General features: G+C 36.8%; 7 protein-coding genes across 14 annotated transcripts; 3 read left to right on the top strand and 4 right to left on the bottom strand.

Moving 5' to 3' along the window:
* Window positions 1-2,021: 2,021 nt before the first annotated feature.
* Window positions 2,022-5,786, bottom strand: LOC115438638 (zinc finger and BTB domain-containing protein 24-like). Its single transcript, XM_030162386.1, has 3 exons — window positions 5,096-5,786; window positions 4,938-4,993; window positions 2,022-3,383 (listed from the first exon to the last, which is right to left on the bottom strand). The coding sequence occupies exons 1-3, from the start codon at window positions 5,342-5,344 to the stop codon at window positions 2,510-2,512; spliced, it is 1,179 nt and encodes a 392-aa protein (XP_030018246.1). The 5' UTR covers window positions 5,345-5,786; the 3' UTR covers window positions 2,022-2,509.
* An 8,197-nt stretch (window positions 5,787-13,983) lies between these two features.
* LOC115438607 (uncharacterized) lies at window positions 13,984-55,459 on the bottom strand. Of its 6 annotated transcripts, none has more exons than XM_030162324.1 (20): window positions 55,142-55,459; window positions 52,896-52,985; window positions 52,453-52,560; window positions 49,910-50,035; window positions 49,198-49,312; window positions 47,593-47,714; window positions 47,281-47,510; window positions 44,401-44,468; window positions 44,063-44,172; window positions 41,729-41,967; window positions 26,464-26,571; window positions 22,507-22,647; window positions 22,336-22,415; window positions 22,172-22,226; window positions 18,766-18,870; window positions 18,093-18,155; window positions 15,997-17,956; window positions 15,835-15,903; window positions 15,045-15,137; window positions 13,984-14,637 (listed from the first exon to the last, which is right to left on the bottom strand). In XM_030162324.1, exons 1-20 carry the CDS (start codon window positions 55,395-55,397, stop codon window positions 14,414-14,416), a joined length of 4,362 nt encoding a protein of 1,453 aa, XP_030018184.1. In that variant the 5' UTR covers window positions 55,398-55,459; the 3' UTR covers window positions 13,984-14,413. The 6 variants fall into 6 exon arrangements, with proteins under 6 accessions (XP_030018184.1, XP_030018188.1, XP_030018189.1 ...); XM_030162326.1 differs by having other exon boundaries at window positions 14,454-14,637; window positions 15,076-15,137; XM_030162328.1 differs by lacking the exons at window positions 22,172-22,226; window positions 22,336-22,415; window positions 22,507-22,647.
* Window positions 55,460-57,051: 1,592 nt separating this feature from the next.
* LOC115438651 (transcription factor 7-like) lies at window positions 57,052-63,117 on the top strand. The gene is made up of 8 exons (XM_030162412.1): window positions 57,052-57,201; window positions 57,816-57,867; window positions 57,959-58,035; window positions 59,479-59,639; window positions 61,624-61,753; window positions 62,691-62,798; window positions 62,873-62,922; window positions 63,040-63,117. Exons 1-8 carry the CDS (start codon window positions 57,178-57,180, stop codon window positions 63,059-63,061), a joined length of 624 nt encoding a protein of 207 aa, XP_030018272.1. The 5' UTR covers window positions 57,052-57,177; the 3' UTR covers window positions 63,062-63,117.
* A 3,032-nt stretch (window positions 63,118-66,149) lies between these two features.
* LOC115438639 (phosphatidylcholine:ceramide cholinephosphotransferase 2-like) lies at window positions 66,150-81,451 on the bottom strand. 2 transcript variants are annotated; one of them, XM_030162388.1, is made up of 7 exons: window positions 81,317-81,451; window positions 72,386-73,218; window positions 71,700-71,817; window positions 71,545-71,602; window positions 71,102-71,197; window positions 68,280-68,446; window positions 66,150-67,428 (listed from the first exon to the last, which is right to left on the bottom strand). In XM_030162388.1, exons 2-7 carry the CDS (start codon window positions 72,928-72,930, stop codon window positions 67,255-67,257), a joined length of 1,158 nt encoding a protein of 385 aa, XP_030018248.1. In that variant the 5' UTR covers window positions 72,931-73,218; window positions 81,317-81,451; the 3' UTR covers window positions 66,150-67,254. The 2 variants fall into 2 exon arrangements, with proteins under 2 accessions (XP_030018248.1, XP_030018249.1); XM_030162389.1 differs by having other exon boundaries at window positions 71,715-71,817.
* A 2,247-nt stretch (window positions 81,452-83,698) lies between these two features.
* aimp1b (aminoacyl tRNA synthetase complex interacting multifunctional protein 1b) lies at window positions 83,699-93,037 on the top strand. 2 transcript variants are annotated; one of them, XM_030162391.1, is made up of 7 exons: window positions 83,699-83,816; window positions 88,812-88,906; window positions 89,058-89,171; window positions 90,715-90,882; window positions 91,421-91,620; window positions 92,406-92,577; window positions 92,736-93,037. In XM_030162391.1, exons 1-7 carry the CDS (start codon window positions 83,785-83,787, stop codon window positions 92,900-92,902), a joined length of 948 nt encoding a protein of 315 aa, XP_030018251.1. In that variant the 5' UTR covers window positions 83,699-83,784; the 3' UTR covers window positions 92,903-93,037. The 2 variants fall into 2 exon arrangements, with proteins under 2 accessions (XP_030018251.1, XP_030018252.1); XM_030162392.1 differs by having other exon boundaries at window positions 83,708-83,816; window positions 88,793-88,906.
* A 713-nt stretch (window positions 93,038-93,750) lies between these two features.
* Window positions 93,751-96,730, bottom strand: LOC115438363 (GTPase IMAP family member GIMD1-like). Its single transcript, XM_030161938.1, has 4 exons — window positions 96,713-96,730; window positions 96,369-96,528; window positions 94,256-94,518; window positions 93,751-94,038 (listed from the first exon to the last, which is right to left on the bottom strand). Exons 1-4 carry the CDS (start codon window positions 96,728-96,730, stop codon window positions 93,751-93,753), a joined length of 729 nt encoding a protein of 242 aa, XP_030017798.1.
* Window positions 96,731-110,667: 13,937 nt separating this feature from the next.
* LOC115438645 (dickkopf-related protein 2-like) lies at window positions 110,668-116,656 on the top strand. The gene is made up of 5 exons (XM_030162401.1): window positions 110,668-110,771; window positions 111,733-111,896; window positions 113,995-114,151; window positions 114,377-114,511; window positions 116,070-116,656. The coding sequence occupies exons 2-5, from the start codon at window positions 111,735-111,737 to the stop codon at window positions 116,477-116,479; spliced, it is 864 nt and encodes a 287-aa protein (XP_030018261.1). The 5' UTR covers window positions 110,668-110,771; window positions 111,733-111,734; the 3' UTR covers window positions 116,480-116,656.
* Window positions 116,657-117,318: the final 662 nt, after the last annotated feature.

Here is a 117,318-nt window from a genome sequence, read left to right as displayed (position 1 = left end):
AACTCCAAAGTTCAGGGGGGGCTTTGCCAAAATTACAAACAAAACCATCTTTCAAAGTCAAACTAAATTACCTTTTCCAAAACAAATTCATGAAAATAAAATACAGTAAACTAACCTCACTCCCTAAACCAAAACAATAGAAAAATGTATAAAAGAAAAGAGCTACCCTCCCTTAGCAGAAATTTGGACTGTTTTTTATAAATTACTATTTTCATCGATGTACAACACAAAACTACAAAACAGACACAAATGGCTAACACAATTGCTGGACACGAGGGACACACATGATCTCTGTTGGGAGCTGGTGTGAATAAGCGACAGATCTGCTGCAGCCTGTGCCGTTTTGAAGGCGGCTCCACCAATCAGCTGCTTCACCTGCAGAGGAAGCAAAGGGCAAACGAAAAACACACAACTGGGAAAAACACACCAGCACATCATTTACATATACAAATACAAACCTATTATTCTGAGTATTATGACCCTGAGTCATAATGTTAGCTAATGAGCTAACAGGTAGTAACTAACAGAGTAATAATAAAATAATGTCTGTGCTGTAGTTAGGCCCGATCCTGTTGTAGAAAAGAGAATCTAAGTGTAAGGCTGATCACATAAAAACACTAATGGGAAATTAATTCTAAGCAATTTTCTCCTTTAGACAATAACTCAGTCCAAATTCCACAGTGTCTTATCTATATTATAAAAGGCAAGTGGCCTCTGTGTGTGTGTGTCTGGGGATTCACACAAAATCCGCAAAATGCTGACTGCTGCAGTTTGTCATACTTATATATGTTCGATCAAAGAACAGACTAGAGAAAATGGCAAGTTGATAGGACTTGCTGTCTGGGAGAATTTAGTAATTTTGGAATACAATAGCCCCTTACAGTCATGTTGCTATGACCGGAATGCTTTGGCGGTGACTGCTGGACAAATGCGGTACAGCATGCACAAATACACAACAGCATAAAAACGACCAAATCTACAACCCCTGGATCCCCACGGGTCAACGCGCTAGTAACCTGTATAACAGTGTTTGTCAACAGGGGTGGTACTGCCCCCCAGGGGGCGTCGGAACACTGTCGAGGGCATTTGGAACAAAAAAGCTGAGACCAAACTGGGGGCATTAATCTGTATAAGTATCAATATCAAGCTGCATGTTATGTTAATGATGTATCACCATCGAAATCAAAGTTGTGTCTTCTGTTTGACTCTGCACGTTGTTTCTGTGACTTTTCTCATTTTTCCCTTTGACTCTAAACACCGTCTCTTATTGCAGTGGGTGCTGGTTGAAATAACAGGTGCTTTGCAAAATGCTTCAACTATAGTTGTGTTTATTGTCTTCTGTCCTCTTTACAGTTTAAATACTGTCCCTTCATATGAATAAAAATAGGTTAAAGATGTGACAGTGAAAACAGGGTAATGTGACCTGATTCTGATTCGAGCCTTGAATTCATAACTGAATGAAGTCACACAATGTGGAATTATATGACAACAGATCGACACCATTGGTATAACATCAAAACTTTCCTGAACAGTCATGACAATTTAAGAAGTTTTCAAATATTCAAGTTGAAGTATTTCAAGTACTTCCTTTAACCATCTACTTTAACCCATAAAGACCCAGTGCTACTTTTGTGGCAGTTCCAAAATACTTTTTTCTCTAGACTTAATTTTTCTTAAGTGCTTGATCATCATTTATCGTGTATTTTATGTTTTTTCAGTCAAAATCAGGTATTTTTCCGTATTTAATTCACTGATCATGCAGATGTTCATAAAAGCTCAGATTAAAGTTGAGGGTTATTATATCAGAAATAGAGAAAACTGATGAAGAAAAAGTGAAGACATCAATAACTGAACATAAAACAAATGTCTCCATCCACAGTCATTTATAAAACTCTATGGGTCTTATTGGTAAATCAATGTTGTAGAAGATGACAGTGGTTCCACAGTAACTATTGAGCTTCTGAATGTCCAATGGGTCATATCTGATGACCATGAAAAGATGAATAACAGTGTTTTACACCAATTATTTACATGGACTGACAGAATTAGTGGATAAACAGATATTAAACATTAATATCAGTAGATGCTTTTGGTTGACAGTGGTTGTTTGGGCCTTTGTGGGTTAATAATAATAACTAAAGTAGCTAAGTTAGCCTAGCACTGATAGCCTTCACAAATAATGTGCACGACCCATTATCTACCTAAATACAGAAGAGTTCATTTTGGGCCTACATACAGTATTCACCATTCTGCTGTTGTGAATGGGGAAGTTACCCAAAGAGCAAAGCTGTTTTAGTACAAGGCTTTAACAAACTGCATTTTACGCCAATTGTTTACATGGATAGGATAGGATACATGATAGGATTAGTGGACCAACAGGTATTAAACATGAACATCAGTAGATGCTTTTGGTTGTTGGTGGCTGTTTGGGTCTTTATTTGGGTCTTTAAGGGTTAATGTCCTGGGTCCTGTTAAGGCACTGAGGTACACTGGCTTTCTCTTCCACTTCCTACATCTTGTGGGTTTTCATATGAGTGTTCAAATGTTCCAGGGAATAAAACTTCATGCTACACACTTTGCAGGTCTTGTCAACCATCCCATGTCGTGTGTGGATTCTGATGTGCGCGGCTAACGAGTTCACACTCTTCAGCGCCCTCCCGCACACGATGCACATGTACGGCCGTTCGCTGGTATGCACCATACTGTGACTCTTGAGCTGCGATTGGGTGGTGAACGCCTTGTGGCAGAACTTGCACCTGGCGGGTTTGTGCTTGTCGTGGAAGCGCAGGTGAGTCTTCATCACCGACTCCAGGGCGAAGGTTTTGTGGCAGATGTAGCAGGTGTGCGGCCGCTGCGCTGTGTGTGAAATGCTGTGTTTCTGCAGACCGTTGATTGTGACGAACGACTTCCCACAGGTGTCGCAGATGTGGATGGTCTGATGGCCCAGCAGGTGTGTCCTCAGCGTCTCGGCGGAGGGGAAGTACAACCCGCAGACGCCGCACATGGTCCGTGGGTCGTCAATGTGGCTCAAGGCGTGTTTGGTCAGCAGACTCTTCTTCCTATGCAGAATACCACACACTTTGCAGGACAGACCCACCAGGCTCTGAGTGTCCATGTCTGAGGTTTGGCCCATCTCCATCTCCATCACCGTCACCGTCTCTATAGTGTCACTGGTCACATTATGGTCATTTCTCGGTACCATCTGTTCATCCCAGTCCTCTTCATGCTTCTCCATGTTTGTGCCGTCATCACCGTTGTCCCCATTGCTGTCAGGATTGTTCTCGGGAGGAATCATTGACTCAACAGCACCTTCATCATTAGCATCGTCCAGGCTTATTTCATCCTTTGGCTTTTTCAGTTTTGCGGCAGACCTCCTTAGTTGCCTGTACAAAGAGGACAAAGACTTGATAAGATTTTATCCCACAGTTAACAGCTGCTCTAGAAAATGTCAAACTGGGGAAGTTGTCCCATGGTGAGCAACTGAAGAAACATGGTGACAAAAAAAAATCAGCTATTTGAGGATTTTTTTTGCTCTCAGCTATAATCTCTTAAAGGTATGAGAGACTGTTGTCACCAATTTTTCATCAAATCTGTCAAACCTCATCTGTCATATCCTCAGTATCATGAATCTGTGATTACTTTCTGTGATTACTCACCTGAATCTCTTCCCTCATGGTGAACAAGTTCTTAGTGCCATCCACCATAAACAAACCATTTGTTTACAAACAGAGCCAGTAGGTAATTCGGGCATCTTCGGAATTTTGTTGCGACATGCTTTGCGGGAAGCGGAAATTCGCGTAGCTGCCCGGCAGCAGCAGCGCATCCATATGATATTATATGGATGAAACAAACACGACGCAGAAATGGCTGAAACGTGGAAACAGCTGGAGGAAAGCGGAGCTCCAGCTGTTTCCGTGTTGTGTTTGTTGCAGTTGCTGCTGCTGCTGCTGCCAGGCGGTGCTCCGCTTCCGTGTTTCAGTCATTTCCGCGGCGTTTGTTTCATCAAGAGATTGTTTCAAGAGATTCAGGTGAGTAATCACAGAAAGACTTATGGGTTTGTGATACTTAGGCTCTGACTGGGGTTTTACAGATTTGATGAAAAATTGGTAACGAAAGTCCCCCGCACCTTTAACATTGTTGTCTGTTTTTGAAGTGATTTTAGGGTTTTGAATTTGTAAACATCTTCTCTTTAGTTGCAAAAGGATGTTGTCATTCACACTGTAATTACTATAGCGTCGTGTCAGATGACTGACAGTATCACACAAGCGACTGTTCACACCTGAATGAATGTCCATAAATGTCCATGCATTTACGACACATCACCAGTACAGAAACAGTCAGTGTTGGGAATTCAATGCATTTTTGATATTTTTAAAACACTGAAAGAACCATGAGTATATATTACTCTGCTTATGCTTATTATGCCTACATGCTTATATTACTTGAATATCGTTATGACTACTATTACTGTTATCACTTTATTATAATTTTTATACTGTGATTATTAAACTATATAAATATACATATTGTGCATAGTATAATATTAAGTTACTTATTAGCATTATTATTATTACTTTGCCACTTGTTTTTACTAGTACTTTCCAATGTGCGGTTTTTCACTACTGTTTTTTTTTTTTTTATATGATTATTGTATTGGGTTTTTTTGTTGCATTTCTTGGGTGCATATCTGGTGTTTGTGCTGCTTTTGGAACCTCAGCCTCCTGAGGGTTCTGCCCAAAGGATCAATAATGTAATGTAATGTAATGTAATGTAATGTAATGTAACGTAATCTCATCTAATCCAATGTAATGTTATGTCATGTCATCTCATCCAATCTCATCTCATCTAATCTAATCTAGTGTCTCGTCTCGTCCCATCCCATCTAATCTAATCCAATCCAATCCAATCTAATCTAAATGTGTTGGGAGGCGTCTCACCCTGCTATCAAAGCAGCACTTCTCCGTTTTCTTTTCCGTGTGAACACAGGAGGTACCTATGGTGACAAAAACATCTTTATAAACCCTTCAAAGATCCTCCAAACTTTGCTTTGTGAGCTGTGAATAAACTGTGGTCTTGTTTAATGATGCGCCTGTACCTTGAATCTGATGTAGAGGGTTGTAGATCTGAGGGCTCTGTACATGTTCTGTGAGGTCTCTTGGTCCACCCTCAGTGGGACCAGGTCACTCTGGCTGTTGCAGATGAGAAACTCATACGGTCTCTCTCTGAGCCTCGGAAACCTGGTCTTCAAAAACCTTTCGAAACCGAGGACGTCCAGATCTGCACAACACTTAAACTTCTTCAGAATCGACACTAGAGGAAACACAGTCAGAGCAGTCACAGACATAAGAGATGGATTGTATGGAAAATATGGAAGAATCTGCCAGCTCTTCCTATGGAGCTTCTACAAATTCAGTTTGAAAAAGCTGTGAAAACTCAGCTCCTGAGTGATTGCAATTTTCCATATAGGATACATTTCTAAGCTTGGTATATCATGGAATTTTATTTGTAGAAAATGTACTTTTGTGCAGCTTGCATATATTTTTCTATATTTTTACCTGTAGTTGTAAATAATCTTTAAAATCTGGAAGTTGCAACTTGTTTAAGCCCCTTGAGGGTTTTTGGTGACCATCCATCACAATTTTTAACCAACATGTATTAATGTGCATATTTTTTACTATATGAAAATAAAATAAATTAAAAATAAAAATAAAAAAATGGGTTATGGTGCAGTTTGGATTTGCATTTCCCATTTCTGATAATGATAAAGTTTATTTTGAACATGTGTACTGTCGAACAACTTGGTCATTAGCAAAAATCACTACACTCAAACCACTAGAATCCTTATATAAATGGAAAATAAAAATACTTGACAGGAAACTAACTCATTATCTCCACTGGTCCATATTGTATTACATATATATAACCTCCTAAGCGGGGAAAACATGATCAAATATACAAATCCGTGTTTACTTTTGCATACATTAGTTGAGGTTAGGTAATACATCTGTAATTTCGACTGTAATCTCTATTGCACACACACACACACACACACACACACACACACATATATATATATATATATATATATATATATATATATATATATATATATATATATATAAAATTTTTCTTCTTCTTTCTTTTAATATATGTCTGTATTTTGAAGTGTTGTATATTAGTTGTATAATGCACTGTCATTGGCAGAGACCACCTGGAATTTCATTGTGCAACCTGTGTAGTGACAGTAGCCCATTGTATTGTATTGTACATTATTGTTTTGTATTCTATTCTATTCTATTCTATTAACCGTCTGAACTCTTAACATTTCTAAACCTATTTTATGTGATTTTTCCTGTTCTTTTATTGAAAGTCTTTAAACCTTTTCTTTTACTTGCTTTTATAATGGGCTGTCTGTGAAAAACATAAACGGCCTCAGCAGCATCATTAGGGTCTGCTCCAAAATTACAGGAGTTCAACAAAAACACCTGAATTCTTTATGGAAGAAGCAGGAGGTTCAGGAAGCCAGACCAGACCACGTCCTCAAAGACAGATTGGAATGTGGAATCCATCCATCCATCCATCCATCCATCCATCCATCCATCCATCCATATAGTTACCCATGTGAGATTGCATTTGGAGTAAACAGGTGATGTTTGGGTCTTCAATGAGCCGGACTCTGAAGGGTAAATATTTTTTTTTCCGCTGTGCTCCTTGTTTTGGTTGTTCTTCAGTTGACTCAGATTCTTCTGTCTGAAACACAGGAGTCAGCAGGAACAGGTCAGACCCAGTCACCACTCACACATCCGAGGAGCGTCGGTTCTGAACGTACCTTCAGTTGAATGTAAAGGTTGGTGTCCTTGTTTCCTGAAGAAATGATAAACCTACGGATCTCCTCTGGCGTCCACCTCGTCACATCCAGAGGCATCGGTATCCTGTTGTTATCTATCAAGAAGAGCTCAAAAGGTACGTCACCGTCTAACTGAGGGAAGGTGGATCTCAGCTGGGACAGGAAGTCCTCCTCCTGGAGGCCCAAAGGACACCAGACCACCTGTGCCTGGAACCTCTTTAAAGCTGAGACCAAACAAAGGCATTTACAGGTTCACTATGTGGACAAAAATATGTGGACACATTGATTTCAGGTGTTTCTTTTCTAACAAGGGTCTGAGATACAAAACAATAATGACAAATGTCATAATATAGTTTTATACTGGGATAAATATTGCATTGGTTAGTTTGGTTTAAATTGTTATCTTTGCTTCCAAAATGCCTCAGAGATGGTTTTAACTTAATTTCTCACAACACTGATTGTTTTTTTTTTTCTTCACATCTCACTTATGATGAAAAATCTCCCATTAAACTTTAAGGAAATATCAAATTAAATATTCCATCTCAAATCTTTAAATATTAGATCTCAAATCCTCACGAACAGGACATTTTACAGCTGTAGCCATGATGTGTCCCAATATTTTTGTCCATATAGTTTATAAACATCAATATTTCCTTAAAGTTTAATGGGAGATTTTTCTTCCTCAGCAAGATGTGAAGAAAGTAGATGGTTAGTTGTGGTAGAAAATTATTATTAATAGTCAGAGCATGAAAAATATTTTAGAAATTTAGATAAAAAAAAAAACAGTGTAGAGAGAAATTAAGTAAAACCCATATCTGAGGCATTTTGGAAACAGAGAGAACAATTTAAACCAAACTAACCAATGCAATGATATTTATCCCAATGTAAAACTATATTATGACATTTGTCATTTTTGTTCACACACATCATCACATCAGCTGTTTTCTGTTATTTACATTATTGGAACTCTAAACAGATGTTACTATATCATTAAGGAAGCAAAAGCAATGTGTTATGTTGTGTAAATGTGAGATGGGGGTGGGATTTAATACGTTTTCTTCTTCTAACTCCTTTTTGAGCAGTACATGTTGAAGTTCTTTTATTACTCGTGTACATGGGAATTGCCATTTTGTCTTGATCATCTCTATTACCTCCACCAAGGAGGTTATGTTTTTGCCAGTGTTTGTTTGTCTGTCTGTCTGTGTGCAAGATGACTCAAAAAGTTATGGACGGATTTGGATGGAAATTTCAGGAAATGTTGATACTGGCACAAGGAACAAATGATTAAATTTTGGTGGTGCTTGGGGGGGCGGAGGTCTGCGCTCTCTGGGTACTTTTCTAGTTTGTTAACGTATTTGCTCAGATATTAGTTCCTTGTACACAAAAAATGTAGAATTTTTTCTTCTGCTCAAAACAAATAAATGAATGAATTTGCAAAACTCACTTCACCTTCAGCATTTTATACCCTGGGTGAATTCAAATCTGTTTTGTCAAACTGTCTAACAGAAGTGTGTAACTTCTATCCTTAAACTGGTGTTTAGCTTTTTTATGTTTTTAACCATTTTATGTTCTTAATTGTATGTAAGTTTTATACTCCGTTAGTTCATTTGTATTGTACCGATGTGCCTCTTGGTCAGGTCTCCCTCAAAAAAGAGATTTTCTCTCAAGGGACTTCCTGGTTAATAAATAATAGATTATAATTACCCTTCTTTGAGTAATCAGTTATGTTAGGGCTCATTATGACAATCGTCTTGAGCCTTATGCCGTCGTCTTCATCAGCAGCATCCTCTTCTTGAGACATTTTTCCCTGAAACACATCATTATTGTATTATAGATTTTATTTGGTTCACATTCAATTTAACCCATAAAGACCCAGTCCTACTTTTTTGTGTCAGTTCCCAAATGAATTTTTCTGTCTATTTAAGTGATTTATCACCATGTATTACATTAACCTTTGTATTTTGTTTTGGGTTTTTTTTCAATGTAAACCCTGTATCTTCCTACATTTAATTCACAGATCATTTAGATGTTCATGAAAACTCACAGCAAATTCAAAAGTTATTATATCAAAACAGAGGAAACTGAAGAAAAAGTGTCTTTTCCTGTAAAATATATCATTAATAGAACATAAAACAAGCATCTCCATCTACTGTCATTGATCCAACTCCATGGGTTTTACTGGTGAATCAATGTTGTAGAAGATGGTGTTTCCATGTTCACTACAGAACATCTGAACGTCCAAATGGGTCATATCTGATGACCATGAAAAGATGACAAACTGTATTTTACACCAGTTATTTACATGTATTGATAGGATTAATGGATCAACAGGTATTAAACAGCTTAGATCAGAAGATGCTTGTGTTTGCTGGTGGCTGTTTGGGTCTTCATGGGTTAAAACACTTAGAAAATGTTTACACCACAGTTGTATGACATAATTTTACTCAAACAACAACAAGCAGTTTATGGTTCTAATTGTTCTGAATGTTCCACTACTAATAATTCACATAAAATACTGTGTGGACAAAGTTATATTGACTATAAAGATTAATGTACAACCGTCTAGTTTCTTCAAATAAGGACTTGACATTTATTGTAATACTCATTGAGCCTGTTTACATTCACACCGCTGTTCCCTCTAAGGCAGGGGTGTCAAACTCATTTTAGTTCAGGAGCCACTTTCAGCCCAATTCGATCTCAAGCGGGCTGAACCATTAAAATTATAGCATAAAAACTTATAAATAATGACAACTCAAAGTTTTTTTCTTCATTTTAGTGCAATAAAAAACATTAAATTATGAAAATATTTACGTTTACAAACTATCTTTTCACAAAAAAGATGTGAATAACCAGAGATAACCAAACCAGAATAACCAAAAAATGTCATTTCTCAAGAAAAATAAGCTAAATTTTAACAATATTATGCCTCAACTTATCACTTGTACATGTACGTTACACACAATGTTACACAAACATAATGTTGAAATTTTGAAGTTTGGAATGTGTAACTAAAATAAGAATGTCTATAATATTATGTGTCAACTTATTAACACAACTTACAAATCAGATCTACAAATCCACAAAACTTTTAGTAACAGACAGAACATTGTTAAAATTGTACTTAATTTTCAGGTTCTTCACATTTTATTGTAAGCGTTAATAGACTATTATTTTACTTTAGATCACACTGGGCTAAAACCAGTTCAACACCTTTGACTGTTCATATCTTCAGTGTAATTGTTGCACTCCATAAAATCATGCCGCAGGCCGGATTTGGTCCCCGGGCCACATGTTTGACACCTGTGCTCTAAGGTGTTTTACTGCACAGTTGTACACCGCTCCCAGTCCCTTAGTGCAGAAGACAAAAAAGTTGCACACTCATATCTCCACCCAGTTTCAGTTTTTTTTCTCCCTAAAATGTGCTTTGAATTGTGACATTTATGACCTTAACAGTGAGTGTGTATCCCTCTGTGGGCGTTTATCACTGCAATGAGGCTGCTGTCAGCCAGTGATCATTAAATAAACCCGCCCACCAGTGTTCCCCAGCCAATACTTGCAGAGGTTGTTTAGCTTGACAGCCAATCAATGTCATTATGGCTCCGTTCAGACTGCAGGCAAATGTGGCCCTAATCTGATTTTTTTGCCCATATGTGACCTGTATCCTGTTTGTATTGTCAACTGTGAAATTTCCCCATGCTGGGATCAATAAAGTCTTAAGTCCGATATTATCTGATATTTTGCAATGTGACTTCAGTCTGAACGGCCAGGTTGCATTTATCTGACCTTTACGTCATTGAAGTGCGACAAACATCACAATTCTGTCCCAGGAGTGTTACTTCTGTAAACACAGTGTATGCCTGCGTGGTCACGTATTACATCAGGACCTCTTTTGTGCATGCGGGTCACTTCAGGGTCGCATTTAGTTCACACTCAAAACTGATAGACGGTGCATTTAACCCTTTCATGCATAGTGGTCACTACAGTGGACAGTTATTCTACTGCTCTTCTCCTGTATATTCATGGGTTTTGCTGTTTTAGTTCCATATCAGCCAACACAGTGGACACTTATGCATCATGTAACTTTGCTGTTCTTGATAAACCTGATCTGCAGTAACACGTTTGAATGTAAATCAATTGTTATTAGACTGTAATTATCATTTTTTCTTTAACAAAATGGGTATTTTTGCATATTATCCCCATGAAGTGAGTAATAACTAGTATTAGAGTATGTTTAAATATGAGAAAACATCACATTAGCAGCATTGAAAGTGTTTTTTATTTCATAGTTTTCACAGTATACCAGTAAATACACGTTTCTTCAAAAATTAAACGCATCATATCCATTTGAGTGGACATTTTTGCAACTCCATGAAAAATAGGTTCATAAAAAGCTGTCAATCGCATTGTTTTTTTGTTTTTTCATGCCTAAAGAGGAATTTAAAATGGGGGAAAAAATCATGATTAAGGTTCTCATAATTCATGCATGAAAGGGTTAATGTGTAACATCAATGAGCACACAAAAAAACTGGATTTCACCCAAAAAATCTGAATTGTACATTAAGAACTGCTGTCTAAACGTAGCCTTAGATGAGCAGCCACTGTTGTTGCATTTTTGTGTGTTAGCAAGAGCATAGCAGCGATGGCTAAATGGGAGGTTTGTGGGACCGCTGGAAAGGCAAAGAAAAAAACGTGCACCATTTAAAGTGGAATAGCTGTCACTGAACACAATGTTATGATCCTGGGTCATAATTTGGCTATTTATGTGTATATGTATTTATGTTTTCTGTTTAGTTTGTGTGTTCTCCCCCCGTCCTGTAGGTGTGCTGTGCCCTTTTTGTCTGTCTTGTTTCATGTAGGTGAAGCTGTGGACTGGTGGAGCAGATTACCCCGCCCCTTTAAAGACGGCCCTGGATTCAACAGCGCTCTCTCTCCTCGTCTATCTGCCAGCTCCCAACTGTGTTTCCTGTGTGGTCGTCAGTCTTCATGCGATAATTCGTATTTGTAGATAGTTGTAAATAGAGTTTTTGTAATTGGATCCTTCTTTTTCTGGTAGGGGAGGACGGCTCTTTTATTTTCACGTTTTGTCGTAGGGAGTTTAGGTTAGTTTTCTGTATTTTACTTCTTGCATTTATTTTGGATTAGGTAATTTAGCTTTGAACTTTGAAGACTTTTGTTTGTTGTTTTAGCCGCGCCCTCCCCTAAACCTTCTTTAGTTGTTAAAAAAATAAATATTGTGAACTTTAGTTTTTGACAGACAGGTGCGCTTGGGAGCTGAAGGGGACAAAGTGTGAGCACATTATGCTCGCCCTGGTAAACCCCTCGGCCGGAGTGTAACAACAAACACTAACAAGGGAACGCTGGTGACAGTTTTTCTTTTTCAACCTGAGACTGGGGTCGTTTGTAAGACGTGCAGTGAAGCAGAAGTACAGGATGAGTTTTCAGAGGGGAAAGTATGGACCAGCTGATGTGAATCAAGTCAAGGCAAGTAGAAGATGGTGCTGCCATTAATGTGGATGAAGTCTACAACCACTGGAGAAGTGAGGACAGACGGGAAAATAAAACAACATTTTATTCCCCATCATCAGATTAGATATGTTCGTATTGTCTCATTTAAGAATTATCATCTAGGAATATAAACATTAGTATTACAACTGCTAATACCATCAGCTGTCTGTTCATAACTTTTCCTGCTCAAACTAGTTTTACATTTCTAAACTGTCTCATTTGTGTTTTTACCCTGGCCAATCTGTTTTTATTCTTTGTTTTTCAGAATAAGACCAGAGGCGCAAAGGTCTTTCACTGTATACAACTCTATGGGCATTGGACAATGTTTCCATCCTTCTCTTTCATTCTTTGGAGCCCACTGGCAAAACATTAGTTACAGTTCATTACAATTTTGCAAGCGCACACACACACACTGGTTAACATTTGAAATGGGGACCAAATTTCTGATCATCACTTGTGGGGACTAGGGCATTAGTGACTCCAGATTTTTTCAGGTCGACTTTTTTGTCAGTAAAGTCGAGTCGACTTGTCGTATGATGACGTCATCACATTGACAGCGGAGGAACAACACAGACACACAGCTGATCAACAATCAGCAACTTACGAACGTTCACTGAAACATGAACAATGTACAGTAAAGAGCAGAAAAAAACAACAACCCATCAGCAGTCCTTCTCAGACATTTAACCAAACTAAACAGAGGTTAACACCTGGAATTTTCTTTTAAATTTAAGTGAACATAAAGTGGGAAAAAGTTAAGACAGCGGCCAAAAAGACGCACAGCATGTTTGTTTTTTTTAAAAATCCACTTTGTGGAATTTTTTGACCCGCCCCACAAATAAAGTGACATGTTTTGGACCCGCACCAACCCGACCCAGGTCCGCTGACCCGCGCATCACTACCACTCACTGCACTCCATGTTTTCACGTAGAAAGATGAGAGTATCGACATGCGCTGATTGACGGCTCACGCGCTGTCAGGTGATGGAAGGGAGAGAGAGAATAACACATGACTAGTCGACTCCTCCAAAGTAACGTTGATTTGTGCCGCAGACGTCGACAGGTCGACAAACTGACTTTTCAGTTAATGCCCTAGTGGGGACTAACCTTTCTAAAGATTCTGGAGGAACAGAAAAATTAGGTATGCTGTCTGCTGCAAAGTTAGCTCATACACACCTTTAAAACTCTGAAATGATGAAGTCATGTTAGGACCATGTTACCCGGGGACTCTGGGAATATCCAGCTAACATGGTGCATGGAGACAAAATTTAAATATGATTTGCATAATTTACACACATTTCTATGTCCCATGCTAAAACAACAGAGATAATCTTTATTTGATATTATCCACAGGTTATTGTAGTGCAATTATGAGAAGCTGCCACTTCTGTGACGTTCACCGCAAACTGAATTCTTCAACCCCCTTCATCAACATATATATATATATATATATATATATATATATATATATATATATATACACACAGATAAAAATCCTCATCCTGGAAGAAAATACAGAATTTTTACCTCAGTGAAAAAGTTCTAATATTGATGTCACAATTACAAAATTAATAAATAATCTTTCTTCAGTAAACATGTAGATATTCTGAAATCAGGAACTGAACTAATCTCGAATGTGTATGTGAATACTTTAATAAATTCAGTGAAATAGCTTCAAGATGTTCAGAGCACAGAGCTGCACATCTATCATTTATTCACATCAAACTTCAGAATCAAACTGAAGGTAAACAATGCAAGCACTGGGGAAACGGACTTGCCCATGTAATTGTCAACAGCAGAGTCATCTATATACATTTAATACTTTAGCTTCCAGTGTATGGTGAAAAATCTGTACACAAAGGAAAAAAAAAATCTTGATACTGTACCAGCCCATTCAAAGTCTGTTCTTCAGTTCTAAACAACTTTTTCAGGTCTGCCAGGTCAAGTCTTTTTGAAGGTTGACGTTAAATACTTAAACATTTAACAGTCGCTAGTAAAACAAAGGACCCAAAAGTAAACCATTTCTTGACTGCATAATCTTCGTCCGCTGATAATCTCCTTGCTATTTGCACTGGGTTTTTCTTTTGCAGGCTTTAATCCGGTTAGCAACATAAAATTTTAAAGCCTTCCAGTCCCGGTTCTCGAGAGCCTTGGGTTCAGCCTTTAAACATTTCACGCAGTCCCTCTTTCCCGGCACAGTTCGAGACTCAATGAATGAAGCCATGTGTTTTTTGACAGCTTTCACCTCCATCTGCTGCCACGGTTTCCTATTACGACGAACTTTACCTGCAAATTAACAGAACAATCTGTCAATAAAAACATAATCCAGCATGTGAGCTATGACTTTGACTTTTTTTTTTTCCAATCACACATAAGCACAGCACGGGAAAACTTGACATGATGTGAGTGCACCCTTAAAAATAAGAAGGGCATCAGCCTGATGGCACTGAGTGTATATGCTACCACCTACATAACAAGTGAAATTACAGCTGCAGTGAGTAAAGGCTAACATTTCAGGAAGGACATTGATAAAGAAGAGGTAGGTACATGACTGTTAAATCAGTGGAAAAAATATGATCATAATTACTCAGTCAACACCTCTTTTAATTATTAGCCAAGTGACAAACCAAAGATGGCTTTATGCTAACACCTCAGATTGTATAAAAAAAAAAGAACTCGTGTTTGCAGTTCACCTTCAGTAGAAGGCCTCACAGCATGGACTACCTTTTGTGGTCGCTGTTTGGGTCTCTTGGGTGGTGGTGGAAGGGTCTCCTCAGCTGATGGTTCTACGGACAAAAAACATGTTAGGATACAAAGCACACATACACTGTGCAGTATATACTGTGCACAATACTGTTTTCTCTTGCCTTTGTGGCTTAGTGCTGCATTTGCGGTGGATTAATGTAGGATATTGATAATATATCAATAATATAATAATTATAAATCAAATTATTCATCTACTGCAAGTGGGTTTAAATCTGTTCTTCTGTGAAGCTTCTTGAAAAAACATCTGTTATGAATTTGTGCTTTACAAAATGAGATTGCTAATTGTACTGTATTACTGTTAATGTTACCTAACTGTACTGGTGCTGTCTGAGTGATGTGTGTCTTATTGGGAACCAGAGCATATATACAGAAAATGACTTATCAAATGAAATGAATACTAACAGGATATTAAGACAGGATCCAGCAATAAGGACTGTCCAATGTGTTTTTATGTGTTTTACCTCTGTGTTTTATCTTTTGTAAATTCTGCTGAAATTCAGTTTTTATAACTGTAAGCATGAATCAGTAAACTCAAACTCAAATGTAAATACTGCAGGGAGATACTACAAAATGACTGATTATATAAAATGAATATATTTTTACCTTTAAGACCAAAGCAACAACTTAACAGGAAACACTTCCAATTACCAATGTCAGTGAATGTCTAAAAAAATTCAATAAACTTTTTTTTAACACTGCATGGTTTACAGTAAATACCATTATCAGGGAGTGAATGGTTTTCTTCCTCTCTGTTCACATCTTCCTCATCAGTTTCCAGAACACATTCTGTGGGACAAAAACCATCTTTAGTTTACAAATAATTTTCAAACAAAAAAGAGGGTTTAACAGGTTTGATAGACATTGTAAAAGAAAACATGCCTTTTGGTCCAATCGTGATTTCATCCAAGTTCTTGCCGTGGAATTCAGCTAATCTTCCTTGCTCAAGTGCCATTAGAACTTTGCTGATCTTTGCAAGGTGCAGCGTCTTCATAGGGAGTCGACAGAACTCAGGGGGGATACTAATATCATGACCGAGAAAGTTTGCCAGCTGGTCCATCTCTGTGTCTGTCATGTTTAGCACAGTTGAAAGGATGGCAGCATGTTTCCGCCATTTGGTGGACGCCAGTGACTTGGGACATTTTGCACCACACACTTTAGCAAAGTCTCGCATGCAGTCTGAACCACAAAAATGTGACACTGCTGCAGGTTGTGCAAACATGTAAAGGTTGTCCTTGAGAACCCCGCAAGTCTCTCTGTGTTTCGCAAGAAGTTCTAATGCAGACAGCATCTTATGAGTCAAGAGAATAGGAACTGGTCCGCCTGGCTTTCCCCTGATGATTATCCTCGAAAAATGTCTGCACAGTTTTTTTTCCACTTCAGAGAGTGCCCAGTCCACATCCTCGTGTGGCTCAGTTGAGTCCCTGGACAGAAATGCAGATAAAGGCATGCTTTCCACTTCTCCTTCTCTGCGTCGATTAAAGAGGATGGTCTGTGTTAAACATACTTTGGTCAAGTCTGCCCAGGCCTTTGTAGAGGGACATTCAGACAGTGCGCTGGTACACTCATCCTGCATTTGACTGAGAAACTGATGCATTTTCTGAACATCCTCTGTAAAGGGCATGAGAGCTGGCACATTCCACTTTGCTTCAGCAATGTTCTTGAGGGCTGTTGCAGTTATCAGCTTATTCCACTTCTCACTGTGGATCTTTTGAAACTGAGTGGCATTCCTTACAAGTTCATCATTGTTTGACATCAAACCCTGAGCTTTTAGGAGTCTGCTGATTTTAACTAAGGTATGCCCCATTTTATATGCCAGTGATGGAATCAAGAACTTGTTAGTTTCACTGTCAAAGCCACAAGTATTCTTGACCGCTTTGACCATTTCCAAGTAATTTTTAGGATGTACGAAGTCCACCATTTTTTTTAAAGCAGTTACGTTCCTTGCGTGGTGGATCAGCCTTCCCAATTCCCGCATCTTCACTCGGACATACTGTTGATTGCTGTCTGACATCCCACCGGTATTCAACAGGTGCTGCCCAAGATCAGTGATGACACGATCATTTTTAATGATCTGTGTGATTGGATCAGGAATCATGACACTCATTACTTCCCACAGTTGTTTAGACATGTGTGAAGGCATAGGTCCCCTGTTTACGCACATGGACTGAACACGGTTCTTTCCTGGTTTCAGGGTGGCTGATGCAGGTCTGAGGTCACAGCATCGGATGTGTTTCCACAAGAAAGGTCTTGTGAAAAGTCCTTGGCAGTATACACAGTGCACGAAATCATTTCCTTTGGCTTCTTTGGTTGGTCGTTTGCATGGCACGAGTACCCCCTTTCCTGACTCCATAACAGCAGCGTTGTGAGCATAGTTGCCTTTTTTGCGAATGTAGTTAAGCTCCTTCTTCCTCTCCAAAGAACTCGTTGGAAAACTCAGTGCTTTGGCCACTTCTGATTTATCTTTGTGTTGACTCGCTAGATGCCTTGCCATCTTTGCATAAGGTTTGCTGCAATACAAACAGTATTGTCTCTTGTTGTAAACTCTGCAGCCATTTTTCTTTTCGACCGTGCCAACAACTACAGCGTCCATCACCTCCTGACTTGAGCAGGGTGGCTCTGCTCCAGTGACTTCAGATGTTATGCTGTCACAGACTGGAGGACTCATTGAACCAGGGTTATTCAAAAGTGGAAGGGTCTGTTTTGGCCTTGGTGAGCGCCCATCATCACTGTCTTCACTTTCAGAGGCAGTATCTGGGACATACTCATCAGCACTCATTGACACATCAGAGCATGAGGTATCAGAAAGCTCATCGGATAATTTGAGACATTCTTCTTTCATCTGAAAATACAAAAAGTAAAAGATAAATGACACGAGTGCAAAATGGGTGTACTAAACTGTGACAGTCCAATCAGATAATTTAAAAACCCACAATGATATAGAAACTGATAAAAAACAAAACAAAACAACAACTTACCATTATACTTTTTATGCATCTCTTCTTCAAAGTCTCTTCTTCATTTTGACAATCTGTTTTAATCTGCAAATAGTAAGATCAAAGTCATTACACTATTTAATTGGAAAATAACTAAGAAAATCCCAATCTGACACCACATAGTTTTTAATAAAGTAGATTTAAATGACCAGGAAATTACTAGGAGTGTACTGTTAGCATTATTCTTGCAAACTCTTTAAACATACAATGTTCATATAAATTTCAGATATCTAAGGAATGGATCTATGCTAAAAAAAATAGGAATAATGGAGACATTTAACACAACATTTTACCATTCCTTGTGGGGACTTCAATGTCCCTGGTTTGTCAGATAATTCACACAGATTCTAATCAAACACATTAGGTGTGTTGTGGGGACGCATTAACTAGTCCATGAAATGGACATTTTCATCGAAAAATAAAGTCCCTTTAAAGGTAATTATTTTTTTATTCTAACATTCACACAACAAGCAGACTTCCACATACGGTAGAATGTGGAATGAATGTAGAATGTGGAACCAACATGTCCTTTGGCAGGGCTTTGATATTCTTTACACACAGCTTCTAACAACACACACACACATTACGTGTGTTGTGGGGACATTCATACCGTATTCCAAAAAGACATCTATATTTTTCAAAAATGTGAACCTACCTGCTCGACAGGGTTCTCTGGGCATGACGTTAGGTCCATGTGTGCCTCAACCTGGTGAGCAGGGCTGGAAACTTCATCAATGACACCAGCTGCTGTTCTTGTGGTCTGTAAACATGTTATATATAAATTAATCACAATGTAAAAAAAAAAAAAAAAGTATGGAATTTCTTATTTGGCTAAGTAAGATATCTCACTAATATAAGTTAATTTCAAAGCAAACAAAGACAAACAATAATTCAGAGAGAAAAATCTCAGCAATTAAGTTTTTCAGGAGATCATAGAACTGGGTCTGTTGTGTCACGTGCTAAAAAACACAAATAATGGGGACACTTAACACAACATGCTAATGGTCCTTGTGGGGACTCAAATGTCTCTGGTTTGTCCAAAAATGTACACCCAGTTTCTTATCAAACACACGTTAACTGTGTTGTGGAGACGTCATAATGAGATCATAAAATGGACAAATTCATTGAAAAATAAAGGCCCTGTAAAGGTAATTATTTATTCTAACTATCAGACAAGACTCAGACTTTAACATACAATACAATGGACTCTGCGTATAGCATTTCAAAAGAACTTCTGGTTTTGTCAGAGGTCAGCATTTTAGTTTCCAGTGTGACATGATTTGTTGCTCTACAACAAGATGAGTGCAGTACGGAAAAAGATGAAATATAACGCAAAAGATTCCTTTAAATTTATGAAAACTGTAAGTGGGTTAAATGACCACTGCTGTGTGCCACAGTGTTTGGCATGTAGTCACTACAACAGCGAACTCAGTTTTCACGGATTTCCGAAAAACCCTACACTTAGGGTGCAGTAGCTCCATAAAATCAGAATTTACTGTAACAGCACACAACTGTATGCAGCCGTCACTTTGAAGATCGTCAAATCCACACAAAGGATAAGAACAGATGGGTTTTAGTAGCAGGTTCTGTCCCATCACTGTTTGAGTGGAATGGCTACACTATTAAGACACGGGCCGGTGTTTGGGAGCGCTGTACTCAACAATCAACAAGTCCGCCACTGCCAGAACCTGTCCTGACAGAAGCTGATGAGGTCATGCAACCTGTCACGGTCCCGATGGTCGTGGAGCATGATTACAGGGCCAGCTGCACAGTGTGTGTGGACCAGGAGGTGTATGAAGATATGATGAGAGAACTTAAGGCACAGAGAGCAGCTGCAGTCATGTCATCTTACACACTCATTTGGACTACAGCGGTTTTCTTCATCGCCAGAGGACATCAGATATTATACAAGGTACGAACACTACATTTGCATATTTTAATTCTAACAGTTTCATTTAACTGGTCACTCCTAGAGCCTGTAATGCCCGTCCTCTGGGCCTTTGTTGACTAACACTTTGAGATTTCACTGCATGAAAAGTGCTTTATAAATGCAACTTATTATTATTGTTATTATTATTATTACTATTATTATTATTATTAATCTCTGGGAGACAAAGGGCCCTGTTGCCAGAAGACCCAGTTCATTGCCAGATTGAGGATGTACATGGAGAGGATGATCAGAAGAGGGAAAGAAAATAAACTCTTTGACACCACTATCCCCCTCTCCATACCAGGGAGCATAAATCAATTATTCACAATTGCTTGTTTTCTTTCAAATGATCAAAATGGACCTCTAGTCAAGGCATGGATATGACATGTAAACTGAAGTGATCCCTGATAAGCCCATATGCATGTATAAATGTCCAGTTTCTTTTTACCCCTTCACAGCTCTTCAACTATTACCTCAGTAAAGCACAAGTCAGGTGTAATTTTTCAGAATTGTCAAAATATACAGCTATAGCTGAGTTTTTGTTTTTCTAATACTATCTTTTTTTTTTTTTTTTTTACTACTATACTATTTTCAGTCTAGTATTAGGCTCACTTGTTTTTATCCCCAAGACAAAACCTCTACATGGTAAATGTATTGATACATATAGGCTGTTATTCATAATCATATGGTTTTCTCTTTCTTAAACAGAGTTTAGGACCGTGTCCTATTGGAATTTTCCATAGGGTTTTGAGTAAAACAAAACATCTGTTTTAAATCTGGTGTTAAAGCTCTTTATTTGTTACATTAACTATCTCATGCTTTAATCATCCTTCCTTAGACACACACAAGCAGTAAAGTAAGCAGTTCAAAATATAAATCGATACATGTAATGGATTTTCTAACAACAACAATAATAATAATGGTGGTAATAATAATCAGAACAGTTATTCTCTTAATCCTTGACTTGCATAACCCCTCCCCCTTTTCACACACAATTACTTACACATAGCATATGATTTATATTTGACTCTTCACAGATTTAAACAACTTGCAGACATACTTGCATGTAAACATGGAAGAAGAACCTGTCTACTTTCTGTCTAAGTACATCCAAAACATCATTGTCTCTGTAGATCCTTTCAATGAAAACATCGTCCTCAGCTGAGATGACAAAATCACACCAGTTCAGGCCCGTTATGAGCATCTGCCCCTGCACTTGCCAGTAATACGCATGTGATTTTTTCAATTCCAACTGTCCTGACGTCATTTCAAGGTATGGACAATCAGCGTAACTTTTAACATTAGGGCACTTCATTTCTACCAGACCAAACTCACATGATTCTGAAGGGTCAAAAATTAAACCATCTGGAGATGCCCCCAGCCAAGGGGCGTCCGGGTGGATGACAAACCCACAGGGATAGTGGTTTACCCGCTGCATTTGGCAATATTCCCAAATAGCATCCGTCTCTAATTCTATTCCCCTCCTCTTAGCCTTTGTCTGACGGGTTTCTTGGAGTATCCAGTGAGCTAGACGGTCCTCAGCATTTTCTTTAACTTGGCAGATCTCCCTGAATCGTGAGGCTGTCAGTCTAGGCCTCCTGAGCTTATGCCATTCTGCACAGTCCCTTTGAGCTCTTGTAGCACATTCCAATTTATGCACCATGTCCCAGCTTACATCTAGACTTTTAAGATACAGCTGCTGAGACTCAGTACATACAAACGTGCAACTGGATGGTGGCAGGCGGTAATTATCAAGAGGCAGACATGGACGTGGTGGTGCAGTGTGGAAGGACAGATCTCTCCTGGCTATTGCTGGTTGTTGGTAAGACAAAGGACTTCCAGCCTGAACCTTGCCGATGGCAGACTCCACCAAAGGTTTGTCACAGCTGATGCCCATGCTGCAGATCATCGGTGCCTCAGCTGCAGGGAAATCCTTATAAACCTCCGCCACCTAACAACGTAACAATACATTGCTGGCAATGTGTCTCAATAGCAAACAACCACAATTAAATTATTCCCGCAGTATGTTGCACAATATATGACTCACAAATTACAAATGAGTGTATAAGGGAGGACTGATTTTGGTTGATATGGTAATGTAAAATTTGATGTGATGTTCATCCCTACTCACACGAAGAACAGAAAGGGCTGGTAAATCCCCACTGAAGCCTTTGTAGAGAATGCTCCTGTGTGAAGTATAAAACACAATTTAAAAAAAATGCAGTGTCATTTACATATTTTAATCCAAATATTTCTATGACATATTGTAATGAAACTGCAATACTCTGCTTTTACCTTACACCCTGGGTAGTTGATTTCTGCTTTGGTTTAGCAGACATTACAGTCACCCTGGTCACAAGGCCTGGCTTAATACCCTATTGTGATATACAAATTATTATAGTTCAAACATATGGCCAATTAGTGTATAATCATAGTGCAATGTTCTGTGCCTTTTTCTTGACTTACCAAAGTTCTAGGGTTGTGCCGTTGTTCTCCCTCAGTGCAGCTTGACACAGGAGGAACCACAGACAAATTCAGCTGACTGTCATGTGCCGACTGATGCATGTGATGCATCAGCTCCACAGGGTTGGAATCCTTCAGGACCACCTGCAAAAAAAATGTCTTAGTAAATATTTATAAATACTTGATTACCTTAGCTTGATCTCATTGTCCACTCATTCTTTTAGGGATACAATCTTTTTTTTCAGTAATTTTAATTTCATATCTAATAGCCTATCTATTACCACAAAATAAATATCATGCGTCTCTACTAGGGATACAAATTATCAATTAATTCATTAATCATTGGTTGGCTGACCTTATCGATCAATTACCGATTAATTGATAAGCGGCGATTTTCCTGAGAACCTGAGGTTCTCTTTCAATAGGGTCTATAAGAATTAAAGCTAATTATTATTTAGATACGTCCCAAAAAAAAACATGTCATATTCCTTAATGATTGATTTAATTTACCATTGGATACAGTACAGGCAATGACATTTATGGACTAGAACTAAATAAACTCTGCAGAGAAATTCAATAAAATAAATGGATCTGAAGAGGGGCAGTTTAGAAGAAATGGGCATTTCTGACTTTGAATCCCTAGCTGACATGGCAATTAACCGACAATTAATAATTTAATCGAGCAAATTCTCATCGACAATTAATTGATAGTCGATTAATTGTTTACATCTCTAGTCTCTACATTACAATATGCAAGATTACCGTGCACTGTCTTCTATGACAACTGCGGTCAACAGAGTGAATTGTTTTTATTTCACCTCAAATGTCATGACCTAATATGTTTACTACTGGCTTGCACCTTAAATGAATGAGTCAAACATGAAAAAAAAGCCTTAAAGGAGTGATATTTTACTTTTTGAAATGGAATTATGCATATTAAATCATTTCCCTGTGGTCTCCATAAACTGTAAATGCTCTGCCTGGGTCTGAATTCTTCATTAATTCAACTCCACAGGTCCATCTTCAACCCTATTTCTGAGCAATGACACCAGAAAGGTAGTTTTGAGCGCTGGGCCTTTAAATGCAAATGAGCCGCTTCACACCCCACCCCCTCCAGATGGTTGACTGTGCTTTCTGTCCCGTTTGTGTTTGTTAATACAACCAACAACTGAACATTTTAGGTAATTGGCTTGAAGTTTGGACATATATTCAGTTTTTACTACAACCGCTGCTGCTGATAAACAATTATGTCGTACTCAGAGAAATGTTTGTCAAAAGTCTGAACCTTATATGTGCAAATGTCGTGATGTAACTAGTTATAAACCGTAACAAATGAAGCAGGAATTACAACAGGTTGTAGAAATCCACTCAATTTTTGCTGGAATGAATATAAAGATAGTTTTGCAGCACTTGGAGGGTTCAAATTCAAACTTTATGAACTATGAGGGTCAAAATACACAAATAAATGAACCAAAGACTAACTGTTAAGGGTTAGTATTTTTTTGTTGATTCTGTCATGGGCTGTGCCATTTGTTCTGTTGTATTTTTGTAGTTTTTTCTGTTCTCTTCCTTGTGTGTGTGGGTGTGTTCTGTTTCTGTTTTCCCTCCAACAGATAGCAGTTAAAGGAAGATGAGCTGCAGGTGTGCTGTTGTTCTGCTGGCAGCAGCTGATTGAGGATGAGCTGCAGGAGTGGTATTGATGTGCTGGCTGCTTCTGATTGGTGCTTTGGAGTTGAGCCAGGAGATTTAAAGGACAGATCTTCATTCCTCCAGGGACTCCTCTCATTCAATCCTCCCCTGTGTGCAGACCAGCCTTTTGTACATTTTTGTTAGAACTTTGTAAACCTTGTGATACAAGGAGGGAATCCTTTCCTTTAAGTTTTTGTCTGGTAAGATTGATGTATTTTGGTTTCCTTTGTTTGTTTTTGTAGAACATTTTGATTCCCTTACCTGATTTAATTTTTCTTTTTTTGTAAATAAATATCTCATCCTGCAGTGCTATGGTTGCTGGTCTTTTTTTTTTTTTTTGATATTTTGCCCTGTTTGTTAAGGGACATGGAGGGAGGGGAGTCTCATATCATGTTGCGTCTCGGCAACCCCTAGACCGAGCGTAACATGAATTGGGGGCTCGTCCGGGATTTGAACCCGGGACCTCTCGCACCCCAAGCGAGAATCATACCCCTAGACCAAGCGAAAGAAAGAAAGAATTAAGCCAGTGGGGAACCAGCTAAATAAGCTTTCCTGCCTATTTTGGGCACTGTTTACATTAAATTTGAACTTATATTGAACTTGTGTGACAAAAAACTGCAGTATTGTAATATTCCTTGTCCAACATTTGCACTTCTGCAGTTGGAAAGTGGCAGGTACTATAGCCATGTCCAAACTACATCATTTTCTGCATATGAACTGCAGTTAATAATAATAATAATAATAATAATAATAGCACATCACACTTATATAGCGCTTTTTTGGACACTCAAAGATGCTCAAACTGGAGTTATTTCAGTTGTTTTTAATTGTCGTTTTTTAAATTGTTATTAATTGCCATGGGCCTTTGCTGAACCCCCAGGAACAAAATTAACAATGGGTTAAAATAGCCTTGTAGTGGCGTAAGAAGAGTGTTAATGTGAACGTTTCATGAACAATCAACAAAAACGCAGTCAGAAACCATGTTTAAAAAAAAAACAAAAAAAAAAACAGTGGGGACCAGCAAGGTAAACTCAGTAGCTATTTAGCTATTCCTACTTTATGTACAGAGTTAAACGGAACTTTTACCTTTGCTAAAGTCCCTTGAACACGAGGGTATGAAAGTAATGTAACAGAAACTGTTGTCTTATCTATTCCTAGCTTCACCATACACTCAAACTGTGGGGTTTCTCCGACTTCTTCATCAACCTGTGGCACAGCGCCCTGATGATAACCTCGCCTGTACCCTGATCTTTATTAGAGACTGAGAGGAATAGAATTGATTCTGTTGGATTAGTCAGTACATGTGCAAAGAAGCTCATTCTCCTGTTGTGGAAGTCAAAAGAGACACCAACTTTTAAAGCCTGGATAACAACAATGATGGATACCCTTCACCTAGGGAGGATTAGATACACACTTAACAACAAATTGAGAGAATCTGAAAAATTTTGGAAACCAGTGATGTCATATATGGAAGGGTTAAGAGTCACTACATAAGCAGCAGTCTGCAGCGTAGTGCTACCCCGATTTATCTCAGCAGCTCTGGGGTTGGGGGGGGGGCAAATTATGTTTTTGTTTTTCTGCCCAATTCTTTTTTTTTTCTTTCTTTTCCCTCACTTTATCAATGTTTTTTCTTTTCATTTCTCATTGTCCGTTTGTTATGTTGATATCAAAAATGAAGCATAATGTACCAATCAGAGGACCTTAAGTCTATACTAAGATAAGGCTTCACAATAAAAAATAGGTGAAACAAGAATAGTCAATACAACAAAAATAACACATAAGGATAAATATAAAAAGCAAACTCCGGCTAACATGCTAACATCAGAAACAGCATAGCATGGCTATCTTTAGCATACTTACCATCATATTTGTGAATGTAAGAGCAAATGTAGAGTTTAAAACCCTTGTTTCTCTTGGACACTGGAGCAGTTGAACAGGCGTCAATGATGCGGTGGATGTCATTTACAGACAGGCGCGGAAGATTCTGTAAACATCTAGTAAATACGGGAGCTGCCATCTTTCCAGTGGTGACGGGGTAAACGGGCTCTGGTAGTAACATTAACTCCAAACCGGAAACTGAAATGCCAAATCTTGTGACAAAATTGGAAGTTCTCTTGAATTGCTTTGTGCGGAGTCCATTAACTCTTTGGCAGGGCTTTTATATTTTTTACACACAGCTTCCAATGAAACACAAACATCAGGTGTGTTGTGGGGGTACATTGTTACCATCCCCAAAAAAAGAGATCTATATTTCCAAAAATGTGAACCTACCTGCTTGACAAGGGTCTCTGAGCATGACATTTGGTCCATGTGTGTCTCACTGCGGTGAGCAGGGCTGGAAACTTCTTCAGCAACGACACCAGCTGCTGTTCTTGTGGCCTGTAAATGTGTTATATATGAATTAATGACAATGTAAAAAAGTATGGAATTTAAAATTTGGCCAAGTACAATATGTCACTAATATTTGTTGACTTGTAGGCAAACAAAGATAAACAATAATATCAGACAGAAAACCCTCCACGATACAGTTTTTCAGCAGATCATAGAACTGGGTCTGTTGTTAAACACTTGTGAAGTTTCATGATTTGTTTTGATGACTTGGACCTTTGCTGATGTGTTGTGTCCACCTTACATGATTTAAATAGCCCATGCACTTAGTGAGGCTATGGAAAACAAGTGGAAAGAGGCCGTTTTGGGGCTGAATACTGGTTCTGAATGCACACACAATGGCACCCTTTTTTGAACATGCTCGTGTGCAATGGAAAAGCAGCCACTGAGAGGGAGGGGCATCATAAATCATGTTCACTGCTCTTCATTGTATGTTTTAAGTCAAAACTTCATTACATTTGACATCTTAATTATTTGTCTACAAATAACCAACATCAACTCTTTACGATGTGTTCAACTCTTGTCAAGTTAGCTAAGCTGATAAGTACATTTGACTTCATGTGCCATAGGAGGCATAGGCTACATATTGAAAATATTCATAACTGACAACCTTATGAATACCCACTGGTAGATTCATAGCTACGATTTTAGAAAATGTGTTAATTCATTAAAGTTGCAAACAATAACATAACATGCATGCACTTGAAAAGCCGGGCCTGACTAATCAGTTGCACTACTGCCACCCAGTGGCCTGACTTATCAGTGCACTGCAAAGTTTTTGCACATACGGACAGACAGACAGACAGACGACAAACTGATGGCAATACCCTTTGGCTAGTGTGGCCAAGGGTAAAGATTATTACTTAAAAGTAAACAGAGCAAATTCATAAAAAAAAAAAAAATTAGACAGCTTTAAGTAAAATCACTTTAACAACTTCAAAATGCTAGAACAAATCTAAATAATACTTCCAAAGTTTAATCATTTGTCATTCATCACATGCTCTTCCATGTCTTTAGAAATCCTTGAAAATATAACTCTAATCTTTATCAAACTCCAGCTTTTGTAAAACAATAATTAAAGAACATTATTAATTTATGTATACTAGCATCACAGCTAATCGAGCTAACTAGCTTACATGCAAACTTAAGAGCTCTAACTTTGCTAATGTTCAAGCTCATAATTTACAAATGTTCATCAAACATTACATACTTAAATTAAATGACTATAATGCTCACCTTGTGATTAACTTATCTCCTCTTCTGTTTTCTTTTTCTGGAAACCTCTGAAAATGAACCACCTGGCTGATTGCTATTTAAACACTTTAAATATTGTTGCTGTGAAAACCATTCTCTATGGGGACACGAAAGTGGGAGGGATTAACCATATTTGGAGGAAGTGTGTGAGAAGCAGTGAGTGCAATACTAGCACCTTTAGGCACCTTCAGAATGATTCCTGGACTCATTTAAAGGGTTTTCTTTCAGGGGACCCAGTTTTTTGTCCTCATACTGTCAGAGGTTCCCATGTTGTGACTGTGTAAACAGCTTTATCTCCAAAAAGCACTGATTATAAGAACACACACACTCGCATTTCCTACTTCAGGGGGCCCACCAGTTTTTTGCTCATTTATGGGGTCCACCCTTTCCAATGGTTCTACACTGCTGTAAAAAAAAAAATAAAAAAAAATCAGGTAACATAAACAAAATTCAAAATCACAAAAATCACTTCAATTTAACAAAATTTTTAACTTTTGTCTCCATGCCAGTTTTTTGTTTACTTGTGGGGCCTGTTTCTAACATACAGTACTTGTGAGGTCCAGTGTCATAGACACATACACATTTTTTGTTTTTATATCTTTACAGGGTGTTAAGTTACTATCTGGGGCCCATTAATGGTTTCTATTGAACAGACACTGACAGCATTAGGGATCTATATTTCAAATTAAATTCTCTACTTTCTTCATTCCATCTCTTTATCCTTTACAGCTATAAATTCACATGCCCTGTTAGCTCATGAACTACTGTATGTGCTAACATCTAAACAAAACATCATCAAAACGAAGACAGGGTAGTAGCCCGGTAATCAAATAATGATCTGCAGAACTAGCACTTGACCATTCAAATTAATGAGGCCCAAGATCTAATTTTGAGTCAACAGTTATTTTTCTTTTAATTCCACACTAGAGTTAACTATGAGCACAGTTCTTCACGTTAGCCTTATTGCATTATTGTCCAAGTTATTTTGGCCAAATTCTGTGAAATCTGCCAAGTTCTACTCTCCTACCACTGCTGATCCACCGTGCATTATAGTGCAGAAAAAAAACTTGAAATATGACTTGAGGCACCAATGTTATGAGGGCAACAATAAAAAAAATACTTTCAACAAGTTAAACTGAAGGAGCATGTATTTATTTACGCAAACAAGTCAGTTGATCCAACTACATTTTACACTTTGAAAATACGGTAATCAAAATGAAAAGAAAAAAAAAAGCTTTTTTGCTCATATATAAAAAACATGCTCTAGACCAGTGTTGTTCAGCCTAGTGTGTCTTGGTCACTAGTGTGTGTGCCGTGACAGATTGTCAGGTGTGCCGTGAGAAATTCACCGATTTAATCTAATTGGTCCAATAAAATTGTTTGGTTATGCCATAACTGAATGGCACTGTTTCGGTTACACCGTAACTGTATAATTTTATTGGACCAATTAGATTAAATCAGCAAATTTCTCATGGCACACCTGATGATCTGTCATGGCACACATGTGCCACAGCGTAGAGTGCCATAGGTTGAAAAACACTGCACTAGACAAAACCGAGACTGAACTAGGGCTGCAAGTGCAAGTAATGATTACAGTAAAACAAAACACTCATGACAACTCATGATTCAAGTGAATGGGAGAACAGTATTAACCATAGGTTTAGTTTCCATACGCAAGTCAAGTCATTTATGTGAAATCAGGTGATCAGGTGAAATCAGGAGGTTTTGAATTGCGGTTGTATCAGTTCTTGTGCCTAGAATCTTTAAGAAATAAATAAGGTGGATAAAAGACAGAGGGAAACAGAGAGCCAACTGAAAATGTGTGTCCATACCTCTGATCAGTGAACTGCTTTCATTATAATTTTCTTCTCATGGCAGTTATTCTATTATGGATGAAATATTTGATAGCTTTCCAGTCTCTTTTTTGCAGCGCTTGAGGTTCTGCAGAAATACAGCGCTCACAGTCCGCTTTACCTGGAACATCCTGCCTCTCCACAAACTTTTTCAGATGTTTTTCAACTGCAGCAATTTCCTCTGGTGTCCAACGTTTCACCCAACGTTGCTTACCTAAGTCGGTAGAAAAAGATTACATTTTGATTAAACTGACAATTTGCAGAGCTGTGATCCGCTCACTCTGAAAAGAAAAGGCAGCTCATAATGCCACTAACTGTGCAAAATGAGCTTCCACTCTGTTGAAAGTAAATTACATATATTTTAGTTGTATTTGAAATAATATTTTGTTATTAAAGAATGTGATTAATTGTTTCACATATCAAAATGCCAACAATATTTCTTTCTGAACAATGTTTAACCAAACTGGTTAAACTGTGCTTGATTTTAATCAAAGTAGTGATGCACTTAGTTATCGTCTACCTAGCTCTGAGGCCTGCCATTTAAAAAAAATCTTCACAACACAAAGTCAGAGGTAACCACTATGACCCACCCAAAAAGCACACTTTAACCTACTTTTTCTGTGAAAGTAAAAAAATAAATTAAAAATAAAAATATATATACACACACACACACACATATATACATATACATACATACATACATATATACACACACGTACATACACACATTTTATTTGTATCTATCTATCTATCTATCTATCTATATCTATATCTATATCTATATCTATATATATCTATATATCTATATATATATATATATATAGTTTCTAACCATTGTCATTCCTAGGTAGGAAGCTCTTTTAAGTTTATTAAGATTTCAGAGACATGCTTTCATTCAATACAAACATCAACACTAATTTTCAAGGCAACCGATAGACCATTTTCATTAAAAGTAAGGTAAAAGGCTTTAAAAAAAATTACTGAGTGGCACTGGCCCAAAAGAGAATGCAAGCCCCAAAGCTTACCTCTCTTTTTTGCAGACACTTCCTTTTTTTGGACTTGTGATGTGGAGGTACATTCTTGCAGGGATGTACTACTGACCACATCTTCTGACCCCTGTTTTCTTGACATACTGACATCTAGACACAGAAAGAACTTTATTAAAAAATGCAAGACACAAAATATGAAGAAACTGTCAGTAAAGTGATTATTTTCTTTTCTTTTATAAAATAATTTAGTATACTGTATGGCATTTGTGTCTCTTAAAGAGAAGTGGTGAAGATCAACCTGCTTTAATCGTTCAAGCTCACCTGTTGCAGACACTCTCTGGTTTTGGGCTTGTGATGTGGAGGTACGCTCGTGCAGGGATGAAATGCCGACCCCATCTTCTGACCCCCGTTCTCTTGGCATACTTACATCTGCACACAGAAAAAGTTCATTCAACCATGCAAGACAACACATGTGGACCTTAATATTAAGTATTAAGTAAATATTAATGTAATAGTAAATATTAAACATTAAGTGAACCTTAATATTCAGTAAAGCTAGCTTGATAAGGACATTAATGAAATAACTGCTGTGATTGTGACAGCAGTGATAAAGGGTACACAGATTTTATAAAATGATCTGTAGTAAAAATGCATGCCATAACCAAAGGTTCACAACGCAAGACAGTATTTCAAATATTGGGTTTCTGTAACCAACAATGTCACTTTTTATGTAAATGAAAAAGAACACTGTACAATCCAGGGACAAATGTAATTGAGCAATGGCCATAATATTGCTTATTTCATTGAAGTATGACAGAGCTACGCTGAACAAAAATATAAACGCACCACTTTTGTTTTTTCTCCCATTTTTCATGAGCTGAACTCCAAGATCTAAAACTTTTTCTGTGTACACACAAGGTTTATTTCTCTCAAATATTGTTCACAAATCCATCTAAATTTGTGTTAGTGAACACTTCTTCTTTGCTGAGATAATCCATCCACCTCACAGGTGTGGCATTTCAAGATGCTGATTAGACAGCATGATTTTTGCATAGGTGTGCCATAGGCTGGCCACAATAAAAGGCCACTCCAAAATGTGCAGTTTTATCACACAGCACAATACCACAGATGTCACAAGTTTTGAGGGAATATGCAATTGGCATGCTGACTTCAGGAATCTCCACCAGAGCTTTTGCCTGTGAATTGAATGTTCATTTCTCTACCATAAGCCATCTCCAAAGCTGTTTCAGAGAATTCATGAAGAAGACTGTGCGAGGAAAATGGTGGTCACACCAAATACTGACTGGTTTTCTGACCCCCCTGGACCACCCAATACAGTAAGACTGCACATTTTAGAGTGGCCTTTTATTGTGGCCAGCCTAAGTCACACCTGTGCAATAATCCTGCTGTCTAATCAGCATCTTGATATGCCACACCTGTGAGGTGGATGGATTATCTCAGCAAAGGACAAAGGAGAAGTGCTCACTAACACAGATTTAGACAAATTTATGAACAATATTTGAGAGAAATAGGCCTTTTGTGTACATAGAAAAAGTTTTAGATCTTTGAGTTCAGCTCATGAAAAATGGGAGCAAAAACAAAAGTGGTGCGTTTATATTTTTGTTCAGTGTACAAAGAAGCCTGTGGAACCAGTTCAGACAGACAACTCCAAGCTGTACCAAATCTTGATCAGCTGATCAGTCACATGCTCCCTTCAGTTGTTAGGGCAGACTATTCAAACCTCCCTGTTTACCTGATCTTCCCCTTCCTGCTGCTGATGTGCCATATGCTCAGGCCATGCTTATACTTCTGTCCATTAGATCAGCAACCCCAGCATCCACCTGTGGGCTCTGTTTCTATGATAACCCAGGGGGGGATCTTACCATTCATTCCCTGTAATATCTGTCAGGCAGATCATTTCACAGGAATGAATATATCAAGACAAAGCCTCACGCCAACTTGCTTGCTGCTACTTATAATAATTATTCATAACCAATAAAAGACATTAAATTAATCCAGAGTTGTGTGACTGAACTGAGTGGCAGAAGTGACATTTTACTTATCTTAGAGTTTTAAATTATTGCCTTTAATGTTTCTATTTATTCTTTTAATATTTTTAATGCATGAACTATGTGTCAGTATTGTCTTACTGTATTTATTGTCTTTAACTTTTATTCTATTTCATGATAATGTGCAGCACTCTGGGGCAGAAGAGTCTGTTTTTAAGTGTGCTATGTAAATAAACCTTGACCTGTCATGTTCTGTGCTGTATCTCTTAATTGGCAAAAGAAACATGCTGACATTCATAATTTCTGAAGCTGCATTTGGAGATTTGCCAAGACTGATCTTTATCAAGTATTTGCAACGGTTTCAGATGCTCTGCAAATGACCTATTCACACTGCTGCAACTTTTTTCCTGCAACATTCTAAAAATGATTTTGTCTTGTCCTGAATCTTTGGTGTTGGTTTTACAGATGAATGACAGTTCAGAGGAATGTAAAATAGTTACTGTACTTCAACAATACAGTGTATCATAGAGTAGATTTCAATCCCAGACCTGTCTTGCTGAATCAGACTTGCACATCTAATAGTAGTGCATCATCTGGAGACAATGTAATATATTTTGTGTCCTTGTTTTCACATAATGTCAGGACATAGTGAATGAGAGAAACCTGCAGGCACCTTTCAATGGTGCAAAGCTCGTAAATATTCATGACCAATGACAGATAGTTCATGACCAATTTAAAAACAATCCTCACATACCTTCAGCCTCCTCTTCTGAAAGCTCCTCCATGCCAATGGTCTCTAAAATGTTAATTGATATATTATTGAGTTGGAAAGCTGAAACTGTGTGCAATCTGCCAATCAAAGAGCATGCAAAAATACTGCAAAAAACTGCTGGACTGACCATGTTGTTTTACCTATAACTGAGTAGATACAAGCAAAATACAATACAAAACTATAAAACTTGCTTTCTTAATATGTATGTTTGTGTGCGCAGTATATGTAAGTGTGACTAATTTTTGCATATGTATGGTCTTACTGGATTAAAAAAAGGTTAAAATTTTAAACTTGCAAATTACCTGCATATAATTCTATTAATTAAAAAATTCCAATTCTAATAATTTTTGCGAGAATGCTTGAAGGACACAGACAAGCATTTTCCTATTAGCCAGTCTGTGCATTGGCTACTGTTAGTTCCTATTAGCTGATGTTTCCTGTTAGCTGCTGAAGCTAGCATAAAACCGTGTCTGTGCGAAAATAAACTATGGACATGGGGTAACAGTATTGTCATTCTCATCCAGTCCCCATTACTCCCCTATGTTTTACAGGGTAAATACTGGCTAACTGAAAGCTCAAGACTAAATGTCATACAGTATATTGCATCTTTAAAATAGACTTTTACCATTCACGCCAACTTGAATTTCATCCAGACTCTTTCCTTTGTATTCTCCTAGGTGTCCCTGTTCCATTGCCAGGAGCACTTTGCTGATTTTGGCCAAGTGGCGGGTGCCCTCCCGAAGGTGGTAGTGCTTTCGGTTGACAGCGATATTATGCCCGAGGAAGTCTGCAAACTGATCGAGTTCTGTGGTCTTAAGGTTCAAAACAGTGGAGACGGTGGCGATATGTTTCCTCAGTTTTGTTGATGTTACTGCTTCAGGATTTTTGATGTCATCACATTCTTTCACAAACTGCCGTACGCAGTTAGAAGCCCTTATGTAATGGACAGAGTCTGGTAATGCAAACAGATATTTATTTTCACACAGCACCCCACATTCATCTCTCTTCTTGGTTAGAACATCAAGTGATTCACTCATGAGTGGGGTTAAAAGAACTGGAACATTTCTTCCTCCATTTTCTGCGATTGTAACCCTTACAAAATGTTTGCACAGCTTTTGTTCAAGCGGTGTAAGGGCCAAGCTTACATCTCCATGTGTGTCTGATGTGTCTTTTGATAGGAACGCAGACAAGAGCATCCTGGACACTTCTTCCTCTCTCCGTCGGTTAAACAGTAGAACTTGTGTCAGGGTCACTTTTGCAAGCTCTTTCCAGTTTGATGGTGACGGGTGTTCTCGCAGATCATTCAAATGTTGCTGCTGTTTCTCAGCTAGATGACAATGAAGCTTTTGGATATCTTCTGTAAAAGGTAAGAGTTGAGGAGTATTCCATTTGCTCTGGTCAAGATGGGTTAGTGCTTGGTTTGCAATGTCAAATCTCCAACTTTCTCGATAAAGCCGCAAAAACTCCTCAGCATCTTGAGTAGCTTGTTTATCCTTCTTTTTCAGGCCTCCGGACTTGATAAACAGGGCCACAGAACGCAAGCTGTGTCCAACCTTGCGAGCAAGAGACGGATGTTGATATTTGCCAGTTTGCTCATTGAATCCAGATAGGCTCTTTGCAGCAGTGACAACATGACAGAAGTGCTCAGGTTTCAGGAGTTCTTGCATGGTCTCCATATGTGTAACTTTCCTTGCTTCCAAGAACAGCCTGCCAAGGTCTCTAAGTTTTTGCCGAATATGCTGGTGGTTACTTACTATATTCTCATTCTTCTTGAACAGTCTGTAACCATACTCGAGAATGCAGCGGTCTTGTACAATAGCAAGTGCAATCATGTCTTGATTCATAACACTTAAGAACTTCCGATAAGCATCACTAAATCCAGGTGGAGTAGGTTCAGCGAATATAGCTTGAATGCTAGTTTTACTTTGGTTTGTCCTCTCAGGTTTAAACCTGCACGCCTGCAAATGCCGCCACATTGATCTTTTTGTGAACAAGCCATAGCAGTGAACACAATGTGCAAATTCCTCTCTTTCAGATTTTCTCTGTGGTTGCTTCCATGGGATGAGTTTGCCTTTTTGTGTCTCCAAAACGTCATTGTTGTGCTTAAAGTTACCCTTATTACATATATATTCTAACTGCTGTTTCCTTTCCTTTGAGTTCTTTGGCAAACTGAGTGCTTTTACAACATCTGTTTCATCTTGGTGTTTAAGCCACAAGTGTCTTGACATTTTCTGGACAAACTTTCTGCAATAAAAGCAGAAATGTTTCTTGTTATAGCTTCTAGAGCCATCCTTTAAAACTGGACTGACATAGACAGACGGCTCTTCTTCCAGGGACTCTGAAACACTCTCATCCTTTTTAGAATATTTTGCCACTATTTTCTTTTCATTCCCATCAACTCTGCTATTCGGAAATTTTTGTGTGGGGTCATGACTGGAAGACTTGCTTCTTCTCTGCCTGGAGGACTCACTTCCACTCTCCATGGGCTTTAACTTGCTCTGAGTGGAGGACTTGCTTCTGCTCTCAATAGATGCACCTTTGTTCTTTTTTTTAGCTTCCAGGGTTAATTCCAAACTGCTATCACTTTCTGTGCTTTCGTCCAAGGGACATGGAATGTACTCATCTTCACTCTCTATGCTTGAGTCATCTGATTCCACAAGATTCATCTGAATAAAAAAACCAAAAAAAAAAACATGTCAATGACTCATTTTGTAACATAAAATATCAGAAATCTGAGTATACTTTAACTGTCCAGGCATACTGAGTGAAGAAAATTCTGTATGGAGCCTTCTATATGGAGTATTTTAAGTCCAAGTAAATTTACATATTAGAAAGACATACTGTTAATTAATGTTAGACTAAATATGTGATTAAAAACTAGGGATGGGCGTTTTCAGTTACTTTAATATTCAATTACACATATTAAATAATGAACAAGTACTTGCATTTTCTTTTTACCCTATAATTAAATCCGGGAGATCTGTGCCTGACCGTTAATATTGGTTCCGCTAGTCTTTCCAGTCAGACAAGAACATATTGCATGTACTGTTATATGAGTTGTAGTCACAACAAACACACGGCGCAGGTTAGAGTTCTCAATGGACATGAAAATTAAGGCCCGATCCGACCTGGCCAGAGTACATAAAGTCCAAGGCAAGCACTATGGAGCTCCCACAAGGTGCATGCAGTTGTTAGCAGGCAGACAGAACTCAGGGTAACACCGGTGGCTCAAATTATAACAAAGTGGGAGAACACACATATAGCCTACAGCTTGTAAAACGGCAACTTCATGTTCAATTATTCATACAAAAAATGAGAAGTTGCCCGCAAAATAAAGTTCAGTCCAAGTCCTCACACCACCAACTCACGACAGTGATTTTTCTCTCTCTCTCTGATGGTCTTGCTGCTGGCTGTTGCTCCATGTTCACACTATCTGTCCCAGCATGAATAGTGAACTGTTACTCGAATAATAATGTCATGAACAGGTATTTGAGAACTCGAGTAATTGTGCCCATCCCTACTAAAAACTTTCAAAACAATCTGAATATGTCATATATACAATAAAGCCTAAAAAAGCAACACACTTGGTATTAATTTACAAAACAAAATAGGGAAATAAAATCAAGTCAGTACCAGTCTCACTAGCAAGAACAACAGACATGTTCACAGTCATGAAAACACATACAAGAATAAAAAAAAAGGCTTACAGGACGGTGAGAGCTTCTTGTCAGCCTCTGAGAATGCCTTTCAGGCTTAGAAATGGAAGTGCCCGGTGTGCAGTTATCACCCGAATCATGGAGACAGCCAGCAAATTCTTGTTCTCTATCCACCTGCAAAAAGGGAGACAGGAGATATGATCTTCACTTTTTGTTGACACAGTAGAAAAACAAATGGCAGGGGAAAGCTTTTGGGGGAAAGGGCCCATCAACTAAGTACTCATATGGTTTAAATAAGTTTTGGAGCTTACCAGAATGCTTTTTGTGCAGCTCAGTGATGGAACAACTTCATCATCTGATTGCTTATTGGAATGGTTGTTTGGAGAAACCTCATTACAGGTTTCTTTCATAATAGTTTCATCTGAATTGTGCAAATGATCAGAAACATCCGGTCGACTATCCATCTGCAAAAACAAAGGTATGTCAAGACGTGCATATATTCATACATAAATTCACAATCTATCAAAAACAGTAACAGGCAGGTTTATACAATTACTTGACTAAAAACATTTTAAAGGGGTCATATTTTGCTAAACCCACTTTTATTAGTCTTTGGTTCATTTATTTGTGTATTTGGACCCTAATAGTTCAAAACGTTTGAATTTGAACCCTCCAGTTCTGTGCTGTAAAACTATCTTTATATTCATTTTGTCAAAATCAAGTGGATTTCTACAACCTGTTTTAATTCCTGCTTAATTTTTTATATCTATAAGTAGTTACATCATAACATTTGCATATATAACGTCAAGACTTCCAACGAACATTTCTCCAAGTATGCCATAATTGTTTAACAGCAGCAGCGGTTGTAGTAAAAACTGAAAATATGTTCAAACTTGAAGCCGATTGCCTAAAATGTTCAGCTGTTGGTTGTATTAACGAACACAAGTGGCTGAACAGGACAGAGCAGCACAGCCGACCTGGAGGGGGTGGGGTGTGAAGTGGCTCATTTGCATTTAAAGGCGAAGACACACCAACCCGACTGCCGATTGTCGCCAGAAAAGGTAGCCTGACTTATCAGTCAGCTCTCGTCTCCCCGACACGGTCAAAAAAGTGTGAAGAACACACCAAATCGACTACCGACGTGAGCATACGTTCTACGCTTGCGCGAGACATAAAACCGGAAATGGTGGAACATCTCTCTAGACCAAAACAGAGCTCGCTGTAGTCAGTCATTGTTGTGAGCAGATAGTTTTGAGTAGTCAAGAAGGGTTCTTGTACTCGTCGAACGGATGGATAGTAATAACAAGATACTGGCATTGTCAGCTCTTGGACTTCTTGTGAAAGAAGAAAGATGTTGCAGGCAAAAACTGAGGAGAAACTGCGCTATGCTAACAATGCTAACAGTGCTCACTTCATGGAATGAATGAAGTCCATAGGCAACACTCACTGGCACTCATTCAGATACAATACAAGCAGTTAATGGCCTATTATAGGAGACTATAATAGTGTGAAGAACCTTGGCGTAGCTGTATTCACATGGAAACTGCTCGTTCATTGATTCACTAGTCAAGGGCTATCCCTCCACCAATCAGATCGGGCCAACTGAAAGACGGGTAGTGGCAAATTACACATGTTGAATCAGCTGAAAAGACTGGCGACGGCTCTAACAACAGCCAATTGCACGGAACACACCAAGCAGACTCATGTTACCAACCTTGCCAGACTGCCCGACTATGTCCAACCCCCAAAAATAGGGTTGGTGTGTCTTTGCCTCAAAGGGCCAGAGCTCAAAACCACCTTTCTGGTGTCATTACTCAGAAATGGGGTTGAAGATGGGCCTGTGGAATTTAATTAATGAAGAATTCAGACCTAAGCAGAGCATTTACAGTTTATGTAGACCACAGGGAAATGTTTTATAATTCAAAATTCCATTTTTAAAAAAAAATCAAAATATCACTTCTTTAACGGAATTCAAAGCATTGGAGGCATACCAAAATGTTTTTTGTATTCTTCCTTAGAACATCATGGTGTGGAGTGGGAGTTTTGTTCTCCATAAAATCCTCATCAGTTTCATTACTATCTGAATAATCACTGAGCAAAAACCCTTGAACAGTAAACACTGAAACATAAATAAACAGCAAAAATCTGTTAACTTGAAAAGTTCATGTATGGCAGTATCTACTAACTAGAAAATTTAACCAAAGCAAAAACTGTTACTGAGATAGCAGAAACATATGAACATGTCTTGATCTGACTAAGCTGGTAAGGCGTATAGCACTGACACACACTTCCAGAAGTGTGTATGCCCACTTTCCAGAAGTGGGTACCTTTGACCAATCAAACTGCTCAGCTGTATGACCTGCCGCAAATTTGAGAGAAGGAAACAGCCAGAAGAACATAGGCCCAATCCCAATTCACCCCTTACCCCTACCTCTTGGCCCTTGCACTTGGACCAGTAGAATATTTTAACAAAGCACTCTAGCTAGCCTGGACTGTAAAATATCACAGTTAATTCTATCGCTCTGTCTGACTGAAATTCTCTGACAAAAGCAGAAGAGCCACATATCACCTGAAACACAAATAAACTATGCCCTGTTGTTATATCCACTTCACTGTTTTGCTTTTGAAATGCATAAGTTGTTTCAAGGAACCTTCTGCCACTTACCTTTTTAAATGTCGATAAGTCTTGCCATAAATCCAGACTTGTCAGTCAGTGCAAGACAGAATACGTGTCTTTGCATCATCTACAGGCTTTTATTTCATCTCCTTTTGGACATAATGGCTCTGTGAAAATAATTTTAATCATTACTACATATTCAGCATAAAAGAATTGTTCAGTGAGTCATGTTTATATTTTAGCCATGAATTGCCTAGATTGCTAGCTGCTAATGTTAGCAGCTAACAGTTATTGTAATATAAGATAGAAACGATAGAAATCAAACAAAATCATGCCTACCTGTTTGCATGCAGCTATATCCCTTTGTTGCAGTAAATGTGGTAAAATATTCAATGAATTTCAAACAAACACTGCACCTTAGGCTATGTTCTTCTGTCCGTTTCTTTCTTCTTCTCTCGAATTTGCGGCAGATCGTACAGCTGAGCAATTTGAGTGGTCAAAGGTACCCACTTCCAGAAAGTGTGTATACACAGTTCCCACCATTTTGGGCCCCCCACTGGTTTTGGGCCCCCCACTGTTCGTGTGTTCACTGCAGTGGGATTCCCTGAAGTAAGAAATGCGAGTACCCCATACATACACACACATACACACACACTCAAAGACTGTGGTCTGTAGTACTGGAACTACAATTTAAGTTTTGCTTGAGAATTATTATTATTGTCTGTGCTAAGGGTTCATGTTAATTATTTTTTGTTCATACGGTAATAAATGCAAAATTTATTTTGCCAAAACAGTGTATTTTGTTATTGTCAACTGCAACTGACCTGGATATGCAGTAGGTCATGTTGTCAAAATAATATGATTAGTCATTATAGTAATAGTCGGTTGTCATGATATTTGGGGTTGGAGAGGTGAGGCCATACCACCAGTATGTGGACAGTGTGTATGCTTGAAATGTTGCCCACAGTCAAGCCGCTCATCAGGGGACTTGAATACCTGCTCAGGAGTTTTGAAAATTAGAGAGAACATTGATTCACACTAACACTCCAGTCATTATCTGATTTCTGGAGTTATTAGATTATTAGTAACAGATAACAGCAGTAATCTGATTATGAGATATCAGATTAACACACATGGATTTCTCCCCAATACTCCGATGTCTTCCTGCATGTATACAGGTTAATCTGATTTATTTTGTTCTTTTGCACCTGCACATGTGGAAAACCAATTACAATCGTACAAAAAGGGAAGGCCCAAGTGGAAGACAATAACAAGAACTCTAGCATCACTATATACATACGAACTCCGAAAGAAATCCAAAAATGAATTGAAATCAGGGTTTGTACATATTTTTAAGCTTAAATTCAAGCACTTTTAAGGGTCATTTTCAAATTTTTCCAGCACAGCATCTTATCGCTGGGGTTAAACACATATTTATAGGAATACACATACCCAGGATTTTTTTTTTTTTTTTTTTTCATCAGAATAATGTACATTGTATTATGCTATAGACATCTAAAATGGTTTCATAATAGCAAAAAATGTAGAAATTAAATGAGAACACAAAGTTTTATCCCAACACACTCGCACCGAGATTAAGAGTAAGATAAAAATGTACCAGGAGTCGACCTGAGAACACCCACTAATTTTATTTATTGACATAAAGTTTTTTTTTTTCAAAATGTATCACCTCTCTGTGAGTAGTTTTGGCTTGAGTTAATATTAAAAATAAATAAATAAATGACGTCACAGAGTTAGAATTGCGAGGACTTTTAAGATCTTGAAAGCACAACACTGAAATTCAAGCATTTTCAAGGATTTCAAGCACCCGTACGAATCTTGTTAAACATCTCAACCCGCGTTGATTACTTCTGAAGTGCATGTAAACGCATCAGATCTGATTATAATGGTTATCAGATTTTATGGTCATGTAAACAGGCTCATTTCTATCAACCTTCATGAACAATATTATCATGATAACTGTTTGAGTGTGTTTACCTTCTTTTGGACACATAACGTGGACCCTGGTCCGTCTGCACTGATGGACTTCCAGATCTCCTCTGGCGTCAGCGTGGTTGTGTTCAGTGGTACCAGATCGCTTCCGTGATTTGTCTGGAAGAGTTCAATAATTTCATTGCCCGCCAACTGAGGGAACAGGGACTTCAGCTGGGACAGGAAGTCTTCCTCCTTAAGGCCCAGAGGACAGCGAACCACCTTGACCTGTTTAGATGACTTCACTAACACCCAAAAAAAAAAAAAAAAAAGGCAACCCAAAACACATTCACAGTCAGTAGAGGAATTTAACAAGATACCAAAATAAAAAAAAATAAATAAATTTTTAAAAAAAAACAGAAATCAGACTTTAACGGTGACATTATCAAAGTCTTGACAAAATAAAAGACAAATATCCATTTCTGTGTTGGATGTCATAATGAACATCACGCAGAAATTCACTATATGGACAAAAGTATTGGGACATGTTGAATTCAGGTGTTTCTTTTCTAACAGGGGTCTGGGATACAAAACAATAATGTCATAATATAATTTTATATTGAGGTAAATAGCATTGCATTGCTTAGTTTGGTTTAAATTATCTTTGCTTCCAAAATGCCTCAGTGATGGTTTTTACTTAATTTCTCTCAACATTAATTTTGTTTTGTTTATCCATGACAATGATTTTAAATGTTCTACCTCTAAATTTCTATAATATTTTTCATGCTTTGACTGTAAACAATTTTCTACCACAGCTAACCATCTACTTGCTTCACATCTCCCTGAGGAAGAAAAATCTCCCATTAAACCTTAAGGAAATATTGATGTTTTACATGTTGAACAGGACATCTTACAGCTGTAGACATGATGTGTCCCAATATTTATGTCTATATTTTTCATAAACATTAATATTTCCTTAAAGTTTAATGGGAGATTTTTCTTCCTCAGTGAGATGTGAAGAAAGTAGATGGTTAGTTGTGGTAGAAATTTTTTTACAGTCAGAGCGGGAAAAAATATTTTCTAAATTTAGAGGAAGAACATTTAAAATCATAGTCATAGATTAAAAAAAATATGTTGAGAAAAATCAAGTCAAAACTAGCTCTGAGGCATTTTGGATGCAAAGATAATTTAAATCAAACTAACCAATCCAATGATATTTATCCCAATATAAAACTATATTATATCATTTGTCATTACTGTTTTGTATCCCAGACCCCTGTTAGAAAAGAAACACCTGAATAAAAGGAGTCCCAATACTTTTGTCCATATAGTGGATGTGTTGCTGTGGCTATAATATCAAATGACATTAATGAAAACCACAAGAGTTGGGAAGTCAAAGCAAGCTTGATAACAACCATTATGGCTCAAATAGAGATAGTGTGTTATATTAGGACAGGACAGTGATCAGGCAGAGGAGTGTGTTCAGCTCCAGGTTGCTGTCTCTGACCTGCTCCACTAGCAGGCTCAGGGACTCTTTCATCCCCCTGGCCATGAGACTGTACAACTCATCACTGAGTGGTCGGGGGGGGGGGGGGGTCTCGGTCTTAGTCATGACCACATTAGGACTGATTCAATGACACTTCAAAATATCCAAGCACCTTATGTAGTTGGACTACACCCACTTTTCAAACCACCGTAGAACACTTAAATAACTTTTACACTTAAATCACTGTTTCACTTTATATCAATGCCCTGAAATGTGTAAATACAATCAGAAGTCTTTATTTACAGTACTGTACAGACGCCCTTTTAGAGTAGTTCTTTAGCAAGTGTCTTTTAGAGTATATATACTAACCTTAATGTCAACCTGGATACTAACTCACTGTTGTGTTGTGGTCTGTCTGTTTTTTGTCTTCTTGTGCTGTATATAAAGCTGCTGAATACTTGGATTTCCCTCAGGATTAATAAAGTATCTATCTATCTATTCATCTATCTATCTATCAAAAGTACTTAATTTACCCCTTCCCTTACACTCAGACAACAATGTTAGTGAGGACATGGTTGAATGCTGATGCTTTTTTCAAATATATTGTTGTCTAATTGAAACTGTATGTTGTCTTTTCATTTGCTAATCATTAGAGATCCAGTAAAATGAAAACAATTTACCAGTTATTTACCATTTATACGATTCGTAGACATCAGTGTGACATTATCCATTTTGCTGACAGAATTTGTGCGTTCCACCCTGAATTGGCCGCCATTTGAATTTGGTTTATGACCATAAGTTATGGCACAAAATCTGTTTCGTGTTGTCCCAGTGAACTTGAGCTTTGGCAAACTAAATCTATTTATCTTAAGTCACTTGTGTCAAATATGAAGACAATTGCACTTTAAAGTCACCTGGCGATGATTGTCCACCAACGTCAGAATCATCTGGTATTAAGATCTCGAGGTCAATGAAATCCTGTCCATTGTCAGTCCCCTTCCTCGCCCGACTCCGAGCAACAAATCTGACAGAGGACAGAAATGCTTACCATTACTTTGTACACAGGCACATTTTATTTCCTGCATCCACGGCTGAATGAAACACATTAACTGTCATTATTGATTATGGAGCCCATTCAGTAGGTCGATCAAATTTCCCAGCGATTTCCAACAATTCGCCAATTTTAGTAATTGTTATAAATATCAACATTATAGATTTGTTAATAGAACAGGTAATAAGTGGCTGGTTTTACCTAATCTTAGTTGTATGAGTAGTTACAGGGCGTGAAGAAACAGCAGGAACATTGGACTCCACTTCACCCTAAAAGTATAAAAAACATGTTTTAAACAAGACTCAAACCACTTCATGAGGCTGCAACTAAACATTATTGCCATTATGAAATAATCTAGAATAAAAATACCAGACCAAATCACATAGATTAAGGTGAACTAAACTGTCAGACAAGCAGAGTAAAAGGACACAACTACTAAAATAGAATCAATTAATCCACTTAAAAACAAGATTACAGCAAAATAGGTTAGTTTAATGTTGGACAGATCGGTGGATTTAGCTTTGTGAAAATCAACTGTTAATATATTTGTCTTTGCAGGCGAGAAGGAGCAGGAGAGAAGAAATGAAAATTAAATGTGCATTTGTTTTGTGTAACGTCTGTGAACTGTAATGGTGATGAGCGGTCAGAAATCGAACCTCTTTCCTCCTGCATTAATAGAGTCGATAAAGGCAAAGATGTAGTATTTTTACTTCAACAAAATCCCACTGCTGAGCATCCAACATTCAGAAAAGTAAAGTTGTAAAGTTATTGATGATATGCTCTTTAATTCAACAAAAAAAACCTATTGCTTACTGTAGTTAATCAAATATAACAGGTAGCTAATGTTAGCTTAGTTAACATTAACGCTGACTCCTTGCAAGGTACTTTTTATTTATTTCTATTCACTCTGTTGGTCAAATAATTTATTATTCATGTGTACTTGTGTCCTCACATGGAGTTTGAGTGTGTTTTTGTGTTTGAAACTGGTTTATCTCTAACGTCAAATAGCTAACATCCGGCTTGGTAATCCAAATCTATGACACCATGATTAGCTACAATTTATTGATGTTTGTGTAGATCATTCTGGTATAATTTTCCATTAAAAATGACTTTGCTCCTCTACAGCAGCCCTACTATTCCTCAACTCCAGTGGTTTCTATGACAACAGTGATGTATACAGTGGCAATAATGATGTACACTGATGTAAACAGTGAAGAAAATCTAGGCTTCAGTTGGAGAAAAAGAGAAAAGAAATTTCCACTTGTATTTGTCTATAAAAATCATAACGCATACCGCATGGCTACAAGAGTGGTGAACCTATGTATATGTTGTTGTTTTTTTCTTTTCTCTCTGTGGGTTGGTGTCCTGTATGTTCTTCAAGGGGTGGGAGTGGGGGGACTGTTGGCCACAAAATCTTATCAGTTCATATATATATATATACACATATATAAATACTGTGCAGCAGTGATTAATCAGTTAGTAGATCAGTTTAAGTCCTAATAACAGGATTAGATCTTGTTTTACTTTTCAACCATATAACCAAAGATTTTCCAAGCTTTCGCTAAGATTATGATCGGAAGTGCGGTGCTTGAATCTGACAGACTTTATGGTCTATTTTCACCTGCTTTGTTCATTTAAAAATCCATATCAAGTGATATCTCAAAGTAAACTTCATCGATGGTTTTAGATCACAGACTAAATGAAAAGGCTGTTTAAACATGTAGTTGAGTGTTTCTATGAAACTGGTCCCTAAAAACCAGACATGGGGGCTAAAAACTCAAACCAGATATAGACTAATGTTATGAAGCCAGTTTGGAAGCACTTTGGGTCTATTTTAAAAATAAATATTTACTGAGATAAAAGAGAAACAATTTTTCAGGTAAGACCAATTTTTAAAAATTATTTTTTTATACAAATATCCACGTGTAAAGGTTGGTGGCATGAGTCTGCTTAATGTGCTCTGTTCGATCAGCCGCCGTTAATGCCATCACCAGTCTTTTCGGCCGATTCAACATGTGTAATCGGCCACTACCCATCGTTCAGTTACACCAATCTGATTGGTGGAGGGATAGCCCGTGACTAGTGAATCAGTAAACGAGCAGTTTACATGTGAATACAGCTATGCCAAGGTACTTCACACTATTATAGTCTTCTATAATAGGCTATTGACTGCTTGTATTGTATCTGAATGAGTGCCAGTCAGTGTTGACTATGGACTTATTTCATTCCATGAAGTGAACAGTTAGCATTGTTAGTACAGTGCAATTTCTCCTCAGTTTTAACCTGCGACATCTTTCTTCTTACACAAGAAGAAGTCCGAGAGCTGACAACACCAGTATCTTCTTATCACTAGGCATCCGTTCAATGAGTACAACAACAACAACCCTTCTTGATGACTCAAAACTCTCTGCTGACAACAATGACTGATGACAGCAAGCTCTGGGTTTTGGTCTAGAGAGATGTTCCATCATTTCCAGGTTGACGTCTTGCCCAAGCGCAGAACGTACATTAAGTACGTGTAAAATCACTCACGATTTATTTGTGTTTAAATGGGCAGGTTCTGCTTAAAACACAAGTAGACACGACGGGTTACACGTGAAACTTGGAATGAGACTGAAATTCATGAAACCCCACGCCTGGATTAGAAAAACCACTAGGATTAACACATTTAACATAGGATCTTTATTTATAGCACTATATAAGACCATTTACAGCCATGTTTTCAGATCTAATGCACTGACACTTAGGTAGCTTTTCATGTCCCAATTTTGGTCCTATTTTTGGTCCCAATATTTTATTAAAAATTCATTAATTTTGGGATGGCTCAGAGCAAGAGTACAATTTTTGTGCTTTTATCTGAGGTCATCATTAGGTCCATCCTAGGGGGACATACGTCTACATTTACCTTTTATTATTGGGTCTAAAAAGCTAGCAAAGTGCCAGGCACCAAAATGAGCCCAGTTTCATAGAAGCACCCAGTTACGAGCTGGAAGACACTAAACGTAATTTTTTATAGATTATGCAATTGGTTTTGAATAATGGTGAGTTTCAGCCCTTCATGTTAAATGACTGTGTCAGTACCTGGAGTCGGATGTAGACAGGCTGGTTGGTGTTATTCAGATTTCTCTGGATCTCTTCTGCTGTCAGCGTTTCTACGTGGAGAGGCAGTAACTTCCTGCCGTTGTCTGTCCAGAACAGGTCGAAAGGATTGTTGTTGATCTGAGGGAAGGTGACCCGGAGCAGGTTTAGGAATTCCTCCTGCTGCAGACCGACAGGACAGCTCACCTCCATGGTTGGGTACGCCAAGAGCTCTGATATCACAAAAACAGACAGCGGTCAGACGAGGTAACGCGTGACAGCGATGACACCATTCTAAGTCTGTGTGGAACCTACTACTGTGGGAGACCCCTGTGATGTGAGGGTCCGGCAGGACACACAGCCTGAGCTGGATGAACTCCTTTGGGTCATTCATCCTCAGTCTGAGAGACGTCCTGGTACCAGAGCGAGGCAGCGGCCTGAAAGACCAGGATCAGAAACTGAAGAGAAACACCAGACCTGACACAGTATTTACCTGTGGAGGGTTATCTACAATGTTTGTTCAAGGGCTAGAATGTGGATGGAGTAAAAACAAAAATAGATCAATCAATTACAAATATTTCACAGTGCTTAGCAACTGTCGATGTAGAAATGAATGGGATTATTATTATTATATGCGTAAAGACTGAATGAATCTATCTATCTATCTACACTGAACAAAAATATAAACGCACCACTTTTGTTTTTGCTCCCATTTTTCATGAGCTGAACTCAAAGATCTAAAACTTTTTCTATGTTCACAAAAGGCCTATTTCTCTCAAATATTGTTCATAAATTTGTCTAAATCTGTGTTAGTGAGCACTTCTCCTTTGTCCTTTGCTGAGATAATCCATCCACCTCACAGGTGTGGCAGATCAAGATGCTGATTAGACAGCAGGATTATTGCACAGGTGTGACTTAGGCTGGCCACAATAAAAGGCCACTCTAAAATGTGCACTTTTACTGTATTGGGTGGTCCAGGGGGGTCAGAAAACCAGTCAGTATTTGGTGTGACCACCATTTTCCTCGCACAGTCTTCTTCATGAATTCTCTGAAACAGCTTTGGAGATGGCTCATGGTAGAGAAATGAACATTCGATTCACAGGCAAAAGCTCTGGTGGAGATTCCTGAAGTCAGCATGCCGACTGCATATTCCCTCAAAACTTGTGACATCTGTGGTATTGTGCTGTGTGATAAAACTGCACATTTTGGAGTGGCCTTTTATTGTGGCCAGCCTAAAGCACACCTGTGCAAAAATCATGCTGTCTAATCAGCATCTTAATATGCCACACCTGTGAGGTGGATGGATTATCTCAGGAAAGAAGAAGTGTTCACTAACACAAATTTAGACAGATTTGTGAACAATATTTGAGAGAAATAAACCTTGTGTGTACACAGAAAAAGTTTTAGATCTTTGAGTTCAGCTCATGAAAAATGGGAGCAAAAACAAAAGTGGTGCGTTTATATTTTTGTTCAGTGTATCTATCTATCTATCTATCTATCTATCTATCTATATTTTAACAAGGGCAAAATAGGGAAAATAAGAACAAAATGTTTTTTTTCTGGGCCATTTCGCCACATATTTCTACATAAACGAGTTGCATTTGAATGCATTGTGCTTTGATTTACAAAGCAGACGTTGATTGAAAATGGCTTTTTTAAGACCAATATAATACCAATAACATACGCCAACATCATTTTATTTCCATTTAAGTGTGAATATAGTTGAAAATAGTCCATGATACCCCTAATGTGTGGTATCCTGATATCACTGTATAAACATATGACTGATAACAACTTCAAGGCTTTAAGAAATCAAGTAAAGGGCAATAGTGTTTCTTTTTCAAACTTTGAAATCTGTGTTTATATGAACTGATCATTAGCCACATATCTGTGTCTGAATCATTTAGGTTCTAATGTCACCTTGGCCTCTTGTTCTTCTGCTTTGGTGAGCATCTCAATGGTGGTAACTCCTCCCCTTCATCATCATCATCATCCTCAATGTAGGACACCAGACCAAGATTCTCAAATTCTCCATCTAACAGACAGAAACAAGACATGATTCATCTGCAAGTTTTTATCTGTGAGGAGCTGCAACAATCTTGTATTAAAAAAATAAACTAATTTATTTTCCACACTTCACTGTAGATTTGTTTTCTAGTTCACACATTCACCGAATAGATCTTTTGTTTATTCTGCCACGCAGCAGCAGTAACAAGAGGCAATGATGCCGTTTCTATGTTTGTTGCTGCTGCAGCCAAAATGCGGCTGCGAGGAGCTCCGCTTCCCACAATGCAAGTCGTGACAAATTTCGAAAAATGCCCCAGTGACTTATTGGCTCTGTTTGTAAACAAATGGATTGTTTATGGTGAAGTACACTTCAAAACCGTTAACTGTGAGGGAAGAGATTCAGGTGCATAGTCATGGAAAGACTTAAGGATTCGTGATACTTAGGCTATGACTCGGGTTTTACAGATTTGATGAAAAAATTGGTGACGGATGTCATATGCAGCTTTAAAGAGACAATTTGACAATTCTTTACTGAAGCATTTTAAAATAATGGAGGGTCCAGCATGACACTCCAGCATCTAAGGGTTAAAAATGTTTGAAAGGGAGGAGGGGGTTAACTGCATACATGACATATGTTCGTCATCCTCAGGGCTTTCTCCTCCTCTTCCACCCCCTTCTTCTGCTATTTTCCCAGGTGTCTTCACCAGCACATCTTGACTCTCAGGATGCAGTTGGTTGACCAGTTGTTCACCTGTGCAGATGGAAACTTGGTTTAAAAAAAAAAAAAATTAATGAAAAGTATCAACTTGAACTTAATTTAAAAATGATTGTTTTTTTTTCTTTACAAACATGCCAGTCTTTTCATTCTATCTCTGTTCTAAAGTTATTTTTCACCTTGTTACAAGATTCAAAAGGGAAATATAATAATAATAATAATAATAATAATAATAATAATAATAATAATAAACTTTATTTGTATAGCACCTTTCATACAGAGATTGTAGCCCAAAGTGCTTCACATTGATTGAAAAAAATACAATATTAAAATACATTTAGATTTGATTAGAAATACAACAAAATAACAATAAATATAAAAACAGCGCACATTAAAATATTTGATTATGCATAGAATTTTTGAAGTGCAAAAAATAAGATGAAATGTGAGAGAAATACAATAAAATAAAAATAAAAGCAGTGCACATTAAAATATTTGATTATACATAGAATTTTTGAAGTGCAAGAAATAAGATGAAATTTGAAATACAGTAAAATAAAAAATAAAAACAGAAATACAATAAAATAAAATGAAAAACCGCACATTCCTGGTTCCTGAATTGTGACCCCATTTTTATCTCCTTTCAAAGGCTAATGAGAATAAAAATGTTTTTAATTTGGTTTTAAATATATTCAGTGAACTGGCTTCTCTAATGTCTTTTGGAATTGTATTCCATAACTTTGGTGCATAGTTAGTAAAGGCTGCGTCCCCCATTTTCTTTGTAATATTTCTGGGAGTCGCTAGTAAACCTGCGTTTGATGACCTCAGTGTTCTAGTTTGTACATAATTGATCAGTGAGTTTGCAATGTAACTTGGTCCAGTTCCATTTAGAGCTTTACACGTGAGGAGTAGTATCTTAAAATCAATTCTGTAGGTTACCGGTAGCCAGTGCAGGGAAACCAACACTGGAGTAATGTGCTCTCTCTTCTTGGTTTTGGTTAATAACCTAGCTGCAGAGTTCTGAATTAGCTGAAGTCTGTCTGTGGTGCTTTTTGGGGGACCTGTAAGGAGTGCATTACAGTAGTCCAGTCTGCTGGAGATAAAAGCATGGACCAGTTTTTCAGCATCCTTTCGATTTATAACCGGCATTACTTTGGCTATGTTTCTGAGGTGGAAGAATGACGTTTTAGTGACTTTCTTTATGTGGGACTTAAAGTTTAAGTCTGAGTCTATAATGACTCCCAGACTTGTCACTTCTGGTTTGATCCAGGAAGTGAGTTTGCCCATCCTACTCATCAGCATTTCCCTTTTTGCTTTTGGGCCAACAAGCAGGATTTCAGTTTTTTCCTCATTCAGTTTCAGAAAGTTCCTGCACATCCATTGATTCATTGCTGTGAGGCAGTTTGTAATGGAATGGATGGCTGTCACGTCATTGGGTTCTGCGGAGATGTATATTTGTGTGTCGTCCGCGTAGCTATGGAAGCTAACATTATGTTTTCTGATGATATCTCCAAGTGGTGGCATATATAAGGAGAATAGTAGTGGACCCAGGCAGCTCCCTTGTGGAACCCCATAGCATGTATCATGTGTGTTTGACACGTGATCTCCAAGCCTGACGTAGTACCGTCTTCCCTTAATATACGTTTTGAACCACTGTAGTACACTGTCAGAGAGACCTACAAGCTTTTCTAGCCGATTAATCAGGATGTCATGATCAATTGTATCAAATGCAGCACTTAGGTCAAGGAGGACCAGGATTGAGACCTTGTTGGCATCAGAGTTGAGCCTGAGGTCACTGACTATTTTGGTGAGGGCGGTCTCAGTGCTATGACCAGCCCTGAAGCCTGATTGGAATTCCTCTAAGACGTTATTCTCTTTGAGATAGTGATTTATTTGAGCAGAGACTATCTTTTCCAGTACTTTGCCTATGAACGGGAGATTAGATATAGGACGAAAACTGGTCATAGCGTTACTGTCAAGGTTAGGTTTCTTTAGTAAGGGTTTGATGACGGCTGTTTTGAAGGCATCTGGAAAGATACCAGTATGAAGAGATTTGTTTATGATTTGGAGTAAATGATCTGAGACGCTGTCAAATATTCTCTTAAAGAATGCAGTGGGAATTGGATCGACACATGAGGTTGAGGAGTTACATTCCCTGACAGTTCGGTAGAGTTCTGCTGATGTTATGCAGGTGAATTTTCCCATGGTCACAGTACAGGGACTGCAGACAGCATCTGTTAATGTGGTGGAATTAATGCTGGGTCTGATTGAACTCATTTTGTCCTTGAAGAACACTGCAAGCTCCTCGCACTTGGATGTGGAGGGCTGTAGTGGGGTGGAGGGGGTGTTGAGCAGCTTGTCGATAGTGGAGAATAATATTTTGGAATTTCCAGCATTCTCTGTGTGTGAAATATGAAACTGTACTTACATAAAAGAGGGATCTAAGTACATACCCCACACATGTTGGTCCTGTTCAGGGTTTTCTTTTCCTCTTGCCTCCTCTGCATTTACAAGTCTCTCCACTGGTACACGTTCACTTACAGGACACAGCTGCTGGTCATCTGTATATACAGACACTTGTTTTTAATCAGAAACATTAACCAAATTATCCTTCATCTTATTTAGCAAAGAACATCAGTAAATAAGTAAAAATAAGCACAAGAAAAAATAGCCATTAGATTTCTGTAACTTTGTTATATTAACTGAAAATTACTTTGTGGAGTCATTTTCCCTCTGCCAATAGTTGTTTTTTCATACTTTCTCTGACAGAAAACAATAGCGGCATAAATGTAAAGCTCTGAAAGCCTCACATCAATACACCAAGATTTTTTGTTTTGCCTTTACAGTGCTTAGAATTAATTTATTCACAATACATAAGAGGGGCGTAGGTACATACTCCACAGATGTCCATCCTGTTCAGGGTTTTCTGCTCCTCCTGCCTCCTCTTCTTCTTTTACACCGCGTACAGGACACAGCTGCTGCTCACCTGTACAGACAGAAACTTTTTAATCAGCAAACATAAAGCAAATTATTCTTCAACTTACTTGGCTAAAACAACAGTAAACATGCATGCACAGTTTATACAAGAGAAACCATTTCTACCAATAAATTGTTATATGGAGTCATATTTCACTGACAATAGATTGTTCGTCATTTCAGAGAAGATAACAGTGAAATGACAGCCTCAAATGATCACATCAGGGTTGTTGTCTTTTAATTTTTAGCATTAAATACATTTATTCTTCTTATTACCTTCTGTTTTCCAAACATAATGAGGTAAATGTGTACACATGACTATTCCTATGGTGTAAAACACATTTGGTTGTCTCTAGGTTTTGGACCTTACAGTTTTATTTTGGCAAATTACAGCTATTATCCAGGTTCTTTTAGATAAGCTATGCCTTTATTTGTCCCACAAAGGGAAATTCCAGGTTACAGCAGCGAAGCACAAAAGCACATAAGAAAAGCACACAAGAGCAGCAGAAGTGCAAAATCAAAAAATAAAGACAAATTGAAAAAGCTATGTATACCATTTACAGTTTTGCATATGTTGATCATGCTACAGGTTGAACGGGGATACGACTTATTGCAAGGTTTATTGCACAGAGTTATTTGGAGTAGTTTTTGTTGTGGAGCCTGACTGCTGCATACTTCTAATTTATTAGGTACAGTCTTGGCACTTGTGTTCTACTTTTATTAACTCTTGTATTCTATTTATACCTCTGTTTGTTTGTTTGTCTGTTAGCTAGATAACTCAAAAAGTTATTAACAGATTTTGATGAAATTTTCAAGAAATGTTGATACTGGCACAAGGAACAAATGATTACATTTTGTTAGCAAGATAACTCAAAAAGTTAAAGAAGGATTTGGAGGAAATTTTCAAGAAATGTTGATACTGACACAAGGAACAACGGAATAAATTTTGGTGGGGGGGGGGGGGGGGGGGGGGGGGATTTTTTGTTTGTTTGTCTGTTTGTTAGCAAGAAACTCAAAAGGTTATGGAAGGATTTGGATGAAATTTTCAAGAAATGTTGATACTGGCACAAGGAACAAATGATTACATTTTAGTGGTGATTGGGGAGGTGTTTGTTTATTTGTTTGTTAGCAAGATAACTCAAAAAGTTAAGGAAGAATTTGGATGAAATTTTCAAGAAATGTTGATACTGGCACAAGGAACAAAGGAATACATTTTGCTGGTGATGGGGGGAAGGTTTGTTTGTCTGGTTGTTAGCAAGACACTCAAAAGGTTATGGAAGGATTCGGATGAAATTTTCAGGAAATATTGATACTGGTACAAAGAATAAATGATAACATTTTGGTTGAAATGGGGGGGCTGATCTGCTTTGGCGGAGGTCTGCGCTCTCAGAGTGCTTTTCTAGTTATTGTGTGTTCTGCTGCTGCTACACTGCAAGCCATCCATCCATGGCATCTATGGAGTAGTAGTTAACTTTGAAGTAACTTTTTCAACATCTGACTATATCTTTAAAAAATGGTTACATATTGTACACATATATGCAGAGAGCAAATGCTGGAAGTGGAAGTCAAATAAAACATTTACTGGAAAAAATACAGGTAATTTTGTGGTTTAAAGTGAGAGTCAAGCCCAATGGCGGCCATCTTTGTTTTAGGAATTGAAGTGTTGTTTGGAATGGAACGTGATTAATGAGTGTGATGATTGTTATGTATCGTGACTGTTAAGTTACTTTTTAAACACCTGGCTGTATTTTTAAAAATGGTTACATATTGCATACATATATGCAGAGAGCAAATGCTGGAAGTGGAAGTCAAATAAAACGTCTAATGGAAAAAATACAGGTAATTTTGTGGTTTAAGGTGAGAATTAAGCCCAATGGCGGCCATCTTTGTTTTAGGAATTGAACTGTTGTTTGGAATGGAACGTGATTAATGAATGGGATGAATGTTGGGCATCGTGACTGTTAGAAACTCAAAGAAATGATGTTTTTTTAACTAACTTGTCACTCTAACGGTTATATAATACAGTCAGTGACTCCTGTGTGCTCATAATGTTGACACTGAAGGTAAAACTCGGTTGTTTAATTTACTCAATCTACGCGGTTCGTATTAAAATGTCGTTTTGTCCAGACTGTGACTAACATAAAAAAAAACAGTAGTCGGACTAACCTGGACACACGTTTGCTGGCTCTATTTTAACTTGACTCTCTAGGAGGATCCTCAACGCCTGCCTTTGCCGGTCAATTTCCTGCCTGAAGCCCGCCGCCTCCTCCTCGTATTCGGCCACGGTTGTCTCCACCACCGCTAGGATCTCGCGGACGGCGGTGCTCAGCCTGTCGGTGACTACTCCCCTCAGGACGTCCGCTTTGGACCGGCTCTCCGTTGCAACGGGGCCCGGGCCGCCCTCACTTTCCAACCAAAACATATTTAAAAGTCTACCGAGCTACCTACCTTCAGCTGTTGTTTATAGCTGCAGAGAAAAAAAGAAACAAGGGGCCGTTAGAGTATTTCCGGTTTGTCCTCTTTGTCTTGATGCGGCTGCACTGCCACCCTGTGTCCGGAGTGAGTACTGCAACGACTGCCCCAGCAAAACCCATGGAGTTGGATAAATGACAGTGGTTGTAGACAGTTGTTTTATATTAGATAAGGAATAAAATCAACAAATATGAATTTTAAAAAATACAAAATAATAAACAATATGAAAAAAGAAAAAAAATCGATCAAAATGAAGTAAAAAAAAAAAAAAAAAAAGAATAAAATAAGCAACATAATGAACATAAATGGCCAAAGGGATCAAGTAACGTGAACAAAATAAGCCACAAACTGAACAAAATGGAAGTAAAAATAACAAAATAGACAGCAGAAGGAACAAAAACAAATAAAATAACAAGTAAAGTGAATTAACAGAATAAGGTTGGAGACATTTTATGTTGTTATTGATATATCTGCTGCAAAAGTAGATAGATAGATAGATAGATAGATAGATAGATAGATAGATAGATAGATAGATAGATAGATAGATAGATAGATAGATAGATAGATAGATAGATAGATAGATAGATAGATAGATAGATAGATAGACATTACTGATCACAATCTGAGTAGTTACAGTTTGTTTTTTGTTTTGTTTTTGTTTTTAGATAACCTAAAAATCTAATGTAATGTAATCTAATCTAGTCTAATGTAATCTAATGTAATCTAATCTAGTCTAATGTAATCTAATCTAGTCTAGTTGTTTCTGATATAATAACCCTCAACTTTAATCTGAGCTTTTATGAACATCTATGATCAGTAAATTAAATACAGGAAAATACCTAGTTTTCACTGAAAAATGCAAAATTACATCAGATAAATGGTGATAAATCGCTTATGATAGGTTAAATTAAAAAAAGGAATTCATTTAGGAGCAGCCACAGAAACTACCACTGGGTCTTTATGGGTTTATACGTCTGAAACCACCAATCCTATCAATGCATGTAAATAACTGGTGTAAAATATAGTTTGTCATCTTTTCATGTTCATCACAGATGACCCATCTGGATATTCAGAGGCTCTGTAGTTACCATGGAAACACTGTCATCTTCTACAACATTGATTCACCAGTAAAACCCATGGTGTTTCATAAATGACAGTGGATGGAGACACTTGATTTTATCTTCAGTTACTTATATCTTTTCTGAAAATGTCACTTTTTCTTCAGTTTTCCTTTGAATTGAACCCTTTTTAACCTTTGATTTTACTCTGAGCTGAACTGATTTTCACAGATATCCCAACTTATACAGAAAGTACAATATTTTGCTGTGAAGATTCTCAACTCAGTGATTGTGATTATTAAATGTGAGGGTTTTTTGACTGTAACTGGACATAAAATTGAGTGTGTGTTGGCGTCAGAGTGAGCGCATCGGCTGTAAACCCTTCTGACAGCTGTGTTTCAGATCCACAGGGATAAAGTAACCTCTGACACCACAAAAACAAACCTGGGGGCAAAAGAAGAAGAGAGGGGGGCTACGGGGGTCAAAGGTCACACTACAAAAAGGACAAGAAGAGGGAGCAAAGATGTAATGTAGTTCAGTCTGATGCTCTGACAGCCGGCTCTTCTTTATCTCCTCACTTTAATAAATTATTGATAATTGATTAAGACACTATTCATCCAGTTTTATTTTTTCTGTCCAGCAAAAGTTTTTCTTTTTATTTTATTTGTCAAGATGAAGCAGCTGCCCAGTAGTGCGGTATGTACATTCATATGTCATATATCTTATATGTTCTATTCTTGGTGAAAAACTTCAGTTTTTACACAAACCCATTTATGCAAAATTATCTTTTATCTTTTTCAAACATTGTCTTTCTTATAATTTTGTATGTTAATGAATTGAGTTATTGTTTGTCTGACTATGTATCAGTTAAAATGAAATATCAGTTTATCATTTTATATGTTCTATTTATTAGTAAACAGCCAGTGGATAGATTAAAACATCAATGAACAATTTTCAATAAAAGACAAATTAAAAATGAATGATACACTGAGGTTTTTTTTTAAATATTTAAAAACTTTTTTTTTTTTAATGTTTTCAACTGATCTCCATTTGACATGACCTTTATTGTATGCATGGGAATTTACTATTATTATTATTATTATTATTATTATTATTATTATTATTATTATTATGTTCCTATTTTTAAAGGCATTTCCTTTTATTTATTTGTTTGTTTGTTTGTTTGTTTCGGGATAAAAAAAGATCTTACAATTACAGGACATTTTCTTTGTCTTCTATTATTAGTTTTATGAATTGGCTTTAATTGATCATCCTCAGTATAAATTGGTTAATTGTTGGTTGTGTTTCAGGATATTGGACTGATGGGTGAACAGATCCAGAACCCTGTAGAGCTGAGTTACGGTGAGTCACACAAACACAAATATACAAAGATATAACTGTAAATGTCTCCATCCTTATACGCTGTATTTACATGGATACTCTGGTGTTTCAGGGAAAGCTCAGATGTTTGAGTGGTGCTCTCCTCAGCAGCAGTATCTCGATCTGGCCAACGGGGGACGAAACAATATGGTGTGTGTGTGTGTGTGCAGTAAAAAACCCTTTAAGACAAGATGTTTCCTTTCCAACACTATCAGTGTTAAATGTAACCCGCCTGTCGGAGCCTCTCGGTGTGTATGTGGTTGGAAATAGCTCAGAGGCTTAAACCACTGTCTCCTTCTATTACTGTTCACTACTATAACACCCACTGTTACTACATTTACTGTTATTTTACTGCCATTTACACAGAGACAGTGGGCATGCAATTGTAATATTATTATTAGTTTTATTTTTTTTACATCTTCCTTCATATCGTTGTCCTCATACCATAAATGCCTAACTCATACACAAATGGACAAAAGTACGTGGACACGTTGAATTCAGGTGTTTCTTTTATTATTTTATAAATACTTTTTAAAAAATGTTTAAATTATTTTTGCTAGTACTTTCCAATGTGCAATTGCCTGTTTTTTTCCACTACTGTTTTTATATTCATTATTACTATTTTCTCGTAAAATAGTGCCGCTACTGGAACCTTAATTTCCTAATCTAATCTAATCTAATCTAATCTAATCTAATCTAGTCTAATTTAATCTGATCTGATCTAATCTAGTCTAATCTAGTCTAGTCTAGCCTAGTCTAACCTATTCTATTCTATTCTATTCTATTCTAAACTAATCCAATCCAATCCAATCCAATCCAGTGTAGACGAGACTAGACTAGACTAGTCTATTTTGTTCTAATATAATCCAGTCTAGACTAGATTAGACTAGTCTATTTTATTCTAATCTAATCTAATCTAATCTAATCTAATCTAATCTAATCTAATCTAATCTAATCTAATCTAATCTAGTTTAATCTAATCCAATCCAGTCCAGTCTAATCTAATCTAATCTAATCTAATCTAATCTAATCTAATCTAATCTAATCTAATCTAATCTAATCTAATCTAGTCTGATGTAATGTAATGTAATGTAATCCAGTCCAGTCCAGTCTAATCTAATCTAATCTAATCTAATCTAATCTAATCTAATCTAATCTAATCTAATCCTGGTGCAGTCTTTGTGGGTCCCTGTTATTCTTCCAGACCATCTCCCACCTCTGTATTCACTGTGGTATCTTGCACCTCCATGACAGCAGCAGGTCCTACAGTCCTGTAAGATGCATTCAGATCCTCCAAGGGTTGGATTTGTTTGTTTGATTGAGACCAGGTCGTCCTGCAGACCAGGAAGACCCAATAAGAAGTTTTGGAGATGCTCTGACCCAGTTGTCATCATTATAATCTGTCTTTGTTAAAGACTCTTACACTGCCCAGTTTCATCTTCAAGGACTAAATGTTCACTCGCTGCCTAATAAATCCAACCCACTCATAAGTACCAGGTGGAGGTGTAGAAACAGAATCAGTATTATTCGTACTTTACCTGACAGCGTCTGAATGTCAGCGTTCATAAAACTCTTTCTTCCATCTGTCTGCAGTCGTCCGTCCATCCTCTCGTCCCCCTCCTCCTCTACAGTGACAGACACTTCCCTCCATCCTCCTCTTCCTCATCTGTCAGTCAGCCAATGGAGGAGTCTGTTGTCCTGCAGGCCGACGCCCACTCTGGGACACACCCCTGTTACCATAGCAACGGAGGGAGGTAAGAGATGAAAGTAATGAATCAGTAAAACACCACATTCACTGATTATGAACAGCAACGTCCTTACTGTGTATGTACAACTTTTAGGGTTTATTATAACTGATACTATTACATAAATGTATGTAAGGTCATATTAGTTTGTTTATGCTACAAATGTGTAGGTCAATAGAAACTAAAGTTATTAAATTAATAGCTCTTAAAGAATAGGTGTAAAATTGAAAAAGCAAGTGCATTAACACTAGTCCTGCACTTTTATACCAGGTTTAATATTTTGCACTCAGCTGCCATTACTTATAGTACTATAAACCCATCAGTCGTAACACTCTGACCACTGCCAGGTAAAGTGGTATTAATTTTAATTATCTCATTAAAATGGGATGTGTCGAGGTTTTCAATGCCCTAAAGGAGGTTTTTAAAATGAACATCCCACAAAATCTCACAGTGCCAAAACTGGGTGTAACACCTGTAGGTCTGAATAGAAGGGCAGATAAAAACCTCTGGAATATATTATTTCTATTATCTACAAAACGAACAAAAATGAATAAAAAATAATGACCAAACTAACGATCAAAATAGTTAAAAATGAATGCAAAAGAATACAGTAGTTTCCAAAATGAACTCAATAGTCAACATAATGAACAAATTGGACAAAAATTAACAAAAAATGAACAAAAACTGATGAAAATATACAACAAATTAATAAAAAAGAACATTTCAGTCAACAAAATACACTAAATCATCAACGTGCTGAATAAAATGAAAAAAAAAAAAAAGAACACAATCGTAAATAAAATGAACAAAAGTTAGCTAAAATCTAGCAAAAATAATCTGTGTCCATGGATTGGATTATTGGATTCATTTGTCCAACACCTCCCACAGATGCTCAGTGGTCCTGAGGCTGGGACGTCCTTGCTTAGTCCATGTTTAGTTGGTGCTAACCTCTGCAGACCAGGAACACCAATAAAACCTGCAGCTGTGGACATGTTCTGACCCAGTCTTCACCGTTCCAATATGGACCTGGTCAAAGTCACTGAGTTCTTTCTGCTGTTTATTTTGTTGCTTCCAAAACATCAGCTTTGACGACTAAATGTTCACTTTCTGCCTAATGGATCCAACCCAGTAATGGAATTATCAGTATTATTACCACTTCTCCTGTCCGTGGTCTGAATGTTATGACTGTTCAGTTTATAGTTCCTTTCACTGGTACAGTTACTACTGCATCTATTCCTATAACCCACAGGTGTCAAACATGCGGCCCGGGGACCAAAACCAGCCCCCCAAAGGGTCCAATCCAGCCCCTTGTGCAAAAGTTACACTGAAATTACACTAAAGATATTAAAAATCAAGGATATTAAAATAATTTAAGGTAAATTCAATCTAAAATGGGTCAGACTAGTAAAATACTATCATAATAACCTATAAATAAAGAAAACTGCAATTTTTTCTGTTTCAGTTTTTAAAAAAATTAAAATTACACAGAAATATTTATATTTACAGACTAGCCTTTTACAAAAAAATGGGAACAACCTGAAATGTCTTAACAGTACTCTAATTTTACCAATATTCTGCCTGTTACTGCATCCTTTGTGATCTGCAAATTATAATGCACATGTATAAATTATAAACTAAGGCATAATATTGTTGAAATTGCACTTATTTTTTTTTAAAGAATTTGCAGGTTGTTCATATTTGATCATGTTATGTTCAAGTACTGTTTGTAGATGTAAACATTTTCATTACGGAATTTGACTTTTTTCACTCAAAAACATAGAAAAAACTTTGGAGTTGACATTATTCATAAGTTGTTATCCTATTATTTATATTATATTCCTGGTCCGCCCCACCATATAAAATTTTAGGCTGTATGTGGCCCCTGACCTGAAATGAGTTTGACACCCCTGCTATAACCGGTATTACAATATTGTAACTCCAGCTCTGCTCCTCCCTGTACTTGAACACTAATTCAGAGTTTCATCCTGAGCAGTCGGTCGACGGTGCAGGTGAAGAAGCCCCTGAATGCATTCATGCTCTACATGAAGGAGATGAGACACAAAGTGCTGCAGGAAGGCCGAGAGCGAGAGAGTGCAGCCATCAACCGAATCCTGGGACGCAGGGTCAGAGCAAAGATCTGCACATAAAAAAAACCCAACAAAAAAACATACGCTATATGGACAAAAGTATGTGGACACGTTGAATTCAGGTGTTTCTTTTCTAACAGGGATCTGGGATACAAACAATAATGACTAATGTCATAATATAGTTTTATATTGGGATAAATACCATTGCATTGGTTAGTTTGGTTTAATTTGTTCTGTTTGCTTCCAAAATGCCTCAGAAATGGTTTCTACTTAATTTCTCTCTACAATGATTTTTTGTTTTGTTTTTTTAATCTTAGACTATGATTTTAAATGTTCTACCTCTAAATTTCTAAAATATTTTTTATGCTCTGACTGTAAATAATAATCGTCTACCACAATTAACCATCTACTTTCTTCAGATCTCACTGAGAAAAAAAAAAATCTAACATTAAACTTCAAGAAAATATTGATGTTTTTATGTCAAATCATCATGAACAGGACATCTTACAGCTGTAGACATGATGTGTCCCAATATTTTTGTCCATATAGTTTCTAAACATCAATATTTCTTTAAAGTTAATGGGGAATTTTTCCTCCTCAGTGAGATAAGAAGAAAATAGATGGTTAGTTGTGGTAGAAAATTTTTATTTACAGTCCGAGCACAAAAAATATTCTCGAAATTTAGAGGTAGAGCATTTAAAATTATAGTCATGGATAAAAAACAAACAAACAGAAAATGGCATTTTGGAAGCAAAGATAATTTAAACCAAACTAACCAATGCAATGATATTTATCCCAATATAAAACTATATAATGTCATTATTGTTTTTTATCCCAGACCCCTGTTAGAAAAGAAACACCTGAATTCAACATGTCCCAGTACTTTTATCCATATAATGTCAGTAGATCAAGAATGCTTCATCTATTTGTAAATGGTTTAAGTCTTGATTTTTACTGTCTTTTTTCCTTGCAGTGGCATGCTCTGTCTCGCTCTGAACAGTCCAAATATTATGATCTGGCCCAGAAGGAGAGGCTGCTCCACATGCAGCTGTACCCCGGATGGTCGGCCAAAGACAACTATGTACGTATTTATCTGGTTTATCTTCTGTATATCTGGTCTGACACAGAAAACATTAAAGTTTCTTCTGTTTTCAGGGTAAAAGGAAGAGGAAGCGGAGCCACCAGGTATCAGTAGACTGTCCCAGGTCAGTGTGAAAGGAGGAAAAACCTTCCCCTGTATTTTTAATATGAACGATTCAATGTTGTTTTATTTATCTTTAACTGAAGTAACCTGTTTTTAATTTTTTTTTTTTTTCCTGTAGCTGGACTCTGACCGTTGGATAAGTCTGAAGAAATAAGACATGATTAATTTGTAGTCTGGAGATCAAAATCTGACTTAACCCTTTCATGCATGAAGAATGAAAAAGGTATCTAGATTTTGTTTTTTTTGATGGATTTTATTACTCAAAATTAAGGTTGAAATGCATTTTGAATTTTTTTTAAATATAGTTTTAATAAGAAGAGGTTTAACCTCCCTAGACCCAGGAAAGTACAAGTTTTGGCTTTTTTAAGTGAAATTATTGCCTATATTGGAAGCATGATGCAACAGTTTTTTCAGATGCTTTAAAAAAAATGGAATGTCCTTTACTGTGGACAATTTTTTAGTTGTTTTTTTTGCTTTGTTTTTTGTATAAAGCTGTGAAACTCCCATAAAACCCATAGCTGGGTCTGAGGAGGTTAACTTTGGAGCAGTCCAAATTCTAAAACTAAGATGATCCTTTTTTTTTCATTGTATTGCTTAGGGTCTATAGAGACTGCCCCCATGTGGTTTGGAGAATATTGCCTTTAGAACCCTTTGGAAAGTGAACTTAAACTATGTGGACGTCATGCATGAAAGAGTCAAATTGAAAATAATTGATGTTCCTTTGATTAAATATGGCAGATGTTATGTCACAGTCTGACGTTTTGTCAATGAACATGTGTGGAACCCAGAAATAAAATCAATAAAACATTTGAAAGCTTGACTGTCCTCAAGTGACTTTTAGGAAAAATATTACATTTGGTCTTTTCAGAGCCTAGTGCAGATTGACTCCGATGAAGATAAATCAAATGGTTTTCTATTCAGTTCTTACAATCAGCAGCAGTGAAGCCATTCAATACACAGCAGGACTTCAGATCTATCACAAATTTGTTGCTGGTTTTAGATTTTTTGGCAGTAGCAAAAATCAGCAGACTTCTCCTTTGCATCATAATCTCATGATGTGTTGTTTTTGGGTTTTTTTCTAACAATTACTTATAAATGCAGAAAACACCTTATTATTCTGTCTTCCATTAGTTATTGAGAGTAGAGGTAATATTTCAGCACACGCAGCAAGGTTCTGATCGCTATCGAAAACTAACAAAATGATGAAAACTAGAATTGAAAAAACATTTTCCTTAACTGAAATAAATAAAAACTATAATTAAAAGAAAAAAAATGATAACTAACTGAAACTGTATTGTGTGTTTACAAAACTAGCTAAAATGTATAAAAAATATGGATAAAATTCCTTTAGTTTTCATCTTTGTTAATGCCAGATTGATACAAAATTGATTTATTTCCCTCAAGCAATTTTAACTGCTGGCACCATATGATATTTAACGATTCGTCACTTCTCGTCACGTGTGGTTTACAGTCGTCTTCTGGTCCCCATTCTACCTGGAAATATGGAGACTAAAGTTGGGAGAAAGCAGCAGAGTCCTGTCTGGGATTTATTTGAATTCGACGGTGAAGAAGAGAAAAGATACGAAAAAACTAAAACCAAGCATTTAAAAAATAACAAAAACTAATAAAAACCTGCTCTAAAAACAAATTAAAAATAACTGAATTAGAGAAAAAAAGTCCAAACTAAATAAAACTAAACTATAATGAAAAATCCTAAACTATTATAACCTTGACACGCACAGAACAACAGTTTGTAATGTGAATGATGTCATGAAGCTGAGGTTAGGACTACTGCTGAATTACTGAAACATAACTGCAGAAATATCCTATCATTTGCACACTGTGTCTTTTATCTGTGCATTGGTCATAGACCCAGAGGAACAGGAGACACCCACCAGACAGACTGAAGGGCACACAGGCTGAAGATGAGGCTCCATGTGATGTTGAATCCATTACAGGCTGATATGAATATATTCAAATAGGACCAGTGTCCCTGTATGTCAGCGTCATGTTCTATCGATTATCAATACCAGTTGAATTTGTGAGGTTGTAGGCTGGAGGAGAACTCAACTATTTCAATCAAAGTCCATATCTGTCTTCTATCAGTGATCAATTGGAACTAGATCAGGGGTGGGCATCTCTGGTCCTCATGGGCCGGTATCCTGCATGTTTCAGATATTTCTGTCTTCCAGCCACACCTGGTTCAATTAATGATCAGCTCATCGTCCAGCTCTGCAGAAGCCTGATAACGAAGCCTGGAGGAGGGAACTATCTAAAACATGCAGGACACCAGCCCTCGAAGACCAGATTTGAATACCCCTGTTATAAACCATCAAAATTTGGACCAGTATAAGTAAAGGAACTTTTTTTTTTTTTTTTAGCATTTTAAAGATTTGCCAAAAATTCAAAAATAAAAAATTCTCAAAACTGAACAAACTTTGTTGGCATCGTCCCAAGGAAGCTACATTTAAAATTATGAATCTGACAAGGAGTTTCACAGAAGATTCTTGAAATGTAGACATTGGTGACCTTGAGTTTAGCCCTTCAAGGTCACTCAAGGTCAAAGGTCATGGACTCAAATGAAAGTCCATATATGACTTCCTATCTGTGCTCAATAGTAACTATATTGACATCTTTATCCATTTCCATGTTATGAGTCATCAATATATATGGACCATTCTAAGTAAAGGCACATTTTACATATTTGGAAAAATTCATCAAAAATTGAAAAATCCAAGTATCTTAATACTGTGGACAAACTTTGTGGACATCGTCCCAAGGAACAGGCATATAAAGTTGGAAATGAATCCAACCAGTAGTTTAGTCGGAGAAGATGTTTGAAGAAATTCCTAATGAAAAAAAACACCTTCACAATATCTCATGGCCTATCAGCTGGTGAGATAAGAAGTACAACGTATAGCAACAGCAAATAATAATTAATATTAAGAGTAATAAAATTAAAGAAATAAAAGGCATACAAATGGGACATTTTATTACCAAATGCTTGCATTTAGAAATGTTTTTTGTCATCCTTTCTGTCAGCTTTAACCCAGTTAAACCTAATTAGCTCTGCAGACATAATGAGTTAATTGGATTGGCTAACAATTTTTATACCAAAAACTTCCTGCAGGTTCGAGGGACTTAACTGACAGGGGTTTCAGTGATCAGATTTACAACAAACTCACATAAAAACACAAATACTTTAAAAAACAAAACAACACATGGAACTCTGTGTTTTATATACTTTTATATTATTACTGAAAATATAACTTAAACAACAATAATCAAGTACAATCATCACAAAAAACAAACACTTTATTTACAAACGGTGACCAAACTAAAGTTAGCACTGGTGAACCAGTAAAAATGTCATAACATCACGAATGGCACGGTCACAATTCTGTTTTTAACCATAATGCACTTGGAGAACATGCTAACTGCGAACTTCGTTCTTCTATTGACACGTTAGAATAATTAGCTAATGTGTTTTTAGTTCCTGTGATGTACATCCTGACGTCTGAAAGCTGATGCTATGTTTAAGTTTAGGTGAAAAGAGAAACAAAGAAGTGGCTGCTCCTCCTCTGACATTTTCCGCTAGCATCGTCTGTCCTGTAAATATGCGTCTAAAAATACACTTACCTATTTTACAGTACATATTGAAGCCAAAATATTACATTTGTTGTAACTTCAGTGGCTGCCAAAAATAAAACAAATGAGCAAGTTTTTAGTGACATATAAATCTGTTAATTCTGTAGTTATTGCAGCGGGTGTCAAACTTTAACACCAAAGCGTCACCTAGCACCATCACAAGTTGTCAAGTACTGAAATTTGACTAATCTAACAAAATAAAATCACTCTCACTAAATGTACTGGCATGTGTTCGCTCTGATTTAAACACTTTCTTCCATCAATATCTGCAGTATGTAGCTGTGCCTAACACCCCACAGTGAACTTACTGGACCGACTGGCAGTTTTATGGCATCCAAAACTTACAGAAATCTGTTTCCTATAATCAGTAACATAAAAAATAAAGCTTTTCCAAAGATACAAAAGGTGTAGTGTGAGTAAACCACAAATGAATGCCATCATAAATCTGCTTTAGTTGGAAATATCCTTCATTTTATCAGCTTTGGGAGGACTCTGGCAGTTTGTACTAACTATTATGTTCTTGTTATCCGACTGCTCCAACACAAAGATCAGGATTAAACTGATGGATTAAGAACAGGTGAATAATAATGTAAACGTCTTAAATCTTCATGTTCCTCCTGAATATAGAGGCTTTGCTGGTTCCAATAAATAGTCAGTCCTAAATATAAAAAAAGTCCTGCTGCGGTCACTCGTCCCTTCCTCCTTCCACTATTCGGTAGCGCTGCCTGCAGGATGACGGCAGGTTCACGGGCCAGCAGAACACGATCGGAACCGTCGTTTTGACGTTTCTCTCCAGGAAGTTGAAAACGCAGTTCCACCACGTCCTCGACAGATAGTTGTTTGGAGCCTGACGCAGTGCCTGAGCAGAAAACACACAACATTAAAAACATGTTTTAAGCCAGGGGTGTCAAAGGTACAGCCCGCGGGCCCAAAACGGCCCCCCTAATGGTTCAACCTGGCTCACAGGATGCATTTCAGAAAATTACACTAACGATATTAACAGTTAAGGGTGTTCAGGGACCACATAGAGCTCAATGTGTTATTAAGTCAAATAATAGTATAATAACCTATTAATAACGACAACTCCAAATGTTCTCCGTGTTCTAATGGGAATAGAATAGAATAGAATAGAATAGACTTTATTGTCATTACACAGGTTGTGCAATGAAATTACAGGTGGTCTCTACCAGCAATTGCACTATGCGACAACATGCAACACAATAAAATACAGACATATTAAAAGAAGATACATGTGCAAAGATATATATGTGGAAATTTGAGATATACTGTATGACAAGGTAAGAAAATGTAAAATATAAAAGTAGCATAAAAAAATTAGCAAATATATCTAAACATAATGTGAAAAAAGTTAAATTACATTAAGAAAATATTTACATTTACCAATCCTGTTGCAATAAAATGTGAATAACCTGAACAAATATGAGACGTGAAATTTCTAACGAAAATTAAGTGCAATATTAACAATATGCCTGTTACTAAATGTTTTCTGCATTTGTAGATCGATTGTGATCTATAAATTGTGTTAATAATAACATGAGACATAATATTGCTGAAATAAAGTTTGAATAAGTATAAATAAAAGTACATAAAGTTTAAAGGTAAAGACATTTGAAAAGTTAAGTAAGGGTTAGTTAAATGACCACCAGAGGGCAGTGACATCCATGACTGGATGAGTGAGTATGTTCATACATGCGTGTTAGCCATGGTGTGGTACGCCCAGAAGACCCTGGTGGTGACGAAATATGCAATGACAACGTCAATGCTGTAGTGCTCGTGAGCAACGAGGATGCAGATGACTCCAGAAGCGCTGAGCAGCCAGCAGAACCAGTGATACCACCACATCCAGCGAGGAGAATCTACACACAGACACACACCAGGAATGGAGTAATTTATTAGAAACAACAAATGAAAAAGCTTATTGGAACTCAAAGAACTGAAACTGCGTATGTTACAGATTTATGCCCATAAAAAAGTAAAACATATCTTATACAAGAGCTACATATACTGCCCTAATCCATTATTATGTCTGCAGAATGAGCTGGTGTGAATCCAGTTATCTTTCATTTCACAAGTGCCATAACCCACGAAGACCCAAACATCCACCGACAACCAAAAGCATCTACTACGTAAACTGTTTAATACCTGTTGATCCACTAATCCTATCAATACATGTAAATAGTTGGTGTAAATGCAGTTTGTCGTGTTTTCATAGTCATCAAATATGACCCATTTGGACGTTCAGAGGCTCCGTAGTTACTGTGGAAACACCTTCATCTTCTACAACATTGATTCACCAGTAAAACCCATAGAGTTGGATCAGTGACAGTGGATGGAGACACTGGGTTTTCGTTCAGTTAATGATAGATTTGACTAAAAAAGTCACTTTTTCTTCAGTTTTCTCTGTTTTTGATGTAATAACCCTCAACTTTATTCTGAGTTTTTATGAACATCTGCATGATCACTGAATTAAATTTAGAAAAATACCAGATTTTCATTGAAAAAAACTCAGACTCAGCTTTACAATGCAAAGTAAAGAGGATAATATAATAATAAATGGTGATAAATCACTTAAGAAAGGTAACATACAGAGAAAAATCATTTGAGAACTGCCACAAAAGTAGCACTGGGCCTTTACGGGTTAATGCAGACAGCTTAAAATAAGGAAATAATGGATGCCTTTCAAAAGGCCACCATGTCTTGTAAAACTCATGTTTCCAGTCATTAAATGAAAATATGTTCGATCTCTAAATGTAAGTGTTTCATAATTTCTCTCCTGTTTACATTAGCAGAGGCCTTTGGCAGTTTCCAGTTGAACAGAAATAATCTACAAGCCAGAAGACAGACAAATGTTATCACATCAACCTAGTTTTCCCCACTTAAGGGTCTATGAGTCCTAAAACCGCAGTTACATTCTTTACGTTCAGTTATTTATATCTTTGTTGAAAAAGTCCCTTTTTCTTCAGTTTTCTCTGTTTTGATATAATAACCTTTGCATTTACTCCAAGCTTTTATGAACATCTACATGATCAGTGAATTAAATATAGGACAATACCAGATTTCACTGAAAAAAATCCAAAACAAAGAAGATAATATTACAATAAATGGTGATAAATCACTTAAGAAATGTTAAATATGGAGGAAAATTCATTTGGCAACTGCCACAAAAACAGCACTGGGTCTTTATGGGTTAAAATTATAAAATTCTATAATTCAATAAATACTGAACAAGTTAAAATGTCAGCGTTGTAATCAATGTGAAGATAAAGGGTGTGACATTTGGAAACTTTAGTAAGCTATAGAACTCAAATGTCACAGAGATCATTCTTTACCAAGTAACAAATAACTTTCTTAATACGTAGTTTTTAATCCTAACAGTAACAGGGTCAGAAGGTTAAAATTTCAACCTTGCATCTAATGGTAATGTGGACACATGGACTGTGAATCTGGCAACCCTTATGTCCCATAGAAGACAACCAAATGTCACAGGGAATATTATTTAACCAGTAACAAGTGATGAAATCTTGTAACTCCTCCCATCCACTCCATCCTGACATGGATTACTTCTTTGGTTAAATGGGTCACAGGGTTAAAATTTCAGCAATGTAGCTGAAACCAAATTTTGAGATACGGACTGTGACACCCACAAACACTTTAATACAATAGAACATGAAACCAAAATGTCACAGAGATCAGTGTTTACAAAGTAACAAGCAATTAAAATGTAAAGCTCCACCCATCTGTTCCATCTGATCACTGTTAAATCCAGTTCCACCAGTTGAGCCTGATCATGAAGATGATCAGATGATGATGATAATGAAGTTATGATCCATTTATAAACTTTCAACTATGTTTCTATTTTCAAGCATAATGAAATAATGTGGCTGTAAAGGTATGAGTTTAATCACATTCACAATGTCTATCTGAAGACAAAGAATTGGAACTGTATTATTATTATTATTATTATTATTATTATTATTATTATTATTATTATTATTATTATTATTATTATCTTTATTACTATGTTGCAGTTTCTGTTGCCAAGGTTACCTGTATCACACATATCCCATGCTGAAATTTATATATAAGGATGAGAATAAGAAAAAAACAAAACAAAACAGGCATGATATCTATACACATTTGTTCATGCTTGAAAGTAATGTAAAGAATTAAAGATGAGGACAAATTAAGCAATAGAACCTGCAAAAGTACTGAAATTTGACAGAGATAAACCAAAAAATCCAGAATTTTATCAGAATGAAGAAATAAAATGTAAATGTTACACAATACAGATTAATGCAAATGATTGTAGTGTTGGAGACAAATTCTCAAAATATCTGACTATTTTAGCATTTCAATTCCTTGCTTTTGTTACAAACTTTGAAATATTGTATATTAAATTCCTATTTCTTATTTGGTAGTATGCTTAAAATGTGTATGAGATCTTATATAAATAAACTAAAACTAAATCAAAGTCAAAGACAGTGATTGAGAGTGAAGGCATTAGTACTCACACTCTTTGATGAAGAGGTAGGACAGCGTGCACATGACAGTGTGTCCGCTGTACAGGAAGTCACCACACATCATGTGAGAGCCAGTCAGAGACAAACCTGCAAACAACAACGTCACATTACACTGTGTATGACACCACCAACAAACCCACACTTTGATTAAAGGAACACGATGAGTCCAAATGTCCATACACTTAAGTTCTATCAGAGAACCTGGTTTTCTGTAACCAGCCAGTAAATGTTAAATGACATGCAATATATTCATTAAATCCTTCAGGTTCATTCATTCAATGTAGCACACGAAAGAACAAACTGTGTACTCAGGTCCCAGAGGAATAAGGTAAAAAATAAGATAAAAACAGTAAAAGTATCTAAAAACAGACACATAAAAACACATGAAAAACATTCACCACTTAAAAGACAAGACAAGTAAAGTTAGTCATTACCTCCACCAGAAATCAGCCTCAGAATCCTCCAAATTTTGCCAGTTGAGTCATTGTAAAGCTGCAGAGAAAAACAAGAATTTAAAAAAAAAAAAAAAAAAAATGTATAAAAGATGAATATAGATTTGTGTCACATTAGGTTGTGAATCCATGCAGACCTTGGGAGCGCAGACCATGTGTTTTCCTGGGACTGGCAGTGTGGTGATGTACATGGTGATGCAGCGGTACATGTACAGAGTCCCGATCAGGAAAAAGCAGCGACGACCAATGATGGCTCTGTTGAGACACATTTATAGGAATATGATTATGTATTTATAGAATAATAGAAAAATGTTCTCAAAAAGAAAAAAACATAAACATTTAGTATAAACTACACTGGTACACCTGCCAAAAAAAGAACATTCAGACTTAATAGGAAGAGAAAACTGAAAGTCAAAATGAAATAAAGAAAAACTAAACTCTACTTGACAATAGGAGATATATATCAACAAAAATCTGATATAATTATCAAACTGTTACAAAGAAAAAGACTGATGAAATAGATTTTTTTTAATTTTAGGGAAACTGAAAAACCTATACTTTTGTGGTACTTCCTGTCTCTGTTTACAGTGGTATATACTGTTTTATTACAGACGTATAGATTATTGTGCCGCTATTTCGAGTCTGACTTGTATAATAATGTGTCTGTATCACTATGTCATCTTTACATCCATCTTTAGGGTTTATTTTGTTGAATTGTGAGTAACAACATTACTAAAAAATGTTCTACTGTTTCACTTAAAGGTTCAGTGTATGATATTAAGTGACCTCTAGCGGTGAAATTCGTTACTACTTCCATTTGTACCTGTGTTTGAGGCAGAGCCACTGGACGAGCCAGAGTCCAGTGAGGATCAGCCCGTTGACTTCAGTGACAGTGAACGCCCACGGAACACGGTCCACGTAGTCGAAGAACTTATCGGGCAGCGGAGGGTTCACCGACTTGTCCGGCACTCGTTCATGAACAATGGTGATGACGACGGTGGTGAAGACGAGGTTGAACACAGCATAGAGGAAGGCCACGCCCGTCTTCCACCACTCGGTGGGCAGGCGGTTGGCGTGCTCCTCGGGTATGCTGATTTTGACATAGTCGCAGTGACGACGGAGGCCGCTGCTGAGGGTCTGGATCAGCTGGTTCTGCTTCCACAGGCTGCTCAGTTTGCCGTTTCCATCCCGTTTTCTGCCGTCGTGTGTGTCGGCTGGGGGTGATGGCGAGGAACCGTGGCGGCTTGGGTTACCGTTGGCAACCCTCTGAGGATGGCCGGGCGAGTTGTGAGGGGTGACTACCGTGGTGATGGCTTCCACATGTGTGCGCACACCGCCGTCATCCTCGATCAGCTCAGACGCTGCCATTTTAAAACCAGTTCTTTTATAACCACTAAATGTTTTGTAGCTTCGTCAGCCAATCAGATCCGTTGAGTTGTGTCAGATGACCAATGCAAACAGGTTTGATTCCGCTGATTTGGTGTCTCCTGAGGTTTATGTTTCACAAATACCCCTTTAGGCTGGATCAGAAGGACTTGATAATCCCCGATCCAGGATCACTGGCTGCTGTTGTTGTGGTCAGATCAATAATGAGCTCAGTATCTGGAGTTCAACAGATGATGTCACAGAGGAAATACACAGGATAACTCAACAAACCTGAAAAAAAACAAAAACAGATAAGATTTTAGGTCAAACAGATTCAGTATGGCCCTCTGAAGGTCACATGACCAGGCTAAAGGCAATGCATTTTGGGCAGTTTGTCCAAGTAGAGTAACCGCTGGGCATGTGCAAATGGGCAATTGATCTGGTAGTGACAGACAGCAGAGCCAACCCACAAAGATGGAAGACGCTACCACTACAACCACTGTTCTGTGTTGGAAAACCTTAACATTTTAAATTCAAGACTTTAATATGCATAGCCTAATATGTAGGCCTATTATTGACTTTGTGTATCAAATGTATGGTGTGGCGGCAAGGATGGTGCTGCACCACCATGGCAAAACCTTACCAGCGGAAACACTGGAGAAAGACAATAATAAGAGCCAAAGTAATTGCAGTATTGTGAAGACATCATAGTGTAATTATGCTGAATGTAGATTTTCTTTAGAAATCAGTATGAATGAGACATCTTACAGCTGGAGCCACAACGTGTCCCAATATTTTTGTCCATATAGTTTAGAAACATCAATATTTCCTTAAAGTTTAATGGGAGACTTTTTTTCACTCAGTGAGATCTGAAGAAACTAGATGGTTAGTTGTGGTAGAAAATTATTTTTTACAGTCAGAGCATGAAAAATATTGGAGAAATTTAGAGCATTTAAAATCACGGTCATGGATAAAAGAAAAATTATTGTTGAGAGAAATTAAGTAAAAACCATCTCTGAGCCATTTTGGAAGCAAAGATAATTTAAACCAAACTAACCAATGCAATGATATTTATCCCAATATAAAACTATTTTGTGACATTAGTCATTATTGTTTTGTATCCCAGACCTCTGTTAGAAAAGAAACACCTGGATTCAACTTGTCCACATACTTTTGTCCATATAGTGTATATGTGAGTGAACTAACGGGTGATGTTTTTGTAACTGCTCATTTCCAGTAAGTTGCTGAACTGAAGCTGACCGACCCAGATCTGATCCACTGAGTTTTATGAGCAAGAATGTTATTATGGCTGCATGTAATCAAGAACACACAGACAAAAGGCTTTTTGTCAGCTCAATCTTACGTTTGACCTTTAGTAACTTGAGTACGGCACACCTTCAGACACAGACACACCCCAACACACACATACACACAGACACGTGACTTCTCAACAGAAAAGCAGTCAGACAGCACTGACCGACTTCTTCCACCATCAGCTGATAAACATTAAAATAGCATCTTAACCTACAGTGTTTTCTGTCAGTCATATGATTGTCTCTTTAATGGCACACATAATTCTTCTTGTTTTTACACAAATCACCTTTTATATAAGCCACTCTTTTTCTCATCTTGCCAGACATTTCTAACTTTACACTTCTTCAGTCTTCAGTTTAACACAAGGCTTAACCTTCAGTGAAGTCCAACCAAAATCAATAATCTCTGACGTATTTTTTTTTAAGTGTCTTTGTCTAGAAGCAACAATAATCGCTTACAAACTAAAGTAAACTAAATCATGAGAAGACTTCATTTTACATCTTTAGGAAAAAAACTGACCCATAAATCAGTGACAGAGCTCCAAACAGAACCACCCCCAGTCCGAGTCTGATCAGTTACTTTGATTGACCATTAACCCCATTGTTAGAGCTCAGCTTCATTAAACACAGTTTACCAGTCTACAGCAGGGGCCACATTCAGCCCAATTTGGCCAGACCAGTAAAATAATACCCATAATAACCTAGTAATAATGACAACTCCTAATTTTTCTCTTTATTTTAGTGCAAAAAATTAACATTAAATTATGAAAATATTTACAATTACGAAATATCCAAACAAAAAATTTGTAAACAACCTGAAAAACTGAAATTTCTTAAAAATCATGAGTGTAATTTTAGCAATACTAAGCCAAAGACAAAGGCACAAAACATTTAGTGACAGGTAGAATATTGTTAAAATTGCACTGAATTTTCGTAAGACATTTCAGGTTGTTCATAGTTGTTCAGGTTATTCACATTTGCATTGTTAATGTAAATATTTTCATAATTTAATGGGGTTTTTTTTGCACTAAAACAGAGAGAAACTTTGGAGTTGTCATTATTTATAGGCTTAATGTAATATAATTTTTTTCACATTAAACCAAGAGGAAAATTCGGAGTCATTATTATAGGTTATTATGCTATTATTTTACTTCACATTGGTCTGTATGTAGAGCCTGAACTAAATGAGCTCAACACCCTTAACTGTTAATATCTTCAGTATAATTCCGTCCCACGGGCTGGATTGGACCTTCTGGTGGGTCGCATGTTTGACATCCCTGGTCTACAGGTTCACTCACTGTAATGCTCACAGTCAAACAAATACACTCAGATGTATTCCTATCACACATTAAAGTAAATCATGAATAAAGGCTTGATATTCCAAATGAACTGAATGTGTTGAGACTAAAAGCCAGATGGATAATGATAGTTTTATGATGTTTCTGGTGCTTGTTTGTCTCTTCTCTGTAACATTAGATCAGGTTTTAGTATGTTTATAGCTTCTTTCTGTAAAATCTGTGGATGTTAATCTTGTTATAGCATTTCTCTGTAACATCTGCATAATGTTTAAATGCCTCTGAGATGTAGTGGAGTAGAAGGATAAAGCTGTTAAAAAAAATAGACACGCTCAGTAAACATACTTTGTTACCTTCCACCAGTCACCACAAGCAAAACCAAAGGAAAAAGACGCACTCCTCACACATTTTTTAACATCAACCACAGTAAATCATCACCTGCAGATCTAGATCCATGAGGTCAGAAGTTAGTGATATTGTGAAATGTGCCTGATGTTAGTTTTCACCTCGAGGTGTTACTGGGGCTAAATGTTCAGTCAGTAGCAGTCTGTCTGTGGGAAATGTGATATTCGAAATACACACACACAGATCCCATACACAGACACACACAGAGGAAGCACTGAAATGCATAAACTGCTGCAGATTGAGTCAAATTCAGAGTTATGTCTCTCTTTCCTGCTAAATACCTCTTCTGCCTGCTGCTGCAGCCACAACATTTCACACAAAAGTGTATGTATGTCTATATATACACACACACATTTTTTCCACAGACCCGCACAATTTTTAAAAACAAAAGCACTTTATGTTCATCATAGAAATGAGCTTGAACATGAAACTTGCCAAGACGGAAAAATAAAAATAAACATCTGAGTTTCCTCCTTCACTCTGTGGACATTCGACTCTGTGTGCTCTGTAATAACAGTTGACCTTTGACCTTAAAAAACACTGCTGAAGGCTTTTTGTTTGTTTTTTGTTTTACACTGATATGAAACCTGATACATGTGCATTTCAGCAGAAGCCATCCTGAAATAAATATCTATTTCTATGGAGAATAAATTATGGATACATTAATTAATACACTTTCGATATATTTTTGTTTTACTTGTGTTATTTCTAACTTATGTAAGTGTCTTCAGGTATCACAAATGCACTTATAAATAAAATATATTATATTTACTTTTGAACAAATACGAAATAGTCATTTTAATACTTTCCAATTCACATAAAAGACCAAAAACTCAAAAATGACCATTTTCAAGTAACAATTAATACATCAGATGGTTCAACTTTGTGTGTCTGAATGATTAATCAAAATTATTAATTCACTGTTTTAATCTACACCAATAGCTGATTTAGCTTCAGGTAAACATGTCCTTAAGGGGCGTCCTTAAGTGATGTGGTCACGGTCAGTCGATGGTAACGGGGTGGTCATGTGGTTGTGGGATTTCCCCCATGAAAATTAGATTTATTTGACTGAAATCTGTGCTTAAACACACAGGACGTTTGAAAGTTCTCCATATCCTTTCACTGTGTTTTGGACCATTATTATCACCATGTCTGTGTACATCTATTACATTTTCCCCACTGATGATTTGGGTCTTTATGATCACTGTGTTACTACATTAGAAAATCAGCTGAATGACAACCACAACAGCCAATCATGGTCCAGAATCCATCAGACGTACGGTCAGAAATCCAGTCATGGTTGGCTACTGTAGGTACTGTCTCTACAGGACAGACTCTGGTACAAACTGAGTCACAAAAGTAACCCAGCAGCTCCAGGGACCACCAGGTTTTGGCTTTATTTATACAGTGGGAGCAAATGGCATTGCAGTGTCCACTGATGGTGTAGACCAGGTGATATAGGTGCTAACAGGTACACCAGAAAATAAACACAATATCTGTTGTATGGTTATATTTTGGATTTAACAGATGATACTGACCTTAATACAATTTGCTTATAACAATCACATTCACGTCCACTAGAGAGCTTCAGCTGCTTGTTGGCTATTAAATTAATTAACAGGCATGCTGATAATTGCATTGTATAATTTTTGTTTTTTACATAAATCAAAAAGTCTGAACTGTCTGATAGCAATATCTGAAATGAGAATATTTTTGAAGGTTTCTTTCCTCCTGTGACAGTGACTGGATGTCGTTGGGTTCTACGTAAACAAGTTATCAGAGGATGCCATCTTGAGCTTTGGGGGAACACTTTTTCCAATTTTTTCAGTTATTTTTTAAACTAAGTAATAAATCCAGTGAGTGAAAATGATGATATGAAGATGATATGAGGAACTTATGAGGTAGAATGTTGTTGTATCCAATTAGATTCTATGAATTTTGTGTCCCTTGTAATCAACATTTTCACCATATTAGACAATATTTAGATGAACTGAACACTAATCACATTTTTCTGTGCATACAGCTGCACTGTTTACATTAATTACATAACTGGGGCTTAATTTGGTTATTAGTGTTTTATAATGACTCAACATTTTAACACTAGTATAACTAATATATCCTACTGATGGAGTCTAATCTTAGTAATTTTAGTATTTTAATATAGTGGATTATTTTTTGTTTGTTCATTTGTTTTTACTTATGTAGCTCCAAAATGACATTACACAAACCTTGCAAATTAATGCAGAACAAAACCCAACACTTCAGTGGTGAGAAATCATAAAGTATAGCTGTAAAAAGACTGAAATAAACTCTGCAGCCTAGTGACCTGTTTTAGTAACAGTAATGCTATAAAACCCATAGGTCCGTGCAACACTGTGTAAAATACATTAAATACACTGATAAACAGACTATTGGAAAGTAATGTTAGCTGAGGGGAGGTTTTAACAGCCCTGTTGATCACAATGTAAGATTTTGAGATCATTCAGACCTAACTGAGAACAGGCAGATTAATCCACGCTGAAAATTATTAATTATGGTCCTGCTCCGGAAAAAAAACTATAACAAAATGTGACTTTTTCACCTAATCTGGAGGCTTCAGAAAATGCAAATTAGAACTAAAACTGTATCTTTGGTCCTAGGCAATGCAAGGCAAGGCAAATTTATTTGTATAGCACAATTCATACACTGGAAATTCACAGTGCTTTACAAAAATGGAAGAGACAAATTAAAATCACACAAGTACGCAACAGTGTGTGATGTGTTTGTGCATATTCAGCCTGTGATGGGTTAGATAGATAGTCAGTGTCAGTGTTGCCTGTCCACTTGCACAATATAAAACTAAAAATAGATATTCTTCTTCTCCTTCCTCTTAATCAGGAAGTTCTAGTGTCAATGTGAAATATTGGTTAAAAAACCAAAGCCTCTGGTATTCTTGCTCTGATAATCCATTCCAGTAATACTGTATCCCCTGAAATACCTCTGCTGGATTTAATTTGTTAAATGAAAATGAAAAATAAAAATTTGATCACAAAAATAAATAAATAAAAAATAAAAGCCTCCACAGGTAGGCAGTGACTGCAGAAGCATATTCAGGGTCAGTTTGGAGGGCAGACCTTGAGAAACTCAGACGTGTTTCACGCAGAATGTTGGATTATCTTTTAAAGTCAATGACAAGACTGTAATCACAGGGTTGAATGACAACTGTAAGTGTAAAAATAAAGCCCAATTCACCCTTTCACATTTGGTCATACTCAGATGATTCCTTGTCTACAGGATTATGCAAAAATCTTTAGCAGTCAAAAACTGACCAAACCAGCTCATTGTGTTTTATTTCAGCAGCAGCTCAGTGTTTAAATACTAGGATTTTCTGCCTTTAAAACTATCCCACCATCCCCGAATGTCTTTGTCTCTCTTTTTGCAATGATTTTATGTCGCATCCTGTTTACAGCCTGACAGACGAAGACCGAAATGACCTCTAATGACATTAAGACCATGAGAAGTCAATTACATCTGACTCATCAACACAAGACAGGACAGACAGGAGAGACAACGTAGCCAAAGCTACAGCTTAACACAATGAAAGCAAACAATGTCAAATGCTTAGCTTTAAGTTATTTCATGTAGTTGAAAAAACAAAAAGCATTAACGTTAAAATGAGTAAACGTGGGAATCTGCCACTTTTCTCTGATTTCTATGAACTTGAACGAGCAGATAACTGTAGCAACCTTTTATTTGTGGTTCAGATAGCCGTTAAATGACAAGATTTAAGAGTACACACAGTTTACAAGTTTGTGAGGCCCATATTTATTTTAATATTTGACATAAATATCAATCATATGGCTCACTGATTCACTCCAACATGTATCTGTGAAATGTCACTTTGGCAGTTCACTGTGTGTTTATAACTAATAACTGAATAATAACCCTAAAAATATTCACATGTAAATAATAAAAAATGGGCCAATCTGGACCAATGAGCAAATACCTTTATTTTGTGATTTAGAAAGCAAGCTGCTAAATGTCAGGATTTAAGAATACACACAATTTAGAGGATGCAGTGTTTATGTTTCAGGTTTGTTTTATGGATCCCTCTGGGTCACAGATAATGTGATTATTAGACTAACACTGTTTTAAATGTCTCCTACTCATCTTTGTCTTATTCATAACAGCAAAATACTCACATTAAAATGAAAAAAAGAAAGAAAGAAACATGGCAAAGCTACACATTTAAAAAACGTGAACAGGTGAATCAGTGGATAACATTTTTATTTTGTAATTAATATAACTGCCTGATATCAAGATGTGACCGTACACATGGTTTGCAAGTTTTTTTAAAATACATTTTTATGTTTTGTTTTTTTTTTTTAAATAGACTTTTCTGGAACGTCCAATCATAAGACTTGTTGACAGTACTAAATGTATTTGTAAAATGATGTTTTATAGCAAATATAAGTGTGTTTCTAACTAGAAGAGTTTATTACCGACACTTTAATGATAAAAACTCACAATTCTAAGCTGAACAAGCCAATATCTTGTATTTTATGACCCTGTTAAGGTTATAGGATAATTACCTCTCTGCAGAAATGGATCACTGTCTACAAAGGATTACTAGAATACCAAACATAGTTTTAAAATGCTTCCTGCTCATGTTTAAGTTTTGTTTTGGTTTTAAGTAGCATTAGAATGACTTGCATTATATGATTCAAATACTTAACAAATGCTAAGACTGATGAGTATACAATATCAACAAGTTTGTGAGATCCATGTTATGGCTTTATTCGGACTTTTCTGTTTCCTTTTGTAAATCATATAGCTTGTTGTAAGTACCACATAGGTCTGTAAAGTATTTTTTCAGCATTAAAAAGTGCATTTTAACTGAAGCAGCTAAAAATATAATGTTAATGTTGAACAAACTCCTAAATAATTCCAGGAAACGACAAAAACATCTGAAGTAATGTGATTCAAATAGATGTCAAATGTCTGGATTTAAGAGTCTACAGTGTTTAGAAGACACTGTGTTTATGTTTCGGGTCTGTTTTATGTCTTTCCCACAGATATCGATCATATTGATTAGCTTATTTGTTTTAAAAATCGAAGGCGTGTTTGGAGTAATTTCCTGGTCTTAAAGTTGACAGTTTTTGAACAGAATTCCAAAATATCCTCACTTAACTACTAACAATGTGACTGTTACGCGCTGTTTCGGCAACAGCAGCCGTTTAATGAGATAAAAACAGTTTTAGTTTTAGGTTTAGTTTTAGGTCTGGAAAACAAACAGGAACTGGGCTCACAAACACACCTGTCCGACTGCGCGTGACACGTCCCACGCTCTAAAACTCCCTCCGACAGGTATAAAAAGTAGACTAGAAATCCACTCACCGAGTTAAAGCCTCAAATTTACTTCCTTGGCTCAAAATTCGCCTCCTCTAGTTCGTCTTCCTCCTCTTTTTCTCCTTGTCTTGTCCTCCTGCTGCTCCTCGTTAAAAGTGCACGCGCTCCCGCTTTCGCTGGAGCTTCGTGAAGGAAAACCCACCCGTCTCCTCCTCGCGCCTGTTTACATTCCAAATAAGGTGCTTCCGGACGCCTGTCCATACGTAACTTTACGTCGACGTTCCGGCTGACTCGCCCAAGGAACTGACTCACCTGAAAAAAAAAAAAAAAAAAAAAAAAAAAAAAAAAAAAAACTGACTCACCTGAGATCGATATCACTCGTACTTTTCCGTAAAATTGAAACCGACGAAAGAAAAGTTAAAGAAAATAAATAATAGGCCTGTTCTTAATTTGTTTAAAAGTGCAAAGTATGTAAGCCATTACGTTATTAAAGAGTCATACAACATGATTTATTTTTCAGTTGAGTTTTTCACCACTGATTCACGAGGTCGTCATAGTTTTCAGATAATAAATGTGAATTGTGAACGAAAGTCAAACATTCCTTTAATATAACTCACCTCAGAGTCTAGTCAGTCTAAAGTTAAAAATGTTTACTTAATGACAGAGGTGGAAATTAACAAAATACTTCCTTTTTTTTTTTTTTTTTTTTTTTACAGTAACCAAACTTTTAACTTACATTGCAGTAATAAAATTGAATTTGCACTTCTTTTAAAATGCAAGTATCTGTACTTCTGGAGTGAAACAAACACAAAGGACATACATACAGGCCTGTTCTTTTGATTTTGTGATGTAGTGCTCATTTTGTTCATTTTTCTTATTTTGTATCAGTGACATTTAATCAAAATGAGTGAAATCGGAGTTGAAAGAGTAACAAGTTGAAAAGTGTAAAAGATGAAATAAGACAAAAACGGGCACTTACATACTTTTACTTTTAATGGATTTTGTTTTAACACAAGTGTCTGTACATTGACTGGATGTGAACTTGTGTGAACTTTTTTTTTTTTTTTTTTAATTAAAAATTGCATTGTTTTAATATCAAACACTGCAAACGTTAAGTGCAAACATCAAATGATTCTAAGTTGTGTTCGCTGTGAACAGTGTAATTCAATCCAGGGAAATGAGTGTGGTCAGTGGCTGTGGTTGTATCACAGCTTCCACCAGAGGGGGCTGATAATGCACTGAAAAACATACTGTTCTACACAGCTAAATGCTCTGATCACTCATCCACTATTTTCTCTGGAGCCTACAGTCATGGCACTTACAATCTCCACTCACTGAACACTTTGAAACTGTTTGTTCCAAAGATAAGGACTGAATTGGGAAAATAAATCTTTTAGGTTTTCGGCCCCTGATGACAGGAACTAGCTTCAGTCTGAGCTCCATCTACAAACACTGATTCCTTTGACTGATTTTAAAGAGAGCGTTAAAACTCTGTAATCAAGACTGTTGGTCTGTAAATGTTTCAGTTGATTGTGTACGTTTTTTTTTTCTGTGTTTGCAAATGCTTTTGTTACTGTAAAACTGTAATGATGTGACTGTATCACTGCTGTCTTGGCCGGGTCTCCCTTGTAAAAGATTTCAATGAGACCAACCTGGTAAAATAAAGTAATTGTACTTTTCTTTTTTCTTTTGGTCAGACAAGTATAGTTTTTGATGGTACCTGCTTGACGGGTTCGACTGTGACTCAGAAGACTGATAAATGACACATCAGCAGCACGTCGGATGACACTTCTGCGGAAGACTGGAGTCACAGTCGAAACTATCAAGCAGGCAACATCTAAAAACTATACCTTGTCTGAACAGAAGAAAAAAGAAAAGTATAATTACATTAACAGAAGACAAAATGAGCATCATTAGCCTGGTTAAATAAAGGTTAAGTGAAAAAAAAGAGGTCTGCGGTCTGTGGTTCTCTTGTCTACGTGTTGTTTTTATGCAAAAAACCTGGCAAAAGACAAAAGACATTTTTGCTTTTCAAATGTAATAAAAGAAAAAAAAGACTTGAACCAAATGAATAAATAAATAAATATCTGCATTAATGCAGACAGATATTATCTATCTATCTATCTATCTATCTATCTATCTATCTATCTATCTATCTATCTATCTATCTATCTATCTATCTATCTATCTATCTATCTATCTATCTATCTATCTATCTGTCTGTCTGTCTGTCTGTCTGTCTGTCTGTCTGTCTGTCTGTCTGTCTGTCTATCTATCTATCTATCTATCTATCTATCTGTTCTTCACTGACAGATCTGAAGTAAGATATTAAAAAGTTAAAGATCGGAGGTGTTGTCTAGTGACATAGATGTTAATAGGAGGAGCTTGACCTTTGACCTGGAGCCTCATAAGGTGCTGACTCCAGCTGGAGATGGAAGCAGACAGCTGAGGCAGTGTTTGTCTCCACTGAGCAGCTTCGAGTCTCTGAACGACCGGACGACTGAGCAAGAGACAACATGGACAACACTGACAACCTGTTTCATCCCAGGTACAAAGATAAACATGTTTTAATTTACTCAGTATGTTCAACCCCACTGGTTTAACCCCAATTTTTTTTTTTTTTCCAACTCTAAGAATGTATGCATTCTCTGGTGGCACTGACTGTATTCTTTGAAATGTGGCTTAATTTGATGATACTGAATATTGAATATGGAATTTGAGATTCATTTTATTAAAATGTCGGTGCAGTTACTGGAGTTTTAAATGTGTTTCAGTGTTGGAATTTCAAACATGGGAATTTTATACGGGAAGTCATTTTGTTTTCATGTATATGTATATGTATATGTATATGTATATGTTTTTCATGATTTCTCATAAACTGTTTTATTTCTAAGGACTAAAATACCATTATTAATTTCTTTTGTTGCATATTCAAAATAAACTGAACTGAATTGAACTGAAATTACAGAAAAATTTAATCGATCATATCCTTTGGAATTTTGGAATGTTTGGAGTTTGTTTCTGTAATTCTTTAGGAACTGGATGCTATTACTATGTTAGGACTAAGTGAAGCATTTCATTTTCAGTGTTTTAAAAGGACAAAACTTGATATAAAGATGGCTTTCCCTCTTAAAGGATACTACAAATAGATATCTTACTAATCTAATACATCTAATACATTCTGATGTTGTGTTTTATAATGAACATGGCATTTTTACAGTAATAATCATGTATTCTATTCTATGTGTACGTCTGTCTGATAAAGTCAGTGGACAGAATGTTTAATGTGAGTGTTGTGTTGCAGTAGTTTGTGTTATTTATAGCTGGATGCCTCACTGCAGCTGTTGTCTCTGCGTTTCAGTTTAGCAGCTGCTGTGTGTGAGTGCGTATTAAACATGCAGTGAAGACCTAATAGTTCACTGGATGGACTCAAACATCAGTGAAAATGACATTTAGTCACTGTGTTTTTGTGTGTTTTTGGTCAATGTGGGCGACTAAATATTTCCTTTAGATCAGATGTTTAGTTTTTAGATGGTAGTAGACATATGTCACCTTACATTCAGTCAGTGAATGTATTCATATGCTGTTGCACGTGTCTGTAGGGGTTACCTTGATGGAATATTCATGTGGTTTGTCTTCATCAGAGGTCCTCACAGTCACACTAATAGACATGCAGATACCTGTGTACAAACAGACTGTGGCAAAAGTGGAACAGGAATGATTTATTTATTTATTTATTTATTTGCATTAAGAGCGGCTAATTCCAAGATCTGAAACGTCCTCATGGTATAAAGCATAATGTCTTACTTTTTCAGTAAAATCTATCATTAACGGAACATAAACTAAGTGTTATTTAGTATTTTTTCCTTTATTTTTGTTCATTTTATTTGTTATTTTTTCTTGTTCTTTAATATATTGTAAATTTTCTTATTCATTTTTGTTCATTTTATTTATCATTTTATTTGTTTTTTTTTTTTATTGTGGCTTATGCTGTTTAGTTTTTCACATTTTGTTGCCAAAAACAAAAAAAGTGATTTTTTCAGTAAAATCTATCATTAACTGAACATAAACCAAGTGTCTCCATCCACCGTCTTTGATCCAATTCCATGGGTTTTACTGGAGAATCAATACTGTAGAAGATGATGATGTTTCCACGGTAACTACAGAGCCTCTGAACGTCCAAATGGGTCATATCTGATGACTAAGAAAAGATGACAAACTGTATTTTACGCCAATTATTTACATGGATTGATAGGATTAGCGGATTAACAGGTACTAAACATTTATATCAGTAGATGATTTTGGTCATTGGTGGATATTTGGGTCTTTATGGGTTAAAGGTTGCTTTAAACTGCAGGAGTCTGAGCTGTGACATCACAATGTTTGACAAAATACGTATATATGTCCAAACATGTCCTGAGCGGGTGTGACCAAGAAGCAAAGCAATGACACTATGAGTGATCATCCCTGTGGTGTGTTTATAAACTACAATCACCAAGTCCTCCCATCCTGGAACTGATATGTGGCCACCCCCTTTTTCTGTGAACCACTGGGGCCTCAAAAGGACTTTCAGGACAGTAGGAAGGTCTTCTTGACCTCTTTGTAACACTTTCCTACATCATGAGCACAAAACATTTAGGAATAGGCAAAATAGTGCTCAAATTGCATTTCATTTTCTTCAGACATTTCAGGTTGTTCATATTTGTTCACATTTTATTATTAAAGAATAGTTTGTTAATGTAAATCTTTCCATAATTTGATGGGCTTTTTTTGCACTAAAGCAGTGTTTTTCAACCTTGGGGTCGAGACCCCATGTGGAGTCGCCTGGACTTCAAATAGGGTCGCCTGAAATTTCTTGTAATTGATTTAAAAAAATAAATAAATAAATAAATAAAAGATATATGGTGAGTTGAGAGACAGTCATAATACATAAAGGACATGACAAACTCTGAAGCTGAAATTGAAGCGCTGTGGTTCTGTTTATCTTGTGGCCGGTTTAAAATGCTGCAGCTCTTTCATAATTCAATAATAATAATGGTTTGAGTTATTGTTTGTTCAGTATTAATTGTCAGCCTTGTAAATCCAAGCTGGACTGACTGTACATATCCTGACAAAAATAAAATCCTCACTTTATGCAGCAATCTCAACCTGCCTTTTCTGCCTCTGTCCATAATAATATACATTATATAGCCTAAATGTCGTCTAAAATTGAAAATGTTTATTTGCAACATAGTATAGCAAGCTACTACACGATCAAAAGCAAATTCATTTTAGCAAAAAAAAAAAAGTTTCAGTTTTAAATGTCCGGGGTCACCAGATATTTGTGACATTAAAAAGGGGTCACGAGCCAAAAAAGGTTGGGAGCCACTGCACTAAAGCAAATAGCAAATGTAATATTATTGACATAATGTAATATTATTGTTTTCACATGAAACCAAGAAGAAAATTTGGAATAATCATTTATTGGTTATTATGCTATTATATTTTACTTGAGATCATGTTGGTCTGTGTGTGACTCCTGAACTCAAACCAGTTCAACACCCTTGAATGTTAATATCTTCAATGTAGTTTTTGCACAAATTCATCTACATATTCTGCTCTATAACATTACAACTTGATGTGTCAGTTTAAGCTTTTAGTTTTCAATTAAACTGTTTTTTCCAAGTCAACAAAACTTTTTTTTTTTAACCCCAGATTTAGTTACATTCTCATACTCATACTCATTAGGATTTGGCTGATATATTGATCTAATGAATGTCACATCTCAGGAACCTCTTGAATTGAATTGAATTGAACTGAATTTTGTCCAATTTTGCACAAACACTAGAACTACTAGAACTTGCTTTAAGAGGCCAGAAGTCAAGGTCATTAATGACATAAACAAAGGTTCGCTAAACTATAAAGCCTGTCACTAGTAATAAATAGAACTGTATGTCACTGACATTCAATATTATGGACTTTTTTCATTCTATTTTTGGACCTTCTAGTCATTGTAGCACCCATCTGACCATTTTTTTTGCATAAAAAACAAAATGAAATGAATGAGCAACATAACATCAGACAGATAAACAGATAAGTGTGTCTGCAGGTAGAAAAGCCAACAGGTGTGTATCTTAATCCACCTGTCGCTCAGCTGTCAGACAGGAAGTGCTTTGAAGTGGACCGATACAGCAGCATTCATGTCATTTCTGTTTGGACTGAGAGAAAATTACAAGTAAATCTGTTTCTTGTCGCTTTATCATCCCTCAGGGAACAAAAACGTGGCCAGGCTTTCCTCTTAGATACCATCATATAAACATGTTAACAGTGACTGGAGTCAAGTCCTGGATTAAAATGTCACTTTAACACTTTAATTTACATTTTTACTAATCCTATGATGCCATCTAAAAGGGTGAGTTTAAAGTGCACATCCACTGTCAGTCATTAAATTAGTGTCCAAATCAGTCTGGGATGACTTATTATCAACTTTGAGTTGAGTTGACTCATATCTTTTTAAATCCATCTGGACTTGAAACTTAAAGAATCAAGCTGCTGAGGTTTTTTCTATTGTCAACTATTCCTCTGTATAAACTAACAACAACTGGATCTATTAAGATGATTTATTTTTTTTACCCCTACATTTTAAAACAAATATCTTTACTTCCTACCCCTTAAATAATAAAAAAGGGCTTGTTAGCCAAAGGTTGAATCCATACAATGTTGTTTGCCTGTATGTGTTTGAATAGAAATACTGTAGATTTAGACTGAGTAGAAAAGCAATTATAGGGACCGTAGACCCTTAAGTAGGGAAAACTAGGAGGATGTAATAACATTTGTCAGTCTTTTGGCTTGTAGATTAATTCTGTTCAACTGGAAACAGGCAAAGGCCCCTGCTAATGTAAACTCCAGAGAAATGATGATACACTTACATGTAGGACATATTTTCATTTAATTAATGGAAACAGGAGTTTTACGTGATGACATCATGATGACATGATTGCCTTTTGAAGGGCATTTTTTATTTCCTTATTTTTAGCTGTCTACATTAATATTATTGTATATATTTATATAATGTATACTACATATATTTTTTTCTTTATTGTATTCTATATTGTATATTCTGTATTTGTATTCTTTGTTGCTGAATGTTGGATTGATTATTTCTTTTAAAGTCACGTGCAACTTCAGGATTGTACCACATATTGCCTATTATTATGGAAGCTGTGATGTATGTTGTTCTTGAGAAAGACACAATAATGAGTACTTAAAAAAGAGAGAGAGATGTAAATGATAATGTACTTTCCATGTTGCAGTGGCACATTGAAAATTATTAATTTAGTTAGTATGAAAAAATCACAAGACTGATCTTTTAAGTTTTAATGGCATCAGACTAAAAAAGATCTCTAGGAGGTTGTGTAAAGTTTTATATGAAAATTTGTCTATTTTCCCTTCTGCTCCTGCACTTCCAGTGTGTTTTCTGTGACATAAATAAATACAGGCAGTGAATTTTTACAATTCCTTCCTTCATTCTGTGTTTGACAGCAGGTGTTTTTCCTCTGTACAGCCTTGCAGCAGCTCTAACAAAGCTGGATCCGGAGGACGGAGAGCAGATCATGGAGTATTTCAAAACTCACGCTCTGCTGAGCAGAGAGAAAGCACGTAAGAACACAATCAGGAAAAAAATCCACTGCATACACACCTGTCAGAAAATATATCTGATCAGCAACACACATCAGTCTGTTTGATTCTGTATTTTAATCCATTAACAGAGAACCTCCAGTCAGTGCAACACATCCTGTGTATGTTTCAGTGCTGCAGGCGTCAGTCCGAGAGCAGAAGAAACTGTTGGTGGAAAACGCCAAACTGAAAAAAGACATTGAACAACTGAGAGGTCAGCTGCAGGAGAAACAGAGGAGACGCACTGGTAAGGAAGTACATTCTTTAACACTGGAAAGTTTACACCAACACTGAGACCATGAGAGGACTTTTTGATAAAGTATAGAGCGGAGGAAAGGAAGGGATGATAATGACGATGATAAGGGTCAGGAAAGTAAAAAAAAAACTCTAAAAATTAATGCAAAAAAAAATCTGATATTGTCTGAACAAATGGGTAAAAGACAAATGATCATGCTGAATATGACCACTTTGGCTTATAGAAGCTTTTTCCCCCTGAAACTTTGTTTTCTGTGCTGTACATGCATTACATACGTCCAGATTGGATCTTAAAATTTTCTTCTTTGCTTTGATGCAGTAGTCAACTCAAACTCCACATTTTCAAAACAGTTAACACACAGGCCTGAGCTGTGGCACTCATGCTCAAAATTACACATTTTGTTTGCAAAAGGCTGTAACTGTGCCAAAATGTTTAAAATATGATATAAAAGCTAATTTTGCCTTCAAACAACAGAGCTTGCACAATGGACAACAAAATACAAAATACAGCACTCAGTGTGAATCAGTGCACCATTGCTTATAATTATGTTAGCTTTCATGCCAGTGCCAGTTGTTGTCTTTCTACATAAGCTTTGTGCCAAATTTTTCATCTTGCAAAGACTTGGATCCAGAATCAGAAATGCTTTGAAGCAAATTTGATTGATTTCAGGGCATTCTTTTTTCAAACTGTGGCTGAAAACTGAAATATGGTAAATATTACAGAAAATAAACCAAAATAAATTTATTACAGTAAGAAAAAAGAAAGAAAGAAAGAAAGAAAGAAAGAAAGAAAGAAAGAAAGAAAGAAAGAAAGAAATGAGTTCAAATAGCTACCGTGGATCTTGATGATGGGGTTAGGGTTGTTAATTGAAGATTTGTGTGAAGGGGTGTCGAACAGGTGCTTCAGTGACTTCATACTGATCTAGGTAGATTCTAATAGTTAGGAATACATGGTTTCTCTTTGATTACCATAGTTTAAACAATGGAGTTGGAGCTGCTTGAATGACATCCGTATTAACTGTTTTTGTAAAAGGGTGTAAAAAAAATGCATCAATCCACTGAGAAAAGGTTCACACATTTGCAAAAGATGACTTCTGTTCTGCTGAGAAAGTGATGATGAAAACCAAGTGGATCCCAGCTTCTTTCAACAGGTCAAAGCAATCAAGAAAAACTGTAATACAGAGACTGAGAAATGTTTGTGTGTGGCCATTAGAACTTTACTAACCCAACAAACCCAATGATGGCCTATAGGACTTTAACACAGTATCGCTGTGTTATCACTGACTTTACAAAATACACTTGAGCACATTAGAAATAACAAAAAGTCTGAAACATAAAAGTTTAGAGACACACAGGCTGCTGGTTTAGCCTTTGAATGTAAATTAGAATTACAAAGATGTGGTGAATGACTTCCAGACTAACATGTTTTATAAATCAGTAATAACTTCATGATGTCAAATTTGTTTCAAGGGATTATTTCTAAAGGAAGAGAAACATCTGTTTTCAGATCTCATCTCTGTTTCTGTCTTTTTCAGCCAAAGCTCTCATCTCTCAGGCCCCGCCCCCTTCCCAAGTTAACCCCGCCCCTAGTACACCTGTTGATCAACCTCCATCACCCGCTGGAGCAACAGCTCCTCCCACCTCCTCATCATCCAATGAGAGGAGAGACAGACAGAGCAGGAGGAGGAGAGGAGAGAGGAAAGGTGAGGAGACATGGAGGAAGGAAGGAAAAAGGAAAGGATGGAGGAAATGAGAGGAGAAGAAAGAAGGGAAGGATCAATGGAAAAAGAGAAAGAAGGAACAAAAGAAAAGAGAAAGCAAGGAGGTGATAAAAGAAAGGACGTCAATAAAAGGATGGAAGAAAGGAAGTACAAACGGAAGAAGTAAGAATTAAAGCAAGGAAGGATTAAAGGGAGAATTGACAGGAAAATAAGGAAGGAATAAAAGAGAAATGAAGTAAGGAAGAAAGGAAAGAAAAAGGGAATGGAAGGATGAAAGCAAAATAAAGGGAAGGAAGGAAGGAAGGAAAGAAAAAGAAGGGAATGGAAGGATGAAGGCAAAATAAAGGGAAGGAAGGAAGAAAGAAAGAAAGAAAGAAAGAAAGAGGAATGGAAGGATGAAGGCAAAATAAAGGGAAGGAAGGAAAAAAGGAAGGAAAAGGAGAATGGAAGAATGACGGTATTTTTCCTTTTTCCTTCACTTACTAACATCACCATCTCTCCAATCCTCTCTTTCCTTCAGCTCGTCCCAGCTCTGACTCCCTCTCTTTAGGGGCGGAGCCTCAGGTTGACGTGTCCCGCCTTGATCTGCGTGTCGGTCGCATCATCAGCGCCCGTCGTCACCCGCTGTCTGAGGCGCTGATCGTCCAGGAGGTCGACGTGGGGGAATCTGCTCCTCGGACCGTTGTGGCTAAACTGGGAGAAAAAACACAAATAGAAGAGGTATGTTTGGAACCAGAACTCAGTCAACACAGTCAGAATGTGGTAACACTTTAACCCTGATGAACAAAACAGTCTTTGTGTATTTCCTTCATTTTTACTTTTTAAATCTTTAATCTTTTCAAAACTCAGGTGTTTTTAAATCCCTCCTGCCTTCCTTTCATCATCTAATCTGTCTTTTTGGAAAAAAAACCTGAAATAAACTTAATATGAAACAACATTTCGCTACAACAAATCTTTAAAAAAATGTACATTTCATGTTGTGGTGTGGTTTTGTGGAATCTAATAAAACAAAATATCAAACTGTGTGAAAACATAATAAAATTTAAGATGTATAAAAAAACCTTATTTTCCAGAGATATAGTAACAATAGTTACAGATAGATAGATAGATAGATAGATAGATAGATAGATAGATAGATAGATAGATAGATAGATAGATAGATAGATAGATAGATAGATAGATAGATAGGTAGACATCATTGATCCTAATCTGAGTAATTGCAGTTTGCTTTTTGTTTTGTTTTTAGATAATGTGAAAATCTAATCTAATCTAATCTAATCTGATCTAATCTAATCTAATCTAATCTAATCTGATCTAATCTAATCTAATCTAATCTAATCTAATCTAATCTAATGTTATCGAATCGAATCTAAACTAACTAGACAGATAATATTAAACTGAATTTGTAACTTATTTTGGCCTTTTGTTTACCTTAATATTTTTTCCGTCCTATGTTCGAAACAAAGTTTATCATATCCCTTCCATCTCTCCTTGCATCCTTTTAGCTTCAGGGGAGTCTGGTTGTGTTGATATGCAACGTCCGGGCCTGTAAAATGAGGGGCGTGGTCTCTAAGGCCCGCCTCCTCTGCTGCGTTCAATCAGATGACTGCATTGAGCTGCTGACCCCGCCCACAGGAGCCACACCTGGAGATAGAGTGACCTTCCTCAATTACCCAGGTAACACAGTGCCGTCCCCACAGTAACCACCGACCTCTGACTGAGATGAACCTTTTTTTCTTTTTTTTTTTTTTTTTTAAATTTATCTTTAATTTACGTCACTGACTGAGATGAACATTAAAGGAGCAGTCGGTCTGATGTTCTGCGTTTGGTTTCAGGTGAGCCGGACCGAGAACTGTCGTCCAAACAGAGGGTCTGGGAGCTGCTTCAGGAGGACCTAAGGGTCGATAGCAAGGGGGTGGCTAACTATAAGGGCTGCGGGTTTGAGGTGAAAGGGAAAGGTCTGTGCCGAGCCCCCACCCTCACCAACTGCACCATCAGATAGACAGCAACAGCACCATCCACAGGACAAAAGGAGAAGTGCACCACAAAGCTTTCATTAAGGAGAATTTGCACTGTCAGCTGGGCTAAGGAAAGTTTTACGCACAGCTCTTACAAAATTAAAAACACTTGTGAAAGTTGATTGTGTCTTTCCTCATTTATTTTTCATAATAAAACACTGCTATGGGTTGCATCAGAGAGGCATTAAATCACATGTATTTAAGATCGGGTAAATATGCTGGTTATGATACTAACTCCAATTACTTTAGCTGTTATGGAAACACCCAAATATGTTAACATTTGTTTTTTTGTGGTTTTTTTTTTTTTTTTACAATTTTCACAGTCTTTTAATTGGTCTTGATACACCCACTTACTTTTGTTAAAAATGGTGATATACCTCTGACATAGTGGTGCCTTAATTCTTTTCACTTTCAAGTAAATTTAAATAAAATGTAATTAAAGGTAATTTCTAGCAAAAACAAACAATAAAACATACCTGTATGAACCGGAAATATCACCACATTTGTCATAAAATGTAATTAAAATCTGTAATTAGCTAAATACGTACACATTTCTATTTTAAATTTAACCATAAAATAATTACTTTTATGATTTATCACTAGCATCATTAGTTTAATATAAATGTGATTTCTGCCACAACTGAACACAAAAATAAACACTCACATATTGATGTAATTTCTGAGCATATAACACAAATAACGTTTAATCAAATAGTCATTTTGATATTTTAAACAAAAAAGCAGAAAACTGAAATAAATACACTGTCACTACATGTGTTCAATAACTATAGATACATCATATATAATTTGTGAGTTTCCTGACGTTTAGGGTTCAGAGTGAACCCACGGGTGAACCCTCGGTCCTGACTCTCAGTGCTCTGTGGTGGTTTTTGGCGGACAGGCAGAGCGCTCTGTCTCTGATTGGTCGTCCTCTGATTGATGGCCAATTAGAGTTGTTGTCTATGAATGAGAATCCGCCGTCCACAGCCTTGGCTAGAGATCTGAGCCAATCAGTAGTCTGCGACAGGAAGTCTGATGACTTAAACCCCGCCTCCTTCAGACGGTCAGCATGTGTGAGGAGGAGTAAGGTGTGATGATGCCACTCTGGACCGAAAAGAGTCTAGACAAACAAACAAACAAACAGACAAACAAACAAACAAACAAACAACGATAAACAAAACATCAACACTAAGTAAATATACAACTAAAAAAAATCTAATGAATAATAAGCAAACAAAATATACACCAAATAAACAGTAACTAAATGACAAATAAATAATACAACATTGAATAAACAGTAAATATATAAATAATAAATAGTACAAATAAACACACACCTCGACATGTTGTACCAGTCGTGACTTTTCGTTTATCAGGTCGGCTCTCACGACGATCATGATCACGTGCACGCCCTCAGGACACAGCTCATGCACATCATGTGGGCGGGGCAGACCAGGGGGAGTGTCAGTCACGTTCAGTGTGAGGTCAGACTCCGCCCCCTGCCTTCTGAAATACTTTGGGAAATTCCAGCTGATGCGGCGACACTTGGTTGTCACCGAAACATCCGAGACACAGACGCCTGTTTGGAAAGCATTCCCACCTGTGGAATACACACACGACAAAGAACATAAGAGTAAATTAAATACAACTGCAGTTAAATCAGCTTTGTTTGTGTTTTCCTTTAATATTATGGGTCTGTCATAAACAAGAACATAACGACTTCACAAAATATGCAACCGTTAATAAACAATGGTTTTGTGAATCATGTTTGATGTCATGTGTACTTCATGTGTTGATGTCCTAACCATATTTGAAAAAGTCCAACGACATTCAAACAAAAGAAAGAAAAACTAAGTACTAAAGCAAGAAATAGACACACAGTCTAATTTACCCAATTCAGTAGTGATGGGAAACTCTGGTCCTTTTAAGGATCTGGATCATTCTGAATCTGTCATTGATAGTACCCAGGTAGTACGAGTCAGTACGAGTCACTAAATGTTTTGTGTAATTGTAGATCCACTGTGATCTGTAAATTGGAATGCACATGTGTAAATAATAGACTGAGCCATAATATTGTTGAAATGGCATCTTTTTTTGTACAAAAACAAAGAGAGAAATTGGAGTTATACTATTATATTAGTAAATTACCCTTATTTTTCTTAAGAAATTTCAGGTTCTATATGGTTGTTCAGGTTATTCACATTTTCATAATGTAATTTTACTTTTTTTCCACACTAAAAAAAGAAAGTTTTGGTTATTATTTATAGATTATTGTGCGATTATTTTACTGGTCTGGCCTACTTTAGATGAAATTGGGTGGAATTTGAAATCTGAACTAAATTGAATTTGATGTAGACTGGTCTTTCCAAACAGTAACAATTAAAGCACTTTTCATTCGTCCACATGCTCAGTTAGCAATGGAAAAGCTACATGACTGTATGAACAAACAGATGAAAAAATGGGAGAAAAAACACATCAAACCGAGGCTACATAAATATTCCAGGATCTTCCAAATCAAACCTCTCCTCTCCCTCACTCTGATTCCAGCCTACAGACCAGATCTGTGGAATAAATCCACCCATCAAGACAGAACAGGAGTAACCATCCACCAAACAGACCAAGATGGAGAAACAACTTTACCTGAAGAACGGCAGTGACCAGGAACTGTGAACACACACCACGGACAACAACACACACAATACAAACAGGAACAAGGACTAATACTATTTGCACTAGAGTCGCTGTCCTCACTTTGGACAATGCTGCTATTTACAGTGTTCCAGTATTTTACTGATGATCCCGACACTGCTCTGTTCTTTAGGAAAACTGTAAATATGTAGAATTTTATTTTAATGTAATTCTAAATTTAATTTTGTTCTCTAATTCAATGTAAGTAAATGTCAACACCTATTTATTATCTTCCTGTTTGATAACACTTTTTATTAATTTCCTTTAAACTATAATACCATATTCTATTCTATTCTATTCTATTCTATTCTATTCTATTCTATTCTATTCTATTCTATTCCTAATCAATAAAAATAATACATTTTACTTAAAAGTGTTTTCAGAAAGACACTTTGCAGAGCTAAATATAACAAATATGACATTCACATGACAATATCTGATAATAATATTAACAATATTAATTCCATATAGTCATATTACCACAATAACAAAAGATCCAAACTCTCCATTGTTGCTTTAAATTTTATATTTAATCTTTTTCAATGGTATGAACAAACATTTATATTTTAGTATGCCCAATTTCACCTTTTTGTCTTAAATTTGCATTTATATTTGTATTTATATACTTCTCATTTCACAACCAAAACAATGCTTACAACAAAACGGCGCTTTTGAAAGTGTGAATAAATCACATATGATCCAAATCCAAATAAAATATGATTAAGATTATTTTCAAAAACGACATTTTGTAGAGCTACTAACCAATCAGAGCATTCCCCACAGAGCTCCGCCCACTCTGTCGGTCCCCTAACAACAGCACATTTAGGGCCAGTACGTTCCTCTCGCCATCAGCGTGGTCAAAGGTGTTGTTTCCATGACGATGCAGAGACATATCAGGATGAACTGGAACCTTTAGTCCCTTCTGTAACACAAAAGGGCTGAGTTATAATAACACCTCTCTCTCTCTCTCTCTCTCTCTCTCTCTCTCTCTCTCTCTCTCTCTCTCTCTCTCTCAACAGAATTGTGTTTTTACACTACAGTGGTTAAAACTGCAGTTCACAACTATAAATACTGTATTAAAAGAGATCAAAGAAGACACATCTTACCTGCTCAGGTGAGGACATGTTTACTGACAGATCAGTGTGGGAAGTGGAGTGTGTGTGTGTGTGGTTACTGGTTAAATTATTACCAGCTGTTACCCATCATCCCCTGCTCTGGAGTTGTAAAACACTGTAAAGGTGATAAACATCCATGCACTTCTGAATTGAAGGCACAGTTTCATTTACCTTAAAGTGTCAGTTCTCGTGTGTGTTATTACTGCATTAAAATACCTAAAAATAAGTCCATGTCCATGTTGTGCATGTATATTATTGAGATGGACTTTGTATATTTCCAACAATGTTCAGTTAAAAACAAATGAACAAAAAACAATTAAAATTGTTAGCTGTAATTGCATAAATTGAATATAATATCCATCATCATGTTTTCATGATTGTATAATCATAAAATTAACACACAAGAATGGGAATTGTGTTTTAGTTATTTCCGAATGAGTCATACAGTTCTATGTACAGAGGGAGTGGGCTGTAAACATGCTGCACCACCTTGTTTCTACAGTAGCTCAGACTAGTAGTGACAGACTTTATCATCTTCTTTCAGTTCTATAGAAGGTGGCATCCAGTATAAAGGTATAAATGTGCATTAATCACATTTACAGTAATGCGATGTATCTGGGGTAGACAAGAATTCTTCCTTTTTTTTTTTTTTTCAATTCTCTTTTTATTAGGATTTTCCACAGTTAACATGTTTATTCACATAACAATTCACCATTCTCATCCATTCGTCTGAAAATTACAACTGAATCACACAGCGATATGTCTGTGACTCCACAGACAAGACAGATAAGGATGATTGGTCCTCCCTCAGTAATACAAAAGATGTAATTTATACAATACAAAATTAAAAACTAAACTCCCTAGAACAGGAATGTTGGGGTGCACATTCATGATATTAACCCTATAATGCCAAACGCATTATATTTGATACATGAGTTTTGAAGCCCTCTACATAATCAGCATGATATTTTTTTTCTTGAAAAACCTGATGTATACAATTAGATACATGCAATACACAGATAATCCACCAGGGGGGAGGAAGACTGTCATTAATGAGGAAGGAGGAAGAACTTTTCCAGTTCTGAAAAGGTATTACCGGTTTGTTAGACACGTTTGTGTTACATTATGTTTTTGTTTGTTAAAAATAATAATATTTGAGCATTGAGACCTGATGTATCAAATACGATACAAAATTGAAACTCATACACGGAAACTAATATTTGAAAAAACTTTTTTTTTTTGTTGTTCAGACAGACCAATAAAGGCTCCAGTTTCAAAGAACTGGAATTTTCTGTCAGTGATTCAATGGTTCAGGCTTTACTGGGTTAAAAAATTAAAAGAAAAAAAAAAAAAAACATCGATACTAAAGGGTTAAAAAGGAAAAAGGGGTGAAATGTGGCTCCTCCTTTTATAAAACCTTCCAGAAGGGGCCAAAAAACAAACACACATTGCTAGTAGAGAACTCTGTGTATTTTGCAGCCACTGCAGTTGAGGTTTAGTTGGTTGTATTCTACTACTTCACCAAAAGATGTCACTAAATATCACAGACTACATTTTTTTTTTTTTTTTACTATTTTTTCACCATGCCATAAGCAAGGGTTAGGGATAGGTTTATAACAGTTGAAGCGTCTGGCCAATATCCACATATCAGATTTCATTTGAAGGGGAGCGTCTTAATCTCTGTGTTTATCTAATAGGTGAAACAACCCAGAGTGTAACATCTTAAACAGCTCTAATCTGACAGTGGGTCGCTGTTACCTGGTGGAGACAGAGAGGTTTAATCTTAGAGTATGGCTATTTGGCCCCATCATTACTTTGTGCTTCATGTTTCTTTTGATACCATGCATTATACCTCCATAAGGGACCACATTTACATCCCTATTATGTACATGGACACACACACACACACACACACACACACACACACACATATACACACTGTACTATGTGTGTGTATTAATGCATTATTCTGTCAGTGTAATGAATGAAACAGATGAAACAGCCAGCAGCCTCGATACTCAGCTCTAAAATATGTGTGTGTAGTTTCACTTTTGTGTTTGTGTGGGTTTATAGCCTGTGTTCATTAATGTACTCATTCAGTTTAGTCCAATGGTAACAGTGTCTGCAGCCTCAAATAACTAAATAATGGAACAGTACGGAAATAAAAATAAAAATGTTCTTTAATTTGTATTTCATTGTAGATAATATGACTACAATATATTTCATGTTTTGTCGGGTTCAACTTCATTTCTTTTGTAATGGTATATCTACTCTTCACATGTGGCTACAACACATTCAAGAAATAGGTGGGAGAGTAAAGAATTTACCACCTGTAAATGGTAATAATAGATAATAATGTTGGTAGTTGTTTTCACACTTTAAGAACTAAAGACCCAAACATGCACTGGTGACCAAAATAATCCACTGATGTAAAATGTTTAATACCTGTTGATCCATTAATCCTATCAATGCATGTAAATAATTGGTGTAAAATACAGTTTGTCATCTTTTCATGGTCATCAGATATGACCCATTTGGATGTTCAGAGGCTCCGTAGTTACCGTGGAAACGCCGTCATCTTCTACATCATTAATTCACCAGTAAAACCCATGGAGTTGAATCAGTGACAGTGGATGGACACACTGGGTTCATGTTCAGTTAAGAATATATTTCACTGAAAAAGTCACTTTTTCTTCAGTTTTCTCTGTTTCTGATATAATAACCGTTGAATTTCCTCTGAGCTTTAATGAACATCTACAGTCAGTGAATTCAATATAGGAAAAAACATGATTAATACTGAAAAAACTCAAACCAAAGAGAATAATATTACAATAAATGGTGATAAATCTCATAAGATAGGTTAAATATAGAGAAAAATGTATTTGGGAAGTGCCACAAAAGTACTACTGGGTCTTTATCAGTTAAAAACAGAGACCTCTGGGAAAGTTATCGTTTTGAGGGTACATGTGTTTCTCCAGAATCTCAATGTAATTTTCAGCGTCAAAGAAGTGACCATGACCTTTGGCCTTTACAAATGACACAACCCCAGACCAGGACACACTCTGGCCTCTGGACTTCAAAATCATTTTAACTCATTATTTATCCTAAATTACTCCTGTCCCAACTTTTTCTTTAATGTGTTGCAACCAGAATTTAAAGAACGAATGTACATTTACCAGTGCATTGGCCTTCAGTGGTGTTCTACCTGACTCAATCCACCAATTAATATCAATATGTCATCAATACGACACAAAAAAAAACAATTAATATCAATATGTCATCCACACGACACAAAAAATGCAATATAACAGGGTGTGGCATCACAGACAGTAATGTCATGTAGTGAGACTCGTGCATCATTTCAAACACAATCAACAATATTTACTGCATAAAATGACAAATACATACATACACTCAAATAATACTTTATACTCACCAAAACTACCGCTTATTATGCCATTATTTTTAAATTCTCATGTTTTGAAATTTAGTTGGTTTATTACAGAACAATGCAAATCATATTTAAAGAAAAAAACCAAAAAAAAAACAAACCAAAAAACCACTATCAGATTGTGTGTAAAAGTTTTTTATAGTGTCTGAAAGTAATATGAGATGATAGATGGATGCAAATTTATGTTAAATTTAAAGAAGATGCATTTCTTTTAAAGGAGTTCAACTGTTGAATAGTGCTAATTTAAAACTTAAGCAACGTACTTCCTTTGATATGTTCAAAAAAGCACTATTTGCATCTATTATTTGAGAGTTATGGCTGTAACTGATTTTTTTTTGTTTTACATATTTCTTTTTCTTTCTACTTGACACCATGTATTGTGTAGCTTAAGGTGTAACGAAGGTGGGCATTAATAAGCTTTGCTTCTGTCTGAGCCTTTTTCAGTCAAACTGTATTATTTCTCTCCTCTTCTGTTATTTTGAAATGCTTATATGACTGAAAATAAACAAACAAACTAATGAACTAACAAATGAATGAATGAACGAACTAAGTAACTAACTAACTAACGAACTAACGAACTAACTTATGCTGCGTTCCCGGCAACCCGTAACTCGTGTTTTTCCAACCTTCTACCGCTGCAAATGCACTGGAATGTCAGTCAAACCTGTGAGTTCCCATCCATGAACTCTTCTTAGATTGATATTCTCCCAGTTACAAGTTCTGACGTCATGTCGCGATGGCAGCCCCCATGGATGTGGTGTTTATGCAGATTGTTTATTAAAACAAGGTATTGCTCTGATATTATTTATCTACAAATGTTCTGCATAATCAGCAGCTACTCTGACGTTAGCTAGTTTTCAGTCCAATGAATGCAAGAATAAATTAATACCAAATATGAATCAAAATATACAAATAACATAACATTAAAGGTATAAAAGTATATATAAGCAAAGAGCAAACACCTTTGGCGATAGAAATGATTGTAAATGAACATAACATATGGTCCGCTATGCTGGTTTGTTTACATCTAACTACCACAATTCCTTGTACTCAGACAGTTTGGCGTGACTTGCCTGGAACGTTACAAAGTCGTGAGTCGTGGTTTGAAGTCGTGACTTAAAACAGGCCTGGAACGCAGCATAACTGACTAACTAACTTATAGTTAGCTAACTTATCTGTGTGACCAAATCCATTTCTCCTCCTCTGTCAGCCATTGTGTGTTGGTAAAATAGCAATTAAATCTATAACAGTATATTTTATCTTATGCAAGATGCTACACACGTAATTTGCTAGCTGCTCTGATTAGCTTATGCTCTTTGGCCGACCAATCAAATAACTGGAAAATGCCCATGTGATTGTTCACCTGGTAGATCACCCCTGTGTGGCCAACATGAAATCTGATTGGTTGAAGCAACAGGTTCATCAGGATACAGATTCTGCACTGTTGATTCTGAGTTTTGTTTTTTTTGTTTTTTTTTTTTTAAATTTGACCACACAAAAGGTGTAAAAAAAAAAAAAAAAAAAAAAGAAAGAAAGAAAAAAAAGTGCCTTGTTTAGTGTATCTGGACTAAATATGGCAAAACAGACGTCTTTCCTGTGACGCTTTGTGTTTGTTTTATGGTAAATAACATGAACAGGGAATGCTGATGTCAGAACACAGATTTCACACATCAAGCTATTTTATTCCATGTAAATATGACATAGATTTAGTGTTTAGAAGTGCATGTCCTGCCTGTTTTCCATTTGCACATATGGAGAAACATGGTTAATGTCACAGAAATCAAATAAATGTATGTGTTTTTTTTCCTGAGAACATAATAAAATGAATAATACTATAGATTAACCACCAAATAACGAGCAAAAGCAAACAGCAGCCTTCATGTTTTAGACACATTTTTCCTTTTCTTTTTCTCTGATGAAAGTGAAATTTTTCCACTGGCTGATATTTGGTTTCATCTCCTATAAGCTGATGTCACACAGCTGCAGGTGACTCCAGCTTTAAAGCACAGTGTGAATACGATCCGATTGTGTTTGTATAAGACAACCTGCTTCAAAGTTGACATTTATCCAGAGGGAGTGTGTTCCTAAATTCTGTTGTGTCACTGATGCCTCTGTGGTTTTCTGCTGGTGTTTATCTTATCTGACATCGATGGCTGTTTCGTCAGCGTGAAAAGGTTAAGAGTTTAATTGTCATCAAGATAGAGCAGCATGTAAAAACGGTGTGTCTCTGTGTGTTGGCTGTTTAAACAGGAAGTGTGGGATTTTCATATGAGGTTAAAAGAAAACCCCTTCTCTCCATCACAGATATTATTATTAAGCTGTCAAGTGTCACAAACTGCATTTCCTTCAGTGTCCAACTGAGGCTGCAGTGAGTCAGTCCCAATTGGCCCACATGTTAAAATGGGTGATCGTACAGCACAAATATATGCATTGAACATGGCTAAATTTATTTATTATTTCTGTTATTACTGTTTCAGTTCTGCTAAGGCTTAAAGTTATTTATAGTTAATAATGCTGTCTTTATTTGTGAGTTAGTGTCATGACTGAAAGAGACAACTGAGTCAATGGAAGAAACACAAATACCATATTAGATGGAAACAGCAGTGAAACAACACTATGCCTGAAGATATGTACAAAGAAATGTTAAATAAAGGCTTTGACAAAGGCTTTGTGAGACTTCAAAACAACAGTGCTTTATTACCAGACCAGTGCGTTGGTTTGGTTTGGTTTGGTTCAGTTGAGTTTGGTTCAGTTCAGTTCAGTTTAGGGGTGACAACTGTCGGCGTCTTGAAAGTACGCACACCTTCTGTCTGCTTAGATTGTTTGTCAATAAATACATTTAACAGGTGAACTTTTAAACCATGATGGCGATGGAAAAACAATCATCTGTTAACGTTTGAATATGTATCAGATGGAAACAGAAACTGAGAAGAATTCCTGAACACTCAGTTAAAATTTGCTAAACATTTATATGAAAAGCCATCTTGTAACTGCAGAATGGGCTTTGATTAACTGCTAATTTGGCCACTTTCTAGCTTCCTCTCTTGAGTGGGTGGGTGTTAGCATGGTCAGTGTTTTCGCTAAGTTAGCGTTAGCTTGGAGAGTTTCATCCTTTGTTCTTCCCCAGCTCCACCTTGTCAGATACAGATTTATATATTTCCAAATAGAAAACTCCAAGATGGAAATATTTGGCCAAACTCAGTTTCAAGCTTAGTTCACAAACCAATGGGTGAAGTTACACAGGCTTCATCTATTATTCATGTACCATCTACTGATATGATTCATGAGACAATCAAATGACATAGATCATGAACATATTGAAAATCACAACGTTTTTAAACAAAGTTGTATTTGTTGTATAATTTATGTCTGTAGATCATTTTTCTAGGGCAGTCTTTGATATTCAATCAATCAGATATGACCTGTTATAAATGTAAGACAGTCCCCTTACCCTAAAATGACCTCTTTTCTTTGTAATTTGAGTGATACATTTCCAGTCATGTTGCACATCAGCCCACACATAAAACCTGAAACTTGAAACATGTCCAAGTTTTAGTAAGATGGAACCAAAACCCACCAAACAGCTTAAATCTAAAGATGTATGTAAATGAATGTTCAGTGGAAACAGGAGGGGAGGGGGTCTAAGTGAAAACATCATGTCACGCTGGGATGTATAGGTTTCCACAGTGAATTGGGATCCCCAGTCCACACAGACTCCCATCAAACCAACAAAGATGGAAAACAAAAGGGAGGAAGCGGAAATGTTGCTGTGGGTGGACACTTTGTAAACTGATCTGTGAATACATGACTGTGCAGTGGAGTGGCCTTCAGGGCCGTAAACCTGACACTGGACCAGTCTAAAATGTAGGGGGTTCCACACTGGTTTAGACCGGCTGCAATGCAACGCTGATCATACAATATGTAATTTTAGCTCAAGTATTACTTCAGGAAACTTCTGTCTCTCATTCAGATGGTTTACTTCAGTAATAGTACTAAAGGTGGGGGATACATAGAACAAAATGTACCTTTAAGTAGTGTTTTAGTACTGGAGATTGGCCCAAGTGTTGAGACCTGTTGTAAGACCACTGGACTGTGACTGCTTTATGTTTAAATACCATTATTAGATGCAAAAGTTTCTGAAAAAACAATAGCTGGAGAAATGTTCAATTTGAGAAAAACAATGTGAAGATTCTTTGATTATTCAATAATCAAAACTTTTGCTTATTCAATAATCAATACTTAGGGTTGTATTTATCAAGTGGTGGTCAGAATGAAAAGAAAAGGAGGTGAGTGAAATGACAGGAGTATAGTAAAAATAAAAAATCATGTATTTTTTTTGTCCAAAACTGTATTTTGTAGTTTCAGTAGAATATGGAGAAAGTATTGTAAACAATTATTTTATTATTATGAATCCCAGTATATATGCATATAGTTCACCAACCAACAAAGTACTAGTTTAACCACTAAATAAGTAACAAAGTCATTTACAGTCATTTATTTTATTTTATTTTGTATATAGAATATAACAGTCAAAAGGGATTCTGTACTTACAAAATATGTATTTTACTTAGTACTTACACATTTGCACGATTTAACTCATAAAGACCCAAACATCCGCGGACCAAAATCATCTACTGATGTAAAATGTTTAATACCCTTTGATCCACTAATCCTATCAATACATGTAAATAACTGATGTAAAATAGAGTTTTCATTTTTTCATGGTCATCAGATATGACCCATTTGGACGTTCAGAGGGTCCATAGTTACCATGGAAACACCATCATCTTCTACAACATTGATTCACTAGTAAAACTCATGGAGTCAGATCAGTGACAGTGGATGGACACATTTCTTTCATGTTCAGTTATTGATATATTTGCTAAAAAGTCAGTTTTTCTTCAGTTTTCTGTTTTGATATAATAACCTTTGAATTTACTTCGAGCATCCATGAACATCAAATTAAATATAGGAAATTAAATTGAAAAGGAAAATACATGATTTATAAAGAAAACATGCAAAATACAGAGGATATTATTAGAATAAATGGCAATAAATCACTTAAGAACGGTTTAATAGAGACAAGAGTCATTTGGGAGCTGCCACAAAAGTAGCACTGAGTCTTTACTGGGTAAGAAGGACAAAATTGTAATTTTTTCCAAGCAAAATGTGATTTGTGTCTTAATTCTAACATCTCTACTCATACAACAAACTCGACCTTAACTGACTGGTGTGGAGCAGGTTGTAACATGTCTGCAGAATGTGTCACAGTCACCCCCTTTGATAAATGTAAGTGTATTTTCTTGATTTTAATCATTTTACAGAATGCCTACATACCTAGATATGTTGCAGTTGCAGGTAAAAAATTTAAGGTAAAGTGTGTCATTATGCACCAGGCATAGTGGTGCTCTAGAGATGCCCCCACCTATAAACCATATAAAGGAACTAACAGCTAAATTACATCGTTTTTGCATGTGAAAATTAAATGCAAAATGATCAGTCCTACTAAGATAAGATAACTAAATTCATATTTCAGTTGTAACATCTGCCAGCCATATGATACTGTTCAACCATATTTTTAGTTTCCATCCTTAAACCACAGATTTAATATTCTAACCATACTTGTGGTAAAATGTCTTTTTGTTATTGTAAGACAAGTACCATAGTTTTGCCTCTCTTTTTTCTTCATCATATATTTAACTGTTATCCCTTAAATCAGTGGTCCCCAACCTTTTTTGTACTATGGACCAATGTCATGCATGAAAATTTTCTGCAGACCGGGTAGAGGTGTGGGGGTTCCAATAACAAACAGCTTTGTCAGTTCAGTGCATGTGATCTGAAACACTTACACTGTATACCAGGCAGCTACAATGATTCTACCGTAGAATATCAACTCACCCTAATGCAGAACCAGTGGAACCCTGGACTTGTTTCCCTGCAACTAGATGGTCCCGTCTGGGGCTGATGGGAGACCCACACTCCAGTTGTGTTCCGTAGATCCAGTCTACTCTGGATTCTTGTCTTGGTAACTGTCATTGCAGAAAACCCAGACACACACAGATATGAGGTTGGAAACGGAAGAAGGACTTTCAGGGCTTTTGTGGCGATATCATATTCTGCTTTGACTTTAGTCCAGAATGCACAGAGGTTTGACGTTGTCTCAAACATTGATTGATTGTGTGTCACCTGTTGCGATGAACCTGTAACTGAGGCAGGAATCCTCATATTTCCTTCTAAATGCAGCTTTCAGTTTGAGGCAGTCTGTGACCCTTCTGCAGCCTCATCGTTTCCTTGTTTCTTCCCAAAAATGTTCTCCAGTGAATTTTGTTTTTGGCTCATTTCTTTAGCTTGTGTTACTACTGTTTCATGAAATGGTGCACCAGAGTCAAGAGTGATTGTGAGGCGCAAGGTTTTAATAGTTTTGGATTTTTCATTACAGTTTAATTTTATTTAGTTTTGACTTTTTTTTCTCTAATTCAGTTAGTTTTAATGTTTTTAGAGCAGGTTTGCTAGTGTTTATTAGTTTTCATTTTTTTCTAAATGCTTAGTTTTAGTTTAGTTTTTGTATTGATTTTAGTTTTGTCGTATCTTTTCTCTTCTTCACCGTCGTATTCAAATACATCCCATACATGACTCTGTTTTCTCCCAGCTTTAGTCTCCATGTTTCCAGGTAGAGTGGGGACAAGACACCGACTCTAACCGACAAGTGACAAGAAGTGACAGACCGTGAAGTACCATATGGTGCCTCTAGCCAAAATTGCTAGAGCGAAATAAATCACTTTCGTATCAATCCGACATTGACAAAACGAAGGGAATTTTATCTATAATTTTTATACGTTTTAGTTAGTTTTGTAAGCACACAATACAGTTTCAGTTAGTTATCTTTTTTTTTCTTTTAATTATAGTTTTTATTTATTTCAGTTAACGAAAATGTTTTTCAATTCTAGTTTTTGTCTTTTCGGTAGTTTTCGTTAACGATAATAACCTTGGTGATGCGAGGGCGGAAACAGTCGCTTTTCAAAATAAAATCTCCGCATGACTAATGGAAAAAATTGCTTTAATATTAACCACAATTTTTTTTCTTTGTGGCCCGGTACCAAATGATCCACGGACCGGTACCAGTCCGGGGACTGGGGGTTGGGGACCCCTGCCTTAAAACATTCTTTAATTCAATAACTTTCTTCCAGTAGTTTCAGTTGGAGTCTTTTGTAACAGACTAATGTTATAAAAGTTGAGTTTCCATCTAAAAAATGGAGCACTGTTTTTTTTTTTTTAATGTCAAACAGACCAAGAGTAAGAAATAAAACGACATAGAGTAAAGATGGTATGCTTCTGCAACATTCACTATGAAACACTGCATCTTACTATCACTTTTTTTACAGAAGTGAGTGCCAAAGTGTGACCCCCCCCACCCCCCCCCACACCCACACACACACACCCACACACACACACACACACACACACACACACACACACCATTTTGCATCTTTGCAGCCCCAGTGATACTCAATTACTTTTTCAAATTTCTGGTAAATATTGGACTGGATTCAGTATTTTAGTTTTTTGGTCAACCCGCTTAACACATGTTGCTTCAAAGGTCCTTTTTAAACAATTTCTTCACAAGAACTAAAGGCCCCTCCCTGCACTGATTCACCCAAACAACTGCTGGGTGACAACTAGGTGGGGGTATGCTAACAACAGGACATTTTCAGTCCCTGCCCGATAACATGTCCTGGTTGAATGGTCTTCTTATGTATGCCTGATAGTCAGTGTGCAATGTTCTCTATAAGGAAATGACAAAGATCAACAGAAATCGGACATTGCAATAGGGTATCACTAGCTGTGGTAAGTTGCAAAAAAAAAAAAAAAGGGGGGGGGGGGTCTGACATATTCTTATTTTACAGCATGAGTACAAACTATTACCAAACTGGTACATTCAAAAACAATTGCTTTAAATTTTCCTTTCTCTCCACTTCCATAACAGCCTAATGTCATGTATAACCATAGCCAGGTATGTGGAAAAACGGATATTTTCTATTTTCTATTTTTTTTTTTTTTTTTTGCCTTTCATCCACATGCAAACTCCAGTTTAGGTAAAAAAAAAACAAAAAACAAAAAAAAAAAACGGTTATTTCTGAAAATTCTGACAAAACTGTACATTTTTGGAAAACCCTATTTTGGTTCTTGCATGTGAACGGGGGGAAATTAAGTTTTAGGTTAATGAATGTTACAGTATGTGATAGAAAACGCATCAATGTGATCTTTGTGTATTCTAAACTTAAACCCATGATAGCGCTCTATGGCACATTTATGTGAGTTGTGTGGAGGAAAACATTTCTGAAAATGATCCAGTGTGTACAATGTTATAATTAGAAATATAAAGAAAATATCAGTTTCTATTAATACCTACTTGGATACATGGCTTAAGTCTTAGGCATTGATAAGTCTGTTGTCTGGTATTTGTTGTTTTTTGTGTATTCTTCCATATTCCTTGCCTTCATATTCTCTTATACTCTTTTTATGTATATTTATGAGATTGTACAGTATATCCAATCCATACAGCCATGGTGGTTTTGGGCTGACATCTGCGTTTACCTGCTGATGCTGGGATCAGATTACAGTGCTGTATTATTATTTGTATTATTTGTGTTTACCATTGCAGCTGCAACACCACACTATTGCCCAAGATACATTTTCCTACCAGAACTGGCAATCTTAATTTTGATGCCTCTTTCTGCACAAAAGTGACAGACAAATCCAGCTTTTATAAGGGAAACACCTGAGATGCAGACGCCCTTTAGCATGCATGTTAAATCTGTATACAAAGCCAACTATGCCCGCAGTGTCACCTGCAGTGAATGGTTTCATCTACAGCAGGAGTGTCAAACTCATTTTAGTTCAGGGGCCACATACAGCCTAATATGATCTAAAGTGGGCCGGACCAATAAAATAATATAAATAATAGGATAAGAACTTATGAGTAATGTCAACTCCAAAGTTTTTTCTCTGTTTTTGAGTGAAAAAAGTCAAATTCCGTAATGAAAATGTTTACATCTACGAACCGTACTTGAACACAACATGAACAAATATGAACTTTAACCCTTTCATGCATGAATTATGAGAACCTTAGTCAAGATTTTTTTCCTGAGTGTTTTTATTCATCTTTAGGCATGGAAAAAAAACAACAATTTGATTTTTTAAAATTTTTTATGAATCTATATTTCATGGAGTTACAAAAATGTCCACTCAGCTGGACACCATGCATTTCATTTTAGAAGCAAAGAAACATGCATTTACTGATATACAGTGGGAAAACGATGAAATAAAAACACTGTTAATGCTGGTAATCTGACATTTTCTCACATTTTAACATACCTGCATGGAGATAATATGCAAAAAAAAAAAAAGAAACTTTTTGTATTAAAAACACACAAAAAAAATGTTAATTACAGTCTAATAACAATTGCCTTTTTTTTTTTTTTTTTTTTTTTTTTTTTTTTTACACTCAAACATGTTACTGCAGATCAGGTTCATCAAGAACAGCAAAGTTACAGTAACGGTATGAATTTCAGTGTATGGGATGATGCATTTAAGCGTCCACTGTGTTGGCTGATATGGAACTAAAATAACATAATCCATGAATATACAAGAGGACACATTTGAACAGCTGTCCACTGTAGTGACCACTATGCATGAAAGGGTTAAAATTCTTAAGAAAAATCTGTGCAATTTCAAAAATATTATGCCTTAGTTTATCATTTATACATGTGAATCACAACTTACAGATGACAGTGGATCTACAAATACACAAAACATTTAGTAAGAGGCAGAATATTGTTAAAATTCCACATACTTCTCTTAAGAAATTTCAGGTTATTCACATTTTTTTGTAAAAGGCTTGTCTGTAAATGTAAACATGTTTATGTAATTTTACTTATTTTTTTACACTGCAACAAAGGAAAAATTTGTAGTTTTCATTTTTTATAGGTTATTATGATAGTATTTTACTGCTCTGACCCACTTGAGATTGAACTGACCTAAAATGATTCTAACATCCTTGACTGTTAATATCGTCAGTGTAATTTCTGCATTTCGCAAATTCATCCCAGGGGCCATATCGGACCCTTTGGTGGGCCGGTTTTGGCCCCCGGGCCGCATGTTTGACACCTGTGATCTGCAGTGAAGCATCATGGGAAACAGATCATTGTATGTTTTTTCTCCTTTCAGTGTGTTTAAATTCCTTCTGTGTGTGTTTTGTTTTTTCTTTGACTGTGTGTGAATACACTGGTGCTGGAGTACAGACAGACTACCACACCTCTGCACCCCCTCCCCATCCCCATCCTCTCTGTATCGATAGCAATAGGTGGGGGCACGCGGGTATCGATGTGCGTGTAGGTGCGCGTGACCAAGGCAGTGGGCGGAGCCGGCCGTGCGCGTGGAGCTGAGGGCAGGTTTATAAAGTCGGTGGAGCTCCATCCTCTGCTCAGCTGGAGGAGGGGTCACCTCAGAACTTACATTTAATAACCTGCCACAAAACGGAGTAAAGGACACTCAGCTTTTAAATATTTACAGAACAGGGATTATTTCTGCACCCAACAGGTAAGAAATGACTTAATAGAATTTAGCAGAAATTACAGCCACTTTTAGACCAGCAGTAATTTAGTCACTATTATAAATTTAGATGCACTTACTTTAATCTGCTTTGTTGTAAATGTATTAACCCTCCGGTATCCCCTCCAGCAAGGCCCTTACTAAGCACCAAGTGTGCCTTTTTCGCACACTTGTGGAATAATGCAAAAAAAAAAAAAAAAAAAAAAATCATACAGTTTGTTTTTAATTCTTTTACACTTTTTTCTATTTCATCAACTTCAGCTGTAAATAAAAATACCGAATACTCAATAATTTTCACATTTTTAACCCTTTACATGCCGTGTTTGTATTGTAAACAAACTATTTTTTTGGATGCAAAAAACAAAACAAAAAATAAATAAATTTTTTCAATATACTACATAAAAAGTGGATCACATATTATTGGATTTTTGCAGCCTGGTATATGTCAATGATTAACTCCAACGTTGGTTAATTTGCATTATTATTTTTGGCGCTAGGTCAAATGTTCAATAATAGTAGCATCTGTGTCCAAGTGTGCGTAAAATGCACACCTATAAATCAAACTATTAAATATTATATATTGATTGATTTTTCTGCTCTAATTTGATTTTATTTTTGTAAATCAAGCTCAGCCCTAATCATACAGATCAAATGGAAGAAATAGTGCGTTTTAGGCACACTTGGGAGACAGATGCTAGTCTTGTAATTTTCTTTTGTTTACAATGTGCACATTTAAGTTGGTGGCCAGAATTTTAAAGATCATGCAAAAATTAGCAACTTTTGAGTTCTAACTTTATTTAAAGTGTGAAAAATAACATGGAGTTTTGTTTTGTTTTTTTTTTAAACGAAGTGAAGTGTGTCTAAAGGCGCACCAGGATACCGGAGGGTTGAAACTTCGACAAAACTAGACTTGAAGTTAGTGAAATAAGTGAGTCTTCTGGTTTTTCAGTCATGGAGCTGCTGACGGTGGCTCTCGCGCTTCTACTATTGGCGTGTTCCCGCGCCGGAGCAGGTGCGCGTGTCCGCCTGAACTCTGTCAGGACGGTGATTCTGAGAGACAAGCACGCGCCGACGGTCAACAGGAGCACGTGGGAGCCGAGCCTGGACCTGACGGTGAGTGTGTGTCTGTTAGTGTGTGTGTGTGTGTGTGTGTGTGTGTGTGTGTGTGTGTGTGTGTGTGTGTGTGTGTCTGTTAGTGTGAGTGTTAGTGTGAGTGTGTGTGTCTGTTAGTGTGAGTGTGTGTGTGTGTGTGTGTGTGTGTCTGTTAGTGTGAGTGTGTGTGTCTGTTAGCGTGAGTGTTAGTGTGAGTGTGTGTGTCTGTTAGTGTGAGTGTGTGTGTGTGTCTGTTAGTGTGAGTGTTAGTGTGAGTGTGTGTGTCTGTTAGTGTGAGTGTGTGTGTGTGTCTGTTAGTGTGAGTGTCTGTTAGTGTGAGTGTGTGTGTCTGTTAGTGTGAGTGTGTGTGTGTGTGTGTGTGTGTGTGTGTGTGTGTGTGTGTCTGTTAGTGTGAGTGTGTGTGTCTGTTAGCGTGAGTGTGTGTGTCTGTTAGTGAGTGTCTGTTAGTGTGAGTGTGTGTCTGTTAGTGTGAGTGTGTGTGTGTGTGTGTCTGTTAGTGTGAGTGTGTGTGTGTGTCTGTTAGTGTGTTAGTGTGAGTGTGTGTGTGTGTCTGTTAGTGTGAGTGTGTGTCTGTTAGTGTGAGTGTGTGTCCATTTAGGAGGAGTAAAGTGTGTTTTTAGAAAGGACAGAGGTCTGACCTGCTCACTGCCTCTGAGTCTGACAAGTTTCCACTGCAGTTTCAGATCTGATATCAGGTCTTTAACACTAAGCTGTAGTAACTAGCTGGAGTATGTAATATTGTATGAAATATTCTCTTAACCCATTAATGACTAAAAAAGTACACATTTTGTGCTCAAGAAATATATATTAATGTGAAGCAAATACTCTGGTAAAAGTAGAAGTGTTGAAATTCTTTGCTTTAAGTGTTTTTAAATTTCTGTCTTTCATGTTGGTATTTATGTTGGATTATGAAAGCAGAAGCCCCTGGACATGAGTTTAGACCCCTTTACTTTTTCACTCCACACACACAATCTGGGAGTAAAATCTTTTTTTTCAGCAGTTATCTGCCTCAGAGACTAAATGTTCTAAATCTTACATGCTTGAATAAGATGAATTGGAAAACAAATGACAAAAGTGGTTAGCTGATGTTTTCAATACATGTGAAAACATGTTATTACACACATACACACCAAAATATTGGTTTATGTACATTTATAAATCCATCCATTCTCTACCATCTGACATTCATTACATTTATACAATAGACTTATAAATCTTGATTGTTAACACTCCAGCAGCAAAACTTTTGCTTCAGTTCATACCAAACTGGGTTTATAGATTACCAGTGACCCAGAATAGATCTGATTACATTTTGGGAACAGTAGGACGAAGTTAAATTTTTTAATTCATTTTTTTTCATTTTTTTCCCCCCTTTACTTATACTGGGCGAAAATTCACATATCTGTAGCAGGAAAACAATTTGTTGAATTCATACCAAATTGGGTTTCTAGATTGCCAGTGAGCCACAATAGATGTGGTTACATTTTGGGAAAAGTAGGTCAAAGTTCAATTTTTTAAAAATGAATTTTTAAAGTCTTTTTTCCTGTCCCATTTACTTACAATGGGTGAAAATTCTAATGTCTATAAAAACATCAATTTTGTTTCAATTTACTTCAAACGTGGCACATATATAGAGGCAGTTGATATACTGACATCAGCACATGCATAGACATGATGACATCAGCTGGATCCATGCCAAAATAATAAGAGGGGCGGGGTTTGGTGTACCTGGCACCACTTGTGAATAGATGTTACAATGTTATTAATAGATGTTACAATGTTATGAAGAGATGTTACGATTTTATGAATCAATGTTACAATGTTATTAATAGATGTTACAATGTTATGAAGAGATGTTATAATGTTATGAATAGATGTTATAATGTTATGAATAGATGTTATAATGTTATGAATAGATGTTATAATGTTATGAACAGATGTTATAATGGTATGAATAAATGTTATAATGTTTTAAAGACATGTTATAATGTTGCAAATAGGTGTTATAATGTATGAATAGATGTTATGCTATGAATAGATGCTATAATGTTTCTAGAGTTGATGTCCTACTAGTATTCTACCATCTGTCTTTCTGCAGCTTTATCAGTGCATGAGCGACCTGGAGTGCAGGGAGGGAAGCTACTGCCACGCCCCCTCCAAAGGCCCCGCCCACTCCCGTTGTAAGACATGCCGGAAGAGGAAAAGGCGCTGTCTCAGGGATGGCATGTGTTGTCCGGGCAACCATTGCAGCAAGAGTGAGCTCATATATATGTCGTGTTCCTTCAGTTTCATCTCTGAGTAGTTATTATTTTATGTGTTTTCTGTAAGGTTTTTGTGTGTGTGTGTGACTAATCTCTCGTTTTGAGTTTTCATTTAAAGACATTATGTGGACACTAAAGGTCAAATATTCACCAACATTAAAATAGTTAGATGGATAAGTATGGTTTGATCTTAACTGTACTTTTCTGTTTCCTCCTCAGATGTGTGTGTGCCTGACATGGACACTTTTGTGTCTCAGCAGATCCCGGACTCAGATGGAGGAATGAGTCCAATAGCAAGGAAGAAAGGGTGGAGGAGGAGGGACAGGATGGACATCAAAACGCCCTCTGGAAAAGGTGACCATCTGTTTCAGCATTTTCAACAGTTTTAATATCATTATAAATATTGAGAACCAGTTTAATCGCTGTAAATTCAATTGAAAACATGCTTTTTTTGGTTTGAGGTCATAATTTGTTTAAGGTTGAGTATGAACATTGATACAGGAACACTAATACTCCGATCAATATCCGAATTCTGGAGTTATCAGATCATTCAAGTGACTATGTAAACAGTATAATCTGATTTGTTTTAATAGATAACAGCAGTAATCTGATTATGAGAAATCAGATAAACACACCTGGATTTATCCTCAATACTCTGATGTCTTCCTGCATGTATACAGGTTAATCTCATTTATTTTGTTCTTTTACATCTGCACATGTATAAAAACAATTAAAATCGCAGAGAAGCTACATAGTCAAATGTGAGTGGAAGACAACAGCAGGAAGTTTGATCCTACCATCACTATGTACGTACGTACTACAAAAGAAATCTCATAATGGACAGAAACGTCTAAACCAGGGTTTATTGATTATTTCTTACAGGGTTCGTACACATTTTTCAAGGTAAAATTCAAGCACTTTTCAGGGTCATTTTCAGTTTTTTCCTTATCGCTGGGGTCAGATACATATCTACAGGAATACATATGCTCAGGATTATTTTTTTCCACTTTTTATCACAATGATGTACATTGTATTATGGTATAAACATCTAAAATTATGTTTCATAATAGCAAAAAGTTTAGAAATTAAAGGAGAACACAAAGTTTTATCCAAAAAAAGGGAAGCCACTTGGCATTCTTCAGACACTCTTGCACCGAGACAAAGATTAAGATAAAAATGTCCCTGGTGTCGACCTGTGAACGCCTGGTAATTTTATTTTTGACATAAAGTTGTATTTTTCAAAATGTATCACCTCTCTGTAAGTCGCTTTGGTTTGAGTTAATATTAGAAATAAATAAATCACATCACAGTTATAATTTCAAGCACTAAAACTAAGTTTCAAACACTTTTCAGACCTTGTAAACACAACATTGAAATGGAAGCATTTTCAAGGATTTCAAGCACCTATTTGAAGCCTGTTCTTAAATGCACATAAACTCATCAGATCTGATTATTATTATCCGATTACTCCCAGTTATCGGTCTTTTATGGTCATGTAAACAGGCTCAATGATAGCTATGTTTTGAGTTGTGATTGGTCCTTTTGCTCTGACATCAGTTCTTTTCATTGGCTGACTCAATGTTAATAATAATAATAATAATAATAATAATAATAATAATAATAATAATGGATTAGATTTCTTTGGTGCTTTTCAAGGCACCTAAAGCACTTTACATTATTGATCCATTATTTATTCACTCACGCCACTGCTGATGGAAGCATGGCTGCCAATTCACGCCAAACGGCCCCTCCGACCACCGAAAAACATTCATATGCATTCATACAAGGACACAACAGCACTTGACTAGGACAAAGCAGGATTCAAACCGCCAACCCTTCAGTTACTGGCTGACCCCCTCTACCTCCTGAGCCACTGCCGCCCCCTCACTTCACTGTGTTTGTGTGTTTCCAGGTCAGGTGGGCGACCCCTGCCTTCGCTCCTCAGACTGTTCTGAAAGCCTGTGCTGTGCTCGTCACTTCTGGACTCGCATCTGTAAGCCGGTGTTGCAGGAGGGACAAGTTTGCACACGGCACCGACGGAAGGGACACCACGGCCTGGAGCTGTTCCAACGCTGCCCGTGTGGAAACGGACTGAGCTGCCAAATGCTACGAGAACCGGACGGCAGGCCTTCGGCGCTGGCACCTTCATCGTTCTCAGTGTCCTCATCTTCCACGCTGTTAGCTGCGGCGGCAAAGTCCAAGTTTGCACAGTCGTCTTCTTCAACCCGACACTCGTCTCCTCACTCATCGCTGCTGTTTTCTTCCTCGTCTCCATCGTCAACAGCGGCCAAGACGAGACTCCACGTCTGCCAGAGGAGCTGAGACTGAAATAAAGCATGGATTAAGGTGTGAGGGAAGGAAAGGAAAGACCTGAGCCCAATCCCATTTCACGTCTTGGCCCTCCCCCTTACCCCTACCCCTCCAATCTGTAGGGGTGTTACCGATTCTTGAAGAGTCGAAGGGGAAGGGCTAAGAGAGATCTTTCAGGACCACACTACAAACGGAGAGGTATAAGAAATCTCCCACAATTCTGTTTGAATAATCAGTAAGATGGAGGTAAACACAGCAAAAAAGTACAACAGCGTGACGAAAGAAACACACAAATGTACGTATTTTCTTAATCATTTAGTCATCCGTTTAATGCTGTTTCAATGTATTATAGATCGCATTTTCCGCGGTTTGTGGTTGATTGCCGCAGAAAGATGCCCAAAGCCCCTACAACAGAGATGGTTACAGCTGCTGACGGCATGGGGAATTCTTTCGCAAACAAAGTAGTTGCATCTGTCTATAGCAGCATCGATGATTGTTGATGACGTAACAGTAGGGGTGTGTATTGGCAAGAATCTGGCAATACTATACAAATCACAATATTAGGGCCACGGTATGATATATCGCGATATATCACAATACTGTTAACAAGGCAATATTTTTTTTTGTTTTGTTTCTTCTTCTAAGATATTATCTCCTGGAAAAATTTAATAATACCAGAAATATGCACAACTACTAAACACAGTTTTATTTCATCAGAACAAGATTTAATCCTATATCACAAAATTTTCCTCAGTAAAAATTTTATTTTGTTTTACATAATAATAAATAAATAAAATGATGTTTACAGACATTACAGTTTAAGATTCTGCTCAAATGTTCATATGCTATTA

Source organism: Sphaeramia orbicularis, chromosome 18 (genome assembly GCF_902148855.1).
Source record: "Sphaeramia orbicularis chromosome 18, fSphaOr1.1, whole genome shotgun sequence".
Lineage (NCBI taxonomy): Eukaryota > Metazoa > Chordata > Actinopteri > Kurtiformes > Apogonidae > Sphaeramia > Sphaeramia orbicularis.
The sequence above is the reverse complement of the archived record's forward strand: the minus strand, read 5'-3'. Positions and strand labels throughout refer to the sequence as shown.

Bases quoted from the DNA above. Each gene is read 5' to 3' on its own strand.
- LOC115438638 (XM_030162386.1), bottom strand. From the start codon at position 5,344: ATGTCTGTGACTGCTCTGACTGTGTTTCCTCTAGTGTCGATTCTGAAG. The intron at 4,994-5,095 runs GTACAGGCGCAT...TTGTCACCATAG, and splicing joins CCCTCTACATCAGATTCAAG to GTACCTCCTGTGTTCACACG. The intron at 3,384-4,937 runs GTGAGACGCCTC...CTCTTTGTACAG, and splicing joins AGTGCTGCTTTGATAGCAGG to GCAACTAAGGAGGTCTGCCG.
- LOC115438607 (XM_030162324.1), bottom strand. From the start codon at position 55,397: ATGTTTTGGTTGGAAAGTGAGGGCGGCCCGGGCCCCGTTGCAACGGAG. The intron at 50,036-52,452 runs GTATGTACTTAG...CCATCTGCACAG, and splicing joins ACAGGACCAACATGTGTGGG to GTGAACAACTGGTCAACCAA. The intron at 17,957-18,092 runs GTAAGTTGTTGT...TTGTATTTTCAG, and splicing joins GATGCATAAAAAGTATAATG to ATGAAAGAAGAATGTCTCAA.
- LOC115438651 (XM_030162412.1), top strand. From the start codon at position 57,178: ATGAAGCAGCTGCCCAGTAGTGCG. The intron at 57,868-57,958 runs GTGAGTCACACA...CTGGTGTTTCAG, and splicing joins CCCTGTAGAGCTGAGTTACG to GGAAAGCTCAGATGTTTGAG. The intron at 58,036-59,478 runs GTGTGTGTGTGT...ATCTGTCTGCAG, and splicing joins ACGGGGGACGAAACAATATG to TCGTCCGTCCATCCTCTCGT.
- LOC115438639 (XM_030162388.1), bottom strand. From the start codon at position 72,930: ATGGCAGCGTCTGAGCTGATCGAGGATGACGGCGGTGTGCGCACACAT. The intron at 71,603-71,699 runs GTCTGCATGGAT...TTTTCTCTGCAG, and splicing joins ACATGGTCTGCGCTCCCAAG to CTTTACAATGACTCAACTGG. The intron at 67,429-68,279 runs GTATGAACATAC...TTTTCTGCTCAG, and splicing joins ACACCATGGCTAACACGCAT to GCACTGCGTCAGGCTCCAAA.
- aimp1b (XM_030162391.1), top strand. From the start codon at position 83,785: ATGGACAACACTGACAACCTGTTTCATCCCAG. The intron at 90,883-91,420 runs GTGAGGAGACAT...TCTTTCCTTCAG, and splicing joins GAGGAGAGGAGAGAGGAAAG to CTCGTCCCAGCTCTGACTCC. The intron at 91,621-92,405 runs GTATGTTTGGAA...GCATCCTTTTAG, and splicing joins AAAAAACACAAATAGAAGAG to CTTCAGGGGAGTCTGGTTGT.
- LOC115438363 (XM_030161938.1), bottom strand. The intron at 94,519-96,368 runs GTTAGTAGCTCT...TGTATTCCACAG, and splicing joins TGTGGGGAATGCTCTGATTG to GTGGGAATGCTTTCCAAACA. The intron at 94,039-94,255 runs GTGTGTGTTTAT...TTGTTTGTCTAG, and splicing joins GACTGGTACAACATGTCGAG to ACTCTTTTCGGTCCAGAGTG.
- LOC115438645 (XM_030162401.1), top strand. From the start codon at position 111,735: ATGGAGCTGCTGACGGTGGCTCTCGCGCTTCTACTATTGGCGTGTTCC. The intron at 111,897-113,994 runs GTGAGTGTGTGT...GTCTTTCTGCAG, and splicing joins AGCCGAGCCTGGACCTGACG to CTTTATCAGTGCATGAGCGA. The intron at 114,152-114,376 runs GTGAGCTCATAT...TTTCCTCCTCAG, and splicing joins GGGCAACCATTGCAGCAAGA to ATGTGTGTGTGCCTGACATG.